The sequence below is a fragment of the Sylvia atricapilla genome, chromosome 19 (assembly GCF_009819655.1).
Source record: "Sylvia atricapilla isolate bSylAtr1 chromosome 19, bSylAtr1.pri, whole genome shotgun sequence".
Lineage (NCBI taxonomy): Eukaryota > Metazoa > Chordata > Aves > Passeriformes > Sylviidae > Sylvia > Sylvia atricapilla.
The window spans coordinates 6,617,941-6,755,543 of NC_089158.1; the positions used below are offsets into that span (position 1 = coordinate 6,617,941).

At 52.3% G+C, this 137,603-nt stretch overlaps 6 protein-coding genes and 1 long non-coding RNA gene across 7 annotated transcripts in view; 5 read left to right on the forward strand and 2 right to left on the reverse strand.

Annotated features, from left to right (window-relative positions):
- Window positions 1–3,093: 3,093 nt before the first annotated feature.
- Window positions 3,094–16,422, reverse strand: FIBCD1 (fibrinogen C domain containing 1). The gene is made up of 7 exons (XM_066333072.1): window positions 16,338–16,422; window positions 11,027–11,503; window positions 9,980–10,139; window positions 9,146–9,282; window positions 4,170–4,266; window positions 3,788–3,967; window positions 3,094–3,529 (listed from the first exon to the last, which is right to left on the reverse strand). The coding sequence occupies exons 1-7, from the start codon at window positions 16,407–16,409 to the stop codon at window positions 3,270–3,272; spliced, it is 1,383 nt and encodes a 460-aa protein (XP_066189169.1). The 5' UTR covers window positions 16,410–16,422; the 3' UTR covers window positions 3,094–3,269.
- An 11,755-nt stretch (window positions 16,423–28,177) lies between these two features.
- On the forward strand, window positions 28,178–47,157 carry LAMC3 (laminin subunit gamma 3). The gene is given in 28 exon segments (XM_066332773.1): window positions 28,178–28,775; window positions 32,442–32,746; window positions 32,932–33,062; window positions 33,882–34,048; window positions 34,399–34,587; window positions 34,761–34,878; window positions 34,959–35,057; window positions 35,268–35,404; window positions 36,818–36,934; window positions 37,241–37,436; window positions 37,642–37,754; window positions 37,998–38,216; window positions 39,628–39,816; window positions 39,899–40,144; window positions 40,467–40,620; window positions 40,729–40,871; window positions 40,953–41,131; window positions 41,222–41,360; window positions 41,769–41,974; window positions 42,244–42,320; window positions 42,438–42,572; window positions 42,879–43,023; window positions 43,139–43,300; window positions 43,525–43,627; window positions 43,730–43,929; window positions 44,062–44,208; window positions 44,407–44,506; window positions 45,148–47,157. Coding segments are annotated over 28 exon segments (4,959 nt in total). The 3' UTR covers window positions 45,393–47,157.
- A 612-nt stretch (window positions 47,158–47,769) lies between these two features.
- Window positions 47,770–59,929, forward strand: AIF1L (allograft inflammatory factor 1 like). The gene is made up of 5 exons (XM_066332774.1): window positions 47,770–47,878; window positions 52,368–52,434; window positions 55,425–55,466; window positions 56,643–56,805; window positions 58,460–59,929. Exons 1-5 carry the CDS (start codon window positions 47,801–47,803, stop codon window positions 58,545–58,547), a joined length of 438 nt encoding a protein of 145 aa, XP_066188871.1. The 5' UTR covers window positions 47,770–47,800; the 3' UTR covers window positions 58,548–59,929.
- Window positions 59,930–61,719: 1,790 nt separating this feature from the next.
- On the forward strand, window positions 61,720–100,495 carry NUP214 (nucleoporin 214). The gene is made up of 36 exons (XM_066332776.1): window positions 61,720–61,799; window positions 63,208–63,403; window positions 64,064–64,215; window positions 64,474–64,678; window positions 65,149–65,219; window positions 65,607–65,670; window positions 65,948–66,051; window positions 66,351–66,457; window positions 66,605–66,671; window positions 67,185–67,308; window positions 69,147–69,308; window positions 70,415–70,871; window positions 72,165–72,340; window positions 72,855–72,946; window positions 73,267–73,356; window positions 73,691–73,840; window positions 74,075–74,233; window positions 76,414–76,517; window positions 77,013–77,192; window positions 77,650–77,735; window positions 77,839–77,922; window positions 78,235–78,471; window positions 79,175–79,342; window positions 79,821–79,929; window positions 83,218–83,293; window positions 83,957–84,065; window positions 85,035–85,137; window positions 86,657–86,730; window positions 88,491–90,239; window positions 91,674–91,744; window positions 92,226–92,382; window positions 93,684–93,833; window positions 95,092–95,263; window positions 98,613–98,755; window positions 99,575–99,599; window positions 100,280–100,495. The coding sequence occupies exons 1-36, from the start codon at window positions 61,758–61,760 to the stop codon at window positions 100,311–100,313; spliced, it is 6,249 nt and encodes a 2,082-aa protein (XP_066188873.1). The 5' UTR covers window positions 61,720–61,757; the 3' UTR covers window positions 100,314–100,495.
- A 5,059-nt stretch (window positions 100,496–105,554) lies between these two features.
- On the forward strand, window positions 105,555–110,293 carry LOC136369744 (uncharacterized). The gene is made up of 3 exons (XR_010745051.1): window positions 105,555–106,909; window positions 107,760–107,815; window positions 109,115–110,293. It is a non-coding gene; the product is annotated as an uncharacterized lncRNA (long non-coding RNA).
- On the reverse strand, window positions 107,349–119,739 carry FAM78A (family with sequence similarity 78 member A). Its single transcript, XM_066332777.1, has 2 exons — window positions 118,269–119,739; window positions 107,349–110,909 (listed from the first exon to the last, which is right to left on the reverse strand). The coding sequence occupies exons 1-2, from the start codon at window positions 118,529–118,531 to the stop codon at window positions 110,381–110,383; spliced, it is 792 nt and encodes a 263-aa protein (XP_066188874.1). The 5' UTR covers window positions 118,532–119,739; the 3' UTR covers window positions 107,349–110,380.
- Window positions 119,740–125,082: 5,343 nt separating this feature from the next.
- PLPP7 (phospholipid phosphatase 7 (inactive)) overlaps window positions 125,083–137,603 on the forward strand; it is a 13,713-nt gene continuing 1,192 nt past the window's right edge. The window contains exon 1 of the mRNA XM_066332778.1: window positions 125,083–125,904. Within this exon, the coding sequence (XP_066188875.1) occupies window positions 125,454–125,904 (451 nt within the window). The 5' untranslated portion in view covers window positions 125,083–125,453. The remainder of the gene's footprint in view (window positions 125,905–137,603) is intronic.

The following is a 137,603-nucleotide window of genomic DNA, read 5'->3' on the forward strand; positions in this document are numbered from 1 at the left end:
CTCTGTGTCCACCCTGTGTCCGGATGAGCGGCCAGCCCGCCTTGGGCCATTAAATAGCCACGAGCCCTGATTGCCATGTCACCCCTCGGACGTGTGGCCACAGAGAGAAGAGGGTGGGACCCTCGGGGAGGGAGCTGAAGAGGGGGATGGAAGGGACAGGGGGTGGTGGAGCTGCCACAATGGGAACACAGCAACACCACTCATTAACGCGCTGCCCTCATTTGCTGCCTCATTTGGAGGAGCAGCTGGGAGCTGGCCTTGTGTCCCTGGCAGTTGTCAGGGATGCTCAGGGTCTCATCTGGGCGCCCAAGTGTGTCCCCCTCATCTGGCTGGTGTGTCCTTGTGGGTAGCTGTTGGGGGTCCCACATGTTTGTATGCACAGGCAGCACTGGGGACCCCTGCACCCCCAAACCCACCCAGGGCTGGCCCCACATGGACATGCCCAAGTGCTCCCACCCTCTCTGGTCAACACTCACAACCACCAGTGCTGAAGCGTGGTCCCCAAGGCGCCCTGCTGCCCCCTCCAGGTCTGTCCTGGGCTGTGGCAGTGGAATGGGAGGCACTGTGGGGGCATTGCTCAGTGCTCTGTCCCTCGGAGCAGGAAGCAGCGTGTCCCTCAGCACAGACACTGCCACCCTCCCAGTCCCAGCCCTGCAGGTCCTTAGTTTGGGCTGGAGCCCTGGGAAGCCTCCTCAGCCCCTGGGTCTCCCCAGCTCTTGTTTTGCAGAGGGGTTTCAGTGTGCTGGGCAAATTCCTGAGGATGCCATGCCATGAGCCATCCCCCCAACACAGCAGTGATTCAGTGTCACTCCCTTTGCTGTCACCACAGCAGGTCCCTCTGGCCCTGTCCCCACACTGTGCCCAGCTCTCACACGGTGGGTAACGATGAGATCCTTTTATTAAGGAGTTTAGAAAGTCCACATGTACAGCATTGGACACACTCACACACGACCTAGACTTCACAGCACTGCTACACACCACGGCCTGGCCCAGGGCTTCTCTGGGAAGGTTCATGGCCACACCCCAGCCCCACGGTCACCCCTGCCCACCCCTTTCCAGGGAGGTGTCACCACGGATGGGTTTAACCTAATTCGGGGCCGTGGAGCAATGCGTGAGCTCTTGGGAATAATCCTGGGAAATCCTGCGTCTTGGCATGGATTAAATACCTCTCGTGCAAGTCAAAACAAAGTCTCTGGGGGGTCCTGGGTGACACAGGCGGTTACACAAGGGTGTGCTACCAACAAACCAACGTACAACATTCCCTCCCTGGCAGGGCAGAACGCCAGGGGAGGGGTCTGGGGGCCAATGAGCCTTCCCACCCAGCACATGGTTCCATGTGCATTCCTGCCCAAAGCATCAGAAAACCCGGCTACAGCTAATCCACCAAAATAACTGATCCAAAAGTAAAGATGGGGGCGAGCAGGACCCTTTCCAGAAAGGTCCAGTGGAATACAGGAAGCTCCTTGGAAGCCATCAGGGCTCCTGCTGTTGTGCTGAGAAATGCCACTGCTGAGTTTCCCCCAGCTCCCGTTGCTCTGGAAAGTTGCTCTGGGCATGGATGGAGTGTGTAGAGCTGAGTGCCCTTCACTCAGAGCTCATCCTCACCCAAGGCCTCTGAAGGATCTCTCTGGCAGAGTAAAAAGCTGTGGTGATGCCAATGCATCATTTGTCCATTTCTCTGTCAGGGCAGACAGACAGGGACTCACCTAGTAGGTGAGAGAGCTTGTCCAGGTGGGGAAGGCTTAAAAAAGAAGAAGAATCACAGGGAAGTACAAACCTGGTGCAGTCGGGAAGCTGAGCCTTTGATCTCCCTGTGCTTTAAGCTCCCCTGGAAATGGAGACAGGGGGAGTTTCCTCCCCTCCTCAGTCCATCTGTCTGTCTGATGGTGTTTCTTGGGGCCAGGGCTCTGCTGTAGCACAGGCAGAAAATGATGTAAAGGGTGGCAGGGTTCTGTCTGTCCCCTCCCCTCCCGGTCCAGAGTCTGCTCACATTTGGTTCTCTTTTTTTTTTTTTTTGGACAAAATCCCCCATTTGAGCCCTTCCAGGGAGCCAGCAGGAGACGTCAGTCCCACACCCCATGGCAGCTCCTGCCTGGGCCGGCTGGTGCTGCTGCCCCCTTATCAGGGCCCTGCAGATGCTAAGCCCCACTCGGGGCTTCTTTTTTGCAAACCCTTAACGGGATTTGAGGAAATGAAAGGCTTTGGATATCTGCAGGTGCCGAGCCAGTGGCGCAGCTCAGCCGGGGTGGAAACGAGTGCGGGTGCCCAGGCCAGCAGTGAGCAGAGGGGGCTCACTGGGAGATGGGGCTGAGCTGCCCAAAGGCTTTGGGGAAAGGTCACAGCTTTTGGATAGCAAAAGTCCCCTGTGAATCCGAGTGGGTCTGGCTGGGAGGAGAGAGCTGTGAAATGCAGGCAGAGCTGTGCTGGGAAGTGAGCCTTCTTCGCCTCCTCCTCTTCCTTGTTGTGCTCCCTGCTTCCCCAGCGCTGCCAGAACAGCTCCGTGCTGTGCTCAGTTCTGGGTGTGCGTCCTTGCAGCACTGTTCCGGCTCACTTTGGGGTGTCCTGACCTGCTGGGAGGCTCCAGGAGTCAGGACAAGGACAACAGGGACTAAGGAGCTGGTGTTTGTCCCTCCCCAGCTGCACTGCTCCTGCAGGGGCAGAGGAGAGCGTTCTGCAGTCCAGAGAAGGAATTGCTGGCACGGTCAGGCTGACCCAGCTCAGCCCTCCCCATCACCAGTAGCACCATGGGGGGAGCTGGAACTGTGGAGCAGCAGCCTCATCCCAGTCCCGGGGGTTTGGGGGTCCTGGGGTTCCCCGTGACAAGTGTCCCCAGTCCCCTGCCAGCTCGGCAAGCCCACTGCCAGGTGTCAGTGCCCAGAGCAGAGGTGATCAGAGGTGCTCAGCCTGCCTGGGCTGCTCCATCCCTCCTTCCTCCTCTCCAGGCAGCCCCTTTCCTTCCTTGTGGGACCCTGCTGGCCACCTCTGCCCAAATACCTGCATCCTCTCTGCCCCAGCCATAAGCACAGGCCGTGGGTCACGCTCTGGCTAGGACCTGTTCTGGCTGCAGGGGAGCAAAGGTCTGGCGATGTCTGTGGGTGCCCAGGAGCCAAAGTCACCCTCACTGGCTGCAGGTGCTCCCCAGGGGCCCCTCAGAGGGGGACAAGCCCTCAGAGAGGATGGGGAGGATGGCAGCTGAGGGAATGGGTCTGCAGGGTGGCGGGGAAGGGCAGGGGACTGGGCACGGTGCGGGGTGGGGCTCATGCCATCGGCTAATTCTCCTCCCGGACGGGCCGGATCTTCATCTCGGTGAACTTGAGGGAATACTGCCAGCCGGTCCAGGAGGACCACTCGATGCCGTCGGCGTAGGAGCTGTGGTGGCCCCGCAGGTACTGCCCGTTGAGGTTGGAGGTGTGGCAGTTGCGGTACCACCAGGCGCCGTGGTAGAAGGCGGCGCAGTTGTTTTCCGAGTGGTCGTTGTCCAGGTCCTTGGTGGTGAACTTCATCCCGTTGTGCTTCAGGAAGGAGTCACCTGTCCCAGGGGAAAGGAGTCCTGGTGGGCACTGCCTGCCCTTGGGCCGAGTCCCCGCCCCGTGGGGCTCCCCTGGAGCACCCCAGTGATGCTCCGACAATGGGGCTCCTCCAGCACATGCCCAACCTCAGCCCCACCTCAGATCCCTGAGGCCGCAGGGATGCAGCTGGAGCTGCTGCCAGAGGACACTGCAACACCCCAGCGAGGGGCTCCCCCTGCCCACGGGGCCAGGAGTGTCCCCCCACCCTGCTGCCCTACCTGCTGTCCCTGAGTAGTCGGCGATGGTGATGGGGTACCCGTCCTCCTCGGGGTCCACGGAGAAAAGCCCCACGCCGAAGCTGCCGTAGTGGGCGAAGGCGGTGCCGTTGTCGAAGTCCTCCAGGTCGATGCGCAGCTCGTAGCTGCCCTGCACCGTCAGCAGGTGGATCCTCTTCAGCCCTGGAGAGGGAAAGGAGTGTGGGGATGGGGTGGGCGGGGGTCCAGCCCCTCCCTGCCTAACCAGCCCATCACTCCCAGGACTTGGGGGAGTCCAGAGGGGGGTCTCAATGTCCCCTCCACCACAAAGGAAACCCCAGACCTGCCCAGGGGAGTGCAGGCTTTCCCCGCCTGCCCGGGATGGAGCGCAGCCAGCCCCACACACCTAACCAGTGCTCCCCTGTCAGCTTCCCAAAGCCGTCCCGATAAGCTTCCCAGCCACGGAAGAAGTTCACGGAGCCGTCTTCTCGCCGCTGAAACACCTGGGGAGACACAGAGGGCATCAGCTGTGGGGCTGTTCCCAGCCTGCGTGCCCCAGGCAGCCCCTCTGCTCCCCACCGCGCTGCCCACCTCCCCCTGCCGCCGCCTAATTAGACACGGGCACAAATTAAACCCCGTGGGCTCAGTGATTGCACAGGGATGCTGCGGAGAGGTCCCCGGGGAAACGCTGGATCATTGTCTGCCGGCTCCTGGGGCTGGGTGAGTGGGTTCAGGTAAAACCCTTCACAGGGTTCAGAGCCTGGAAATGTGAGCAGAGCTGAAGCTCCTTGGGAAGTGGCCGGGTGTCCCTGGAGGAGTGGACACCCTGCTGCTGCACATGGAGCAGACACACGGAGGGCATGACCCGAGCTCTGTCCTGCAGGATGTGCTGCCCGGGTCACTGTCAGCTCTCCTGCCAACAGTAGGTGCCCAGAACTGGGTAAAAACTCAGCTGCTGGTTTCTTCCTCCTGGATCTCCTTGCTCTCCTGGGCAACTACCCCTTCATAAAGTACCATCACTCTGGCAGCCTCATTAATCTCCCAGCGAAATGAACTGTGGGGCACTGACTGCCCTGAGTCCTGCAGAGCCCCTAGATCCCAGCCAGATCCCAGGGCTCAATGCAGCTTTTCTGCTCGGGGCCTTTCCCTTTTCCTCTCCCATCTGCTCATCAGCGTGTGTGCCCTGTGTGTTTCATCCCCTTTTATCCGTAGTTTTGGGTTTGATTTATTGACAGTGATCCAGAAAATGCTGCTTCATGCCTGACCATTTGAACTTAATTAAGCCTCTAGCCCTGGATTAATTGCATTAAAGTTGGCTGAGCAAACCTGCCCCACTCCCACCGAGCTCCACGCTCCCGAGGCCGTGGTGGGGACAGCTGGGACACCCGGTGGTTTAGGCAGGACCCTCCCAGGCTCTGGCAGCCCAGGGGCCAGAGGAGCCCATCTTCAGAGCTGGGCTGGGTTGGCAAGCTGAGCTCCCAACATCCCAGGACTGGGGAATGTGGATGAGCCCTGAAGTCAGCTGGGAAACCAGCAAAGTCAACTTTGCTCCGCTCGGCTGCTTCTGCCCTCCTGCACAGAGTTTCATCCTGGCATGAGAAGCAGAACCACCTTGTGAAGATCTCCCTGGTTTGCCCTTCCCCAGATGGGTGTTTTTGGGGCTGTGTGTGCTGGCAGAGGCTCCGGCACACTCCTCAGCACGGCACAGCTCTGATCCTGCTGTACTTACCTTCTAGAATTAGAGCCTTAATTTTTATCCCCGCGTTGAGCACTTGAGAAGCTGTGGTTAAGCCCGTTTAAAGGGGCTTTTTCAGGCTTGCTGGGAAAGGGGGACAGTGTGGCTGGACAGGGACCTGAAGCTGATTTTCCCCAGCCAACATGGGCTCTGTTGCTGGTGCCTGGGGAAGGTGGTGGATGCAGCACCAGGGCTCCCTCTTAATCAGCTTTGACCCACGGTTGTAAATAGGCCAATTGCCTGAGTGGTGCCCAGGGAGCATGTGGGACAGGGCTCAGGACTGGCTGAGCTTTGACACGGCTCAGGAATCACCCCAGGAAAAGCCTTCAGTGCCCCACTGCCCACCAGGCTCAGCCCCAAGGGGCTGGAAACCAGGTTGGTTGCTGGTGAGTTCTGGAGGTCCTGTGTCCTCCTGAGTCTCCTGCTCCATCCTCATCATCTTCCATGCACAGTCCCTTCTGTGCCACGTGCAGGCAGGGCTGTGGGAGCCTCCTGATCCCGCTCTGGGGATGTTGGGAATGCTGGGTGCACCAGTGACCCGCAGGCTCATCATGCTCCCAGTCCTGCCTCGCTGCTCTTTTCCTCCTCATCAAATATGCATCACCCCCTCTTAAGCAAAAAGGATTTCCCTCCCTACTTTAAAGGCAAGGCTGAAATATTTATCTCCCTCATTCTCTGCCTCCCTCAGTTGCCCTTGTGGGGCAGGGACAAGCTCTGTGAAGCCAAAACCCAGAAAAAATGGGTTAAAAGCAGAGAAAAGTGGGAGCACCGAGTACCTGCCATGGCACTGGCAGCTTTCTCTCCCTCAGCTCCACCAAACTCCTGGTGGGATTGAAACTCTCTGGTCTGGGGACATGCTCAGCACTTCACCACCCCAGTGCTCAGGCTCCTGGTCCAGTTTTGGCAGCTGTGGCACAGACCCCACAGCTCAGTCCCCAAGGTGTCCTCTGAGCCCTGACACAGCAGAGAGAACATCTTTGGGCTCAGCCCGAGAAACCATATTTGGGCTCAGAGAAAACTCTGAGCAGTGCAGAGTCAGTCTCCAGGATGTGCCAATCCTGTGGGACCACAGCTGGCAGCATGGCCCATCCCAGGAACTGCTCCTGCCTGGCCCTGCCAGCAGAATTGTTTCGTCCCCATTTGTGCTGGCACAAAAACCACATCCCTTGGAAGCAGCACGTGTTTCTCCAGGCTCCTCTCACTCCCTGCCTGTGGTTAACTCCAGCCCAGTGCCAATGCAGCAGTGTCTGCAGCCCCCAGCCCTCTCCAGGACCCCTCCAGTGAGGGATGACCAGGCTGGTGAAGCTGTCCCCACCAGTGTCCCAACACAGCAGGTAAGCTGGAAGCTGTCACTTGATGTTACCACAGCCCTTGTCCTGCTGGCACAGCCTTTTCTTCTGCATTCTTGGGCTTTTCCACCATTTCCCGATAAATGCTGTGCATGGAGATGATGCTGAGGCACACAGAGCACTGTTGCTTATGGAACTGGTCCCAGGGGGTTTTACTCCAGACAAGAACGGAGGCTCAGGGGCACTGGGAGGAGTGTGGGGCATTTTCAGATATTCTGAAGACAACATCATATGAAAAGGCAACCTTTTGAGCCTTCCTGGGATGCTGAGCCTCCCTTCACCTCTATCACCCCATCATTACTTTAAGAAAGTGCCAGAGGTGAGTGTCAAGGAGGGAGCTGTGCTGGGCAGTCACTGCTGGGCACAGGGTATTGATGCTCCCATCAGCACCAGTGGGCACCGACCCAGATCCACAAACAAACTGCTTCTGATGGACAGGACCAAGGGGGGGACAGAGCAGCTGTGCCTTGCTCAGTCTTCCCCAGGATGGGGACAGGGAGCAAGCAGGACCCTGGCTCTGGATCCTGCTATGGGGACAGCGAGGTCCTGAGCTCTTGCCCCTGCCCCGGTCCCCACGGCCTCTGAGCTGTCCAGGCAGGCCAAAGCTGAGCTCAGCAACTCCCGAGTCAAAATTGATTCTGCTGCTGCCATCGCTTCCACCCACCCACATGCAAATAAGCCCAAATGTCAGGAGTAATCGCTCTAAGAGAGGAGAAGGGAAGGGAAGGGAAGGGAAGGGAAGGGAAGGGAAGGGAAGGGAAGGGAAGGGAAGGGAAGGGAAGGGAAGGGAAGGGAAGGGAAGGGAAGGGAAGGGAAGGGAAGGGAAGGGAAGGGAAGGGAAATTTCCCAGGCTGTGCACCACAGCACCCAGCCGTGCCATGGCTTAACCTGGAGCCTGGATCAGCCAGTGCCCCACACCCCCAGCCCCTGGGAAATGGCTGAGACAATCCCTACGCCAAGGGACTGGATTTGGGACCCTCTGCTCCAGAGCAGCCCCAAGAAACAGGAGCCTGGGGTGTGCACCCTCAGCGCAGCTCCGGCTGCCTCTGGGCCACTGGGATGCAGCACCTGGTTTGGCTCCTGGCCCCATCAAGGAGGGCAGGGCCGAGCTGTCTGTGCCACTCCATCCCCAGACCCTCCCGGTGCTGTCGGGCTTAGAATCACTCTCTGTGCCCCCTCCCCAGCCCGAGCCCTCCCGCCTGCAGCAGCTTTAAATAAGCCTCTGAGTGTTTCGCTAATCACCTTGGGCTGCTCTTCAGGCTTGGCTGGGGCTGGTGGAGGCTGTGCAGACACTGCACAGGGTTTGCAAGGACCCTCCGCACCCTGAGGAGCCAGAAGGGTCTCCCTCTCCCCTCTATAAGCGGAGCTGAGGTCCCCGGGCTGTGCTGTGCCTCAGTTTCCCCACTGAAGCTGCTGGTACCACCCACACACCACAGGTTCCTCCTGCCCAGGGTGGGCTCTGGGAGGTCGAAGGCTCATCAGCCCCTGAGGGCAGGGGGGCTAAGCTCCCTCCTGGCGCTGCTCAAAGCTGCTTAGGGGAATCAGATCGTAGGGATTTGTTTCCTAGAGCACCCAGCTGGAGAGGCGCTGGCCAGCTCGGCTCACCCAGGGTGTCCTCGGGGCAGAGGCTGCCTGCCCACCCCTCCTGGTGAGACCCCCCACCCACTGGGACCCCCCTCTCTGTCCTACTGACACCCCAAGTGTGGCCTCCAGGGCAGGGGGAGCTGCTGGCACCCCAGGGTCCCTGGGGCAATGGGGGACTGCAGGCTGGGGGCTGGCAGGGCCAGTGTCCCCCCATCCTCCTGCTCCCTGCCCCCATCCCTGTGAGCACGGGGCCGTGGCAGCCGCCGTGGCAAAGTGAATTGGACAGGGAGTGAATCAGCAGAGCATCGGAGCTGCCCCAGGCACCCCGGCCTCAGATGAGGCCAAATGTGCTGGGTTTGGGGTCTGCCCTGAGCCCCAGCACTGCCTCACTGCGTGCACCAAAGCACTGTGCCCCAGCCATATGATGAGAAGGACAAATTCTAGCGCTGGCATCCAGCTCCCTGCCTGAAACCCCCCTGAAGCTCCAGCCAAGCTCCCCAGTGCAGGGCAGGCACTGGGCTCCAGCTCAGGGATTTGGCTGGCACCACTGGGAAGCTCTGGGTGCACAGCCAAACCCCCTTGACATTTATTGCCCGTCCTGATGACACATCCAAGTGTCCAAAGTGACATGTCCCACCCCCAGCCCCCCGGCACAGGGCCAGCCCGTGGCCAGAGGTGGCATCACCCAGTGTCCCCAGCATGGTGGCAGCTCACCGTCCAGCCTCCCCCGTCTGTCGTCATGTCACAGTAGACCTGGAAGCCGTCAGGGTAGTGTGTGGGGAAGATGGAGTAAATCCCATCTTCTTGCTGTCCACTCGCATAGATGTCAAAGCAGTCTCGGGGCCGGGAGCCTGCAGCGGGGCATTGGGATGGGGTGGGACGAAGGGGGAGCTGGTTAATTAATGATCTAATTTAATGTCTTGCCATTTCTTCCAGGCTCCCAACCTCGCTTCCAGCTCTGGTTGCCAGCTTGGTGTTGCTTTGCTCTTTCCCTCCCTTCTCCTCGGATGTTCAGGGTGAGTAGTGCCAAGGGGAATGCCACCACCATGGGGACTCCCCAGCAGCTGGCAGGGACTGACCTCTTGTCCCTGTGTGATGGCAAGGGCAAGCTGCGGCCCAGATGGGGACAAGGGAGAGCCAATGCCCAGGGAGGCTGTGGGCACGTGCTCCCAGCTCCAGGACAGACTCAGCTGCATCTCAACCCAATGCTGGGGAATGTGGCTGTTTGTGCCGAGCCCGTGCAGGGCCACCCTCCACACTCGATGGAGGTGAATGCTCTGCCTGTGTCCCTGCTACCCTCTGTGGGTTTGCAGGGGTGTGACGGGGCTTTTGGGCTGGTTTATGGACAAGTGAGAGCTGCCCAGTGAGAACCCCTGCTTCCAGGACACACCTTTCCATCTCCGTCCTTCTCCATCTCCTTGCCAGCCCCTGTACTGTATTAAATCCCGTCTCCAGGAGGGTTTGCCCCACCCTGGGTGGTTTTCTCCCTGCCACGAGCAGCCCCAGGCACATCCCTCTCGGCAGGGACTGCCAGGGATGCAGACTCACCGTTGGAGCAGCCCCGGGGCCGCGCTCCCCTGGCCGGGGCTCGCTGCAGGTCAGCCTTGAGGCGGGGCCGGGCCCCTCCGCGCTCCTTCTGCAGCGTGTCCAGGACGTCACTGACAGAGCTCACCAGCCGGGCCATGTTGGTCTGGCTCTCCGAGAGCAGCTGTGGGCGGGGGACACACGGGGGGACATGGAATTGTGGTTAAATGGTTTAATCCTTTCCCCATCCCTGCCCCTTGACCACTCTGCCTGCTCCCACTGCTCAGGCTGTGGGCTGGTGCAGACATAAATCCACAGCAGATCCCATAAAACATCTCTGTTGCTTTTTGGCAGGGGTCAGGGTCCCCTGATAAGGGGGTAGATAAGCACCTATTGCCACGAGGGAGGAGAAATCCCCAAACCTGGGTGCACTGGTGCTGCCACCCCATGGGATAAAGAGCACCTCTGGGCAGGATGACGGAGGCGGCAGGAATAGCCGTGTCCTGAGGCAGCCGCCAGCTCTTCATCGTTCCCCGAGGTGACCCAGCCTGGGACAGTGACACGGGGTGGCCGTGGCAGAGCAGCAGGATGGGGAGAGAAGTGAAGCAGCGAGAAACAAGCAGCTCTGGGCAGTGGAAGTTGAGTACCAGGAGGGTCAGGCATGGAGCACCCAGCCGTGCCCTGGATCTTGCTATGACACCCGGCAGACCCCTGGCATACTCAGGTAAGCCTTTCAACACAGCTCATTGGCTGGGAAATTTTGAGGACTCTAAAGAGAGGGGACTGACTGCTGCATGAAATGCCCATGAGAAGGTTCTGTGTTGTGCCTGGCTCTGACTGGAGCTCCCAAACTGGAGCTGGGACACTGTGTGTGGGAGGCTGCACACTTGGCTCACTGGCAATGGGGTGGTTTGACGGGGAGACACTTCCCAAATTCCAATTCCCAAGCACTTGCCTTCGCCCTCAGCTCCATCTCCTGGAGCTGTAGGCAGGGGCTGCAAGCAGCCATGTCCCCAGGGACATTGGGACAGCGAGTTCCATCCCCAGGGAGCCCTGCCAGCCCCGGCTCACCTGGATGAGCCTGCCCTGCTCTCCCTGCAGGGCGCTGAGCTCCTGCCCCATGGCGCTGTGGCCCTTCTTCAGACCATCGCAGTCGGCGCGCAGCTGCACGGCGTGGGTCAGCAGCTTGGCCACCTCGTCCGCCACCGTGACCAGCAGGGCCTTCTGCTGGCTCTTGGTGGCCTTGGCCTCGGCGTCGTGGTCGGTGACGGCGCGCAGCAGCGAGGTCTGCAGCCCCTCCACGCGGCCCAGGGCGCCGGCAGCGCTGGGGCAGTTGGGGTCGATGAAGATGTTGATGCGGGAGCTGTCGGCTTTCTCGATGGTCACCAGCGCGTTGGCCTCCTCGGGGTTGGTGCTGATGACCGGGGGCGACTCGGTGACGGGCGTGTGGTAGTGGTTCATGAAGAGGATGGCCCCAGTGACTGTCACCGCCAGGAGGACGGCCACCGAGAGCAGGACCGTGCACAGGATGTACCCACAGCTCATCCTCTGCAGGCAGAGGCACAGACACACCATCAGCACCCCTGCGGACAGCCCCATCCCGCTCTCCTCCATCCCAGAGGTAGGCTCAAACCCGCACGGGCTTTGGGGGTCTGGCAATGACATTGGCCACGGGGGTGGGTGGTGGCAGAGGAGGGAGGGTGGGGACCCCAGGGAGCCCCGTGGCTGTGCCAGGGACGTGGAGGCCACGGGCAAACAGCGAGTGAGCAGAGCAGCTGAACCCGCCTGGGAGCGGGGTATGAAATAATAACGAGAGCGAAGGCACGGCAGGCGCCGGCTCCCGCTGGCATGTTTTATTTACAGTGGTGATCCTCGGCTGGAGCGGCCCTGGCTCCCCAGGAGACGCCTGTGGGGCTCCCCGCTGCATAAATATGGGGATAAAAAGGAAAAACACCTCGTGTCCCTCACAGCAGGGACCGCAGGGAGAGCAACAAGGGTAGCTGTGGGTCAGTGCTGGGGTCGTGTTGTGCTGAGGATCGTGGGGACCTGCTCTGCATAGGGCATTTCCCAGCTCTGCCAGGCAATATCTCCATCCCCCTTGTCACCTCACTGCCTGCGGGAGAGGGGCAGAGCTGCTCCCAAAGCCTTTGAATCAGTCCCAGAGCCTCCTGGCAAGGGAGAGTTGCTGTGGGAAAGGTCTCTGAGCCCCCAGCCCCTCTGGCAGCTCTGCTGCTCTTCAGACCCATCGGCTCAGCCCGTGGCGCCTGCTCCATGCCCACCAAGAGCCTTTTCTCCCTGCAAAGCCCGGAGTGCCAGTACAGTCAGTGCAGAGCGAGTGAGCTGCCACCCGATCCCATCAGCTCCCGGTCCCGCTCCACCTCCCCTCCTCGTTACACCTGCAGGACAGAGGCTGTGATTTTCCCCTGACCCTGGCCGCGGCTGTCACAAGGAATTGCAGGGCTGGCAGCAAACTGCAGATTCAGAGAGACAAAGACTACTTTCCCCAGAAACGAGGGGAAAATTGCTGCATCTGCAAAGATTTCCCAGGCCCTGTCCCCTCCCGTGCACATCTATCTGGAGTGACACCTTCCTTCAAGCACCCTTCATTTCATTCCCGCTCACGCAACCATTTGCATTAAGGTGACCCCAGCTGCAGCGGGGCTGGCCGGGGGGACAAGGATGTCCCACCAGCCCCGGGGGATGCTCTGGGTCCCTCTCCACGGAGTGAGGCTGCAGATGCAAACAGCACTGGACTGAATGGGAAGCCACCTGCAGGGACCTCTGTGAGGAGACAGCCCCAGGCTCAGCCCCTCGGTGCACGTTAAAAGGAGATGTCAAAGGCAATAAGGGAAACTCTGGGCAAGCAGCGGGGTGAGGAGTTCGCCTGGTGTGTGTAGACACCAAGCCTTGGCTTGGGGGCACAGGGGACACCCAGGAGCAGCAAGATGATGGCAGACAGAGGTGAGAGATGCCCACTGCTCAGATCCTTATGTGGACACCCAGGACATGGGCTCAGCTGGGCCCCTCAGCACCCTGCAGCACAGAAGTGACAGGACGGGTGGCTGCTGACCAAAGGCCACTGTCAGGTGGTTTGGGATCTACAGGATGAGCAGGGACTCTGTCCCTGTGGTTGTCCTGGCTGTGACAGCACCCTCATTTCCAGGACTTTGTGCCCTCCCATCCTGCTGCTGCTGCTCCCCACCACGCTGACATGACCAGCTCGAGGGGCACAGGGAAGAGCTGCAAAGGCCGAGGGTCCCCTCTGAGCAGTTGGAGCTCCCAGAACAGAGCCATGAATGGATGATGCTCCCCTTCCCACGGCCACACAAATCCCAACTGGGCTGTAACACACCAAAATCTCGCAGCCCTGCCTGGCTGTACCACCACACTGGGGGCTGTATCCAGCTGTTTTCCAGCCTTCAAGCCCCAGAATCACTCTCCTCCCACCAGCAATGGGAATTGGGGGTCAATCCCCTTCCAAAACGATCCCCTCTGCTTGCGACTGCAAGATCCTGAGTGGTGGCAGCTTCATGAGTCCCACGGCATTTTGCTGGCAGGTTGTGTTACCTGGCAACCTGCAGTGGGGAGAGGAGGGAAACTCAGCCAGTGGCACCAACAGCACTCCAAATTGGGGTGGGGGTCCCCCTAAGCCCCTCCAGCAAAGCAACACAGAAGCAGCATGCCCAGCTGCTGGCATAGGACCCTGCAGACACCCCCTGCCACACACTCCTGCCTCACCATGATCACAGCTCTCATGGTCCCTAGGGTTCCTGCTATCTGTTCCATGGCCTCAAGCTCCTGCAATACTTGCCAAGACTTTTGGACAGCTGTAGGACATCCCCCTGCCCTGGTTGTTGATGTTCCCTGGGGACATCCTATGAGCTGGAGGTCCCAGTGTCTTCAAATCTCTCCTTCCCAAGGAGAGCAGAAGCTGTGAGACTGAGTCGTGCTTGGGATGAGCAGATCTTCACTTGCAGACCTGCTCCGGAGCCTGGAAGGGAGCCCCAGGCAGGGTATATGGGATGGCTGTGTCCCTGGTGCAAAGCTGAGTCGGGCTCTCTATGCCCTATACTGGCACAGGCAGTAAGTCTACACTTGGTCACCCACAGGGACCGGGTCCTTGGTGACCCAGCCACACTTCATGAGCAGCTCTGGACCCCACCAGGACCCTCAGAGCATCTCTCAGCCCACTCACGCCGTGCTGGGGATGGAGACAAGCAGCTCCAGCATGTGCAGAGTGGGAAGGGAAGGGCACGAGCTGCCTTGTCCTCAGGACACCCAGAAGTGGCCGGTCCCTGGAGAGCATGGATGGAGAGGGGTGCAGGAGAGGCTGAGCTCTTCCCTGGGAGGTGCTCTAAGCTGAGGAGGGCCCGTTTGCTCCTGCCAAAATCCCTGCTCCTCTGCAGCTCACCAGACAAGCACTGCTGTGAGATGGCAGGCAGGGGTCCAGCAGCCTGCCTGCTCTGCCCCTGGGCTGTGCCCTCAGCCAGGTACAAACCAGACCCTGTGTTCTGCTTCCGAGGCAAGAGGACACTGTGGTTTGCATTGCCCAGGCTCAGCTGCTGCTGCAAACTTTAGTCCAGGTACCCACTCACACCTTCCTGCCGGGGTCCACCCAGCGCTGGCGCCCCGGGGCAGCAAAGGTCAGTCCTGCACCCCGGACCCACCGCTCATTTAGGAGCTCAGTTCTCATCCTTGCTCTGCTCCACTGCTCCATCCCTCTCCACCCTCCCTGCCCATCCCGCCCCGCTGCTCCCTGCCTCAGGGCTGGCCCCGGGGCTGTGTCCCCGCCGCTCCGCCGGCTCCCCGCGGGCACCGAGCAGGAGAACTGAATCCCGCTCCCGTTTCGCTGCTCTCCTCCGTCACCCAGAGCCTGCCTGCCACCGCTCCCCCGGCCACACTGCGCGGATGGGGAAGAGGAGAGGAGAGAGGACGGGAAGGATGGCGAGCGCCCCGGAGCCGGCTCTGTGGGTGAGCACGCAGGCGGGCTGGGATTGGGATTCCTCCGGAGCTTGCGGGAGCTGGGATCGCAGCACGGCAAACTCTGCGCGTCCTTTGAAACCCACCGTGAACCATCCAGCTCCCCGCTGGGTTGTCCAGCCCCCCAGGGGTGGTGGGGATGGATCCACCGTGCCCGGCTCGCCCTCGGGGGCACAACCCGGGGGGATGGCAGCTCCAGACGGATGGCACTGCTCGAATCCCTGCGTGCAGGGGCTGCGCACGGGGAGGGAGCTCTGCCGGCGAAGGGAGGGCAGGCTGGTTTCTCTCTCGGGGGGTCAGGGGGCTCCCGGTTGCGCAGCCCCTCTCCGGTGAGGCGGGGAAGCTGCTCGCCATGGAGGAGCTGGCCGGGGAGAAGGGGAAGGGTGCGCAGGAGGGAGAAGTCGGGCAGAAGCCCCTCTCTTGTCTTGCTGGGGGTGTCAAGAGAGTGAAGTGGCGGATCCGGGGTCGAGCGTGTCTGACGGCTGCTGCCCCCATCCTTGCCCTGCTCCCGGGTGCCGAGGAAGGGCAGCACTGCCAGCTCTTGGCTCCTTCCCTTCACTCACAGGCTCGCCGGAGATTTGCTGTCCTCCAGCCCTTCCCAGACACGTTTCCCCTACTCCGCACCCCTTCTTCCCACCCTGCCTGCGCTCAGCCTGCACCCATGCCTGTGCCTATCCCTAGAAGTGTCCAGGGCCAGGCTGGATGGGGATTTGAGCCACCTGATCTAGTGGAAGGTGTCCCTGCCCGTGGCAGGAGGGCTGGAACCGGGTAATCTTTCCTGCCCCTTCCAAGCCGACCCATCCTGGGTTTCTCGGGCTCCCTACCTGCTCGGCCGTGCCGGGGGGCTGGCGGGCGGCCACGCCGGGCTGGCGGAGCTGGCACACGTGCAGCGGGATGTGCAAACAGGCTCCGGCACGTGCCGGATCCCCCGCGTGTCACCGCAGGCTCTGCCGCCGCTCCACCGCACCCCGCCGCAGCGCCGGCCTCCCCAAAAAATCCCGGGGGTTAAAAGCGGGTCGAGCGGCCGGGAGTCCCCGAACCGGGAGGGATGACTCCGGCTGCAGCGCGGAGCTGAGATGCCAAATCCCCTTTAAAAGGGTTATTTAAGCAGTTTAGAGCGTGTAGCGGTTCAGCAGAGGTGTGTGGCAGCCCCCGAGCATCGCCCGCTGCCCGGCCGGGGCAGCCCTGGGGCTGGGGGGGAGCCCTGGCTGCAGGTTAATGAACACGTTGATTTGGGGGTGAGGAGGTGCAGCCCGAGGGGCTTCGCACGGGGGGTGCTGGGGAGCAGCTCGCCACGCTGGGGTGCGCCGGGAGAAAAGCTCGCTGGGGACACTGGGGGGGTGTCTGGGACCCCCGGGCTGGCTGACCCCCCCCTTGCCCCCCGCCGCCCCCCGCCCCGTACCTGTGATTTCTCCTGCTGCCCATCCTCAAGTTGCGAGGCTCCTCCCACGGTTTTCCAACGCTCGTTCCCCATCGCGCCGCCAACTTCCAGCCCAAGTAAGTGCCCGGACCCCCCAAAGCCCCCCCAAACCTCTTCCCCGGCGGCGCAGCCCCTGGCCCGCCCGCGCTGCCCGGCTGGCCGCGGCGGAGGACGGGCGGCGGCGGCGGAGGAGGAGGAGGAGGAGGAGGGAGGGAGGAAGAGGAGGGAGGGAGGACACGGGCACGGACACGGGGGTGGATCTTCCCTCCCCGCCCGCCCCGATCCCCCCCGGGGCTCCCCCGGCCCCGCTCCGGGCACCCCGCCCGGTGATGCCCTGGGGGATCTCCCCGCCCCTTCCAGCACCGCCCGCCGCCCCCCGGCCGCCCCAGTCATTCCGAACCCGGACCCGAACCCCCCCTCCAGCCCGGGGCTGCGCAGCTGCCCAGATGTGGCAGCGCAGCTGGAGGAGCGGCAGCAGGTAAGGCGGGGGCCGGTACCAGCGGGATCGGGGGTGCTGCAGGGCACCGGGGGGGAGAGCGGGAGATGCCCCCGGAACCCGCTCAGCCCCTTCCCAAAGATACGCCCCTACATCCTCCAGTGGAACACCCCGAGCTGGTGGGGCTCAGTCCCATCGGTGGGCAGGGATGGGCAGGGTGCTGGGCGGGGGGGCGGAGAAGGTGACACTGGCATCGCCGCCCCCCCAAACCTTTGTGCCCAAGGCTAGCCGAAGTGCTGGGAGATCCTCTGAGCAAATCCCAGCGCGCTGTGGGAAGCTGGTGCTGGCGGGGCGAGGCAGCAGCCGCCCCCACCCCCTCCAGGGTCACAGCGATGCCCGAACCCCGGCGCTCCCAGCCCAAAGCCGTGGTGCTGGCCCGGCGTGCCAGGGCTCCCTCCCGGCCTGAGGTGCCGCCGCTCCCGTGTGGATGTGGTTTTCCTTCCCATAGCTTTGCCGCACCTCCCGTAAATCTTTTATTTGCCACTTGTCTGACCTGCGGGCAGAAGCGTTGCTGAGAGGTTCAGAGCATCGTGAGAGCATCGATGGCTCAGCGCTGCTTCAATCCGGCTGGGGGGAGGCTGAGTTCTCTCTGCAGGCTGTGAATCCCCCGGGAAACCTCCTGGGCAGCCCTGCAGCCCCTTGTCCTGCAGCATGAGGCTGTCCCCTGGGCAGGTGGCACGGTGGTTCCCCCAAACCTCCCTGGGTCTCTGTCCCTGGAGCTCAGCCGCAGTCGGGACCTCCCAGCAGCTCCATGTGGCTTCACTGGGGCGGGGGCTGCCTCTCTGTAGCTACAGGGGTGGCACAGGGGTGACAGGTTGTATGTGGGGGGACGAGAGCTTCAAGCACCTTCTCTCCAGGGCACGCACCCTATTTTGGGTAGAGCTGGATGTGCTCTGGGCTGCAAATATTCCCAAAGAGCTCCCTGCGGCGGGGAGGGGAGCAGAGCCGTCGGTACCCGTGTGTGTTTGTGGTGTGTCTGTGGGGTGTGTGCATTGTCTCCTGGCCAGGTGCAAATCCTGCCTTTGGCTGCGGGCATGTTTTGTGTGGATTTACCGGGCGATGCTCGTGGCCGGCAGCCCAGCTCCTTCCCTACGGATGGTTTTCAAGGACTTCCCTTTCCAGCTGAGACCGGCCAACTTGTGCCACTGGTGCTCGGTGTGCCCGCACCAGCCGGGCTCGGCTCCCCGCTCCACTTCCCGTGCTGGAAGCAGGAGGCGCTGGCCCCCGGGAAGCTGTTTAAAGCTGAACTCCAAACAATAAAAACTTATCATTAAAAAGAAATGCATCTTGGCTTCATGTGGCCTGGCAGCACGGGGAGGAGTGATTCAGTGGCTTGTCAGCCCTGGGCGTTAGGCACGCCGAGCTGCACAACTGGACACTCTCCAAGTCCAGCAACTCATTTTCTGCAGATGGAGCCGGGACCGTGCAGCGGGCTGACGGTTAATTTGCAATCCAACATACCTTGACATAACCCACAGCCGAATCGTGGAGGTGGCGCAGGAGGGGATGCTTTGGAGCCTGCTGTGCCGTGTGTGGGGTGTCCCCTCTGCACCCTGACACAGCGGTGACTGCCAGGGTGTGGGTGCAGGGTCTGCCTTGTCCCGGTCCCATTGCTGCTCCCATTACCCGTCTTCAAATAGTGAGGTGAGTGGGATGGAGGTTGCCTCCCTGGCAGACAGGTCCGTGTTTTTGGGAGCTTGAGTAGTGCTCAGGGTGAGCTCTGCCCGGGGCAGGGACCAGCGGGGACACTGGCCTGGCTCATCGCTGGCTTACGTTGGGCCGTGTCACCTCCTGTTACCTGTCACAGGGTCCAGCCGTAGCTGCAGAACTGGGGACAAGGGGAGGGGTGTCCATGGCCAGCTGAGACCCACGGCCCCAGAGCCCTGCCCCCAGCCCCACAGGCTGTCTCAGGAGGGATTGGGTACCCAGGGCTTGTCTTGGGCACACGGTGGTCGCTGGGCACCGATGGGCACAGACCCTCCCCAGGGCTGACAGGGGCGGGGGTTCGGAGGGAGTTCTGCCGGCAGCCCAGCCCGGATCGATAGGCATCGGAGAGGATGATTCATGTCTCAGGCTGTGGCCCGAGGGCAAAAACGGGGAGAGGTTTGATGTGAGGATGCCGGCAGGCTGCGGGTCCTGCTGGGAGCTGCGGCTCCTGGCAGCGTTTCCCCTCCCGAAGCCGGTTCCGCCCGCACTGCCCCGGGGTCCCGGCTTGGCCTGGGGGAAGAAAACCACTGAAGCAACACAGGATCAGACCCAAGCTCTAAACCGAGTCTTTTTGAAACACTTCAGACGCTGTCTTCTACATTGTGGTCCAAGACATGGAGTGGAGTAGCAGTGGGGTGTTGGGCTCAGGTCAGCTCTGTGCCCCCCTGGGGACGGGACACTGCTGAGAGTGGGACATCAAGACAGGGCTCGGTGACGTTTTACCCTCCTTGCTGTGTCCAGCCACACTCGGTGTGGCAGGGCCAGAGCTGGTGAGAGCACGGACATCCCGTGGCTCCGGCCCAGCGAGGGGCTGTGCGGGGCAGGACTGGCCGAGACACGGGGCTGGGGAAGGCTGGAGGGGGACACACCGAGCCCTCCCCCAGGAACGGCGTGTGCTTTCCTTGGCAGGGAGCCACGGGAGGCAGAGCTGTCGCTGCACACGCACGGCGTCAGACATCATCACCATATTAATAATGAAAGGGCAGCTCCTTCAAAGCTCTCCGTCCCCGCGCCGGCGAGAGCGCGGAATGCAGAGGAGGAGCGTGAGCATAATCCCAAGCAGCCGCGGGGAGAAGGAGCTGCGGTGCCCGGATGGTCCTTCGCTGGTCCTTCACCAGGACACCGACCCGGAGTGACAAAAACCCGCCCGGGTCCCCTCTGGGCGCTCTCCCTGCTGGGAGTTTGGCTGCTGTGGGGGTCCCTGCAGAGGAGCAGGGCAGCTCACGGTGTCCCCAGCTCCTGTTCCCAGCACTGCCCCGTGCAGGGTCCCCTGTCCCCCTCTTTCAGCAGGAAAGGCCATTTTGGCTGCCAGGGAAAGAGCCTCTCTCCCGAGGGCTGAGTGCTCTGTCCATTGCTGAGTGACACGGCAGGACACCACTCGCTGTGTCAGGGCCTTTTTCTTCCACGGGAGGAATCGATGGCTCAGACAATGACAAAACCACCCACAAAGAGGTCTTGGGCTGCAGCCCGCAGGGTTCAGTGGCATCATTTCTGCTCTTCTCCCTGCAAGATATCTGGGTTTCCAAAAACCCTCCTTTGACACTCCTGTTTTGTCTAGAGCATCCCCAAGCTTGGTTGTACTTTGTGAGGGTCTCAGCAGGATCAGACCAGGGGCTGAGCATCTTTTCTCCTCTCTCCCCTCTGCCAAATCCTCTCCTCCACTTTTGCCCTTCTTGGAGGGGCCAGAGCTGGGAGGGATTTGCTACAGATGCCGTGGTCTGGGGGGGAAAGAATCAAACGCTCTGTGCCAGGAGGAGATGGAGCGCCCCACGCCCATCCTCATCCCCACCCCATGCTCTCCCTGGCACCCCAAGTGTTTCAGAGGGTCCCACCCTGCAGCAGTGTCCCAGAGGGGTGGGTGCTGCTCTGTCCCCCCCCAGCTCTTCTTTCCAAGTCCTTTCTAAAGCTTTCCCCCCCTCCTCCCTCCAAACACAACAAAAGCCCCAAATCCCCTGCAAATGAGAAACCTCTTTTTGTTCCTCTTTTCCCTTTGCTTTCTGCCACGGCAGAGTATTGATTGGAGCTGATGTGCTGTAATCCTCTGGTTCTGTGAAAAGTTGGCATCCCAGAGTCCCTGGAGGGGCTGGATCCTGCCCTGGTGTGGGTCTTGCTCCTCTGCCAGGCTTGTGGATAGCAGGAAAGCTGCATCCGTCCCCATCCCATCCCTCTCTCCTGCCCTGTCCCACCCCATCTCTGCAAATCCAGGGGCTATACACTTCCTGAGAGGGTCACCATGAGCAGCTGATGGGTGGGAAAAGGCTCTGGTTTGGAGTAGAGCCAGGTCAGATCCCACTGGGCTTCTGAAGGAGCCCTCCTGCCCTTCTGTCAGGGCAGGGGATGGTGACAGGGGGACGTTGGTGCCGATGAGCAGGGCTGGTTGTGGGGGTTGTCAGGGATCTCCAGAAAGGAACAATTCAGTTTCCTGACAGCCAAGGAGAGATAGGGCTGATCCCAGCCTGGGAGAGGCTCACGGTGGGCTGCTCAGCTGCTCTGTGGGTCTGGGCCCTGGCTGGAGAAGCACCATGATGGCAAATGGGCCGGAGAGCTGGGAAGTGAGGGGAAAGAAACCCAGCCAAAAATCGCCAAAAAAACACGGGGAAGATTTTAATTTAAAACCTTTTCCCACATGGAGAGCAGCAGCCTGGGCCATCTGGAGGAGCATATGCAGGTGAGGGGGGGCAGTGGTGCCTCCTCCAGCTCCCTTGCTCTCAGCAGCCCCCAGAAAGGGCTTTGGGCTGATGAAAACTAACCCTGGGGGGGTCCTGGGTACCCCAATCCCAAACATCGGCCTGGGGGAGCCCAGCTTTCCCTCCTGAGCTACCAAGACCTCTCTGTTTAATTGCTGTATTTGCTGCAAAAGTGATGATGAATCCCCAAGCAAACTACAATAGCAGCTGAGTTTATTGCGAGAGATTAATTCAGCGGTTTAATTGAAACCACAGGAGCAGGACGGGGAAGCATCAGTGTGGGGCTGGGAGGAGGGGGTCAGGGCCAGCTCTGCTCAGCACCCACATCCACCCCGAGCCCCAGAAGTTAACGATGCCCAAATTAGCAGATTTACTCCTCAGAGGGCTCCTCCATTGGCTGAGCATCACATCCAGCATCCCCAAGCCCCAAGTCTCCTAGCAACTCCCCAGCGCTGCCTGTGCCCACCCATTAACCCCTTCCCCAGCCCTCCCCACGCTGAGTGGAACACCCGGTGCTTTGAAGGCGTCGCTGCCACACTGGGTGGGAGCGGGGATTTATGCAGCAAATAAATCTGCAGGATGCTGGAAGGAAACTCAAGGATGCTGGGATGGGTGGGAGAACCGAGCTGGGCTGCTTAGCCAAGACTCAGAGAGTGTTTGATTCCAGGTGGCACAGAGAAAACCTCAGGTTTGTGTATTGGTGGTTTGGTTTCTAAATATCACTTTGGTTTTGAAGGTTTGATCCTACTGACCTGTGGAGATGCTGGGATAAGGTCAGGGAACCCCCAAACCATGGCCAGCCCATGCAGCTCCCAGCTGGCATTGGCATCAGGACAGGCTGAGCATGAGCCAGCCTCTTCCTCCGATTTCAACAGTAAATCAATGACACAGTTTCTTTGAGGATAGGATGGAAGGGAAATTTTCAAGGAAAATGGCCTTGAAAGTGTAAAATCACAGCAGGACATGGTGTGCTGGCCAGGCCAGGGCTGGAGGAAGTGGGGCTGCTCCGTGATGGTTTTTTCAGATGGGATGTCCAATACTTCCCTGGTTTTGCCTTTAGAGATCAGAAAGCAGGAAACCAGGGTTGGAAAAAAATAATGGCTTTTATGGTTGAAAAATAACAGTTGACATGGAAAAAAATTAAACAAGTTTGTTTGGGTTGTTTTTTTTTTTAAACTGTCTAAATATACATAGACAAGGGACATGTGTCTAAAGATCGTGTGCCACTGAAAAGGATAAATCACTGCTCTCACTTTAATGTGCTTTGTTGGGTTTTATCAGAAACATTGTCATAAAATTACCAAATTGAAATTTTAGGTGGGGGGAGAGAGGGGATATCTTGAGGGTTTGTTCTTGCTTCTCTTTCCTTATTGCCAAATAAAATACAATTAAAGCAACATTTTCTATGCCAGGCAGCATAGCTAACATCGCTTTTCTGACGGCGCTTTTTTCTGTCAGCCAATGAAAACAAATGATGCAGGATTACCAGGGAGCATCCAGCCTCCGTGGCTGGAGGGGGACGAGGAGCAGCAGGCATTCCCGTTCGAAACAGAAGGATTTTATTCCCTGGGTAAGTGGAAATCTCCAGGGATGTTTCCCACAGAGCTCTCTGCCGCCGCCTGGAGCGAGGCTTCGCCTTTCCTGCGCTCTCCCAGTTCCCACCAGCCCTTCCCAGTCTAACCCAGTCCTTGGCCCAGCCGCTATCTGGGGGTGCCAAATTAACTCGAGACCCCCGGCAGCACTTTTGGGGTGACCCCCAAAGTGAGGGCACCGTGAGCCCGGTCCCCAGTGGGGCTCATTCCCGTGCCAGGGGCTGGCGGCGGCTCAGCTGCTGCCTGCACCGAAATCCCCGTGGTAATTGGATGAGGACACCGGTTTCCATGAGAATATTAAATCAGAGCCCCAGCCCCAATCCGGGGCGACATGCTTGGGAATATAAAGACACGGTAGATCACGTTACAGAGGAGTCATTTCTCCTACTTTAAAGTCAAAAGTATCGCAACAACTTCTTTTTTGTCACAGAGTGTATTGGGGCATCTCTGATTGATGGGAGCGGGACGGAAGGGGGGAGGCAGCCCCTCAGAGGGGCTGAGCACTCACCACTCATCACAGTGACGGGCTCTGGGTGGCTGTGGAAAAGCTCAAAAAGTTCTGAAGTGCTTTCCAAGCCTAATTTTCCAAAAACCCCCTGAAAAACCATCTCTGTGATGAGTTGTGAGTGCTCAGCCACCCTCAGGGGACAACCCAGGCTGTGACTGTGGTGACAAACCTTTGTGGCAGTGTTCCAGTTCTCCAGAGGTCCTGGAGGCTTTGAGGGCAGTAGCTCAGTGCCACCATTCTGAGCTCACTCCCCTTGGGACCAGTACAGGGAGTCACTTAGCAAATGAGGGGCTCCAGTGTCCTCCCAGTTACCCATTTAGCCGGGTCTCTTATTGTGGTGACCATCTGGTGGCATCTGCTGCTCCTCAGCTGTCACCCACCCTCCTGGTGAAGGGGAAATCCGGGCACCTCATGGATGGGGTAGGCAGGGGACACGTCCAGGGATCCAGCAGAGGGTTAGGGGCAGCCATGGCAGAGCACCCCATAGCTCCTGTCATGGTGGGATGGATGGATGGATGGATGGATGCATGGATGGATGGATGGATGGATGGATGGATGGATGGATGGACGGACATCTCCCCACCCACAGCACGGAGGCAGCAGGGGACAGACAGACAGATGTGCCTTGTTAGCCAATGAGGTGGCCTCAGGTGATGCTGAGAAGCCCATTAAAGGGGTTTATCAAGGGGACTGGGGCTAGCAGGAGGCTGCTGGATTTATCTGAGATGCTGCTTTTGGGCTGGGAGAGCCTAAGCCTCTGCTCGTTAATTAGAAAGGCTTCGAGGAGGTTGGTACTGGTTGGCCTCACTTGTGAGCAGCCGTAATATGATGAGCGATTAGGGACTCTGAAGCTTTTTAGCCAGTGTCATTAAGCTGCTGATGAGCTCAGGCAAGGAAAGGTCCTTTTTGGCTGTGTCTGAAATGGGCTGGTCCTGCTCTGACCTGGTCTTTCCTCCTGTCGTGGTCCCTGACCTCCTGAGCCCAATGCAAAGGGGGAAATGTGTGTCCTGGGGACAGCGATGGCTTGGCTGTCACCCTGTGTCCTTGAGCTGGGTCAGATCTGGAGCAGTTCAGCTCATCAGTGAGATGATGAGCTTGTGGTCATGCACGAGTGAAGCTGAGATGTTCCTATTTTCACTGTCTGCCAGGTATTGAGAGAATTTGGGGATGATTATCTCTGAAAAGGTGACTTCAGACCATTTGCGCATCAGGGAAGAGGACGATGATGTGTGTCCTGACAATTGCTTTGGGAGAGAGCTCCTTTCCCTGCTGTGGGGTTTCCCCACTCATCTGGGCACTGTTGGCTGAAGCCTTCTTGCTCAGGGGACATCCTGACAATGTCACTGTCCCATCCTCCCCTTGCTCCTTGAGGACTCCCAAGGGCTGTGGCAAAGCAGGGAGCAAAATCTACTGGATTTTTCTCTGCCCTCCCTCATCTTCTGCCGTCTGCCTTGGCAAAACTTCCCGCAGCTCAGCAGCACCGTGCCCCGCCGTGGTCTGCCTGGCATCTCTAGCGCTGTATTTATGGCAGTGTTAATTAAATACTTTCCGCAATCAGCGCCACGCATGACCCCGCTCCCCGAGCAGGGCCGGGCTGTAATGTGCCATCATCGAGCGAGAACATGACTGCTGCCATCCCAGGGAATTTCTAATAGAGATTTACTCATCCCAGGCCTCTCGTTTCTTCATTTTGTGACATTTTGCAAAGTTCAGGTTTACAAAATAAGCCAGTGCACATGAGAGATGCTCCAGCCATTATTTACACTGCATGTTCGGTTTCCCACTACCCTGGAGATGGGGTCTTCACTCCGTGGTCAGCAGAGTTAGGGGGTTCACTGGCATCTATCCTTTCCCCCTCCCTGCCCAGGGGGCTGCTGTTTGTGACAAAGAGCCCCCCATCACCCCAGCTGTCTCCCCCGGCAGGGCTGTGTGTGCCAGGAGAGCGGCAGAGCGTTATCTGTGCTCATTGAAATGCTCGTGGCATCCTGCAGCTCAACCTGCCTCCAACCCCTGCTCCAGTCCCAGGGCGAGGGATGGAGTGGGAGAGGGAACCAGCCACAGTGTCAGGGAGGGCTAGGAAGTGCTGCTGTGGTTTTGGGCTGTGATTTGGGATGTTTAAGTGCTCTGCTTTTAAAAATAAGCCTGTGCTGAAAGCTGGAGGAGAGCATGGAGGCAGCACGCTGCCAGCAGACTCCTGTTACTGTGCCACAGCCTCCAGGTCTCAGCTACGGGCAGAAAAGCCATTTTTGGCAAATCAGTGGTGGTAGGAGCTGCTGTAGGTGAGGCAGTGTGTGTGCTGAAACACATTGGCAGGTGTCCATCCCAGAGGCTTGTCCCTCCATGGCAAAGATGGTGGTCAGTGCCTTTCTGACCCTCTCCCATTTAACCTGTGGCCAGCTCCTGTGGGTGCTGGGGCAAACTGCCAAGCTGGGTGACCAAACCTTCTCCTCCTCAGGATGGAGCTGGCCATTAGGGCTCCTCCAGCAAGGTTTATTCATCCCTTTGGGAGAAAGTTTCCCTGCTGGAAACTGAGGCGTGTCTATCTCACAGTGCCACTTCAGGAGTGCAGTGGAGCCAGGGGCAGTGACCCAGCTCTCACCCCAGCTCCAGGGATGGATGGGGCCACTCTCAGCCTCAGGGGTGCTGGAGGCAGGTAAGTGGCACCCAGCCCCACACCCCCTGTCAAAACCTGGCCGTGCTGCCAGCCTGGAGCTGGGCTGTGGGGCACGAGGGGCTGTGGGATCTGGCACACCTCGCTCCTGCCCCGCGCCTGCCTTGTCAGGTCTGATCAGGAGGAGGATCAGTCGGCCCTGTTCCTCGCTCCCCAGATTTAATTAACAGGCCTTTCATCTCTACCCTGAAGGAATCTGCTATCTTCTGTCTTCTTAATTAACGTTCATTAAGCAAATCAGAAGAACATTTTCTCCTCTCCGCCTCCACGGTTTTTAACCCTTGCGGGGTTCCAGGTCTGTGTTGGGGCAGAAGAAGGCTCCTGGACAGGTTGGTGTCATCGCAGCCTTGGTCACCACATCCCTGAAGTGCTTGGCCCAAAGTCCTGGAGCAGTGGTGAAGTCTCTCCAGGCACAGAGGACCTCAGGTGAGGTTGGGTTTTGTTACCAGTGGACCACAGCAAGTGTAGGGCATCTCTTTGGGCAAGGGACAAACTTGTGCCCAGCACCTGGCAGGAGCGTCGTGAGGGGCTCATCCAGTCTGGGGAACAGCTGAAGCAGTCTGGGAACATACAGTTCACACTCCAGCTGCAGCATCCCCACTGCCAAGCACAGCAGTGTCACCACCAATTCCCATCAAGCTCTAGCCCTTGGGCCATCCCCCCGAGCCCAGTGGGCTGCGCTGGAGGAGGAGATGAGATTGGGATACTCATCAGCTTTGCCCAAATCCTACTGCATCCTGAGCCCTGGTTGTGTGGTCTCATCACTCTCTAACGCGGACCCCTCTGTAACAGGGGCAGGGAAATCCTCTCATGGATGTGTGTTGCATCCCAAGGAGGAGGAGGCAAGCCCACGACACAAAGGATTTGGTTAGAGCACAGTGTTAATAGTGCCAAGGTCATGGGTTCAATCCCCATATGGGTCATTCACTCAAGAGCTGGCCTCAACGATCCTTTTGGGTCCCTTCTAACTCAGAGTATTTTATGATTCTATCTCCTGTCCAGAGCTTAGAGCCTCAGTACCACGGGAAAAGCAGAACACCTGGAAAACCTCACCTCTGCAGGATGCAAATCCCCTTAAAACTGGTGGTGGGAAACACGTGGGGCAATTATTGAGCTGAAAACCATTCTCTTTCTCCCTGGAGGTTGACAGTGGGTTTTCCACCGGCCGCCCACTCCCAGGCAGCTGCTGCACAGCTCCTCGATGCTGGGAAATTCACCCTTCCCAGAGGAGCTGGCTCTGGCTGTCAGAGCCTCGGTCAATATATGATAATGGGGCTTTGAAACGGCGCTGCTGCGGGAGCTGCTGCCCAGGACTCTGATTCACAGCTCCCCTCTGGTGCTTTCTCCCGCAGTGTGCACGGGGAAGGAGAATAAAATAAATAAGAGTAGAAGGGAAGGGGAGGAAGGGAGCTTAAATTATAAATGAGTACTAAGTTTCCAGAGCCCCTGTGGGCAGCTCAGTGAAGCGGTGTGGGGGTCAGAGGCAGAGTTCCCCTGTGCATCCCAATTTTGTAAATACAGCCCTGTGGGGTGTGGGTCAGGGTTTGCCCAGGGCCGTGGCACCATGCCAGGCTGCCGTTCCCTATTTGCTGTCACCCTCTTGCCCCCATGGGTCAAATCTAGAGGGTGCCATGGTTCCCAGAGGGATTCCCCTGGCACGGACTATAATTAGCATTAGCTGAGAGCTGCTAACGAGGTCTGGTGATGATCTGGTTTTGCCACCCCATGGAGATGCCTGTACAGGAATGTGCTCTCACTCGGCTCCAGGGGGCTGGGCTGGCTCATGGGAACAGGCAGGGATGACACTCCATTTGAGGGTGCTGGTGTGGAGGCGTTGGGATGTCACAGACCCACAACCCAAGCAGGTTGGTGTAAGTGCCATATGGACTTACAGGCCACATGTGGAGCAGTCAGTCCCCCATAAATCAGTGTGGGGAGAAGGTTCTGAATCTGTTTCAAAGCCTTTCCCTAATCCTCTCTTGATTTTGGGGCTGCGAGAAAAGTGCTGACCCCCACCATTGAGGGAAAAATGTGAGGTATGTACCACCACAAGCTCATTCCCAGGGCTGTGAAATGGAGGAGCCCAGCTCTATCCACACAGGTGAAGATGCAAATCCCCAGTCCACAAAGCAATGGAGATGTTTTGGGGATGGAGCACTGCATGGCTCATCCCCCACGGCCTGGGAACTAGGATGTCCTGCGGGGCTCCCCATCTCCACAGCTCAGCCTCACACAAAAATATTTCGACATTCCCAGCAGCTTCCACAAGATGGACCTCGGAGCGAGAGGAGGTGCCGGGTAGGGGGACCCGTCCCATCCCATCCCATCCCGTCCCGTCCCGTCCCGCCTGCCATCCAGAGGAGGCTCCGAGTCGGGCCGGGAGAGCCGCGGCATGGCACAGCCTCCCTGGCTCTGCCTGCTGGCGCTGCTGGGGCTGGGCGCGGGGGGCTCGTCCTCCTGCTGGGACCCTCGGGGACAGCCCCGCCGCTGCATGCCCGTCTTCGAGAACGCCGCCTTCGGCCGGGCCGTGCAGGCCACCAACACGTGCGGGTCGCCCCCGGAGGACTATTGCCTGCACATGGGAGCCCAGCACGCCAGCGCCCTGTGCCACCGCTGCGACGCCAGCGACCCCCGGCGCCACCACAACGCCTCCTTCCTCACCGACTTCCACAGCCAGGAGGAGAGCACCTGGTGGCAGAGCCAGTCCATGGCCTTTGGCATCCAGTACCCCAACTCCGTCAACATCACCCTGCGCCTGGGTAAGTGCCGGCAGGAGCCGCGGCGGGGTCGGTGGAGGGCAGCGGCTGCATCGAGATGGGAGTGGGTGCTGCACCCTGCAGCTCTTGCTGCCAGCGCTGCATTAAGGACAGGACCCTCCGCATGGTTTTTTTAGGGGGTGTATGGAGGGAGCTGCCCTCTGCAAAGCACTGAAAGGACTCGGGGAGGGTCTGTCGCGTCCATCAGCCGAGCCCCAGGATGCCGGAGGCTGTGCCTGTCTGTGCTGCTTCCCAGCCAGCCGTGCCCGAGGTGCCTGCTCTCCCCTTCACCCCAGGCTGCTTTTTACTCATTATGGAAGCCTGTGGAGCAGGAGGCAGATGGTTCCTACCCTGGGAGAGCCTTGCCTTGGGAGGGGGACTACCATGGGTGCCAAGCCCCTCCTGTTTCACCCCCGTGCGTTGCTCAGGGTGCCTGGTTATGTCTCAGGGTGCCGAGTTCCAGACACACGGTGCAACCCCAGTAGGCTTCCCCAGCTGGCATCCGACCCTCTGTGTTTTAAATACCGTGCAAGCCGCCCACTTGGAGGGGTGCTTAAACCCAAGGGGCATGCCTGGCATTTTAAAAAGGTTTTATAACATTTTCCTGCCATCTAAACTCTCCTGGCTGTTGGCCAGCGCTGTAAAAATCTTCATTCTCTGCAGTCTCCTGCCATCTGCATGCCGAAGGCGGGTAGTGGAGGGGCTGCGGCTGGAGCTGGCGAGGGGACAGCCGACAGTGGCGAGGGGACAGCTGGGTGTCGGAGTGACACTGAGCTGTGCTGGTGGGACACAGCCTGGTCGGGGTGACGGTGGAGGGTCCGTGCCTGCCCCTGCAGCGACACTAGAGCTCCGGGCTGGGTGGAGGTCGCTGCTTTCCCAGCCGCCTGCGAGCGGGCGGACATCTGCTCCTGACCCCGGGCTGGGGCCGGGCTCCCCGCCGGCCACGAGCAGCGGTGCCGAGGAATCTGCCAGCCCTGACAGAGGGGATTTGCCAGCCTCTTGTCCACCTAACGCAGGCTGTCAGATTGTCCCGAATCCGTTTGTGGGTGAGCCGGGGCACAGACCACCGGAACGCAGCCTGTGTGCCTGAGCCAGATGCCGCCGGGCAACTTTGTGGCCACCAGTCCCAGCTCGGCACAGCGACATGTGTGGGCTTCCTTCCCATTCTTTGTCCTTCTTCCAGCTCTTCCCTGGCTCCTCTGTGGTCCTCCTTGGACCCCACACTCGGGTTTCCTATGGAATCCAGTCCCTGTGACTGCTCTGTTGTCTGTCTCTGTTAACACAGCCAAGGGTAAAGCATTACACCGAGCTCATCTTCCAGCCTGTCCCTATAGCCCTTCATGGGCTGGAGCATCCTCTGCAGTTGTACCTTTCTCTCTGCATGGCTCCTATATCTTGCCATGCTAAAAAGTACCATCTTGGTGCTTGGCACATCATTATCTGACCTTTCCCTCTGTTGCTGGGCCCTGTTCTTGTCCCAACCATAGACGTTTTCATTGCTGCCTTAATGCGTTCCCTTGGGTTAAAGGGGGCAAGCCCAACCGGCCCCTGCAGTCCCCTGGAATGAAGCCTGGGCTGAGTCCTTGCTCCTGAGCTCCACTGAGTAATTTCATGTTTCAACCCATGCAGTGTGTCCCCCCAGCCCGCCTGTCTTGCTCAGTCACGCCTCTTGTACGTTCTCCAGAGTGGTTACCTGGGGAGCTTATTAAATAAGACATGGGATGACTTGGACAAGACCCGTGTTTACCTGCATTGTTGTTGATTGGCGTTAATTAGATTATGCTCCTTTAAATCTCTCCTTCCCGAGAGGTTCCAGCCATGCTGTTATGGTGCATTGGGCTTGCAGCTGGTCGATCATCCCAAGTGTCCACAGCTCTTGCATTTGCCCTGTCAGACGTCAGGAAGGAACCCAAAATATCTGCGGCTTGCAAAGGCAACAGATAGCAGGGCTCGTCAGGAAGCACTCTGAATGCCAATGGCTCATTTTGGAGTGTCTACATCAGGCACTATCTGTGTCTGGGACTCTGACTCTGATTTTCCTGTGGGATGAGAGCCCGGGGCTGAGGTTTGGCAGGGTCTAGAGATGACAGGACATGTAGGTGACATGACTGTCCCACATGCTCCTTTCCTCTTTTCCAGAATTCTCCTCTTGGAGCCCCAGAGCAGTACAAGCTGCAGTCTGGGCTCAGGAGGAGGCAGGTGCGCTCTTTCTTCAGGTGACAGCACAGCTGGGAGAGCGCCCAGGGGTGCCGGTGCTGCCTGTGCACCCTTCCCAGCATCACTGTCCTACAGCACGTCTAGCTTTGGGACGTGTCACACCTGAGCTGCAAAGAGGAGACAACCAGCCTGGGTTATATTCTGTATCTTTTTTTCTTTTTTTTTTTCTCCCTAAGGAGGACATGGCTGATTAAAAAGCCTGTCTGGGGAAAGCACACGCTCTCTCATGAAAATTCCTCAGAAAAGTGAATCTTCTCCACCCCAGCTGGAGGCACCAAAATGGGGCTCCCCCAGCGGGGCTGTCCCCTCCCCTCTGGCGGGGCCACTTGGGGCAGGGCCGGTTTATTGACACAGCACTGCGTTCCCTTCCTCTCCCAGAGGAAACTGCCCCGGGAGGTGACGGCCCCGACCTCGCTGTTTCGGTAGACAGCCCCCTTGGGACGGCGCTGTCTGGGAACCGGCGCCTTCCAGGCGTTCCCCCTGCTCGGGGTGCAGGACAGGGGCACCCCCGCTGTCACCAGCCCGGAGCGGTCCCAGAGGGAGCGAAGAGGTACAAGGTGAGGGTGGGACGGCCCAGCTGCAGCCCCTTCTTGGCCCTCGTCACCTCCGGGTGGGCTGGGAGTGGGGCTGTCCCGTTCTCCAGGCGCTCTGCCGGGCACTTCCCCATCCTGGATGGGATGCAGCTGCTTTCCCCAGCGCTGGTAGCCGGCTGCCTCGGCTCCCCCGCAGCAAAGTCGCTGCACATACGCGACAGTATTCATATGGGCCCAATTAAAGGCTTGTTTTCCTAGTCCCGGAATAACCTCTCTAACATTCCCAACTCATTATCTTTTCAAATAAAGCCAAAACCTTGCAGCTAATTGTTTTGTGCTGTCAGGAGTGGTGCTGTTATGGAGCAATCCGGGCTTTGAGCTGGTCCTTCATCTCTGGCAATTAAGTGGGTCTGATGTTCACTTTGGTGTTTTCTCTTTTCCTTTCTGCTAATTCTTTCAAGCTCTTTCAGAGCTCGCCGGATGCCCCAGGGATTGGTGGCCTCTCTTTGTCTTCATCCCAGCAAAGATGGAAGTGATGCCAGGTCCTGGCATGTAGCTCCCTGGGAAGGGATCGGCCTTGACCCTTTCCAACGCCCCATCCCTAAAGCACCACTGCCCTGGGGATGCTTTCAGTGCTGTGGGCCTAACTCTCCCCCACAGCTGCTGGATAGAGCCTGGATTTGGAAGTGCTCTTTGCCCATGCAACCCACACAAGAGGTGGGCACTGCACAGGGGCGAGAGCCAGCTTGGATCTGGACAGGGTTTGGGCTGCACCAAGGAGGAGCTGGTTAAGAAGCTGGGTGGTGATTTGCCCATTTTTAGCTGTGGTGGGTGCCCAAGATGCTTTTGGGATACTTCAGGCTGTGGTGCCCATCGGGGAGGCCAGCAGAGGGTGGCAGCTCGGTGGGTCTGTCCCCAGGCAAAGCTTACGAGATCACCTACGTGCGGCTGAAGTTCCACACCAGCCGGCCCGAGAGCTTCGCCATCTACAAGCGCAGCCGTGCCGGGGGGCCCTGGGAGCCGTTCCAGTTTTACAGCGCCTCCTGCCAGAAAACCTATGGGAGGCGGCCGCGGCAGTTCCTGCGGCCGGGCGAGGACGAGCAGGTGGCCTTCTGCAGCGACGAATTCAGTGACATCTCCCCGCTGAGCGGGGGCAACGTGGCCTTCTCCACCCTGGAGGGACGGCCCAGCGCCTACAATTTTGATGGAAGCCCCGCGCTGCAGGTGCCACCAGCGTGGGAGGGGGAGTGGTGCATTGGGATCAAGGGCATTATTTACACTCACCCGGGGTCAAGGGCATTGGAGATGCACTGCGTCCCTGTTGAAAAGCTGCAGGATGTGTCCTGGTGGGGGTGGGAGCCGCTGGCCCAGACCTCTCCACCGAAGTGCCTTCCCCATGTCCCCTGCAGGAGTGGGTGACAGTCACTGACTTGCTCATCTCCTTGAACCGGCTCAACACATTTGGGGATGACATCTTCAAGGACCCCAAGGTGCTGCAGTCGTACTACTATGCCATATCTGACTTCTCCGTTGGTGGCAGGTGAGGGGCAGCCAGGCAGAAGTGTGGGGATGTTCCTGGGGCTGTGGGACTGAGGCAGCTGCTCCCCACCTCAGTCTTGTCTGAATTTGTGATTTTGGGGCAAACTGCTCCATGATGTGGCTTCCTCCAGTATAAACTGGAGCTGGAAGAGCAGAGATGGGTTATTAAACCTGAAGATCTCCCAGCTGTGCAGAAAGGTTGTCTTTTCCCCACAAGCCCACTCCATGTGCCACCAGCTGTATTTGCTTTGTTCCCTCTCAGCCCAATGGCTTTTAATGACACTGGGGCTCATGTCACTCCTCCCGTGACCCTGCTGGTTCCTGGGCACTCTAAAAGAGGAGTCCTGGGGTTCGAGTGGAAAGATGACCTGAAGCTGCAGAGGCTGCTGGAGGAGCTTGGAGTCAACATAGGCACAGGCAGAGAAGCTGGAACAGCTGCCAGCAGGAATGGGCAGCAGATGTGGGGTAGAGATGCAGGTGGCACCCACTTGGTGCTGCCTGTGGGCTGTGCTGCACATGCCCTTCCCCAGCTGAGAGAAGTGGAAAATTTCCCCATCTCTGGGAGCGCTGTGTGCCCCAGCTGTTGTCCCACCTCTGGGGTCAGCAGCTGGAGCTGGTTAGCACGGGCCACCCACGGTGTGTGACCTCCCCACTGGCCAGGCTGGGAGAGCCTCGGGGACACGCCGGGCGGCCCCAAGGCCGGCCCAGCCTGAGCCAGCCCAGTAGCAGGGTCACACGCTGCACAGCCTGGGCACGCTGCTGCTGCTGCTGCCCACGGCGGTGCTCAGAGAGGCTGCCCCTCGCCGGGCTCTCGCCGCAGGTGTAAATGCAATGGCCACGCCAGCGAGTGCGCGCAGGACGAGGCGGGGCAGCTGGTGTGTGTGTGCCAGCACCACACGGCCGGCACCGACTGCGAGCGCTGCCAGCCCTTCTACCAGGACCGGCCCTGGGCCCGCGGCACGGCCGAGGCTGCCCATGAGTGTCTCCGTGAGTATCGCCCGCTGCGGCCACAGCGGTGGCTGGCCCTGCTGGGCTGCGCTGGTGCTGCATCAGCTCACCCGGCACCTCCTTCCAGCACCTGCTCCATTCTGGGCGGGAGGGAGGATTTGTACCCCGGGGTTCCCCTTCACAGCAGCACCCCGAGTGTTCCCCTGCTCTTTACCCCACGAGTGCAGCCGCCTGCTCCGTGCACGGCGCTGCACCCACCCGTGCTCCCAAGGGAGCCGAAAGCTGTCGCTGCTGAGCCAGCGGGTCCCTGGCCTCATCCGAGCCCACGGGATGTTGCCGTAACCTGCAGTGCCCCCAGGTGCTCACCCGTCCCCCCGCCTCTCCCGCAGCTTGCAACTGCAGCGGCCGCTCCGAGGAGTGCTTCTACGACCGGGAGCTGTTCCGGCGCAGCGGGCACGGGGGACACTGCCGCAACTGCCGCGACAACACGGCCGGGCCCCACTGCGAGAGCTGCAGGCAGAACTACTATCGCTGGGAGCCGCAGGGAGCCTGCCAGCCCTGCCACTGCCACCCCGCAGGTGCGTGCGGCTGTGCCCAGCCGAGCTCCGGCCGCAAAACTACCGCCGCAGCTGGAGTTTGTTGGGAGGGGTGGTTTTGGTGGGTCCTTTCTTGCTCGGGGTTTGCCCATCTTCCCCGTCTTGGATCTGTCCCCGGCTGGGTTGAGCCTCAGGGCAGGCTGGGGTCCCCACAGGCTCCCTGCAGCCCCAGTGCGACAACTCGGGGACCTGCACCTGCAAAGCCAACGTGACGGGCTGGAAGTGTGAGCGCTGCAAGGACGGCTACCACAGCCTCAGCGAAGGTGGCTGCAGGTGAGGAGGAACCCGGCCCTGGGCAGGAGCAGCGGGATGGGACCGGGCCTCACCTCCTGCCTTTATCTCACCCCATCCAGACCCTGCACTTGTGACCCCGCGGGCAGCGTGGGCACCTGCGACCCCAACACGGGGCACTGCACCTGCAAGGAGAGGGTGGAAGGGCACTTGTGCAACAGGTGAGCACCGTGGACCTGGCATGGGGACATGAACACTGTCCCTTTCCCGTCTTCGACTTGGTGGCAAGGCTGTGGGGCTGCATTCTTCTGGACCACTGGGACTGGGGCCGCAAGGAGCTGTCACCAGTGTCCCACACAGAGACACTGCAGCGGTTCCCTGCAGCTCTGCCTGTCTTGTGCCACCAACTCCTGTTTCCTCCCTGTATCCAGGTGCCAGCCGGGCTGGTTTAACCTGCAGCCCCACAACCCCATCGGCTGCACCAGCTGCTTCTGTTACGGCCACTCCAGCGCCTGCAGGGCGGCAGATGGCTACGAGGAGACTCACATCCGCTCCGACTTCAGCCAAGGTAACCACCCAGCCCCGAGTGAAACGGAGGGCACTGCTCTGCCAATTTCAGCCAAAAATGTTTGGGAAGGATGTAGCTGAGTGTCCCTCTTTGGGGCTGAGCATCCCCCTTTGGAGATAACAGGTGGCGGTGATGGAGAGGGTTTTCTCTGGCTTGCCCCTGTTTTACTGTTTAACCTCTGCCTCTGCCCCCAGCTCCACGGGGACAGGCTCTCCGTGACTCCCCGTGGCATCCCTCCATGCCAACCTGGGGTTGTGCACGGCTCAGGGAGGGCTGTGGGGCCAGGCGTGGACATTCCACCACAGCAGTGACTGTAGGGGCACTAAAAATCAACTCAGAAAGAGGGAAAAAAAATAATAGGATGGAGCCTGGTGGGAACTTTCTCAATTATTCCCTGCTCTCCCCATGCTCGGCTGGGGTGTGACAGTGCGGCTGGGCGGGCTGGACGGGATGCTTTTGCCTGGCTGTCGGCAGGGCTGCGCTGGCAGGGCTGGATGCGTGCGGGATGCTCGGGGAAACCCTGCCATCTGCCGCGCATCCCGGCGTGTGCAGCCCCGCTGCGGGGACACCGCGGGGACCGGCACCCACGGCGGGCACCCCGCTCTGCCTCGCCTGTTCCCAGATGGATACGAATGCGCCAGGCACGGGGGGATTTTAATTGCCTTTAAACCGCGCTGCCAATTGCGGTGCTGCTGGAATGCCTTCCACGGCCTTGAAACTGAGCCAGGCTTTAAAACCGAGTCTTTTTTTCCACCCTTCACACAGCCAATTTGGGGCTGCTCCTTTGGGGACTGGTTTGGCAATCTCCGAGCTGAGATGCAGCCACAGCACCCTCCTAAAGCCCTGCTTCCCAAAACATTCCCCAGTCCACAGGGGAGGGGGATCAGATGGAATTTTCTTATACTGGGTGAAAATATAAATTGGGGATAATTTGATAACAGAGCACAGCCCACTTGAGAGATTTCCAAGTGTTTGTCCTGCAGGGCTGGAAGAAATAACTAACCCCGTGGAGGTGGGGGGGAGTTTAACTGGTTTCTTAAGGAAACCAACTTAATGCAATTACACCCCATCTCTTCTGGGCTGCTCCAGCATTTCTCCTCAGGCTTCCTGTGCTCGCCAGCCCACAGTAATGTCAGAATGGCAGCACAGGCAGGAGGGAAAAAATGTTTAAAGATAATAATTTCCTCCAAATCTAAGAAAATAAATAGATGAGGGGTGGTTAAGGCCACCCTCCAGTGCATGAGAGCACAGAGCCTGAGTAGAGCAGGGTGTTACAAAGTGCTGGCCCCTTCCAAGATTTGAGAGTGTTGGGAGGAGGGACAGAGCCCCTGAAAGCAGCACCCTGCTGGCACTGTGCTGGCAGGGACTCACTGCTCCCTTAGCTGTGCACTGTCACTGTGTCCTGTCACACAGGGCTGGAGGGCTGGGCTGCCACAGCTCCAGGCACTACAAACCTGCCTCTGCACTGGGCTGGCAGGGAGATCATCACCGAGTGGGATGGAGAGAAGCCAGTTGATTTTCTTGCACCAGGTATTGTGTGTGCTGGGCCCGTGGGGGGCTGCTCTGCTCTGGGGCCCCCTGGTGCTCTCATTCCACTGCTGTTCTGGTGCAGGAGGCACTGGGCTCCATTCCAGAGCTGAGCATGATTCTGTAGAAGACAGTGGGGGGTATTGGAACAGTGGAGCAGGACCCCAGGAGGGAAGGTTGGAGCTGGCACCACTCTAGGAGGGTGACTGTGGCCCCTCATGATGGTGGTGGGAATAGGACTGCAACGACAGTCCTGGCAGGGCTGGTGCCTCCATGTCCTACAGACTTTACTCCTCTCTCCCCTCACAGAGAAGTTTCTGCAGAACCAGCACCTCAGTTATGGGCAGGTCCTGTCCCTGCTGCTGGGAGTGGAGAATGGGACAAGAACAGAAACTGGGATGCCCCTGCTCCAGGTCCAGCTGCTGCTGGAGGGTGAAGGGATGGAGATAACCATGTCCAGCACCAAGAGCCAGCCCCAGCATGGAAAGCAGGCTGTCACCTTCAGGTACCCATCTTGGGGAGCCTCAGTGGGGCTTAGGGCTCAGTGCCTGATTTGTCTGGGCTGCCCTATACCTGGAGGTTCAGCCCCACTCTCTCCCCTTATGAGGGTTTAATGGTGCTGTGCCTGGGTCCCAGGCAGCAGCCAAGCTGTCCTGCAGTGCCTGGCTCAGGCTGGCCCTGTCCTGCCTCCCTCATTCCCTCTCCAACAGGCTGCACGAGGCAGAGGAGGGTGCAGAGCCTTTGCTGTCGGCCTTCAGCTTCCAGCGCCTGCTCTCCAACCTGACCGCCCTCCGCCTCCGTGTGACCCGCGGCCCCGTGAGAGGTGGGTGGCTCCACAAAACACCCCCGTGGGGACCCAGCTGGGGTGGGACTGGAGACATGGAAGAAGCATCAGGCTCTCTAGGACAAGAGGGATTGTTGGGGTTGTTTTGGGGCACTGCCTCCTCTCTGAACACCCCTAGGCTCTCAAGGAGGTATTTTGGAGTCTCCTGTGCCTGTCTGGAGCATTTCAGAGCAGAGCAGGGGACGCACCATCCCATTCCCACACCGCTCTTTCCTCTCACAGGCAGGTTGTCCCTGAGCAAGGTCCAGCTGACATCCGCTCACCCTGGGCCAGGCACACGGGCGGGCTGGGTGGAGGAGTGCACGTGTCCCACGGGATACACCGGGCAGTTCTGCCAGTCCTGTGCACCTGGATTCAAGAGGGAGATCCCATTCGGCGGCCCCTTTGTCAGCTGCGTGCCCTGCACCTGCAACCAGCACGGGGACTGCCACCCCCTCACAGGTGTGCACCTCCCAGCCCCTCCACTCACCTGTTGCTCCATGTGTGGGTGACAAATCCATGCCTTTGCTTGTTCTGAGGGAAGCTGGAAACCATTGGTGAGGTTGTGGTTCCCAAAATTTGCAAGTTGAATTGCTTGGGTGGTTCTAGGGACAGGGTTCATAACTGCAGAGCTAGAGATAATTACTGAAGTGCAATAACGGTGGTAATTTATAATTAGAGGAGCATTTTTCATGATACTTTATGATCTTTGAGGAGGAGAAAGGAAGGGTGCTGGTCCTCTGAGGAGCGGGGGAGCAGAGAGGGTTTTATAGGCTGGATTTCACTGGCAGCATCACTGCCCGATGAGAGGAGCAGGACAGGGCACAGCTCTGGAACCTGCAAACTGAGGGTTAACCTGAGCAGAGAAACAAGGAAAAAAGCAGGAAAACACAGAAGTGCCAGGCTCGAGGGAAGACACCAGGAGAGCCAGCTCTTGTGCTGCCAGCCCAACCCCTCGGTGGCTGGTTCTCCTCAGTGCGGAGCAACAGTGATGTACGGCCGGGCTGGAGGGGGCTGGAGGAGGCAGAGCGCTCGGCGAATGCCCCTGCCCTGCCCACGAAAACCCGGCGGCAGCTCTGCAAACCCGCCCTCGTCCCGCGGAGCCGGGGCTGGCGCCGCCGACTGCACAATCCCCAGGGATGGGGCCAGCCCTCTGATGTTCCGCCCTGGGCGCTGCCAGCCCGCGCACTTCCTTTAGTTTATTTTTCCACTTCTTCCTGCCACTCGCTTTTTCTTTCTTTTCCATCGTCTGACTCTGCCTGGATGTGGGGAAAATGGAACAACACCCCCTCCTGCGCAGCGTTCCTGGTATGACCCGACCCCAGCAAACACGGGGGAAAATCCTCCCCCTTGTGTCCTCTGTCCCCAGTGAAGCAGAGCATCTGCCTGGAGGTGGGGGGTTCCTCGAGCACTCTTCCTCCTCTTCCTCCCTCTCCTCCTCACAGCCGATTTCGGAAGGCTGACTCACCGGCTCGGCTCGCTCTGGAGATGCTCCCCGGTGGGTGCCGGGCCGGCTGCTTGTGTTTTCCAAGGCAGGCTGGAAAGGACGCGCCTCGAGGCTGAGAAATGTGTTGTGGATTACGGCAGGCGCCGGCAGCCTCCGCACACACTGATGGTGCTGTCTGTGCCAGCGCTGCCTCGTCCCTGCGTCGCTGTGGCCTCCGTGTCCTCTCCAAAACCTTCTCCCTTGACCAAAGACAGGGCGAGGAGAGAAAATGTCCCGAGTACTGGTTGGAGATGCGCAACCCCTCCGTTGGAGCTGCACATTCCTCTTGCCGTGCTCAGCGCTGGGCTCTCTAACCTCCCCCGCAGTCCCTGCTGTTATTCGGGGTTGGGTTTTTGCAGACCCTGAGCTCCATTTTCCTCCTCGCAGGGCACTGCCGGTGCTTGCACAACACAGAGGGTCCCTCCTGCGAGCGCTGCAGCCCCGGCTTTTACGGCAACCCCTTCGTAGGGCGCTCTGATGATTGCAAGCCGTGCCCCTGCCCCGGCCGCTCGCCCTGCACCGAGGTGCCCGGCAGTGGGGAGGTGGTCTGCACCCACTGCCCCCCGGGACAGAGAGGTGAGGCCGGGGCTGGGTGGGCACAGGGGCTGTGGGCATCGTCAGCACGGCTGGATCCTCCCCACCTTCCCGCATTCCCCAGGAAAACGCTGTGAGCTCTGTGATGACGGGTTTTTCGGGGACCCCCTGGGGCAGAGAGGTGCCGTGCATCCCTGTGAGCCCTGCCAGTGTCATGGGAACGTGGATCTCAATGCCGTGGGGAACTGTGACCCCGTGTCTGGCCGATGCCTGCGCTGCCTGTACAACACAATGGGCGACCACTGCGAGAGGTGTCGGCCGGGCTTCTACGGGGATGCGCTGGCTCCCAGCCCTGCTGGGAAGTGTGCACGTACGTACCGCCCCCGGGCACGGCTCACTTGCAGCCCAAATCCTCCCAGCAGTGAAGGCAGAGGGTGGAAGGGGATGCCCAGCAGGTTTAGGGGCTGAGGGATGGTCTAGGTTACCCCCGTGTGTTCCAGAATGTCCTTGGCCCTCTTGCTCCACTGGCATCCTTCCCCAGAGATACTCTGGCCTGTAGGGGCTCTTGGAGCCCTGGTTGATGGGGGAACGTGGCTCTCCACGCTGTCAGGAGCTCAGGCTCCGTGCCCCATTCCTGCAGTCCTATCCACCAGCCCCATGCTGGGATTTAAGGGTTATTTTGTCTCCCATAGCTTGTGATTGCAATCCCAATGGCTCAGACCCGAGGCTGGAGGGCTGTGATCCTGGCACAGGCCAGTGCCACTGCCTCCCACACGTGACAGGCAGAGCCTGTGGGCAGTGCCAGCCTGGCTACTACGGCCTGGAGCCCACCGTGGGGTGCAAGAGGTATGTGGGGCATGGCATGGGGCTGCCAGGGGACAGCAGTGGCTCCACGTTCCCAGCTCTGCTCTCTGCATTGATTTCCTGCTCATGACCCTCCACTTCTCGTGCCAGCTGTGAGTGCCACCCAACAGGGTCACGGGAGAGCGGGTGCCACATGCTGACAGGGCAGTGCTCCTGCCAACCAGGTGTCACAGGGAGGACATGTGATCGATGCCAGCACGGCTTCTTTGGCTTCTCTGCCAGGGGCTGCCGAGGTAACGGGAATGGGGACTGCATCTTTGTCCCTAAAGCAGGGCTGGCAGCCATGGTGTGACGCCTTTCTGCCACCACTGCAGCCTGCAACTGCTCCCCGCTGGGCTCCATCACCCTGCAGTGTCACGAGAACAGCACCTGCCTCTGCCAGCCTGGCTTCGTGGGCTACAAGTGTGACCGCTGCCAGGCCAACTTCTTCCTTGACCCACTGAGCTCGCGCTGCCAGCAGTGTCCTGCCTGCTACGGGCTGGTGAAGGACGAGGTACAGCCTGTGCACTGCTGAGGCAGGGACAGCATCCTCCCCTTGCACTGCCTCACTGTCCCCCCATGTCCCCCCGTGTCTGGCCCTCAGGCTGACCGGCTGAAGGCCAGGCTGCAGGAGATGGAGGAATGGCTGCAGAAACCAGGCTGTGATGCCCACCCGGGCCAGTCTGCCATGCTGGGAGATGCACCCCGTGGAGATGGGCTGCCCAGCCCACACCTCCTGAGAGGTACAGAGGACTCTCCTTCCTTCCACCCATTTCACCCTCTGCTCCCTCAGGGTGCTGTGACAAGCTGGGTGGGTGCAAGGAGGTCCCAGGTGAGCACTGGGTTCAGTGTGGTGTGATCTGGGGGGAAGGCAGGAGAGGGGACATGCTTTTTTTGGGAGGACAGAGCACTGCAGGGATGCTGACACCACTGAGGTCTTGGAGCAGGCAGTGATGGGCATTACTGGGGGCTGAGCACATGGGTGCCCTTTGGGTTCTGAATTTTTGGGTCCCTCCTGAGCACCTAGAGGGACTGTATTCCCCTTTCATTAGTAGGTGTGAGGCAGGGCCTGGGGCATGGGGCAGCCTCACAGGGAAGCAGGGAGCCCCGAGCAACCCCAATGGGCAACAAGATGCTTGTGCTGTCCACAGGGGCCTGGGCCACCCTCTTGGTACAGGTGGGGCAGCTGGCAGGGGCACTGAACACTGCACAAGGCCGTCTCACCAATGCCAGCCGGACCACCAGCTGCTCTGATCACGGACCCCCCAAGACCTGCACCTTGCTCTCGGAGATTGGGGACGTGCTGCAGTCGGCACAGCAGGAGATCCTGCACGCTGCCAACACCCTGGCTACCATGGTGGGGGCTCTCAGGGCTCCTGAGAGGGCTGGTGGCAATCCTGGGGGACACTGGGTTGTGCTTCCCAGGATTGTTGGGGTAGGACTCACCCAGAAGAGTGGGTGAGTGGGAAAGCCTGGGGTCCATGTGGGTGTAGACCTCCTTGCAGCTGAGTCAGGAGGTGTTTTCCTTGCTCTAGCCCTTTGGGAGGTTCTTGGTGGTGCTGGGTGGCAGGGTCCAGGGGTGCCTGCTCCCTGCCAGGGTCTCAGTGCTGCTGTTTGCGTTCCAAGGATATTCCCCAGGACATCCCACAGCAACCCACAAACTGGAGCCACCTGGCACTGGAGGCTCAGGCTCTGTCCAAGAGGTAACATTTGAAGAGGCAGAGGAAGCTGTCAGCCCAGCTGGAGGTGTGCAGGGGGCCCACTCCTTTGCCAGGAGGCCAATCCTCATATCCTCTCTCTGTGTGTCCTTGTCCCTGCAGCCACAAGGACTCCATGGCACAGGTGGAGGCAGTGGTCAGGAGAGCTCTGCGTGCCTCCAACGCCAGCTCCGAGCTCCTGCGGAACCTGCTGGAGGAGAACACAACACAGGACATGCAGTGCGAGCTGGAGGCCGGGTGAGGGCCTGGCAGCAAGGAGGGCTGGCAGGGCGCCATGGCCCCTTTCCTCTGGCCAGGTCCCTGTTACAGGACTCGGTCACGGTGATTTGGCACCTGCCCAACAGACACGTGCTGAGCACCTTCAAATTCATTGCACCACAGTGCTGTAAAGCAGAGGGACAGGGTGCTGCACATTGGGAGGGTTCAGGAAAAGCCCCCAGAATTTTCTGCCACATCCACGTCCAGGGTCAGGTCTCAAGTTGTCCTCTTCATCCTTCAAGGGACCAGTGGGCACTGGCTGACAGCAGTGTCCTGTCCATGTAGGTATGAGGAAATCCAGCAGGCACAGGAGGAGCTGGCTGCTGGCATGGCAAACGTGGCAGTGGAGGCCAGGAGAACTTTGACAGCCGTGGAACAGGCACATGCTGACCTGGCTGAGAGACTTTTGCAGGTGGCTGCTCTGGGGCAGGTGAGCAGCACCCAAGCTACAGCTCCTGCTGGCATCCCTACCTCCTGCTTTACCAGTGCTGCCTCCTGAGCTGGGGGATGATCTCATGGAGCCTCTGGCACTCCTGATCCTGCAGAAGGTGGTGCCAATGCAGGCTGCAGACCTGGAACAGGACCTTGCATTGCTGGAGAAGGCAGCAGCAGCCCAGGAGCCATTGGCTCAGCAGGCTGTGGAGGCATCCCACACACTGGCAGCTAGATTGAGCCTGGAGCTGCAGAGGACTCATGGCTTCAAGCAGGTAATTGCTGCTCATGTGATGGAGCCCCATCCCTGTTCCTCCAGGAACTGGAGGGACCATGCCTGTAGCCAGGGAGCTGGGAGAGGATGTTTTGGGAGACACCTTCCCTTGGGCTCCCAGATGTCCCTAGGAGCTCCCCTGCCAAACAGACTGAATCCCACATTCCCCAGCTGGGTGCAGCTCTTCACCCAGTCCCCAGCATCAATCCTCCTCTCCTCTCCCAGCTGCAGGACCAGGCTGGCTCTGCCCATGACATGGCCACCGTGGCTGTATCTCGAGGAAAAGCTGTGCTCTCTGATGCAGAGTCCCTCCTGGCCAGCTTGGAAGGTAAATTGGCACCAGTCAGAGCATCTCCAGCCACAACTTGGCTCTCACCAGGTGACAAGGGGAGAAGTGGACAGTTTGGTGATGGCCAGGTTGCTCCCACAGGCATGAAGAAAGTGCTGGGGCATCGGAAGGGTCAGGCTGCCCTGAGGAGGAGGATGGCCACTGTGCGGGACAGAGTGATGGTGGATGCTCAGAGGAAGATTAAACAGGCAGAGAAGACACTGGGAAACTCCCTGTCCATCTCCACCAAAGCCCAGAGGACAGCTGGGGAGGCTGAGCAAGTCTCTGAGGAGAGCGCCAAGGTCCGAGCTGAGGGATGTGGGGTGGAGCTGCTGGGCATGGCCAGGCTGGCAGTCATCACCTATGGAGCCCAGGCTGCTGCAGGCAGGGCTGCATGTCCCCAGGTGACTGTTCCCATCTCTGTCCCTTTGCAGAGGGCACGGGCTGTGCTGCAGGAGAGCAAACAGGCCCTCAAACACGCCAGCCAGCTCACCACACGTGCCAACGAGACCCAGCGGGAGCTGTCCCGGCAGGAGCACATGGCTGAGAAGCTGAGGGGAGACCTGGAGGAAGCACAGCAGGTCAGTTGAGTCCCCTTGGGTAGGTTGTGTCCTCCAGAGCACGGAAGCAGCTTTGCCCACAGCCCAAAGCATAGGGAACAACCAGGCTTGTGAGCTCCACTGTAGGGACAATGCCTTGGGGATGTTCCTGGGATCTCCTCTACCATTCAGCCAAGGGTCAATGGTGTCCCTGATCTGGGTGTCTGTCTCTGTTGGAAGGTGGGGTCAGAGGTGAGTGAGATGGCAGAAAGTCTCCAGGAAGCCCGGGGCTCGCTCATGTCAGACATCGAGACTCTGAACAACCTGCTGAACAGCCTAGGTGAGACCTGGGGGAAAATGGGGTGCGGGCTCCAGGGAAAGGGCTGGGCTCTCAGGGCCAGGGCTCTCCTGCTCACTGGTACTCCTGCTTGATGGCCATTCAGGCTGAGCTGGGTGTTCCTTGGCTTAGATCATCCATGGTCTCAGCAAAGAGACTTCCCTAAGGCTCATGTCTTGAGGAAAACCCTCATGAAGAATGAATTGGGGCTTGCTGAATGTGCGTGCTCCTGTCTGCTCTGAGTACACTGATCTCCCTTGGGATCCTCAGGGGGAGCAAGGCTGGCAAAGTCCCTTTGGAACTGAGGGCTGTGCTAGACTGGGTTTGCTCCTTATTGCTGGTTGGTCTTGCTCCAGCTCCCCCTGTTTTTATCTGGGTTTATTTCTGAGCATTCCAGGACCCTTGCAACCAAGAAATTTTGCAAAAGGACGGAAACCATGACCCATTTGTAAGAGAGAGAAAAGTACCCAGGCCCTGCCTGGTGCCACAGTTCTCTTTGCTTATCTGTGATCAGTGAGAAGCTGCAAAGCCTCCATGCCCTGCTGCACCCACTCTCTATAATTTGCCTGGTGCCATGGAGCTCATCCAGAACATCTCCTGTCCAGCTCTCTGCTCTCACCCATGCCCTCTGCCCCCTTTCTCAGGTAACCTGGAGCAGGACATGGATGTGGATGTGGTGCTGAGTGCCGGGAGGCTGCAGCTGGAGCAGCTGTGGCTGCGCCTGGCCACACCAGGACCCTTGGCTGGCCAGCTCAGCCAGCTGCAGCAGGAGGCAGCACGGCAGCAGGAGAAGATCCAAGCATTTGAGAGTGATTTGGCTGAGATCCGGGCTGACAAGCAGAACTTGGAGGACATTTTGCGAAGCCTCCCTGAGAGCTGCTCACAGTGACAGGACGCTGGCTGCTGCCACATGCCCTCTGTGCCCACCCTGCACAGGGAATGGCAGAGGGAAGGACACTCTGCATTCACCAGCATCAATTCCTCCCACCACTCCTCACACTGCCCTGCCTACAGTATCACACCCCAGGTCCTTTTCCACACCTGTTCAGGCTCTGCATCCCAAGCAGTCTGCAGCATGACTCCAGCCACCACCTCTGTCCTTGGGATGGGGGGACACACACCTACCAGGGACCACCAATGTTTCTGTGCAGGATATGGAACCATTCCAGGGTTGATCTCTCACTGTAGAGTGAACAAAGAATCCTCTCAGACCTCCTCCATCCCTCCTTTCCCACCGCAGCATGGCGCACTGGGCAAGGACAGCTTCCCAAGTATGTGATGTACCCAAGCTGTACTGCCTGGTACTCCCTCCTGCCCAGGAGATGAGAGAGGCTCTCACACACATGCTGGAAGCTGGTCCTGCTGCACAGCACCCTGCAGTGTCATGCTCACGGGGCTGTGGTCACAGAGGTGCAGAGAGGAATCCTGGTGAAGGCAGGCAGAGAGCTGTTTGCCGGAGGGCACACAGCTTGCCTGCTTCCCGAGGGAAGGGAGTTCACAGCAGGGGGGGTCTAAATTAGTGAGCCAGAATCAAAGCAGGGGCAAAGATGGATCCTCACCCAGCTCCTGGAAGGCAGGTGGGTCATCCTCAGCCTGCTTCAGTGTGAGAGGAGCTCAGGTCTTGCTGTTCCCTTGCTCCAGGATAACATAAGGCTACAGCCAGCTCTGCTTGGCTCACTGAACGTCACCAGGCATGGATGTAAACCAGCCAATTGCCCCAATCCTAGGGGCTGGGTGACAGAGATGCAGGCAAGGGAGGTGTCGGAGCAGCAGCACCCACAGCCCCACATTCTCACCTGTGGCCCACCAGAGGGGAGCTGGCTGGTGGCAGCAGGCTGTGCAGCCAGTGCGGGCTGTTTGGGGAACAGCTGGACACCCGCTCCTTCCTGTGTCACTCCCACGGGGTGGCAGAGGTCAGTGGCTGTATTGCCTTTAAAGGAAAAGCATTTCTGTTCCTCTGTGCTCCCATGTGGGCTGGGCTGCAGGACAAGCCAGGTCCTGGCTCAGCCCACCTTGTGTTGGCTGTGCCGTGACTCCAGGTAGCTGAAGTCATTCCCATAAGACCAGAAACGAGTCCCCAGGCTGGAGCTTGCTTCATTTTTTAACCGGTTTTACCTACGTTTTTCTGCTCATAGTGCTGCAAATCAAGTTTGCCAAAGTCTTGTGTAATTTATGTAAAATTGCTGCCACCAATGTTGAACTCCCTCAGCAACATCTCTGGTGAGTCCAGTGGTCTGGAAGGAGCACAGGATCTTCCTATTGAGAACAAAACCATCGTCCTTCTAATTCTGCACAAAAGCTGCCCAAGGAGTGGGGTGCCAGAGCTGCAGTTCTGTGGGGGTGTGATGGCAGGGGCTCCCCTGCTGCTGCCCAAGGACAGCTCTGGGAAAGCAAAACCATGAAACAGTGAGAGCACAGCATGATCCGGCTTGGCCAGAGGCAGGGAGTCATGGCCACTTACTGTCTCTCTGGGAGGACAATTATACATCTCCAGTGAACACACGAATTTAATGCTCTTACAGAAATGTCAAGCCTCTGCTGTGTGCCTGCTGCTGAAGATGTGGTTCACGCTGCCTCCTGCCCTCCCTGGAACTCTGTGTTTTCAGCTGGTGCCACCTGCCTAGAGCTGTATCCATTAAAAATCCTTAATATAACACACAGCTGTCTATCCAGGGTGTGTGGCAGGCAGCAGGAGAGCACACTGTACCTGAGTTTGCTGCTTTTAAAGAGCAGGGGTCGAAATGCGGCTGCATTTGGGGTGACGAAAGGAAAAATGTCTGAAAATTCCCACTAAATTCCACGTTAGTACACGATTTTAACATAAGGTGTCAGGCTGACACCGCGGGGGCGTGCGACCCTGGCCGGGACACGCATCACCTCGGCCGCGACTGTCCCTCGGCCCATCCCTTTCCCGCTGCTCGAGCTCCAGGGTTTATCCAGCGCCTGGAAGTGGCTGTACCATCCCGCCCCTGTGTCTCTGCCGCCGGTACCGGCTGGGCGATGCCGCTCCAGGGGCAGCTCCGGAGCGATCCCCGGTGTCCCGGAGCCGTACCCGGCGGGCGGTGCGGGCAGAGGGAGCCGGTCCCTTCCCTCCTGCAGGAAGCCCAGAGGCGGCGGTGGCTCTCCCCGTGCTCGGGCACCTCGAGCCCGCCGCGGGCACCGCGCTGCCCTCCCGATGCGGGGCGATGTCCGCTCCGGCGCCGGGCGGGGATGGGTTAAGGGCGGGGGGCGGAGGGCCCGGCCCGGCCCTGCCCGCCCCTATTTAAGGCGGCGGCGGGCTCCGGGAGCCTCGGTGCGATGGCGGCTCCGCGCCGGCCGAGCGGCGGGGGGCTGCGGAGAGCGCCGCAGGACGGGCGGCTGGAGGAGATCAACAAGGTGGGGCTGGGGCCGCTCCCGAGCCGACCCCGCGGGCAGTGGGGAAGGGGCTGGGCGGGGGCGGGCGGGGCGAGAGAACGAGGGCGCGGTGGGTGCAGGAGGAGCTGCCGACCCCTCTGCCCAAACCGCTTTGGAGAGGGGATGCGGCCCGAGGAGGAAGCGGGGTTTCGATGAGGATAGCTCTCCATCTCCTCCGCTCCTAGTACTGACCTCTCAGGCGGCTCTTTCCTTCCCGCCCATCGCACATCGGTGGGTCCGAGCGGGCTGGTGGGTGCCCGGGGGCTGGCTGCTATGAAAGTCCCTTTGGGAACGTGGTCCAGCAGGAATGGGGGCTATTGTTCCCCTGGAGGACTTCAGCCTCCCCTCTGCTGTATCAAGTGCTTCAACTTTTTCTTCCGGGAATGAGAAATTTGTGCTGCTCAGAGCTGACTCAAGCCTTCCTAGTTTTTCATTACAGCGGGTGAATGGGTTGCCCAGGATGGTTGGACGTCCCACAAGCCCTGGGCAGGGGGAATAGCACCTCCTGGATTAGTGCAAAGTGCACTGGGCTTGGTGCCCTTCATGCCAGGGTCAGGCAAGGTCCTCTCCCCTGAGCTTCAGGCTTACCCTGTCCCTTGCTTGGCATGGTTGTGGGGGCAGTTCTGTTGGCATCCCTCCCAGCTAAGAGCAGTTCTGAGGGTGAAAAGAAGGATTTAACCTTGAAGCAAACAGTGCTGGGATTTCTAGCACTTTTTGATGCTTCTTTAGTCAGTGGCACCTTGGAGCTACAAGTGCAGAAATCAAATCACTGTACAAGATGAAAGCCTGGGGAGATGGGCTCACCTTGCCCTCACACTGACTAAGCTATGAAAAGTGGCAATATCCTCCACCAGACAGCATGCTCCACCAGTGAGACTGTAGAGGTGAAGTTTAGGTCACTGGAGAGGCAATTAAGTCATTAGAAATTACTCAATTAACTAGAAATTAGGATGTGCTGCAGAATAAGAGTGGAAAAAGAGGTGTCATGGCATAAGGTGTAGAATAAGAGCACTTAGTTAAAAAGGAGCCTTTGTAACCTGCTGCTGGAAGGCAGACACAGCACACCCTGCACCAAGGTGTGCAGCTGGGTCTAACATATCTCCTCTAGCCAAGGTGGAGTTGGCCCTTAGGCTGAGAATGAATGGATTGTGTTGTACCCAGTGCTGCCGTTTCTGCTTCTCCAGAGCTGTCCTCCAGCATCACACAGGTGGATACATGATCCTTTAAGCTGGTAGGAGCTGCAGGACTGAGTCTGGGAAGCTGTGCTTCCTGGGATGCTGCTGGTGTGCCACTGCTGTGTGCCAGGGCTTAGGGCTGTTCTCAGGCAGGGGACAGGTTCCTATCTCTCCCTTAAGCTGACATCACTTCTGGCCTTTTCTTTGGCTGAGGTTTGGAGGACAAAAATGAAACAAGCTATGTGACTTCCCACTGACAGAGCTGCTTGTTTGCATCCTTGCTGCCCCGTGTGCTGGCTCAGCACTATGAGATGGGGTTTGAGCAGCTCTAAACCAAGCTGCAGATAGCATGAGTGGCAGATGCCCATGAATTCTCAGAAGCCATCGTGCTCTGGGCAGCAACCCCCACACTGCTGTGCTTTGCCAGCTCTATGTGGCAATGGGGGAGTGCAGCAAACAGCCTCACACCTCCCTGACAAACAGCTGATACAGAAACTTGGGCTGATACTGTGGCTGGAGCCAGGGAGGGGGTTTCCCCAGCACTGAAGAGCCCTAAGGCTGTAAAACAGTCAAGTGCTCCTAATAAAACCTATCAGGCCAAATTCCTATCAGGCTTAATCTCATTGTCTCATCCTAACACTTAGCTCCCTCCAGCCCTGTTTTCCTGGCTGGTTTCTACCCCAGAGCTCTCGCTGGGATACAAATCTGGCAGGCAGTACACTGAGAGCACATGTGCTCCTGAAGGGTGGCTGAGTCCTAGTGCTGACTTCTCTCTTCTAGCCTGAAACACTCCTCCAGGCACCCCTCTTGGATGTTCCCCTCTTTTCGGGCAACGCAATCACATTGTCCAGCCTCGTGCATCAAGGTGGCAGGTCTAATCCAGCACAGATTAGTTTCAACCTTGTTTTACCCTCTAATGCGCTGGGTTGCAGGGAAGGAATTCAGCCTGTTAGAGAGCAGGTGCCTGCTTCTCCCATCCTGGGCAGGCACGAGCATCCCTCAGCCCTTCCCAGCCCCTGCAGGCAGGGTGGCTGGCATTCAGCACTTAAACATCCCAGTGAGGGCTTGGCCTGCCAGCTGGAGTCACCTTTTTGGGGAGCAAGGATGGATCTGGCTTTGTTCAGGTTGTCTTGCAGGTAGCTGGGTCTTGTCTGGGTGAGTTTATTGGCTTAGAAAAGTCTCTCAGCAGCTCAAGAAAGGCTGTTCAGGGCAGGAGCGGGGGAGAGGCTTTTAAAGCAGTTCTTATTAATAGAACATGCCCCTTAAAATGGGAACTTTAGCAAAGGGCTCTAGGAGGAACTTCAGCCACTCTGAGTTTGAGTCACAGGCCCTGGGGACCGAATTCCTGTGTGCCATTGTGAGTGTTTTCCTTATCGCAGTCACAGCCCAGCTCACACACAATGTGGAGTGTGGAATGCCTTTCAAATACAGCCCCTTGTTGCTTCCTTGCACCTGGAGCAGAGCTGTGGTGCTGGTGGGCTCTCCAGCTCCCCTCCAGTTGAAACACAAGGGAACTGAGCCCTAATCCTGTGTGCAGTGTCACCTGTGCTGCTCTTGTATCACACTGCCAGGGCTGGTGGGCTCTTGGGCATGTGTCCCTCAGCCATCACGTGTGGATGCATTCCCTTCATTCTTCACCATTTCTGTGCTGCTTCTTGCTCCCAGAGAGATGCTATGCTCTGCCCTCACACCCCCTGTCCTGCTGGGAGCTGGAAGCTGCTTGCTGCTCCTGCAGGGCAGGAATGAAGCTGTGACCTGGTGGCCAGGAGGTATTTTGGCCCTGTTTTGGTTTTCGGTCATGTTTGCCTTCTCCAGAGGCTATTCAGTGGTGATGGCAGCAGGTAACACTACTCTGGTCTCTAGTGACTCCTGCTGCTGCCTGAGCCTGGGTCTTGAAGCTGAATTGGGCCTTTTGTGTTGGGCTGGTAAATGATACCCCTGGGTAGAAATAACTGAGCTAAATGAAACTGATTTGGCAAAGGAGAGCAAAAGAAGGAACTGGGAAAATTGCTTTTCACCACAACTCTCAGTTTGAGTTGGTGACCATAGTGATGAGGGAAGCCAGTGTCACATTGGTTTGGTGGCCATGGTGTCTGGTGTCCCATCTGGAGTTTCTGGCGTGGGAGGAGGGAGTCACTTCTGTCCTAGTGGGCTTCCTTCAGCTGCAGCTAAAAGACTTGCCACAGCAGTGGTTATCTGGCAGTGAAGGTTTGAGGACTCCCTGAGCAGTCCAAGCTCCTCTCAGTGAGGAAGGAGGGAGCAGCTCCAGGTGTATGGGATCCAGAGCACAGGAGCAGGATTAGGATGACCAGCAGTGATCAGCACACAGATCAGTGGATCTTGGTGACCCACTCCTGCCTTCCCCAAGAGCATGGGGAGCAGTGGTGAGGAACACATTCCCAGAGTAGGGAACAGCCTCAGCTCTCCATCCACTAACCCCTCGAGGGGTTTGTCCTGGACAGGCCATGCATAAGCTGTGCAGATGTTAATGATTTCTACACTGAAGAATGTGGTGTTGTTGCTGAACACAAATCGAGTCATTAAGCTGTGCTGGGCTGGAGCTGGGCGGTGTGGGAGGGCAGGGACAGGAGCAAGACCCTGCTGCTCACAGCTGTGGAGAGTGTTGCTGGCAGGGCACAGCAGAAGAGCTGGCTGTGCAAGCTGTGGTCTGTTCTCTTGGGTATCTGAAGGTTTTTGAGGTGGGGCTAGGGACAAGTGACCAGAAGTGATCCAAGGTTTCCTTTCCAGCCTGAGCAGGGTAGAGGGAGAAAAAGGACGTTTGGTAGGAGAGAGTTCCTGAGCCCAAAATACCCGTCCTCTTGGGCATATGACATTCTGCAAACTTTGCCTGCTCTATTTGCAGGCCCTCTGAGTTTATCTAAGAGTTTGAAATCTGAGATAAGAATACTTTTTGCAAGGACTAGGAGCTCTTGCTGGAAATAAGTGCCCAATCCACATGCTAAGTGTGCTTAAGCAGAGATGTGGGGAGCTGACACCTTGGGTAAGCAAGAAGAGGAGGTTTTGTGCAGTTATTCCAAAGGCAGGTGAGGTCCAGTCCTCCCTCAAGCTGCCTGTGAGAAATCTGAGACATCCGAGGGATCCCCCTTGCACTGGAATGTTAATGACAAGGTGTGGAGGGATTCAGCCCATTTTCAAGTCTCCTGGTGCTGTTGCTCAGCTGTGACTTTGGGAATTGTGTGAGTCTTCTGGCTAATACTGCCTTTGGAGGTGCCCTCTAGGGTGTTTCCTCCTTTCCATCTTTAACCTTGAGGATATTTTTTTTTTTTCTGTTTTAGGAATTTCTCTGTGACCCAAAGTTCAGTAATGAAAAAGACCTGGAGGAGAAGTTGGCAGTGTTCAAAGGTGAGAACTGGAGAGTTTCCGTGTCCTTTGAGCCTAACTGCTTTGAACCAGGTTATTTTCCTCAGCACTTGTATCTCACCAGCCTGAGATCCTCTACCAAATACAAGTGACTGAGCTGGGATGGATGCCTTCCCTCTTGCTTGTGGGACTTGGTGAAACTCTCTGGAGAGGTGTTTTCCACACAAGCCTTTGTGCTTCTCTCACTTGCAGGGCAGGGACATGTCACCCTACAGACATCCTGCCTGGCAGCTGCTGTTACTGCAAAACCTGCTGTGTGGGCAAAACCCTGGGGAGCAGCAAAGGAGGATGGTTTCTCTCCAGTTACCCAGCAAGCTAACTGGCATAATGGACCATGCAATAGCTGGACTTTTTTTTTTTTTTTCCAGTAAGAAGGAGGGCCTCATTCCACAAAGCAGAAGTGTCAGCTGCTTTGTGGAGGAGTTGGGGACTTCCTCACTCCAAAAGTTCCTTTAGTCCTTTCCCAGCCCCTTGACACGAGAGGGAACAGCACTGATATGTCTAGTTCTGGCCAAAGCCTGACTCTGGTGGGTGTGCAGATCTAGGGCTTAGGTTTGGGCCTTTTGCTGGGACAGGGGATAGAGAAACAGCTCAAAAGCCTGAAGTCCTCTGGAGCTTGTCCTCAGACTGGTTACAGGACAAGATCTGGCAGGGTTATTCTGGTATACCTGCTTTCTTTCCAAGCAGTGGCTGAAGGCAGTTGAGAAAACATGCCTGTGTCACACTGCCTCGAGGCTTGTGCTCAGCCTGGCTCTAACCAAATAAAACCTGACCTTCCTTCCATTTCAGACATTGTCTGCTATTTCCCTTTGAATTTTGGCTTTGCAATCCAGCAAAGAAGAAGCTGGCTGGCGTTTTGTGATCCCTTACACTGCTGGGCACAGAGGAGCCTCCTGTGCTCCCCAATCTCTTTGTGTTGCTTTTTGTGTAGCTTTGGCTTTTGGCTGCAGCCCCGCATTATTTTTTCCCATCACAATTGGGGCTCTTCAAACATTGCAACTGTAGGTCACAGGCACAGAATTCCCTGTAACGAGAGCCTTTGGCATCTCTTCCTGCTGCCTCGTGAGTTTGTCTCCGTGGCCCGTCCCTCTCTCCAAGGCCTCCTCCAGCTCCCCCAACAATTGGCTCATTGTGTGATGATGGGGGAATATTTCTTCTCTGCTGTCCTTCCCACTTCCCCACCCCCCTCCCAGCCTGGGGGAGGCAAGGATGGAGCCCCCATGCAGTGTTTGTGTAAATGTATTTGTGAGGGAGGGACCTTGCATGGTTTTTGCCCACTCTATCCTCTCTGCTGGGCTGGGAGGGAAACATGAATGTGTGAGCTGAGGCTGATGTAAAGCTGTCTCTGTTCTCTGCACTGTTGGCTAAGTGTCAGCTCAGAAGAAAAGAAAACATGTGCTGGGCATGGAGATGGCAGAACAGGCTTTGTGCCCCAGGCATATGCAGAGGTGCCTGATCCTGGAAAGGGAGGTGGCAGTTAAAATGCCAATGTCATTCTGGTGAGGCAGAGTGTGGGGAGAGGCACTCCCACATCAAGCATCACTCTGGCCCCTAAATATGTGTGTTACAGCCCTGATTTCTTCTAGGATTGGTTGCTTGATGCTTGAAGGGAGACATTTACTCCTGCCTGAAGCATGAACAGCTTTGGTTTGTCAATGGTATTTCTGTAGGTCTGTCCCAGTCGGCTCATGGCAGCAGTAATCCATGGGCTGAGACCCAGGTGAAGACTTGCCAAGCCATTCCTTTGCCTCCTGCCCATCAGTCCAGTTAACCCAACAATTTCCTTTGGAAGCACAGGTCCTGTAGAGACTGATGTGTGAAATAAGCACTCTTCCCTTTGGCTCCTTAAATTAGCCTGCCACGTCTCTGTTCATGCCCATATGCTTGCTGGTGTCCCTGGAGCAGAGGCAAAAGGTCTTTTCCATTTTCCTTCCCGGGGCAAAGGAGCAGCCTGGAAGAGCTTGGTTAATTTGAATCCTCCAAGGCTGATGTGGGGAGCAAGTGCTCACTGCAGGGTGATTTCTCCAGCTCAGCATGGATGGATGGTGCCAGCAGGCATCTTGCTCTTTCCATTTACTAGAGCTGAGGTGATGGGGGGCCCCCTGTGGTGCTGGGAGCTGTATGGTCTGTAAGACAGACAAATCCTTGCCTGAAGAGCTTAAAGTCTAAATGGGGAACAGCTAGCAAGGGGTGGGGGCTGTGTGGGAGGCTCAGGTGTGCCACTTCAAAGGGCAGAAACTGCACAGAACTGAATTCCTGAATTTTCTAACTCAAATCAGTGTTCTGCTTGTTACAGCATGTGAGATTTTGTCCTGCAAAGCTAACCTGACCTTTTGGAGCAGGCTCTGCCTCTCTGACAATGCTGGAGTTGCTCAAGTCAGCAGTGTTTGACAGCAGGCTGGAAAGGCAAACAACCTGCTCCAGCATCACTGTGCCCAGGCATGTTCTTGGCTTCGCCCTCTTGATGTGGTCCTTGAGCATCTCTCCTGGCAGGTGCTGCTCTGGGAGTAACAGCGACAGGAGCACTGGGGAGTCTGTCCCTCGTTATTGCAGGCAACTGCGTCATTTAATCCCCCTTCTAATCCGATCAGGCTTCATCTCGGGAGTGCTCGGGGGTTTGTTTTCCTTGCTACTCCTTCTGGGAGGCTGTTCCAGAGCTTTGTTTTTCTGGCTGGAAACCTTTTAACGCTGTTAGTAGCCAGCTGATACCTTGTTCTCATGCCAGTGTTTTCCTTCAGCTTAAATGAAAAGCAGCCACAATTAGAAAGCACTTAACTCTAGAGCCCTAGAGTTGAGATAAGGGTGCTAAAACCAGGCCTTGAGATGATCTCCCTCTCTGAACTTTGCATTCAGCAATATATCAATCTTATGCCCAGATGCTTTATTTCAGTGCTGTAAGCAGCCAGTGCTCCAAAGCCCTGCACACTTCCCTGCTCTAGAGTTCTCCTAACTTAATTCTGTGTCTCTTCCAGAGAAATACATGGAGTTTGACCTGAACAACCAAGGCGAGATTGGTGAGTGATTCTGAGGGATGCTGGGCTGGAAGAGCCACAGCCTGTCTGCTGCTGAATCTGTGCTGCTTCCCTCTGCATTCATGGTGTTGAAGAGGAAAACTTGTGGGTTTTTCCTACGTCCAGCCTTGCTTGGATCTTGATTGCCAGTCAGGGGCTTCCTTGGCTCTCCAGCCCCTGCCTCTCAGTCTCTTCAGTCTCTCCTTGCCTGTTTCAAGATCTAAGCCCTTCTCAGTGCTGTTCACCTGAAGTTCTGTTTATCTCCTCCACTTCTTTCTGCTCTAAATGCTTTTTTTTTTTCCCTTCTCCCTTTTTCTCCACTGAGGCCTTCTTCTCAATCCTCTGCTACAAAGCTGGGAATTCAGAGCTGGGAAGCTGCAGGACTTGGACAATCCTAGGGCTTGCTTGGCTTGAGGCAGGAGCTGTATAAATCCACAAGCACTTCTGGTGCAGAGAAGCTCTTTGCTTTGCAAGGAGGGGAGCAGAGAGAAGCAAAAGACTTGGGTGTGAGTCTGGCTCAGCTGAGCAGCCCTGCTTTGGGTCCAGAAAGCACCAGTTACATAAAGTTTCAGCCTCCTGCAGGCCTGGAGCTGACACTCAAGTGTAATCACTTGTGCGCTGTGCCCTTCCAGGAGGCGGCTGCCCTGTTCCCCTCCTCCACAAGTCTTCCAGCTGAAGTGAAGCCTGTGGGGAGCTGGAAGAGGCCTGACTCAGGGCTTCCGGGAGGGAAGGGGCCCACAGGTCTCAGCAGGCAGCAGTGCAATGGGAGGAAATGGCCTGTGGCGATGGGCAGGGGCGTCTGCTCCCCACAGCTTGTTTGTCTCCAGCTTTAATCCCGGTGTTGCTTCCCTCCTCCCCATCCTTGTGACTCTTGGCACCGCAATCTGAGCTAGAGAGCACTGTCCCCACATGTCTCTGGAGCACTTGGAGAGTTGTCCCTCTTCTCTGAGTGTGGGGTACTTTTATCTTGAGCTGCACAACTGGGAAGTGATGCTCTGTACTGGGCAGAGTGGCAGTGAGTTGTACTGGAAGGTTTCTCATGGCTTTTGGCAACTGCTTAATGCTGTCAGCCAGAGTCCACAAGTGAGGTGATCTCAGGTGGGAACTCATGGCTCTGTAGGATTGGTGTGTATTCAGTGAGGTCATCCCTTAACAGCAGCAATTGCCTTGCTCTTGTAGATTTGATGTCTGTCAAAAGGATGATGGAGAAGCTGGGGGCTCCAAAGACCCACCTAGAACTGAAGAAGATGATCTCTGAGGTGACTGGAGGGGTCAGCGACACCATCTCGTACCAGGACTTTGTCAACGTGATGCTTGGGAAACGCTCTGCTGTGCTCAAACTGTGAGTGTCCCAGGATGGAGCCGGGGGAGAGCAGCAGCACCCGAGCTGCTCTGTTGGGAAGCACAAGCTGTTCTATCTGGGGGAGCTGGAGCTGTGTGCACTCAGTGTTCATGGAGGGAGACAAGGATCCTTGTGCAGGGCAGTCGGCAGGGTGCCATGAGAGGGTGTATAAGCTCATGTCAAGGCTGAGCAGTGGCCAGTGCTCCCAGCAGAGCTGCCTGCTGTGTGTTAGCACAGGCTTCCTCCCACGTGCTCCATGGGAGCCATCCCCTCCTTTCCTGAGGGTGTGCAGGCATTCAGCACTGCAGGACTTCTTCCCATCTCTTCCCTGAGGATCCTGCTGGCTTTGGGGACACAGACATCCCCTGTGGATGGTGGCAGGACTTGAGTGAATGATAGTCCTGCCAGCACCGTAGTGCTGGCTCCTGTTTCCCACAGGATGCTCCATCCCTGCCTGATCCTGGAGGGATGGGCAGTAGATGGAGATGGGACACATGGTTAAAACAGCTGGCTCGTGCTGGGAGAGGTTTTCTGTGGTACAGGCTGCCAGCACTAGCCTCCCACGGCCCCCTCTGCCCTCCCAACAGGGCTCTGAAAGTGCTACTCTAACAAATGGCTTCCAAACATTTGCTTGGCTCCATCTCCATCCCATTGAAGCCTGGCATTTCCTTTCACAGCTCAGAGGCTGGCCCTGCTTTTGTGTCTGAAACAGTCATGAATAAGAGCTGATCCTCTCCATCCTCCTTTCCCCTTTTTGAAGGCAGCTTTAGAAACACAGCCAGCTTTCCGGGCAGGTTGGGAGGAAGGATCTTGCACCCACCTCTCACGTGGTTTCTCTAAGCTGGGACATGTTTGCTGGCAGATTCTCCCCACTGTGTGCAGTGTCTCTGTTGTGATGCTCTTCTTCCCAGCAGACACAGACTTCTGACATTCCTGCTCCTCTTTTTTCTCCACAGAACCAGACTGAGCCTGCAGCCTGTCCCATATCTTCCATCCCTCCTCCCAACTGCGGCAGCTTTTGCAAACAGGTCCCTTCTCTTGCTAACAGACACCCCATTGTCTGTTGGACCCTGTAGAGCAGGAGCAGAAATGTAAAACTCGTCCTAAGAGCAGTAGAGCCCTTTGATCCATCGAGGCAGCTGGCATTCCCAGCGTAGCTGCAGTCCTCAGGGAGGAAGACAGTGCTCGTGGTTGCAAAATGCTTGAGATTCCTGCAGCCAGTGCCTTGCTCCTTGTTTTTGCTCTCTCCCCTGGCTGCAATTGCTGTTGCTTGCTCGGTGTTGCCTTCTGAATGTTCTGCTGTGTGGTTATGTGCAAGGTGGGCCAGGAGTGGTATTTGCTTTTACGCATCAGGAACACTTGGCATGCGGTGTGTGCCCAGGGGATTTCGGAAGCGGCTGTCTAAATAAAATGTGCTAATCCTCTGGGCTCCGAGAGGAAAACCGGCAGAGACTTTGGGAACCCACTCCTGGTAGCTGCTGGAAGAGCCAGCCTGGCAGCACTGCCCTCTGTTGGCTTTCCTTGCTTTGTTAATTATCGAGTGCTCTTTGTAGAGGAGCCAGATGCTCTTTTTCAGCAGAGAATGCCACCCCAAATGATGGATAAATATGCATTTGCTTTTTTCTAAATGAGCAATATCTGTTGTGTTTTGCAGGGTCATGATGTTTGAAGGAAAAGCCAATGAAAGCAACCCAAAACCTTCTGGTCCACCTCCAGAGAGAGACATAGCCAGCCTCCCTTGAAGAGGGCAGGCTGCAAAATGGGCACTGTTTGCTTTGCTGGTCTGTAACAGAGGTTACCTGTGCTTTGTTACTCTTTACTGTGCACAGTCCTAGTTTTCAACTAACCTGCCTTAGAGGAACAGCAAGGGAAGCTGGAGACCCCCAGCTCGTGTCTTTCTGCTGCATCCCTTAGCCAACTTGATCTGTTAGACAGAAGTTGTAGCACCAAGTGTAATGTGAGACCAAAAAGTACAAAAGATACCCTGTGATTTTACTCTTTCCTTTGCCCTTCCTGCATTTCTCAGACGAGGAGCTACTTTGTTCCCAGCATATGGATTCAGAGCTGTACTTGTCAGGACAGGTTCCTAATGGTCCTTGCTGCCAGACATGGACAAAGCCCCTGAGAGCGGCTTCATGGGTGCAAAGAAATAAGTGCCTTCTCTGCTCCATCCTCCTGTTCCTACTTTGGATTTGTTCTTCCCCTCCTGACCCCCCCCCCTCCCCAAAAATGCAAATCAGGCTCCCATGCCTGTCTGATCATAAGGGGGATGTGGAAATGTGTTTGTACACAGAGATCTGCCTGCACAGCTGCCTGCAGGGACAGCTTCTGTCTGCTCTGGGGGCTCATCCTGCAGGCAGATCTCAGGGTCCAACACCGGCCACTGCAAGTGAGGATGGTTAAAGCCACCTTGGGGCCCCCTTCCTGATAAATCATGACTTGGATCTGACCAGGAGTGTAACCTCTGGACAGGTGACTGTCTGTCCCATCCAGAGAGTCCAGAAAGAAGCTGTGATGCCTTTGCAGCCCCACAGGATGCCTGGGGCAAGTGAAACCTCCAGGTGACAGGAAGCTGAGTGACCAAACTGAGCCTGGCCAGACCAGTTGCAGATGAGGATCTGTCCTCAGGCAGCTGCTCTGTCCCTCTGATTTTTGCAGACCTCCCTGTATATGTTTCAGCCTGGTCCCCTGGGACTATCCATTTCCCTGATGGATAAGCCTTCAAATCTGCAAAATAAGAAGGGCTGTAAGTATGGAATATGAGCTGGGACTGTGCTAGCCACACTCTGGGTACTGTGGTGATTCTTGTTCCATACACAATTTCTGGAATCCAGGTGTTTGCTCTTTGCCCTTTCTCTTCTTTTTTCTTAAATGTTCTTGACAGCTTTTAACTTTTTTTAAATCATGGTTTAGTGAGTACATTTTTTAAAGGCAATACAGATGATTAACTCTACTAGGCTGATTGTTCCTGCCAAAGGCTGCACTTTTAAATAATTAAAAAAAAAAAAAAAAAAACATTCTTACTACTGTTTGTGTGAAAACCAAAACTGTAACTGAGAGAAAAATTATGAGCAAAAGCAGCGCCAGTCTACTTCAAGGACTGAAAATAAATCTTTTGAAGCTACAGTGTGTCAGTGTTTATTGTTATCTCTTCTGAAGCTTGGTCCATATGATTGGTTGCAGATTAAGGGAGCTGTTTTCCAAGTCTGTTAATATAAACCCCTAAACAGATCCTGGAGATAGGTTTGGACTCTCTTCATCTGATCTTTATCTGTAATAACTGACTGAAAACCATGGAGTTTGTGTGATGAAATGCAGAGGCCACCTCCTGAAAGCTGGCCCTTTTTTCTTACTGAAAAAGAGCAGGTGCCAATGCTTGTTTCAAGGAGTAACGTGTTTATTGAGAGCAGACATTTGCAATACTTCTCTTGAAGGAGGGGTGTTTTTTTGCCCAAGGTTCTTGTCTGATGTGAATTATCAAAAGGGAAGACTAGGTTTCCTGGGGAATGACTGGGTGCACTTTTCCCATGTGTTTCTTAAAAGGACAGAATTTCCCTGAGATTACAGCCCTGTGTCTGCTTTCTGCTGCCTGGTAGCCTCTGGGAATGCACCTGCTTTTCTTGGCTGTGTGGTGAAGCTGTTGTTCAGTTAGAAAATAAAGGAAGCATATTACATGAGGGAAACTTGGATGTGGTTTGCCACAGTTCAGGTCACTGCCCAAAGCCATCATTGCTTGTCTCTGTGGAAATCCTTGTCCTTTTTGGTCCTGGAAAAGAGAATCACCTGCTAGAGCTGGAAACAGCCCTTCTCAAAGTGTCCCCATAGGGCTGAATGCTGGTATTCTGAGTGGGAGCTGAACTCAAGTGCCTCAAAACTTGAACAAGTAAAGAAATTGAGGACCTGGTGTGATGCACCCCCTACATTCTGCTTTTGTGCTGTCCTGGAGCACAATGAAGCTGCTCCAGCTCACAGAGTTTCTGTGTTTGCAGCTCAGCCACCTCAAACTGCAGCTGGACAGGGGCTGTGCAGAGCATCCCTGTGCTCCCACTGCAGCCCATGCCAGGGGAGTAGGATTTTACCTGAGGGAAAGGCATGAAACTGTGTCAGGGTAGGGTTAGGTTGGAATTGGAAAAAGTTTCTTCCCCCGGCTGGTGATACCGACCAGGCTCCCCAGGGAATGGGCACGGCCCCGAGGGTGCCAGAGCTCCACGAGGGTTTGGACACGGCTCTCAGGGACATGGTGCGATCCTTGTGTCTTCCTGTGTAGGATCAGGACTTCAATTTAACGATCCTGGAGCGTCCCAACTCTGGGAGTTTCTGTGATTCCTTAGACCTGAAACAACGCTGGATCTCTAATTCGGGAAAAGCATCAGAGCCCCTCACCCGGGCCGGTGGCTCCACCACGGCAGGGCAGGGACAGCCGGAGCTGTCCTCGGTGGCAGCGGCCTCTGTCCCCTCCGGGGCTGCTCCAGAGGCCTGGGCCCCTCAGGACGGAGCAGGGCACGGGCTTCCCCGGCTCCCAGCGCCTCGGAACGTGTGGGACAATCAGGGCGAGAGCACACAGCCTTGGGCTGAGCCAGGGGAGGTTTAGGTCGGGCATTGACAGCAATTTCTTCCCAGAAAGGGTGATGCGACACCGGCACGGGCTGCCCGGGGACGTGGTGGAGTCACCGTCCCGGGAGATGTTCAAGGAAAGACCCGACGTGGCGCTCAGTGCTGTGGGCTGTTTGACAAGGTGCTGTTCAGTCACAAGCGGGCCTCGATGGTTTCAGAGCTATTTTCCAACGTGGCTCTGTGCAAAGAGGGTTTATTAAGCGCCGCCGTCCCTGGGAGGCCCGCGGGAGGACCCGGAGCAGCGAGAGCCGCGGCCAGAGCGGCGCCGCCGGAAGCGGAAGCGGCGCGGGGCTGTCCCGGCGGGGCGCGGGCGGCGGGACCGCGGCCGCGGGGCCGCCATGGGGGACGACATGGACGTGATCCCCGAGCGGGAGATGAAGGTGAGGCACGGGGGGAGCGGGCGGTGTGAGCGGCAGGCCGACGTGGGGAAGGGTTGGCGGGCGGTTTTACTCGGGTCGGGGGGCCTTGGCTTGGAGCCGGAGCGGGACGGGGCTTGGAGAAGGTTCGGCCTGGACTGCGAGAGGTGGTGGGTTCTGGAGGAGGTTTGGGTGAGACCGTGCGCCTGACAAACCCAGGGGTCGGCTCAGGGTATGGCGGGGGTTTTTGGGACATCCTTACCGTGTTTGTGAAACAGAATCCCAGGATGGGTCAGGCTGGAAGGGACTCATCTGGTCAAACCTCCCTGTTCAGACGGGTTCGGCCCATAGCACACGGCACAGGATTGCGTCCAAACAGGTCTGGAATGTCTCCAGTGAGGGACACTCCACACTCATTCTGGGCAATCTTACAAATACTTGAGGACTTTCCAGCGTAGTGTGGTACAAGCCTGTGGGGTGGAAAAGGGAAGACTGGCATGGCCTTGGTGTAGAGAGGTGTTTAATGCCTGAGGAGGGAATCACAGAATGGTTTAGGTTGGAAGGAATAGTAAAGCTCATTTCATTCCAACCTTTGCCATGGGCAGGGACCCCTTCCACCAGACCAGGTTGCTCCAAGCCTCATCCAGCCTGGCCCGAACAGTTTCAGGGACGGAGGAGAGTTGGAGGAGTCTCGTTTTGGAAGAAGAGTGGTGTTCCTCCTGCCAGCATGCCTTATGCTGGGAGTCTCGGGGTTTGGGGATGTGTGGCTGTGGGGCAGTCACTGTGAGCTGGAGTCTTGGAGTGTGGGGCCAGCGTAGCCTGTCCTGTGTCACCCAGTGTTACTCTGAGGCTGGGTAAGGGGCATGGGGGAACAGATTCCTGGAGTGATTATGGGTTATGTGCAGCTGCCTTTTGCCCTCGAAAACAGGGCAGTTGGGCTGTTTGTTTTGCAGAAGTTTCCAAGTTCCTACATCTTCCTGAGATTGCAGGAATGTACTTATTTAGTGGCAGTTATTTGGGAATAACTCAGGTGCTTGACTGGAGTTGCTGGCATGTAGGTTAGCAAATGTGGGCCTTGTAGCAGCAAGTTTTGTTCAGTCCTGTCCCATCTTTTCTTTATTCCTTTCTCTTCTCCTCTGTATCCTTTGGCTGATTTTGGTGTGCTACTGAGAAGGTCAGATATCCCAGGCAGATTTTATGAACACAGCCACTGGGTACAAGCAAGATTTAACCAATGGGAAAAAATTTGTGATCTCAGTTTTTCATGGATGAGACAGAAAATGTGATGGAGTGGCCAGAGGCTGCCTGGGTGTGTGGCAGGGATTTGCAGCTCTCATGGAGAGGCTCCTGCACTTACTGTCTTAGAGAAGCCAAAGTAAACTGTTCCTCGTGGGCAGCATGTGAGCAGATACTTCCCAACTCTCTCGAACAGGATTTCCAGTTCAGAGCACTGAAGAAGGTTCGCATCTTTGATGCTCCTGATGAACTTCCCAAAGAGCGCTCCAGCCTCCTCGCAGTGTCCAACAAATATGGGCTGGTCTTTGCTGGTGGAGGGACCAGCCTGCAGATCTTCCACACCAGAGATCTTCTGATGCAGAAACATCCGGGAGAAGATCCCAATAAAATTGGTAAGACGCACTTAGATCTCATGGGTTTGGCAGAGACAGGTTTATATGGGGTTTAGGACATGGAGCTCTTGGCTTCTGATACATGTTACAGTCCTTGCCATCCTCTGTCAGGCATTTGAATTGCCACATTTTCTTGTGTGGGAAGGCAGGAACAATGGTTGCTAGCCATTCTTTGCTGGGTTGGTAGCCATTCTTTGAGCTGTGAGCCTGTGCATGTGTCAGGGCTGTGTGTGAGTGGAGGGACACACTGAGGGAGTTTTCACACTGAGTTACCCACTCTGACTAAATGACTCTGCAGAAGAAAGGAAGCAACCACTCTTCTACCACCTGAGTGCAAAATGGTTTTCATTCTCCTTAGTAACTGTTCCATTCTCTACATCCATAAGTAAAGGCAGAAATCTTTTCACTTATTGTTCCTCAGGTTACTGAGGAAGGAAAGTGGCATTTTCTTTTCTTAGAAATTTGGCAGCTCTCAAGATTGTATTAATAGAGATGAAGGGATTTGCTTTAATTCAGTTTTTCTGCATGTTACCTTTGAGAGCTGCTGTTAATGGGTCTGAGGATTATTGCATACATTTGTTGTATTGTTTTACAAGAACAATTCTTGCTATTTAAATTTGTCCCCTTCATTCCATCTTCGTTTCCTTTTTGTGCTTTAAGTGGAGAATATTCAGAGTACTGTGGTTCCCATGAAGTTTCCTATGCAGCACCTGGCTCTGAGCTGTGACAATCTCACCCTGTCTGTGTGTATGATGTCCAGTGAGATCGGGTCCCTCATCAGCTTTTTTGATGTCCGCACATTCCTAAATCAGGTACAGCACATGCCAAGTAGGTTTGGCTTGGGTTTGGGTTGGTTTTTTTTCAGAATACGGCAGAGATGTAGCTGGGATGGGATTTTCTGTCTCCATAAAGGTTGCCTTACAAAGGAGTTGCTCAGTAAACTCAAAATCTGCTTGTTTTCATCAGTCATTAATTTATAGGCGGGTCTAAAACTGCTTTAAACTATGACTTCAGGAAGAGTTTGGTTTTGTGCTCCACTTTGACTCTTATGTATTTGTGTTCCCTAAAAGGCAAAGCAGCAGAAACAAGCATTTGCTTGTCACAAACTGGCCAAGGACTCAGGAAGTGCGGCCATGGTCAACGACCTGAAGTGGAACCCTACCACTCCCACCATGGTGGCCATCTGCCTGTCCGATGGCAGCATCTCTGTCCTGCAGGTCACAGACTCTGTGAAGGTCTTTGCCACACTCCCACCTTCTGCTGCTGTCACATCTGGTGAGTGACAGCCTTGGAGGGCACTCAGAATGTTGGGTACTGAAGAGCAGGACTGAGAGGTGTATAAACACAGGTTGCTTGTCTCAGGAGGAGGTTTCTTAAAATCCTTCACAAAAAGGAAGGGTTTAAACTCAGTGAGAGACAGAAAATGTTTTCAATGGAATTACTCTTTCTTAGGTGATTGCAGCAGCTGAATTTTGTGAGTTATTGATCATGCCCACCTGTGGTTTGTGCTGTCTCAGGCTTGACTCATTTCCAGGAAAACATGCAAATAAAGCATCATCACCTGTTGGGTTCTGACCTGTGTAGTCTTGCCTTCTCTGTCACTGGATGACTCCTTGTTTGAGTCAGATTCATGATTTTTTTCATTGGAAAAAATAGCAGTTTTAATTTATTGGTCCTGTTTTTGTGGGGCCTTGTAACTCTCCAGTTCCTTAGTGCTAAGAAATTATCTTTTTTTTTTTACCTAGTGTGTTGGAGCCCAAAGGGAAAACAACTGGCTGCAGGGAGGCAAAATGGCACTGTGGTACAGTATCTGCCTGTAAGTATTGAGGGTGTTAAGGCCTTTTGACTTTTCAGGAGTTCGAAATATGAAATTTTGTTGGTTTGGGTTGTTGTTTTTTGGGTTTTTTTTCAGATGGTTGGTTGATTTTTGTGTCACAGACTACAGAATTTGGTTAGGTGGCACATGGTGTGAGCCATGTGATCCTACCCAAGTGTTTCAGTAATATTCAAGTGTCCTAGGCCAATATTTGGCTTAGTTTAAGGTTTGCACTGGCCACTGAAGCCATGATTTCAGAGTGGCCCATGATGAGTGTTAAAGAATGGGTGGGTTGCTCTAGACCAGTTCTCTGGGTTATCTGCAAAAAGTTGCAATTGGATTTGTTCATTGCCTTTTCTGTGTATTTAAGAGTTGTTTTATTTGCAGAATCTTCAGGAGAAGAAAGTAATCCCTTGTCCTCCCTTTTATGACTCGGACAATCCTGTTAAAGGTACATCTTTTTATTGCTTTTTAACTTGTTTTCTCTTTAAAAGTATTTTGTTCATTCTTCCCCCTGTTGTCTTTAGTTAAAGCAGCTGTATAGCACTGGTTATGAAATTACAGTGTGATTTTCTGTGATTGTTAAGCTTGGTAGTTTAGGAGTTAGTTGTCATTTGTCTGTCATTTCCTTTGTGTGCCATGCACACTTAAAATCAACAAGAATTATAAATACCTATTTAATATAATTATAAAGTGTTTCTGGCTGAGGTATCTGCTTTTTCTTTCAGTTTTGGATGTCCTTTGGATTGGCACCTATGTCTTTGCCATCGTGTATGCAGAGGCTGATGGGACACTGGAGATGTCTCCACAAGTGGTCATAGCCATATTGCCTGTAAGTGCCAGCAGTCACAACAACACAAATGTCTATTTCTTGGTCATGACAATGGCGAGTTGCTTTTGTTATTGACATTGGCACCACATAGAATTTGAGTTTGGCACTGCTGTAAATAGTGGGATTGAGGCTGGGGAGATTAAGTGGAGGAAGTAGGATCCACCTGAAAAATCAATGAGTAGTCTGTTCTCTGCTGAGATCCAATTATGATGTTATTGGTGTGCCCTGACACTGTCAAATTTAAGGGAGGTTGTTTGGTTTCTGCATTAACAGAAAAATTATCAATGTTGATCTTACAGAAAAAGGAAGAGAAGCGACCAGAGAAGTTTGTGAATTTCATGGAGCCATGCTACACGAGCTGCACTGAGAGACAGCATCATTACTTCCTCAATTTTGTTGAGGAATGGTGAGTGGCAGGAATCATGACAAGGTCCTTCCTTTAGTATACATGTCTGAGGGGTCAGTGCATCTCCATAGATTTTGTTCCTCCTTTTTGTAGACCTTGCAGTGGACTGTCATGTTAGTTTTAACCTGTTTGTGTTCATGCTTACAGGGATCTAGTTCTGGCAGCTTCAGCAGCTTCCACAGAAGTCAGCATTCTTGCCAGGCAGGGGGATCAGGTAATACTGTTATTCCATTTTTGGAATATATTTTGTCTTGCATTTGTGCAAATATACATTTTCTTTCCCTAAGTATAACTTATATAAGACCTGGAATACAATGAGATGATGATCTTTTAAGACATTCCAAAACTAAACAAGCTTCGAAATTGTACAGAATCTTAAGATGATTCCTAGATGAACAAGAGGCGTGTGTTGTGAACCAAGTACCAGAAGTCTGTTTTTCATTATTCACTTGGCAGTCTCAAAATTTGGTCAAACTCACTATAATAAAGTGATTGATGTGAGGTCATCAGTTGAAGTGAAGCATTAAAAATGTCTGACCTCTGATATGCAGTGATACATGTCACAACCAAATCTGTGAAGGACTCTGATCTTTCTGGCATTTGTTAATCTGACAGATTTAAGTAGATATTCTCTAGCTGGTGTTTCAGCTTTTGTAGGCTGGAGTGTTGAAGAAGGCTGCTCACAGGAAAGCAGTAGTTGATATAATAATAATTTTACTTTTTGCAGAACTGGGAATCGTGGGTTTTGGAGGACTCAAGCAGAGCAGAACTTCCTGTGACAGATAAAAGTGATGACACTCTGCCTGTTGGTGTTGCTGTAGACTACACCAGTAACATGCCCATCATGATCAGTAAGTCTTGTTAGTCTTTCCTTTGGAGTAGTCCAAAAATCTCAGTATATTTGATATTTTTGAGGGGCAGCCTTGTGCTCAGAGTTCTGGGAGTTCATTCTGAAAGGCAGACTGCCTTACCTGCTGTTTTTATACCAAACCCACAGCACATGGCTCTACTTCTGTGTAAGGATTCAGTGGCAAAGTGTTGAATACAGTTCTTTCCTGGAGCTTTCAGCATCCTGGGATACAACACCAACAGACATGGCAAACAAAGCTCCTGAGTTATGTCTGTGTTCCCCCAGAACTGGGATTTTAGTGAGTTTAAAGGAGTCATGTTCTAACACTGGGGATTTCAGGCTGCCTGTGCAGTGTTCTTTATCTTGTCACTTATGTCCTTTTGCAGAACTGTTTTGTATCAAGTACATTTGCACGGATCTAAAGGAAAAGTGGGTTGGTTTCAAAGGCAGAAACAGCAAAGATCGCTGAGGTGAATGCGTAGGTTTTAATTCTGCATTAAAGCGCAGGGTCTGTACTGCCTAAACCCCCGCTGTGCTCTACATCTCAGCTGCATTATTGCTGTACCTTCTGTACTGCCTGAAGGCCCTTCAAAGTACCTTGTGAAAGTCTGAAACTACATCTGGGCTATTGTGTTGTATCTCAGTGAATTTTGAGAATTCTTCTTTGAAGGCCAGAGACAGATGGAAATAGAGATGCCTTCAGGCAGAGTGGAAGATACTGCAGTCAGGAGTTCCTGAAGAGCACAGGAGGGTGCCAGTTAACTAAGACCTTTACCTGAAAGAAAACCTACAGTAGGGAATTGAGGTCAAACATTGTACTTGAATGCCAACTTGAATTTGAAGCCTTTTCTTTGTTAATCTATACAGTTACTGGATTAAGAAATCTGTCAGGACAGATTTTTTTAAAGCCTGTGTTGTGCTGCCTCAGAGTTTTTGAAAAGGTTTTTGGAGAAGCTTTTTGCTAACACATTCTCAGTGTTCTGACACAAGAGTTTGGCTGCACTTTAATTGGCTTTGCAGTTCACAGCAAGTTTAGGTTGCAGAGAAACCTGATTTGTCCTGGAGCTTCCAGTGGAAACTGCTCTTCCCTAGCATGCTTTTCCTGAAGAACCAATAATAAAGAAAAATGGCCATCCACTGCACTGCCTGACAAACAAAGCACCTTGATATAGCAGATTTTTCCTCCACACTAGATGTTGGGTTTGGGGTTTTGTGTTTAATTAAGCACAGTTAAACCATTACAAAATTTTAGAACTACAGAGAGTGTTCTGGGGCTTTAACTGTGCTGAGAATTTTTGTACTGAAGCAGACTCACAAAGCAGCTGCATAAAACACAAGTATTTTATATCAGTGGTTCAGATCACAAGGATATTTGTTTGATGTTGGCTTTCTTTTAAGTTAAAAAGCTTCCTATGTAGCAATTCCGTTTTGTATTTATGCATATGAATGTTAATGAGGGCCCAATGGAATGTGGGGATTGCTGAAAGGAGTTGAAGGAGGGAGCAGAGTATCACTGAGGAAAAATGATTGCTTCAAAATCAGAAAAAGCTTGGCACAGGAATTGATGAGTGGAAGTTGGGCTTTGTCATTCAGGAGATGACATTCAGTTGTCAAAATAACCCTTTTATGAAACATGAAGTCAGGAACAGAAAGGAATACAAAAGGATAAAGAAAGAGCTGAGCACTGACAGAGAAGCAAGGGGACAAAGATGCAGATGAAAGTAAGGAGGGAGAAATGTAAGAAATACTGTGTGAAGAAAGTCACATGAAGGTGGTAATTTCAGTAGGAGCAGAATAGGAAGCTTTGACTGCAGGACTTACATGTGTGGTTTCTGGCAGGTGATGAGAAGATCCTTGGTCCAGCTCCAGTTCTGATCCTGCTCTCTACGGATGGTGTGCTTTGCCCATTTTATATGATCAACCAAAACCCAGGAGTCAGGTCACTTATTGTCACCCCAGAGCCCCTGCAGTTGGCAGGGGAGAGAGTTCCCAAGTCAGCAGGTAAGTGCTCCAGGAGCTATAGGGAACTCTTGGATTTGTGGATCTTTGTCATACTGATCTGGCAGTTTTTTAGTAGTCAAAACACACATATGGTCACAGAAAATGTACTTTTCTTTATAAGGATAATGGGAAGCAGTTCTGGGGTGTTTTGGGCTCCCAGGACTGTTCTGTCTTTTGTGCATCAGTGTGGAATTACCTAGTCCTGTTCACCAAATGACAGAATCATTTAGTTTGGAAAAGACCTCTAAGATCATGGAGTCCAACCTTTAAACCTGTTTGTTTGAGGGATCTCAAGCACTTTGCAGGCTGTGCATTTAGACTTTCCTGTGCAATCAGCCTTTGGAGAATTGGGTCAAACCAGTTTTAGGAGGCTCTTTGCCCAGCTTTGAGCATGGCCTGCACATTTCACAGAGATTTTCCTCCATATGGTTTCCCCCACTATGATTTTCCTCCATAGTTTTGCCACAGGAGGTCATGATGTGAACTAAGGTGTTTGACTGCTGCAAAATCCTATTTAAACAAAATTCTATTTAAATCCTATTTAAAGCTTTCCTCAGCACTGTGAAAATTGTGCCAGCAGGTGAAGAGGGGTAGTTTTGTTTGAGTTATAGATGTGTTGTCCTGTGTAGTGTAATGTAGGTAGGTAAAATGATTGTTTTGCTTGTCTGCATTCATGAAGAAATAATTGCAAATGTACCATTTTCTTCCCTGTGCCCAAATTGGCTTCTCCTTCCCCAGCCAAAATGCTGTTGTTTGGCAGCCTGCCTTCCTGCAGTGCTGGTTGACTTGTGTGCTGACTGCCTATTTTATTTGAGATGGCAGGAACCTCATCAAAATGAATGGAGGAAGGTGAAGTTTTCTCACAGGAAACTGCTGACAACATTAATCTGAGCAGATTGTTATATTGATCGTGACTTTGTACAGGTTCTGTATCACTTGCTGGGATTGGGGATTGCAAGCCCAGCTTTATCATCTCTCTTCCTCGCTGTCCAGTGAGAGAAGCATGCTGAGCTGTCCCTATGAAATGGATTTGGCCTTGCAATGCCTCCTGCCATTAGTCAGTGCAGCCAGATGAGCTTCCTCCTTTCCCATTTGTCTTCCTGCAGGGAGTACTGCCACAAGTCCAACCACTCCTCCAACTGCTCTAAAGCCTGACACAGCACCGGCCGTTGCTCCCACTGTGCCCACCTCAAGTCAGCCTCCAGCAGGGAGTGGAGCAGCTGTTTTTTCCTTCATGCCCTCAGCTGTGAAGACTCCTGGCTCCACAGGCAGTGATCCTCCACCGTATTCCTTTGCCACCGATGCCTCCAAGCAAGCCCAGACTCCTGCTCTGACTGGAGCAGCAACATTCTCCTTCTCCTCTGCTTCTTCCAAGGCATCCATGGCTCCTGCTTCTGTAGGCAGCACTACAGCAGCTCCTGCCCCCTCCTTTCCTTTTGGGTCCATGAACTTTAAACCAGCTGCAGACAGCTCATCTGGGCCATCCCTCTCCACAGCACCTGCTGCTCAGAAGTCGTCTTTCGCACCTTCAGCTTCTTCAGTCAAAGTGAACCTCAATGAGAAGTAAATAGATTCAGCAGTGAATGCAGGGGCTGGTTGCTTGTTAAATTGCTGCAGGCATGGCTAATGTATAGTAGATCTGAAGATGGTGTCTGGCTTTTTGCCCTGACAGCAGTTCCCTGTGTTCCTGAGAAAGCACTGAGGCAGCCCCTCTTTATCCAAGAGTGTTGTGGCTGTGGAAACCCTCAGTGCTTCCCATGCCAGGGGTTATGTTCATGGGCACGGTCCTAGTCAAGGGATAGTGCCAAAAATTTAGGCTGATAAATTGCCAGAGACCTGGGGCAGGGGGGGTTATATGTTTGTTTCACAGGCATCAAACAGTGATTCCATGCTTAGTTTGATGCAAATGATGGCTAAGGTCTGCTGGAAAATCCCTTCTGTCTGGGACTGCTTTAGTGGGGTGGTGATAGCACAAGTTTCTCTGACAGTTTGTTGAAGGTTCCTTACCCCCAGCCTGAGAGGAAGCTGGAACCACAGCTGGTGGATTGTTTTGCCACTCTGTGCAGCAGAGAAAGTGCCAGACCTTTTGGTTCTGTTATTAAATGGACACTTACTCACTGAGCACAGGATCTGGATTCTTCAAAGCTTGTTCACACTGACTGAAAAAAGCTAATACTGATTAGAAACTAGGCAAAATGGGTTTGAGTGAGTGTTCTCAGATGTCATATACTCACTCTTCCCTCCAACTCCTGAGACTTGCTCTTTATTTTTAGAAAAAGTGGTTTAAAACAGAGCTGTGTTAATTGGAGCTGCTTTTTAAGGAGAAGAACTTTCATGTAAATGCATCATAAGAAATTTTTGATGGTTCAAATTATTATTTTTGAATTAGAAGAATCTTTACTACATCAGAATCTGATGGGAGCTTTTACGGCTTTTTACATTTTGTGTATAAAGCAAATGATACACCAGTGAATTGGCTGAATATTTAAACTGGCTGCCTTGAGGAGCTGAGTTTGCAAATGAATAGAAATTCATATTTTCTTGCAGAATTTCTGTTGGAGCCTTACTCTGAGGATGACACTGAAGGACAGCTCAGATTTGCTATAGTTGGAACAAAATGACGAGGTGCATTTGAAACAGGCGGTAGTTTTTGCTGGCATTTAGCTTTTGCTTATGGGAGGATCTAAGATTGAAATCTTTGTGGTTCCATGTATTCAGAAAGTATCTTGAATGGCTCCTTCCCACTATCTCCAGAAGCTACTCGTGATTTTGTACCTGGAGCTTGACTTGTTGCTGATCCCAGGGGATGCTCATTCATTTATTCATTCACTCACTCATTTTTTCATTCCTTTGCAGGTTCAGTGCTGTAGACACCTCTTCTCCCACGAGCAGCAGTGGTCAATCTACTTCCACGATGTTTTCCTTCTCACCCAGTTCCAAAACTGCTGCTGGAGGTTCTCTGAGCCAGTCCACACCCGTTGCAGCCCCTCCTACCACACCACTGAAGACTTCATCCCCTGTGCCTGCCACGGGTAGGAGTCTGATCCCTACTGTTGGAAATAATGCATTATAAAAAATGTTCTAAAAGTTGTAGGACACAGGGAGCTTCATTTGGCTTCTTTCTTGTTTTTCCTGCTCCAGAGGCCCTCCTGATTGGCACACCATCATGATGTGAATCACTTTGTCTTGAAACAGAGAGGTTTTTCCATTTGTGCTCTATTTCTCAGAGAGCCATATGTGAAATAATTATATTCAGCTGCTTACATTTGCCCAGAAGTTCTTGCATGTTCAGTGCTCTGATTATGAATGATTCCAGGCAGCCACACAAATCAGTGCCTTACCTTCCATCTGCATTGACTAGAGTTCAAAGTAGTCACAGAGAAGTTGGATGGAAGTGAAAAGGCACCTGAGGAAGGTGTATTCCTGCATTGAGGCCCATAGCACTACTGCCTTTGGATTTGATAGTGGTGTTTGTTTCTGATCACAGCCTGTTTCCTCAAGCTTTCTATAAGTTCATCACTTACTCTTGTTCTTATTAAATTCCAGTGGCACGTCCTGCTCAAAATACTCCTTCAGCTTCCTTGGTACAGAAGACACCCAAAATCACCCCATCAGCAGCAAAGCCAAGCTCTAGTCAGGTAAGAGGAACTTGACTGGGTTCTTTGGAGGGTGAATGTTTTTCATGGCCCACAAATTGCTTAGAATTCCTTGGACTGAACTAGTGTTCCTAGGTCAAAGAATTAGCTATTGTCTGATTTTGAAACAGTAGCAAGTGTATGGTTCTAAACAATGTTCTCTGTATGTCTTTAGGGAGCTGTATTTTAACCTGTGTTATAATCAGAGTGTCTGGTGTCTGAATGGAGTTTCTAACACCAGGCCTTTTTTGATATTCTAAGCACCCCGTTGCAATGGATATATCCTTAATATTTATTGGTTTTGTCTTTTTTTTTTCCCCCAGGGCAAATCAGCACTCCCCAGCACAACTTTGGAGAAACAGACCCACCAGTGGAAGGAGTCAGACCCTGTCATAGCAGGAATCAGGGAAGAGGTGAGATTTTCAAACAGTTTTCTTCATAATGCCACACGAACACTTCAGTTCAGCTGTGTTTTGATAGTGGCTGTAAGTAGTTTAGGAATCAGAATGGAAATTTTTGCTAAGATGATCAGCCTGGTTTGTAGTTTTTATTTGCGTGTCCTGTTCAGTCACTGTGTTGAGAAGCTAGAGTATTCTTTCCTGTTAATGTTCAAGAAGAATTTCCTGCTTTGGCTGCAAAGTGACCAGTGTTTATGGTGTAGTTGAGGCATGATCCAAGAGCTGAGACATTTGTTCCAGACCCTGCTGTGTTTTCAGTGGCTGCCCTTTCTTCCGCTTGGCTTTGCAGATTGCACATTTTCAAAAGGAGATGGAGGAGCTGAAGGCCCGGACTTCCAAAGCCTGTTTCCAAGTTGGAACTCCAGAGGAAATGAAGATGTTGAGAACTGAGTCAGAGGATCTTCACACCTTCCTCTTGGAAATTAAAGAGACAACAGAGGTGAGCAGAATGTCTTCAAACTGTGAACCAGCAGTGACTCTTCCTCACCTGATGTTGCTCCTTATCCTGCTACAGCTGAACTGTAGATGGAACATCTGACTCTGCTGTGTTAATGAGGGGGTGACATTTGCCTTTGTGCTTTCAGGCAGATGCTTGCAGAAGCCCTTGTGCTAGACATGGCAGTAGAAAATGCTACTCTGAACCTTGTCCCATCTGTTGTATTTCACTTTGCAGTCACTTCACGGAGATATCAGTATTCTGAAGACAACCCTGCTGGAGGGGTTTGCAGGGGTGGAAGAGGCTAAAGAACAAAACGAACAGAATCGTAGCTCGGGGTATTTACACTTGCTCTATAAGAAACCTTTGGATCCCAAGAGTGAAGCACAGCTTCAGGTATGAATCATGTCAGCCAACTTCTGCTAGAGAGCTTTAAATAAAATAAAACTTAGGCTTGTGTGTGCAAGTCCCCAGCATTGTTGTTCTGCCCTAAACATTTGCTGTTTCAGTAAAAAGTCTAGTAAATGTGTGGTGAGCTTTGGTTTCCATGAGTTTGCAAGAGATGCTGGAAATCCTCTCCTGAAGCTCCTCTCTGTTGTTGCCATTTGCAGTGATGATTCAAAACTCCTTCTGAAGGCATATAGTTCACCTGAGATCTAAGTGTATTCTAATCTTAGAATGTGACTCTTGACATCCTGTTCCTTCTCAGCCTGTAGTGTTTGCTCAGGGATTTCAGTTAAAAGAATGTTTTTTTCTACACTTTATAGAAGAGTTCTTGGAATTATTTTTATCTTTAGCAAGTGCCTTATGGAACAATTTGATGATTTATTATGACTTACGGAATTGTGTGGTTAATTTCATGGATGGTGGAGCATAAAGCTTAATGATATTCTAAAAGCTGGGGCACAAAGGAAAATAACCAGCAGTACATAAAGAGGCTTTCAAAGACAAGAAAGAAAGTAGGGGTGAAGCACTTTTTGTTACAGCTCTGGTGATGAAGGCTATTTAACCCTAAGCAAAATAGAGTGAATGTGCCCTACAAATGATACTTGGTCTTTTATACACTGATAAGTTACCCTCAAGAGGTTTGACTGGCAGGTTGAAGGCATAATTGAATGTCATCTTTGTGGCAGTAAGTATCAAGGCCATGCATGCAGTCATTAGAAATCAGCTGACACAAAGTAATTTCTTTTAGGTCTGATATCTGATCTTCACCTGGATTCTGTTGATTGATTCACAGTCTTAATTGCATGCCTACTTTGATGTCCAGCTTGTCTCTGTGACATTTAAAGCTTACGCTTGCGAGTTCAGAGAGATGATAATCTTCAAGTATGTGTTTCACTGTGTAGGGAAAGGACCATGAGGAAAGAATAACACAGTGGGAGAGAAGTGGAAGTGGATTGGAACGGAAAGAGAGAGCTTTTGGGTCAACTTTGTGAAAGTTTGCTTTGAGAAAGCTCTGTGCTGACTCTGAAATTTTGCTCAGTCTGCATCATCCCCATTCTCCTGAGTGATAAAAGCTCCCTTAGGCAGCTTTGTGTCTTAGTTTTCAATGAAGTTTTCAAGACCCTGAGACTTTTCTGATGTCCAGCTGTATCCATGTGGTATCCAGAGTTGCTGCCACGTAGGTGCTGGAGAAAGGAAACCTGGGCTTGGCAGTGTTTAACACTAAGTCCACAGCAGGACTGGATTTGCTTTCAGGTTGGAGATGTCCCACCAGAATTCCATGCTGTGTCTTGAAAGCATTTGCAGTGGGATTCTTCCTAGGCTGTGTTCCTTGGCTGCTTCATTGGATTTAGGTGAACATTCTGTTGAGATGAGCTGATGCCAACTGCAGTTCCCATTCCCATTTTGCAAGGTTGGAGTTCAAGTCATGGCCATGCTGTGCCAGGCTGCAGGGATCACAGGAATGAGACTGAGCTCTGGGTTTGTTTAGGGAGCAGAGTTTGGGGGTCAGAGGTGTCTGGTGTAGCTGCTGCAGTTGTGCAGCTGTGTGGTCGTGGATAAGTCACTTTACTCTTTGTCCTTGCTGCCTTTTTTTTTTTTTTTTTTTTTTTTTTCCTACCTATAAAGTCAAATTATTTTCTAGCCTTAACGTGGGTGGTGTGATTTGTGAGTGCTTTCATGAATCATAGTCTGTGAATGCTAATGTTCTAGGGCCATGTGAGTAGCCTGCAAAGCTTTGATCACTTATAATTGTTAGAAGTTTCAATGTTGTAAGATGGGACCAAATGACTCATGTTCTGGAAGTGACATTTGAAATAAGGACTGTTTTGTATAATGCCTGGTGTTTGTAAAATCCTTTTTGTAAAGACCTGACAGTGTTTTGCAAATATTATGGATATTACTCTTAGTTGAGAGCTGAAGTGAAATGTCCAGGCTAAACCCTGTGTGTACCCCTTTCATTGTTACATAAGTTTTCACCATGTTCTGTTGTGCTGGTAAAACTTTCCAGGCAGAAATACTGGCAAATACTCTATAGCTTGGACTGAATGAGCCCAAAGAGTCTTCATCATCTTCAACTGAAACTGAGATTTCTGAAGTGAATTTAAGACTCACTTTATTTTGCATGGCAGGAAATCCGGCGCTTGCACCAGTACGTGAAATTTGCTGTTCAGGATGTGAATGATGTTCTGGATTTGGAGTGGGACCGGCACCTGGAACAGAAGAGAAAGCAGAAGTAAGTAATTGAAACTGGAGTACAGAGCTACATCAGTGAATTGGGAATTAGTCTATAATCCACAGACAAAGACTTTTTTCTTTTTAACAGTATCATCTTTTTTGAGGGATCTGGGAGTAAATCTTGGTTCAGATACGTGATGGGAGCCAGAGGTTCAGACAGACTTTGGCTTTGTACATGTTACAAGCTCACTGTGTGTGTACAGTGCAAATAGTGCTTGTAGAAGCAAACCATAAGTTTTGTGGAAACTCACTGATGGCACCTAATGAAACCTTTCTAATAGATGTAACATCTTGAAGCAAATAAGCTAAATTAATAAACTGGCAGCATATTCAAAGGAGAATTCTGTATTTGAAATGAGCTGAACTGCTTTGGTGTTTGACCTCCTCGAGTTTCAGTAGCCAGAACGACTTAACCATTGGTGTTTTCTTGCCTGCCTGTGACCCAGATGCACAGAATGGTCCTTATCCCTGCCTCTTGATCTGATCTCTGCAGGCGCCTGATAGTCCCTGAGCGAGAGACTTTGTTCAACACCCTGGCAAATAACCGAGAAATCATCAACCAGCAGAGGAAGAGACTGAACCACCTGGTGAACAGCCTGCAGCAGCTCCGCCTCTACAACCAGACATCTCAGTGGAGTGTTCCCAGTGAGACATCTCTAAACAGTGCTCAGAGGTATGTGGAACGTTAATTCCTCCTTCTCTCTTGCCTCTAGCAATGTGCAAGGGTGCATCCTCCAGAAAAGGATGTTTTGTGGATGTGGTGTGGGAGGACAGGATGTCCTAAAGGTTGTACTAAACCATGCCCAGGTAATAGAGAAGCTCATTGATTGTGTTCTTGGACAGTTTAATGCTTAGCAGAAATTTCCCCTTAAAGATTAAGGGTAGTAAATGGGATAATAGAGCCTCCAGACTGAGATACTGCTGGTTGTATGTCTGACTTCAGGGGAAGAAGTGAATGGCTCTTGAAGTTTTCAAAATAGTTAAAAATGCATCACACAGTATCTAGAGGAGCCAATTGTTCTTCCAGATATGGTAGTGGTTCTAGTGGCTACTTTGGTCCACTTTTGTTTTTTGCTTTGGTTGGTTTCTTTCTGCTGCTGATGTTTTTTCACTGCTCTGCCTTGTCCCAGTTTTGACAGTGACCTTGAAAGCCTGCGCAACGATTTGATGAAAACTACTTTGAAATCACATGCCAAACCTCTGCCCAAAGCACCTGGTAATTTATTATTTCTTCCTGGCATTCAGGCCATAAATGTGAATTACTTTTTTTCTTGACTTGCAGTTTGACTGTAGACTAATAACTGTCTTCCATTTTCCAGCTAAGTTATCCCCAGTGAAGCAGGCACAGTTGAGGAATTTTCTAGCCAAGAGGAAAACTCCACCAATTAGGTCTACAGCTCCAGGTAAACCTTTATTGATCACAGAAGTCTGATATGCTTTCCAGGAGGGTGACTTACTTGCTGTGAGACTGAGACCTGAAATTGGCTTTTGACTGCTCAACCCCTGTTTCTCCTCTCCTGTTCTCCCATCTGCTCTCAGGGGGACTTGCCTTCAGTTGCTGTCTGGTTGAAGGCTGCCTTTCCAGGCAGTTAAGAAGTCAAATCCTGTCAATGCAGGAGTAAAACAAGCCAATAGGAGACCATCCTAAATTGTCATGGCTGCTACACTGGATGGTTCCCTCAACTTAATACTGAATTTTGTTGTTGATGTTGCAGCAAGTCTGTCCCGATCTGCCTTCTTGTCCACGAGATATTATGAAGATTTGGATGAAGTCAGCTCAACATCCTCAGTTTCCCAGTCGCTGGAGAATGATGATTCCCAAGCAGTGGACCAGGAGGAAGAGGCTGCCCCAGTCCAAGTCCCTCGTCATGCTCCTGTGGTCCGAACTCCCTCGATCCAGCCTGGTTTGATGGCTCAGTCTCCGTCCTTTGGGAAGCAGCACCTCTCCCTGGGTACTTTGTGTGCGTAGTGTTTGCAGTGTCTCCTCTCAGTGTGGTCTTGTGGGTAGCTTTAACTACTGTATTGTCCATTGCCAGGGCTTCAGGCCCTGGAGAAATGAGATTGCAGGATACAGATTTACACTGCCAGGTTCCCAGGAGCAGTAACAGAGTGGCTTTTTAACCTCATGAACTTGAGCTAAAAGCACTAAAACACCTTGACTCACTGGTTGTGTTTTTGTGATAGCCTGGTTCTTTCAGATTTCAGTGACCTAAAATATTGCCCAAAGACTAATAAACTGGAGTACTACTGCACTTGGTTGATATGGCCAAGGTTAGGAGTTCTGAGCCCAGCAAGTCTCAGTAAGAACTGCATTTGCATACGCTGAGTTTTTCTTGTGCAGGAGAGGTTTCTTTAATCTCTGCAGCCAGAGAGAAAAATAAGGTGTCAGCAGAAGTGTCTGTTACAGCCAACTAAAAGTCCTCTAATGCACTGAAATGACATCTATTGAGACTTACTAAATTCCTTGAGATATACCAAAGTCTGCCAGGGACAGACTGTGTTGATTGTTTAAATGGCCTGCACACCACTCCTGTCAGAAGGAAACTGTGTACTTAAAGGAACTGCAGTTCATCGAAGGCTTTCAAAGACTCCCTGATTTACAGAGTAACATTTAACTAATACTTCTGTTAATTTGTTTGTTTTTTTTTTTTTCAGTGCCTGCATCTTCAAACAGAATCATCCCACAAGGGGCAGACAGTACAATGCTTGCAACAAAGACTGTGAAACACGGGGCCCCTGCTCCCACTGTCACTGTTCCAGCACCACAAGCAGCTGCTGCTGCTGCAGCTCTGCAGAGGCAGATGGCTGCTAACCAGTCCCCAGGTAAAAGGATGGCTAATTGCCCAAGTGACCTCTGAGCAGCTGAATGTGGCTTTCACAGGGATTTAGTGCTCTCAGAGGAGGAGATCATCAAACAAAATGTGGCATACATCTGTAGTTGTTGCACCTCTGAGCTATCCAGTGTTCCTTTGTCTTCCTTTTTCCTGTAAGCTGCTAGTACAAAATGAGAAAGTCCCATTTCACTTAACAGAAGATGCTACAATGTAGGAAAGACTGTTCATAATAATTAGATTTGGTCAGCAAGCAACAAAAAATGTACCACTTCTTTTGTCCTTAATGAGGTCTGAGGTTCCAAATGTTTCAGGCCAGGTGCACTGTATATGTTTTGGAATCTCAGATGGATCTTTTTGGAATTATTCAGGCCATATTGATTGAAATGAAATTATTAATATGGAGTTTGTCTTTACATTTTTTTCCCCCTCTTTTTTTTTTTTTTTTTTTTTTTTTCTGTTCCTTAAAGCTGTGAGCACCTCCTTGACTGAATCCACTCTGAAGAATGTTCCTCAGGTGGTGAATGTTCGAGAACTGAAATCTGGTGGACTGACTCCAGCAGTCTCTGCAGTCATAGGGTGAGTGAGTGCTGCCCTTCTTTCTGGTAGCATTTGCACTGGAGCACATCTGCCAGTGGGGAGCAGTAGCAGTGTTTTACTGAGTCTGGCTGTGTAAGACTTAAAGTGGGTGCATTTAGACAAGAGTATTGGGTTTGTGGATTGAAAGAAAGAAGAAAGATCTTTGCAGGTCATTCAAGGATTTGCTAATGGCTTGTCCTGAACAAATGATGAGACCAGTATTAACATCCTTCTCCATTTGTCTGTGAAAAGCATTTATGTGCATCCTCTCATTTTGGGATTCAGTGATTTCACTGCTAATATGAAATTTGGCCCTGATATCTCTCCAATCAGAACAATCACCTCTGTTCTGCCTTTTTCAGTGAGAGGATTGCAGCCCTCTGTCACTGAGTGTGGTCTGTAACTTCAGGCTGTCCGGATGTTTTCCTTCTACTCTGTCATCCTTTGCAGAGAGAATCTTCTCTGGAGTTATCCCTCTTCTGTCTGTTCCCAGATTCACCCCCTGAAGGGAGGGAGAACTGTGCTCTGGCTTTTCTGGAAACTTGTCTCAGATGTTTTGACATCAGAATTTTGACTTAAGGGTTGGGTGTCACTAGGGGTCACTCAGTTTCAAACATGACTGAGCTGCAGGGCTCTTCCTCATGAGTAAACTATGAACCTTGACTTCTGGTATTTAGCCTTGAATTTGTTACCATTTCTTGTGAGTTAGCTGTAACATTTGGCTTCCCTACCCTGCTTCCTGCAGACAGCAGCCAGCTCAGCTCATTCCAGAGATTTCTGCCTTATCACCAGCCTCTGTCACCAGCCTAGGACTATCCTTTTTCCCTGTCATTGTGATGACCTTGAAAGTGTCTTTCCTTGAAGTTCTGCTGTTACTTTAGACCAGGGCAGTGCATGGCCAGTTCTGGGCTGGGGAGGCAAGGGCACACTACTGAAAAGTCTGTTCAAAGTTGGGCTTACAGCATGAAGAGGGATAAATTCACCACATATCTCTGATTAGAAGTTCATATGGAGTTGCAAATGCTTTATCCATAGAACTGTGAGCTGTACTTGCAGCTCCTGGAGCAATTGCTGTTGTTGTATCACCACTGGCATTCACACATTTGTGTGTACTCTTCACTGTCAAAGAAAAAAGGTGAGACTCCTTTGATTCAGCTTTTCAAAAAGAGAACAGTCTCACAGCGGTACTCAACTGCTGACCTTGACATTTACTTCATGATTTCTGTTGTGTTTTAACTGAGAAACAGCTTGGGTGCTTTCTGCTGTTTTATTTCTTCCAAAAAGTGATAAACTGGAATGGAGAGGGGAATTGCTACATCTTTTGAAAGTCAAATTTGCAGACAGCTCTACTTGGGAATTTTTTGGCTTAAAGTAGTGTTGTGACCAGGAAGAGTTTTGCACCCTCTGTTTCATCAGAACTATGATGAAAACAGTAGAAAGTACTGGCTGTGCATAGAGAAGGTTGTGAGTGAGCAATATGTAATGAGATTGGTTTTCACTTGAACTGTAGTTAAAGGCTTGTCTTACTTTCAAGTAGTTTTAGACTGGCAGTATTGATTGATCTCTCTAATTTGTAGAGAACCAGCTAGCTTGATATCTTGGAGGCTTTCTACAGTCTTACTTTATAGCTGACCTCATAGAAATGTACTTTCTAAAAATTCTACCCAAATGAACCATGCTTGCCAGTCAAATTCAGCACTAAAATGAGAAGCATTCACCCAGCAAAGTTAATTCACCAGTTTTTGCTACTTCAGATATCCTGGCTCCCTTTTGCTGCCACAGCATACTCTTCAGTTGTTTAGCAGGAATGATTTTTCAGTTGTTATCAGTTGTTCAGTGGCCTGTGACTGGGTGTGTTGGTGGTCCCAGTCTAGTTACTAATACATAGTTTTCAGTGCAAAAAAATTCCCTTCTCCACGACTGAAGTCAAACCTAGCATTTTCACACCATTGTTAAGTGATCTTGAGATCAAGTCCCATCCTCTCATGAGTTTCACAGACTTTCTGTTATTTTCTTCTTTGTTCAGTGTAAGCTTGAAATCTACAGCTGCACCATCCCAACATCAACTTTTTCCAGTGTTAATCTGGAAGTTTTCCGTTTGCTATACTTCTGCTTTGGGCAGAGGGCAAATCCAGGTCGTGCAATGTAGAGGGAGAGTACTTATTGCTGGAAGGAAGGAAGGACTTTCTAGTACAGCAAAGCTGTTTAAGGGACAAAACCATATCCAAGACCGAATGGCCATGCAAAATGTTTCATGTATGTATCCTCTTCCTCCAATTTGGAATATGGTAGAAAATTCCTGTGAATTTGCCTGCAACTGACCAACCAGTAAATGCAGTTTGGAAATCCTCATGCTTTAGCAGACAGATAACTTTGGATGGCCAAATTTGCTCACTGTCTGGGATTTGTGGCCTCAGTCAGAGATTGGTTTTTGCCTTAGGGAACTTTGGGTCTCAGTCAAGATGGGGAGAACCTGCCTGGGGAAGAAAGCTGGGCTTTGCCACCAAGAAACTACAATCATGGTTGAATTTAAGCTTCTGAAATCTTCTGGTATTGGCCAGTGAAGCTTCTGAACCTGGTGGGCCACAGACTTGAGGAGATGCTAAAACTGGTTGGCTGTTCCCAAGTTACAGTGATTTGATATGTTAGTGCCCCACAGTGCCAAGGTCAGATGCTGCACCCCATGAGATGCTGCCATTCTGCAGCAATGATCTGGGGGGTTTTATTTCATGGTCAAAAATACCATACCTCCAATTTAGAATACAGGTTAATTTTATCATAGTTCTTGCCATGATTTTGTCAATGTTCGTAGTACACTTCAAAGACAGGAAATGCTCCCTCCACCCCCTCCCAACTTTGTCTCCCAACTTTGTCTCCTTACTCAGCATTTCTGAGCATTGAGTGTACGTGTCTGGACTCCACATTGTGAAGAAAGCTGCTTAAATTTGTTATCCACTAGGCATAAAATTGTAATCCCCTTACCTGCTGATTTTTCATCAACTCCCTGTGAAATAGAAAGCCCTGACTCTCTTCAGAGACAAGAGTGTCTAGAGAAGACTTGATCATTTAAGTCCAGAGGTTTAAACACATTTACAGACTTCCTTTGTTAAATGTGGCTGATTCATTTAAGAGGTTTATTCTCTAATCAGATTTGTTCGTTTGGAGTTGTGTGTGGAATCTTTAATAGCGGCTCTTGTTCAAGGCTTCTGGGAGCTGTGCTTTTGGAGAGGAGAGGAAATCCTCTTTCAGATTTGTTATTCATATAATTGTTTAATTTTTCTTTTTAAGATCATCCGTACCTCACTCTGCAGCCCAGGCAGTCCATCAAGTTTTGGCAACTGTTGCTACAAATCAAGCTAAACAGGTATTTTGATATAGAGCCCTTTCCCTGTGGAATACTTCCCTGGGCATGCTCAGCAGAGTTTGGGGGTTTAATTTGCACATCTTGTCCTGCATTCTCAACAAACCATTTCTGTATCTGGGACCTCGACAGTGTGATGCCAGGCATATCTATGTTATGTCTTGCCTTTTCTCACTTGTGAAAACATGCAGATTTCTAATGGCCCCAGCTTTGCTGCAGTGAGGGTTGCAGCTAACAGCAAAGGAACCTGTATTAGGTAGATAAAAATAAATTTCACATCAAAAGAAGAAAATTACAGGCAATCAAGGGAGAAAGTTCTTTACTTACCCTGTTATTCTACTGAAAATATTGCTTAATGGTTGACAAGCTACTGGGTTTTATAGCTATGCATTAAAAAAACCCAGTGCAGCAGTCTTTGTCCTCTGGAATCATTGAGCTTCTTCCCACAGAGGCTTGCTGGCCTGTTGAAAAGGCTGAGAACTGACCCTGTATTTAAGTGTCAAGACATAATGGGCCCAAGATTGCAAAGCTCTCCTAAGTGCTTCAGTCACCCACCTCTGTTTTTTTCTTAAGTCACTGCATGACACTGATAATAGCAAACCAATGTCAGAAGAACCTTTGTTAATGGACAGACTGCACTGACCTGAAGTGGTGCTGTGTTTTTAGACACCTCTGGCAGGCTCCATGAAGGGCCAGGTTCCTCCTTCCTCTGTGTGTGCACCCTCTCCTATGGCATCCACAGCTGCTCCAACATCATCTGGCAACAAGATCTCAGGTAGGTTGTCTCTAAGGCCTGGATGTCTCTTGCAACATGTCAGGGTGCACAGTCCAGAGAATGAGGACACTGAGGAGAAAAGATTTGCCTCCACTGAGAGGTTGCTGTGCCAGTCTTGAGGGGGAGAATTTGTAAAAGGAAGGTACAGAAGTGCAGGAAAGTGGTTTTCTGTACTCCCTGTGTTTTGTCTGTTCCTGCATCTAGAATTCAGTGACGCTCAGAGTGCACTCAGGACTTGTGACTCTTATCAGGAAATGCTAAAAGCACATCTTCCACAAGGCTGTGATTTGACAGCAAATTAAAAGCAGTTCTTTTGTTTTTAAAGCATCAAAATCCTGCTGGTTTTAAACATTTTCAATGTGCTAATTTAGTTTTTAGACACACAGCATTATAGGAGTACTTGAACAAGCTTGTTCTAATTCCTGTGCAGGATCTATTGAGCTTTGAGCTGTAGGACCAACTTCAGAGCCAGTTCAGACACAGGGATCAGTCTCATAGAGTTGGGAAGCTTCTAAAGAAAGGAATGCTCAGCTTGCAACTTAACAGGGAAAGAAGGAAACATTAGAGGAAGGAAGCAATTGATTTTTAATGTGTATTAGATAATAATGCTTGCATTGGACATGGTTTTATAAGCCTCTTGCATAAATGTCTGAAATCCATCTCTGTTGGTCTATTGCCTTTAATCCGTGGATGTAGGTTGCCTCTTAGCCAGGGGTAAGAAGCAGTAAAAATAACTAGGAATCATATTTGACTTGGCAAATACTTCTTAAATTTTGGTTTATTGAAAATGTCAGCTCCTGAATTTGATAGCACTTCCTTTTTATTTGAAATTTATTAAATTACAGAGTCTGCATGCAAGCTAATCCCTGCTTTTCTAATAGATGTATGACAGGGTGCTCTGTTTATTAAAATATATTTACTAAAAAAAAAATAAAAAGTATATTTATTTGTTGTTCTTGTAACTTGCAGGACAAGGGGCAGTAAAAACAGTTACAGCTGTTTCTTCTACTGTGACATCAGTACAAGCAACAACTTCACAGCTGAACAAAACATTCTCGTTTTCTTCTGCGGGGTCTGTATGAACATTAAGATTTCTTTGTAGTTGACATTAAATATGAGTATTGGCTGTTACAGCAGGTGTTGCCCACAAGCTGTGCACTACTGTAAAATGGCACCTGCAAATGTTAGACTGGGAGGGCAGGGGTTGTACCAGAGTCCTTTGAAAACCTTGTTTGTGGAAGCCTGAGTGAGGTCTGAAGGCCTGTGGGGCTTTGACACAATATCATGTTGCTTTGAGATTTTTCAGTGTATAACTAATCGAGAGTAAAGGATGACTGGCTTGCTTTGCTGTTTATCTACAGTGGACTGTTGAACAAGTTCCCAGTTAGGACTTGAAATATGTACTGATGGTCACACTCATTGACTTACTTATTTATTTTAATACAGCAGAACAAATTTTGTGTTTTGGCTTGGAAAATAATCAGTTCATGAAGGTGACAAGAGAGGCCCCAAGCCATCTGGTGATATCTGTTGCATAACAAAAACACAAAGCAAGGCACATGTTATGAACATACAGTTACTCTGAAATCTCTCTTGTGGAATGTTATTTCAGGGATGGCAGAAATCTTTATTTGATTATAGCTTATATTTAGGGGAGAGGGATAATTCCTTAGGAATGATTGTTTGAAATTCTGTGTATTCACTGGTCTAACACTCAAGTGAATTTCTCTATGAAGTGAGCAACGTTAACACATTCAAATGGCTGGTTTCTTTCAGTCTTACCCCTTTCTCTGCATGGTTTTTTTTAGTGGATTCTACCCAAATGCCTTGCTTGGCTCTTCAGAGGGCTAAAAGAGTCCTTTTGAGTGATGGAAATTCAGATTCAAAAAAGCAAACAACCCTGCCTTTGTCCCATGTGCAGCGCCTCAGTGTAAACCATATGCTAAATACAGTGCTGTTGTCAGTGATGTCCTAGTCCCATGGCCTGACTTCTATGTCAGCAGCTGGTCTTTGAGAATCAGAGAAAGCTTAAAAAGCCTCAGGGAATGAAGATCTCTGCAAGACTCATTACGAAAGATCACAGTATTTTTTCAAGACAAAATATTTTCAATGTAAAATAGTCATGGTGACTTTTCATTTCTGTCTTGCTGTGAGTGATCTCCTTTTTGATGGATGGCTGTATCCAGTTATTCCCTTTAGCACATGCACTGACTCTTCCCTTTTAGCTCTTTTAAACTCCAGTTGCCCCTATGGTTTCTCCTCTCACCAATCTCTGCAAATCCATCATGTTTTGGTGCATGGAGGAGAAATACACAGCAGAAAGAACTGGGAGGATGAGGAGTGGTCAAAAGAACTTTGAACCCTGACTCTCTTTAACCCTCTAGAAGCCTTTTCAGAGAGGGAACAAATGGAGCAAACTGTGTGTGTGCATCTCTCTTCCTGTTTAGTCCTTGGAGAAGCTGCTCCTGTGTGCCTGGCTTTGTGCAAGTCTGTACTGAAAATCTGAGTCTCGGAGTTGTGCTCATCATATGGTTGGAAATTTCAACACTTTGAGCTAAGTCATTATTTCCCTTTCTCCTCTTTCCCCCTAGGTCTGTATTTAATTTTAGTGGTGTCACATCAGCTGCATCATCGCAGACGCCGCCCAGCCTCGCTTCCTCACAAGGTTAGTTTGGGATGGTGTGCAAACAGCATCTCTTCCCTCTTAACAGAGTGTTTACTCTTCCCAATTCACGTGGTTCTTGTTTTATGTCACAGTTCTCTTACTAAAATGACAATAAAGTTTCATACATATGCTGGGTTCTCCCCTGTAATGCACAGAAATCTGGGCCACCCACTTATCAATTAAGCAAAATATTTGTTGCCAAGAATATTTAGGAGGCAGTAGTTTATGAAAAGGGTAACATCCGTAGTCATTTCCTCTGCTGTCTTTAATCTGTAGATTTAAAGTGGCTGAGGTGGACTGACATAGAACTGTTACCCAGTGAGCATTTAGTAATCAGAGGGAAATGCTTGGAATGGCTTTGTGTTGCTTCTAAAATTGAAGTGACAATAAATAGGCTGCCTTTCCATGATAGATAGACCCTACTTGCCCAGTGTCATAAAAGTGAACTGATAAAATCTGCTTTGGAATATTTTTGAAGCTTTCTGCCTTTAATTTCAGTCTTGCAGATGAGATGAAATGGTGAAAAAATTTCCTCCCAAAGTTATTGACTCTTCTGATAAAACATATCACATTGTCTTCTTAGAAATCTTGGCTTGTTTCCATCCTTAGACCATCACAGCTACAGTAATGCTACTGGTACTCTTGATGTTAAGCAGAGAGGATGAAACCAGGCTTAAAATGTGGAGATTAACATAAAAGCTTAGGTAAATAACACAGATAAAGCAAGAGTGGGAGGTACAGGAGACAGACTTGTCAACCACAGCATTGTGTGAAGGCAGGTACTTCACTCTGTTCTGTGAACTGGGAGGAGCACCTTTGTCTCTGTAATTGGTAATGGAAGAACTACAAAATGTAATTTGAGGCCCTCAGGTAGAAAAAAAAGCTACATTATTGAGTGTCAGTTACTTAAATATATTTAATAGAGGGGAAAACACAAGGATAATACCAGATCTGCTAAGAAGCTTTTGCTCTTTGTAGTTTGATCTCCATGCAGATTTCATGTACTTTGTCCAAACACCAGTGCAGTGTTTTCAAGTCAGAATTTGTTTGCTGCCCAGAAATGAAATGATAGTACATTAAATAAAACTAGCTCAGTCTCCCTTAAAACTTCATCAGTTTCACACTGTTCACAGTGTAGGTTAGAAATGGAGCTGCTTTGGCAATTACCTTTGAGAGTTTTTTCTCTAGTTCTTCAAAACTGAAAACAGACTGTATAGAAATTGGTTTTTGGTCTATAAATAGCTGAATTTGTAAAGGAAGATTTGATTTTGTAGGAGACTCTTCAAGTGTCAGAAAGTATTTTTATGACCTAAACTGTTCAAAGACATTGATTTAAAAAGAAAGTGCTGTAGTAAATGTCAGGAGTTTTTTCTACCTGAACCAAGTAAGAAGGGGTGAAAGTGGTGTCAATAGAAAATTGCCTGTAATAACCAGGTCTGTTATGTTTTTTATCAAACTGCTGAAAAAGAAATAGGAGCCAAAGGCTGGAGTACTCAAAGAGAAGGATGGTTATGTGGAGGTTATGATGTGACAATAACAATGTTTGTCACTGCCACCCTGGCCATGAGAGCTTCAGGTGTCACTGTTGTGTCCTGAATGAATAGGAAGGTTGCAGTTACCTGATGGACAGAGGCTTTACAGTTTTGAGGCAAGGGCACTGACAGTCTGTGAAGCACTAAAATGGACCACTATTGCAAGAATGATAAATGAGCTTTGCATACCCCAACTGCATTTATTCTCTCTGTTTCTCTCACTGACAGCTCCTGCAAAAGAATCTGCCCAGCCGGATTCATTTTTGTTTGCTGGGACTTCCAAACTTGGAGCAATTCCTGAGGCCTCCTTTGCTTTTGGGTCCCACAAATCAGCAAGTCCTCCAGGAGGTGTGGTAGGAGGTAGCTCCTCAGCAGATGGCACCCAGTCTAGCAAAGCTGCTGCAGCATCATCTTCTGCTCCCCCCACAACCTCGGGCAAGTTGGATATTGCTGCATCCAAACCAGGAGATCATTTGTTTCAGGGCAATCTAGCTGGGGAAACTCTTGGGAGCTTCTCAGGACTACGGGTTGGTCAAGTAGATGATAATGCCAAGACCACCACTAAAGCACCATCTACCAGTGTTGCAGGAACACAGTCAACTAAAGTGTCTACAATACCTTCTGGGTTTAATTTTTCTGCTCCCCTGACATTAGGAAAAGCTGGAGAAGCTGCTTCAACATCAGTCACATCAGCTGGCACAGCATCCCTGTCCATCAGCACTAGTGCCACAGGCAGTCTCTTTGGCAATGTCCAGTTAACCAGCACAGGGTCTTCTGGGGTGTTTAATCTTGGAGGCTCTGGTGGCAACAAACCCACGTTTTCATTTGGTATTCAGCAAGCCAACAGTATGAGCACATCCACTGCTGCCCCTTCCACTCTTCCTGCTTCAACGTCCCTCTCCTTTGGAGGTTTCCCAAGCTCATCACAAACTGCTGTCCCTGCTGCAACTTCCAGTAAGTCTGCGGGGGATGCCAAATTACCACCTGGGTCAGAAAAACCGTCTGAAAATGAAGCTGTAGCAGCTGGGTCTTCAGCTCCAGTGCCACAGCCCCAGGCACAGCTCTCAGAGCCACTTAAGGAGCCCACCTTACCCCAGGCCCTGGCTGGGGAAATTGTCCTTGAGGGCTCTGGGACCACAGTGGCACCACCTCCCCCTGACCCTGTGGCTGCTCCCACCTCCACCAGCGATCTGAAGGCCCCGGTGCCTCCTGCTGTCTCTGCAGCTGCCCCACCAGATCAGAATGTCTCAGCAACAACCTCCACAGCAAGTGTTGCCTCTCCTGCAGAAGCCACAGGTGCTCTGGCTGCTACCTCTGATGTTACTACAGGTGTGCAGAGTCCAGCTGTTGGTGGCTCTGTGTTTGCCCCCACTTCTGCAGGCTCCTCGGTGTTCTCTCAGCCACCAAGTTCCAGCTCTTCAGGCTCAGCATTTACACAGCCTGCCGGGGAAGCAGCTGCCACTCCTTCCACAACACCAGTTTTTGGACAGCTCCCAGCAGGTACCACAGCATCCTCTCCATTTGGGCAGCTCACCACCAGCACTCTGTCCACGGCCACCACTCAGGCTGCCACCTCAGGCTTTGGTACTTCTGCTTTTGGCACCACCACCACAGGGGGCTTTGGCCAGCCAGCCTTTGGGCAAGCACCAGTCTTTGGACAACCTGCAAGCAGTTCCTCAAGTGGCTTTACCTTCAGTCAGTCTGGGTTTGGGACAATGCCAGCCTTTGGCCAGCCAGCAGCTTCCACAGCAGCCTCGAGCAGTGGGAATGTTTTTGGAGCCCCGGCCAGCACCAACAGCGCCAGCTCCTTCTCCTTTGGGCAGCCAGCCAGCACAGGTGGGGTGCTCTTTGGGCAGAGCAGCCCTCCTGTGTTTGGGCAGAGCACTGGCTTTGGCCAAGGGGCATCTGTGTTTGGTGGCACTGCTGCTGTCACCACCACCACGTCCTCTGCTGGGTTCAGCTTCTGCCAGGCCTCAGGTAAGAGCAGAGCACTGTCCCAGTGGCACTGTCTGGCTTGGAATGTATCACTGCAGGGAAAGCAGGATGGCATTAATGCCTTTTTTTTTCCCCTGTGGCACCTGATGGGTTTCATTATTTTTGGTTTGGTTTTGTTCTGTTTTATTTTCAGTTAGTAACAGCAAGACCTGCAGTGTATGTGAGAAGCAGACTAATGTTGGACACCAAAGAAGCTTTTGCTCTGCTTCACTATGCATCAGCAGTCCTCTGAATGTAGCCTTGTCATCCAGTCCTGCCTTCATTTTATACTTACAAGTCTACCTTGATTTAATTTTGAATTACATATTGTTCTGCCTGTTGCACAATAACTGCAAGTGTTGTAAATTGTTGCACCAAAGGGGCAGAGCAGCTCTGAGACCATAGCCAAGGCAATGAATAAATACAGATGCAGCACTTCTTCAGTGGCCTGCACTGAGCACATGCCACAGTGGATGTACAGTCAGGTGTGATATTGTGTCTTCAGCTGGGATGGCCAAAAATAATTTAAGCCCTCAAAGTGATGGGTTTGCAGGGAAATCTGTCCAATCCACTTTTGCATTTGGAAGCGTCTCAAAATTAAAATATAGCAGTAACATGAGCATCAGCTACCGGTCCACACAGTTAAACTGTATTCTTACACATATCAAACCTCCTTGGTCAGTCCATTTCTGTTCTCCACATGCTCAGTAGAATGTTGGGGCTTTTCCAAAGGTTTGTCTGTACCATTTTCAGAGAGCTCCCAGGGAAAAGAGACAAGTGCATAGTAATAATAGAGAGCATGTATTTCCAAGGAAGAAAAACTAATTAGGTTCATTTAATTAAAAATTATGGCACTGCAGGCAGCTGCTTGCTCATTTTAACTACAGTAGCAGAGAATAGTTAAATTGTGGGAAGTGAACTCTGCTCGAGAAAGGTGTTCCTAATTATAGAAATGCAAGTTTTATTACAAAAGGCACATTTAAGTGAACTGGGAAATGGAAAGGGGAGTTCTTTTTTTAATCAAAACACTTCATTATCTTTAACAGGAGTCTTCAGGTAACAAAGCTCAGATCCTCTTTACACAAGGGCAATCAGAATGCTCCAGTGCTTGTGGCACGACTTGCAGTGTTATTGTAGCTGTGTTAACAGAAATCCAATTCTCTTAGTGTTAGCAACAATCCCAGAGGTGAAAAGGTCTTCTATTACCTGTTTTTAAGCTGGCCAAAGAGAGAATGAGAGTGACTTCCATATAAACTTTCAATGTAGTTTATTATTTGTGTGTTGGCACGTGCTTTGTATTTGTCCAGCCTAGATATGTTTGTTAGCATCATTTGTATCTCTGTGTTTTGGCATGGAGGACCTGTCCTTATCCTGTCCTGATCTAGTGTCACCTCCCTGTAGTAGTTCTGGTGGTTAATTTTTCTTTTTTTCTCTTAGGTTTTGGTTCTAGTAACACAGGTTCTGTGTTTGGGCAAGCAGCAAACACTGGAGGCACTGTCTTTGGTCAGGCAAGTATTTATGGCTTTTTGTACAAACAAAAAGTGTTACATGTGGGGAACTTGGTCAGGGTTCCCTGTTCCTGACATATTTTTAAAAAACACAGTTTGATCTGTTTAATAAAGCATGTCCCTGTTTTTACTGGAGGTATTTGCTATTGTGGTAAGCACCAAAGCAGCATCTGCATGAATATTCCAGGGGTATGGAGACACATTTTATCACATGCCAGATAAGATAGAAGCAGTAAGTCTCCTGCCTTTATTCCATGCTAAGTGGAAAGTAGGCCAAGTGTAGGGCAAGTCTCAAAGGCATTGTTCTGTGCTGTGGACAAGATTTAAGACAGACTTAAATAAAAATTCATGACATTCCATTTTGGAAGGTGATTGCTGACTGCCCCTTCAGACTTCCAGAGAACAGGCAGAGCAGCTTTGAGGGGAACGTGTGCTGGTTTGACTTTGCTTAAATCCCTTTTTTCTCTTTTTTGTGTTCTAGCCACCATCATCTTCCAGTGGAAGCTTGTTTGGAGCTGGAAGTGGTGGGAGAGGTGGAGGCTTCTTCAGTGGTTTGGGAGGAAAGCCAAGCCAGGATGCAGCCAATAAGAATCCCTTCAGTTCCTCCAGTGGAGGATTTGGATCTGCAGCTTCCCAGAGTAAGTGAACAAAACAAGAATACAAAATGTGCTGTGATTTCCATCTGCTTTTGTGATCCCATCTGCTTTTCTGCTGCTAATTGTTTTTGAATAAATTCTGTGTTAATATGAAAGGCTTTGAGGGGGTAACCAGAATATGTGTGATGTGTAATCCAGAATTTTTCTTCTAGGCTTATGGAAAACAAGGAGGGAAGCCACTGAAACAAACAAGCAGATGCAAGAAGTGGGAATAATATCTGTATGCTGTAGAGAATTCTTGGCAAAATCTGTTCTTAAAATGAAATACTCTAAAATCTTGTCATGAATTTCTGCCTCCAACTTGGTTGGAAGTTAGAGAGCTTTGATCATCTCTCATGGCCCTAAAACTAAAAATTGCAAAGAGTCAATATGTGAGGGGTAGAATTTTTGTTAACTACTGCCTAAAATTTAATATATTTATGCAGCACATTCAAGGTACTTTATCAAAATTTGCTGTGACATATGGATAGGCAGGTAGAAAGCACAAAGAAGGGGAAGCAGTAACTAAACATGAAAGCCTGAAAATAAAGGAAAGCTGTAAAATTAGTGCTGCAAGTGGTTAGAAGTAGCACTTCAAGCCTTAAGAGAGAAAATCCATTTCTTTTATTACATCTTTAATGATCCATTGGGATTAATGGTTGAGGTCAGTTTTCTAACCTTGCTAATTTAATCATTTAATGCAGTTCTGGGTTTTGTGATGAAACAAAACAGAAGGTTCACCGGAGAAAAGCTTTGGTTGTTCTGTGTCCTGCCTCTAGATGCAAAATTCCCTGTAGGCTTATGAAGGATGAAAAAATGAGTTATTTCTCAGTAAGTCTGGAAAAGTTTGGCTCCTACTTTAAGGGCCTGTTAGATAATCTTGTGTAGAAATACTGAGCATTGCCAAAACAGTTGAGAACCTTTAATTTGTGGTTTGCTGATATTTGTGTTGTCTGGAGAGACTGATTGTAGCTGCTGGGATTTCTCACTTGAGGAATTGTCTTTTACTGGCTGGGGCACAGGATGCATCTAAACAAATCATCCCTCCTGGTGATTTACTAGATTGCAGCAATAAAGGGTTGTTAGTGGTCCATCAGATCCAGAATGGATCTTGGTGAAACTACAAAGTCCTGTAGGAATAAGGGAAAACCTGGCTTCTCCCTGTGTTGTGATGTCAGTTGTGTGTTTGGGGATTGGGGAAAGAAAAGTCACTTTCCTTCCTCCTGTTTCAGCTAATGAAGTGCAATGTGGAATATTGTCTGCTATGAGTATTGGCTGTTTATAAATATTCTTCATCTCCCCAGATTCTTCGAGCTTATTTGGAAACAGTGGAGCAAAGACTTTTGGCTTTGGCAGCTCCTCCTTTGGAGAGCAGAAGCCTACGGGCACCTTCAGCTCCGGTGGTGGAAGTGTGGCCTCCCAAGGCTTTGGGTTCTCCAGCCCAAACAAAACAGGTACTTTGGGAATGCACCCACTAGGACAGCCCTCACTGGCTGGGAGATGTTTGCTGTTCTACCACTTAGCTGTCCACAGCCTGGACTCGCTGCACGGACAAGAATTGTCTCTGAACAACAAATTAAAAATGACTAATGGCTGAGTGAATGGAGCTTTAACTGGTGGGTCCAAGGCAGAATTTTACTCTCCATTATGCAGTATCCAGTAAACCACATCCTCAGGTGTTCATTCCAAAAATTCCCTTTGCAACTGAGGAGCTGAGAGCTGTGTTGTTTAATTCTGGTCTTGTGTTCTGTGCAGTCAAGAGTACAGAACATGGAACTGAATACATTTTTCCTATTTTAGCTACTTTCTTGGAATATTGTCTTACAATCTTCGCTCTGGGTTTTGTAATCTCTTTTATCTCCATTTCACTACTTAAAATTGTGGAAAAATGAAAGTGAAACATGTTAATGTGCATTGCTAAAGAGAGTGTTTGCTGAGCAAAGCTTCAGCCTCTGGGATAAATGCTCTTAACTTCCTAGAGGTAGAGGTAACAAAATATCGGATCTGTGTCTAAATAATTCAGGCCTAGCATTTATTTTTTTTTCCAGACCTTTTGTGTTTACAGCCAAACAGTATCCATTACCTTGGCATGGACTGGAATTTCACCCTGGGTATTAAAATGTGCAGTGGTATCCCATCCTCATCCCTGGTCAAATAAAAGAGCAGGTGTCCTTTGTGGAACAAGCCAATAATATCAGCAGATGAACATAAAATGAAATAATCTGGGTAGAAATCCATTCAGAGCTGCAGGAGGCAGCTAAACCCTGAACAGAAATTGCCAAGAGCAGAGATAAGTTCTTGATTCCCTGCAGGCAGTTCCACTGACCTGGCATTTAATCCTTCCATTTTTAGTTTCCACCACTTAAACCAGGATTAAATCATACCCTACCTCCCGAGTCTTTGCATCACTGAAGCACCTAAAAACCCCAGTTTGCATCTACCCTCTGATCTTAAGAGATGGAGGAAACTTGCCAGTTGCAGTTTTCTTTCATGCATTCAAGCACTTCTCTTACCCATATCTTTTGCAGCAAAAGACCCTGCAGATCAAAATTAATTCTGTAAAAGCTTTGGTGTCAGTGTGATAGGATGAACACCCCCCAATTATCTGCGCGGAAAGCTGCTCTTTGTTTTCTCTCTCTGCCTTATTGTTTATGTGATGTTCTTGTCCCCTTTTTTTTTTTTTTTTTTTTTTTTTGCCTCTGTTTTGCTCAGGTGGCTTCGGTGCTGCTCCAGTGTTTGGCAGCCCTCCCACTTTTGGGGGATCCCCTGGGTTTGGAGGGGTGCCAGCATTCGGTTCAGCCCCAACCTTTTCAAGCCCTCTGGGCTCAACGGGAGGCAAAGTGTTCGGCGAGGGGACGGCAGCAGCCAGCGCTGGAGGATTTGGGTAAGCCAGGGCAAAACAACCTCCTTGCATGACAAGATTATGCTTGGTTACCTCTGCTTTCACGTGAAGAATACGTTCTGTCGTTGATGGGTGAGCTCAAAGTGTCCTTGGTTTGTTTTGTTTAAAAGACAAAAGCAATTAAGGTGTAAAACTCGCACCCCGAAAGAATGTGTGTGATCTTTTTAATGCTGATAGGTCCTGGGTTGAATCTTTAGCTTTAAAGATGTCAGCTTGCAGCTGTGTGAGGAAATGCAGGGATATTTTCTCTGTGTGCATTTAATGAGTGTAAATCTAGGACTACAAACTATGCCTAGCAAAGAAAATAACAATTACTGTTATCTGTTACTCTGTCCAGACACTTTATCTCTTGGTTAGATTTGGGCTAGAGATGCTAATGGGAATTCAGACTGTTCTCTCACCTGTGGGATGAGGCACTTGTAACAGTCTGTGCTCCCAGAGCACTTTATATTTATCCCTCACTGATTGTTTTTACCTGTTCCTGTACCCCCTAAAGCCTGTGCTTGGCACCGGAGCAGACAGCACATCATTCTTTCCTTTGTTCAGCAAATACAACATTCCAAACCTTGCCAAGCAGCTTCTGCAGGAGGCAGCAAATGCAGTTCTTCAGCTTTGTGCTACCAGCCAGCAACACTCCTTCATGTCCTGTAGTTATATCAGACTGAACAGAGCCAATTAAAAAAAAATAAAAACTTCCAGTGAAGAGAGGAAACAGGATGTCTTCCCAGTCCTGGTGTTTATGTATTTCACAAGTGTTTGTCTCTTTGTCTGGTTTCAGGAGGAACTGCCTTTACGTAAGGCACAGGGGGACATCCAGAAGTGTGACCTGTTAATTCCCTGTGAGGTGTGGGCAGGTACCCCTGAGCTGGGGGAGGCTTCAGCAAGGTGCTGCTGCTATCCAATATGTGCATTCAGATTGAAGAGTCCCTTTAGAAAGGGGGAAAATACAGGCAGCTTAATTAAATCTCCACAAAGAAGGATGTGTTTGTAGGGATGGCGTAGCTTAAATCAACTGGTAGTTTGTTCAGTTCCAGCATCCAGCCATTGTGCTGCAGGATTTGGTACTGAGACTGGATGTGCTCAGTGACAACATGGAGAGCTTAAAGATAAAATGGGATTCAGAACAAGCAGCCTGTGGATTGGAAAAGAGGTCTTGCATAAGCAGTCTGCAGACTCAAGAAAGATAATTCAGTGACTTAACTTGTGGGAAGCTTTTACAATCTTTTTTCTGCTAGAAAGATACACTCAGTCTGATATTTTCCGTGAGGATGTTGATTTTTTAAAACTTTTAAAGACTGTGCAAAATTCCCAGGCAGCTTTACAGAAATCCAGATCTCACCACAAAATGTTGAGCAGTAGTTTAATTCTGCAGTATAATGTAGCATCTGTGCAGGACTTCCTTTCTGCCTTTCTCTTGAAGTGAAACTTTAAAAATCCCAATTCCAAGTAAGTTACTTGCAAGTGCATGGTGTTGTATTAGCTCCAAGTTCCTAAGAATACTCTGCTGACTTAACTACATGTGATTCATACTGCTTCAATTCTGAAAAATCTGCATCACTCAATAAAAGATGGGGGTGTCAGAAACAGAAACCACTACACTTCTTCAGAGCCTGCAGTTCCAACTGTTGGTGGGCAAATAATGTTTTGCTTTTATGAAGTAACCTCAAGTGCATCTCAGCTGTGTTTTGCACAGCAGCTTTACAAAAGACTTGAAAATCTGGGCAACATAGGTTGTATTAAACTGTTACCAGGCAATGGCTGCATTTCATGTCTTTTATGTGTCTGGAGAAACAATCTGTCTGTAGTAAGCCCTTTCTTACTTGTACTGTGTGCTGCCTTTCCAACAGGCCTCTTCTGAAAGCAGCAGTTTGAACCACAAGTTTTCTTGTCATTATTTTCACCTTCTCTTCCTTACACAAGACAGACAGGATTTGTGTGTTGTAGCACAGTCGTGAGAAGATGGAGAACTCAAAAACCTCTTGTTCTGAACACATCACCCAATCTTGCTTCTTTAAAAAAAAATCTAAAAAAAGTCTGTTCCGTTTTTCCTGAGAAAGGCACATTTGTGGTCCTGAGTGCTGCCTGCAAGTACAGGGGTGAGGAGCCCAAACAGGGCCAGAGATGCAAAGTTACTGAACTGCCCCTGGTATCTTCTGCTGTCTGTGGAGGCAGTGTGCACACTTGGCAGTGTCTGGGAGAGGAGAGGTGATGTCCTTTGCCAGGTGAATTGCTTGTCACATTGCTACAAGGGCTGTCTTTTCTCTGGATAGATAGCTTTTGATGTGGGTCTGTGTTTTGGGTTTTTTAAAGTCTCCTAGATGTGGATGGATGGAGAGGTGGGTTAACGTGCTGTCAGGTCGTGTTTTAAGTGAGAAATGACAGGAGCTTGTGTGAGGCACAGCCTTGCAGAGCTGGCACACTGTGATGTGTCCAGCTCTGCTCAGGCTGCTGCTGAGTTTTAGGATTGTTCTGCATTTGCAGAGCTTATCATTTGGAAATCTTGTGTCTGCATTTTGCCTAGTTTAAGTTAAACTTGAAGGTCAAGAACATTTCTTACATTCAGAATGGAAGGAAGGACAGAGAATCATACTGCATGTCACGGTCTCATTAGTGTGTCACACTGAGAGCTTTGTGCTGCCTGGTTGGACAGAGTGGGTGGAGAAAGACACATTTCCATATATAAAAGTGTTTCTCATTTCAGTCCCCAAAGGCAATTAGGGAAGTGATTAGTTAGAGGTGGTGGGGAGAAGTGCCAGCTTGGTGCAGGTCTTCAGGGAAGCACTGGAACCTTGTGTGGTTCAAAATGGGCTGAGGAGAGAAAGGAATTAAGAAATCTGCAGATTTCTTTGGGTGATGGAGAAGGTACCCTCTGAAATTTAGGAATCTTGGTTCTGTATCTGGGCTCTGCTTTGTGCTCTGGCTCTGAGCAGCTCACACCAATTCTGTGTTTGCTGCCCTCTTTGTGAAGCAAAATGATGCTGTACTTTTGGTGAAAACCACACACGGGTTGAATTAAAATATTCCAGTTGATCCATTTGATGGCTGGAGTTGGTATTCCAAGCACTTGAAAACATACCCTGTGTAAGCATGAATGTATTTGCCTTCCTGCCCAGTGTGTGTCAAGAATGGGACCTGAAATGACCTTTCTATGTACAGTAATCTGTCCCAAACCAGGAAATCTCTTTCCAAAATGAACAGTTACTCATATCTGGTCTCACCTTTTGATGTATCCTCATTTAAGGAGTGCACTGTTATCACAAGTATGGGGACAAACTCCCAGTGTAAGTGAGAAGATGTTTGCAAACTCTGATTTTCTCTTTAAAACCCACAGGTTTGGTGGTACCAGTAACAACACGGCGTCGTTTGGTACCTTGGCAAACCAAAACACACCCACGTTTGGCTCCCTGTCCCAACAGGGCACAGGCTTTGGCACACAGAGCAGTGGATTCTCAGCTTTTGGGACAGGTGGAGGAGGTAGGAGAGGCTAAAATCACCCTAACAGCCCCCATGTCTCTGGTTTTCCCTGGAAATTGGGTGGGACTCCTCAGCTCCCTGCCAAACATCTGCCTGGTCCTGGTGGTGCTGTAGGGAAGGCTCCATGTCCGGGACAACTGAGGTGCAGGGTGGGATGTAGCACCTCCTCAGCCTTCAGCTCCTAATTCCATCACTGATCTGCAGTGTGCAGTGTCAGCACATCACTACTGCTCTACACACCTCATCTGGTTATTGCTTTTCACCCCTTTTTGTGGAGTTGCTCTTTCTCCTCAAAGGAAAACACTGAGAAATAAGGAATATTTCTTCAGTACCACGTACTTGGGTATCTGTGATGGAAGTACTTGGTGTCAGAGGAATATGCACTGAAAAATTGAGCTGGAACACCAACAGCCAAACGTTTTTCTGCTGCAGTTTCAGTGAAGGCACAATGATTTAGCCAGGGTTCAGAGCAGAGCTGTTCCCTGGTGGCTGCCTGACACCAGGGGCCTGCATTAAGCACAAACCACCTCCAGAAAGCAGCTCAGAGAGAGAGAGGACCAAACCAGGCACATTGTCTGCAGGGCTGCTAATGAATGACCTGGCTGATGAGCAGTGAAAGCCAAGCCCTCTTAGGAGCCAGGCAAGTCACTTCTCTTGTAGATGGAGATTTGACTTTCATTGTTTGCCCATCCTTTTTTCCTGGCCTAAGGCAGGAAAGAAGTATTTTTCAATCTGTGTGTGGGAGGGGACATTTACTACAAATCCTATGCATTCGTTTTCCCTTTTACCAACTATTTTTCTGTCTTGCTTTTCTTTCAGGGTTTGGTTTTGGATCACCTAACACGTAAGTAGCATTTTCTTTCTTAACTCTTCCTTAAAAATACGAATGGAATCAGAATAGAGAGTGGAGTGGTTTACAAGAGCAAACTCTGAAAATAGCATTTAAATACTAGTTCTGATTTCCATTTTGGTGATGGTGCAGATCTCAAAGCCCAGGCTCTGGATGTGAGTGTTCCAGTGAGGTCTACCTGTCTCTTAAGAGAAAATTTCCACTTGGATCATGCATCTTCTCCACCTCTCAGGGACATGATGTGTGTGCTCAAGCTGTGTGTGTGAATCAGGAGCCTGCCCCATTTATCAGGTTGAAACAAGGAATGAAATAAATTGGTACTTTGGTGGCTGAAGTGAGCTGATGATTTACAGTTAAAGGTTAACTCTGTCATCTGCTCTGCCTCTGCCTGGCTGGATCCCTTCCAGCAAGTTTCTTAAACTTTGTTTCTCTGTCAGATAGAGAGAACATGGATCTCTGCAGATGGCAGGCTCTAGAATAAGCACAATTATATCTAGTCAGTGTGTGTTGCTGCAGGCTCAGGTAAAAAAGGCTGGAAATACTTGTGTGCTCTCATAAAAAGCTCCTGGTACTAGGGAGACTGGAGGTTTGATTGAGAGATCTGCTGAATTAATGCTGCCTGAGGGAGGCTCTAGAACTCACTGCTGTGGTTTTCTTTTTATCTTGCTTCACAGATCTTCCTCTGGATTTAGTGGATGGAGAAGCTAGGAACATCCTGAACTCTTCCTGTAGCTCCTGCATTCATGAGTCACCCACATGATCGATACCCAACCAGCTTTTATTCTAAATACGAGTTCTCAAGACTTCTTTTTTTTTTTAAGAAAAAGATTTTCCTTATTTTTATGCAATACTTGTTCTCGCTCTATATTAAACTATTTTATCTGGCTTGATGTTTTTTGTGGTGGAAGGGTTTATTATCTCCCTTCATCAAGAGGATGTGTGCTGGGCTCAGCTTTCTCTTGTCCATCCCTTGCCTGCACAAGAGAGTAGCTCCAGTTGGTTCCTGACATAAACCAGCACATTTTTCATTAATAGGATGCCTGATTATCCCAGGCTCTGAAGAAGGGGCTGAGGTTAGCCCTGCTAATTTTAAGTCTAGGATGGGGCACATGCTTATCTCAGTGAAGTGCTGAAACTGAGTCATGTGTGAGCCAGAGGCTTAGTGGAGAAATAGGAAATTATCTGGGAAGAAGCTGGCAGCGTGCAGAGCACGTTCCCATGGCAGTAACATTCAGCAAAGAGGTGGGAAGTAAAAGCTCTCCTATTTTTACCTTTCTATAAACCTTACAGGACTCAGAAAAATGGAACTCAGGTTCTGGGGAAAACTTGTGGCCCTGGAAGCAGACATGTGACCTCCATCCAGAGGCATTAGTAATTTTGCTTTTTTTGGCTTTGGCTGTTGAATTCTACTGTAGGATACGTTTTTTTCTAAGAGGGATGAGATTGTGCTTTTTCCCTGTAGCTTTTGGCTTAAATCAATATAATTTGTGAAATTCTCATGTGTTTATACTTGAACATACTAAACAAATGTTTTAAAGAGTGCCCTGAAGGCTTCTGGCCAAACACTTTTTCTATTTGATGCATCTGACCTCCATGAAACCTCCAAATGATGCAATCAGGTTTTGTTGCTCTGTGGACAGCACATTTGGAATAGCAGCTCCTGTGTTAGCTGAGAACATGCAGATTGGATGGGGTTTTCTTCTTGGTCCTATTAGGATGTTTTGGAGAGTTCTGCATTTTCTGTTTTTAGTAGAAACATTCTAATGTTTCTTTTTTTTTTTTTTTTTTTTTTTTTTTTTTTTTTTTTTTACTATGAAGTGATACAATGACAGGTGACATTTTCTGGTTTGGTGGGCACGTGATCATTTTTGGGAATTGTAAATAATTGGTAACTTCTTGTTTTCATACCCATTATAAACTACTTATATTTGTCAACAGTTCCTGAAGAAACTGCATTTTTCAAATCAGCCTGAAAGTGTTTTCTTAACTGCTGTCCTTGCTGAGCCAGGTGTCCTTCCTGTCTCTGCACCTGGGAACGTTAGGCAGGTTTCCTTTAAAAATGAAGAAATGTGGGAAATTCAGTGTACAAGGAGAGCTTGGTTTTAGCTGTGGAGAGGCTTTGCAAGGCCATGGGCTCCAAGGCTTTATCATCTGCCCTGGATTTCTGCACCCTGGTGTGCCATGGGTCATGTTAGAGGCAGCAGATTTTGGGATTTGGGTGTAACCTCCCAGTCTGTTTGGGGGAAGGTGATCCAGGGATCACAGCACTGGGACAGAGAGAATTCTCCAGATTGGCTGGTCTGGAGGTGAAGAGAAGCTGAAGATGGATTGAAGTGTGCCCCTCCCAGTGTATTCCCCTTGACAAGACATTTCTTAAGGCCTAGAGGTGACACTGCTGTTGTGCTTTCCTTCCTCTTTATAAATAGCAGCTGGCCCAAACCATTGACCTTAAATTCTTTGCATTAATCTCCCCTCACTGTGGCATGTGACACCTCCTCAGAGGCCATATCAGCTGTGCTCCCCCAGATAGCTCAGAAGCCTCTTGCTATGGAGAAGATTGGCTTGGTAAGAATGTGGTGTTGGCAGGCTGAGCCATTTAAAGTTTCTCTTTTGGAATGATGGGAGCAGTTGGGGGTGTCCCTGCTCTGCTGCTTGGTACCTGTGTAACTCCTGGCAACTGAAGTGCCTTTAGAATTACCCCAGACCCCAACTGAACACACATCTTCTTGCAGTTGTTCCCAAATCCTGTCTGAAACAGCCCAACCCCCTGAACTATCTGCCCTTGAGAAACAGGTGCTGCTCCCTGTTTCCATAGTAGCTGCTGGAGGAGCTGAGCAGCTCAGAGAGGCTGATCGTGACCACAAGCCCACAGGAATATGCACAAAACCCAGCAGAGCTGGCTTTGGAAAATTTGCATTTTCATTAGGTGACTCAAGGAGTTGGCAAGTGCGTGTGACAGTGGCTTGGTGGCTGCCTGAGGCTGTCACGACTGTGTCACCTGTGCTAAGTGGCCTCTGATCATGGAACTTCTGTCCAGTGCTCTGTGGGTGGACATCCACCAAAGAGTAAAGCTGCTAATGCAGAAAACCCCAGTCTTTGGGGAAGAATTCAAGGACTAACCAGGCTTGGAGTCTCATTCAGGAGTTTGTCCATGCTGGTTAATCCTTGGATAACCAACAGCTCTCACTCCACTGTTCTGGAGGAGCTTTGCCTTCTGTGCCTCTTTTTTTCCTGCTCTTTCAGTATGAGCAGAAATCTTCCAAGGTTTTTATCAAAGACAAAGTCTTAATTATTTCTAATGAAAGCACACACTTTTCCCCCTCCCCTGAGACCACGCTGTGGCCTCAAGGCAGTAGGAAGCCAAGTGCTAGAAGTGTTCTGCTGTGACAGAGCACAGGGATGGTGTCACTGTGCTGGCAGAGGGGAGACTCAGGCACAAAAAGGATCTCCCCAAACCCATGGGGAGGCCAAAGCAGGGATTTCTGCTTCCTTGAAGGCTAAAAGAGCAACAAAGAAGAGAGCTTTTTTTCTGGAAAAATAAGGTAAAACCATAGCTTTGTCACAGAGGTAGAAAAATTAATTACTTAACTCTCATGTTTGAAAGGCTTTTGCTCTATAATGCTTGGTATTACGAAATGTGGTCTTGGCCATATCCCTCTATCTGGTTCTATTTCCTAGGAAGGGAAGGACATCATTCCTTTGGCCCTTCTGTGCCACAGGGTGGAGGTGACCAGAGGACAAATGCCAGTGGCATCCTTCTGCTGTCGAGCTGGGAAGGGATGGCAGGGCTGGAGTTCATCCCCTGCTGCTGGGTTCTATCCCTTGGCTTGCCTGTCCCTCGTGGCCACCCTCCTGCCAGGGGCAGAGCTGACGTGTCCCTGACCAAAATCTCTGTGGGAGAAACCAGACCATGCTCCTGCCAGGACCATCCTGGGCAGGGAGAGCTGCTCAGCCCCAACGGGGAGCTGCTCTGGTGTGTTCAGGCGTGGGCTGAGTCTCACAGGGATCCCTGTGAGAGATGATGGAGGTTGGAAAAGTGCTGCAGAACATTCCTTTGCTTCAGATTCTGGGAGTGAGGCTGGGGAAAGGTGAAGGCAGGTGGTGGCACCACCTCTCCTGCTGCTCCTTTGCCCAGGAATCAGGGCACTGCTCTGTGTCCCTGCCAGCACTCTGGAGCAGAGCTCCCTTCTCCCCTCAGCCGTGTATGTGTCCAGGCTCAGAGGCTGAAATGACATTTTATTTATCCCTTCTTAGTTTTCATGTGTCCCTCGTGCATTGCTTCCAGCATTGCTTACAAGGAAAAATAATCCTGCATGAGGCTTTGGCATGAGTGAGTCTGGGAGTGCCAGGGAAGGTTTTGTTCCTAGATAAATGTCGTGTGGAGCCTCAGGGGCTGGGAAGAGGCGGCTGTGGCTTGCAGGGATGAGCAGCCCTGGGTCAGCAGTGAGTCCATCCCTGTCCTCCCTCTCACAGCCCTGAGCTCTGGGGTCTTGCAGCCATGGAGAACAGCCTCTGGTTTAATTGACATGGCGGTGTTTGGTCAAAGGTTGGACTCCATAACCTTGGAGGTCTTTTCCAGCCTTTGTGACTCCATGACTCTTCCTTTTCCAGGGATGGGCTTGGATGTGTTAACACATCTCCCAGCTCTGCACACCCACGTGTGTCCGTGGGCTCAGCTCCTCAGGGGCTCTGTGGTCATGGTCAGCATATTCCTCACCTCACCCCATCCCCACCTCCTTTTCCTGCAGCTCCCTGGGTCACAAAGCTCCTCCTCTGCCAGTGTGTCTGTCCCCTGCTGCAGAGCCAGGACGTCCCCTGCCTGCCCCTATCTCATGCAGGCTCTGTGCTGCCAGTGCCTGTGTTGGGCCTCGTGTGTTCCCTGCACAGCAGATAAGCTCAAGTGCTGGGGCTCCACTGCTGCTGCTCCAGCCTGGGCTGCAGTGCTGCCTCCTCACAGAGCCACCCCAGCAGGGACAGGAGCACTGAACCCCCCTACCCAGCCTCTCTCAGAGCAGGGGGCTGCAGTCACTGCTGCTCAGGGCTCTCACAGAGCCTCTCTGCAGGTGCAGAGGTGAAAGGGAGATGTGGGACAACCCGTGGTTGTGTCAGACCTGATTCTCCAGGGCTGCTCTCCTCTATTTGGGTTCTTCACAGAATGGTTTGGGAGGGAAGAGACCTTAAAGCCATCTCATTCCACCTCCTCCCGCTTCCAGGGGTGCTCCAAGCCCCTTCCAGCCTGGCCTTGGACACTTCCAGGGATGGGGCAGCTTCTCTGGGCACCTGTGCCAGAGCCTCACCACCCTCACAGGGAAATCCTTTTTTCCAGGACTCTACAACCAAAAGCTTTGTGGGGACCAATTTACAAAAGTTACTGAAGGTAGCCCTGAGAATCTCAGTGCAGATTGTCTCAGGAGGTGTTACAATCACGTGTCAATTCATGGCACTGTATTTTAATTTTATTTTTAATAGGTGCTTCAAGGTTCTTCTTGAAAACATGAAGGAACGAAAGGAGTATTTGCAGCTGCTGCACGTGAACAGTTTAAGGAGATGTGAAAGAGAAGAAATAGGGAACAAAACCTGATTTGCATCAGCAGAGGAAAGTCCCTGCAGAGTTTCAAGCAGGAACTGTGGACGTCAGAGGGCTTCTTCAGATGAAGGAACTGTTGCCTCAGTCTGCTTAAAACTGTGAGCTTAGAAAATTGCAAAGCTAAGGGACAAAACTTGTAGAACAGTGAAGTTTGAGATGTGCTGCAGTCAAAGATTAGTGTTACCTGGAGCACCAGAGAGGGGCTCCAGCATCACCCGGGCTGTGCTGGGCTCAGCAGCTCATGACCTTCCCTCTGCCCTCCTCATCCCTCACAGGGGCTTTTCCAGTGTCCCTGTGCAGGGAGAAGTGACCGGGTGCTTTCAGCTTTTCCAGGATCTCACCAAAGCAGCTGTGAGTTGGCTGGTGTCCCCTCCCCACCCCTCCCTCTCTCCAAAACTGGGACGTCTAAATTTAACCTGCTATCAACAGATGAGGCTGGAGTGTTTCCACTGTGGAAAGGAATCCCACTCAGAATCTGTCCTCTCCCCTGCTCAAGCTCCATCCCTGCACATTCCTCTTCTCGAGCTGGGAGTTTCCTTCCTCCTCTTCCCTCCTGCACTTGTTTGTGTCACTGTCACAGCACTGATACCACAGCAGACGGAGCAGGTCTTTGGAGAAGTGTTGATGCTGCTTTGCCAGCTGGATCAGAGACCAGCAAAACTTCTCAAAGACCAAAAAAAAAAAAAAAAGTAAAAAAGAGAAACCTGTCTTGCTTGGGCAGAGCCGTGGGCTGGAGCCTGCACTGGGGTCGGGCTGTGGCAGGAAGAGCCAGGGCACGGAGCTGGAAGGTGCCAGTGGGGCCCTGGGAGTTAAAGGCTCAGCAGTGGAGCTGTGCTGGCCGCTCGGCCGGACACCCCCTGCTCTCCAGAATCCTGTCAGCACTTTCCTGGAAAGCAAACAAAACCTGAAAGTGAAAATTTTCGGGGGCGGGCAGGGAATAATGGAATGAATACAGGTGGTGTTTGAAAACCAGTCATGGACTGCAGCAGCTTTCTCCTCTCCTCTGCCCGGGGCTCTGCGCTGCTGCCTCTCTCCAGATGTGCTATTTCCAGCGAGCATCTGCCCCGGCTTTTGCTAGAGAAGCAAAGGGTGTCAGGAAACCAAAGTGTGCCCAAGTTCTCCGGCCGCCCCGAGATGCGCAGCAGCCTGGCGATGAAAACTGCAGGATGTCGGCTGGTGCTTTTCACCAGAAACCTCCGGGCTCTGTCTGCTGCAGCCCAAGAGCTGATACGGAGAGAGAACTGGTGGTAAATAGAGCGCTTATCGCTGCCTCGAAAGGTGAGCGCAGAGCCATTTGTTTAAAAACAGCCGCCGCCCAAACGACTCCAGGCAGACGCGTTTGGAAACTTCACTTTATTTCTCTGTCTGTTATAAAAGCGGGGTTTTGTTTTTTTTACATCTCTGTAAGTGTCCAGACTCGGTACATCTTGGTTTTGTTTTCACAGTATCTCTGCAAGACCAAGGACGATGCTTATTGCTGCGCCGGGAGCCAGGGCAGGAGGGACGGCGGTGCCTCGCCTTCCCCCCGGGCTGGACCCAGCCTGGCGCCGGCTCGGCAGGTCTCTACCCCTCCCCAAGGCTGCTGAGGGTCTGTCCTGACTCCCCGAGGGGCTGCCCCTCTCTCCCCACGCTCATCTGGGTGTCAAAGGTAGGGAAGGAGAACCACGAGGTCCGTGACCCACCCAGCGCCTTGGCCCCTGCCCGGCCTTGGGGACAGGTGAGGGTTTGGGCCGGGGCTGCTTCCCCCTGACCACGGCGGGGCTGTGACAGGGATGGCCAGACTGCATTCTGAGCCCCTGTGGGGATTTGGGTCTATAAAGAGCTGAGAGCATCATTGATGGGAAGGGTGAGGCAGAGACACGCTCATCCGTGTATCCCGTGCCCCAACACCTTCCCAGTGTATCCTTTGTGTATTCCTGGGTCTGCAAAAAGCTGCCAGAGAAGGAGCTTGATTCACCTCTGCTCATTTACCACTCTGCCCTGGGTCCCCAGACATTTAAGACCCCACTGGAACCGTGACAATCAATCAATCCCTGTTCTAACCACGAGGCCATTAACCAGCCATGGCAACAGTGGGGTCTTAGACCCTCTGTTTCTGCCAGCCGTCCTTCCTGTTATAGACAATCTGTCCCCACCAGGTTTGTAATGAAGCAGCATTGGAAAAACATCACTTTTAATCACAACGCATGAAATCTCAAAAGAGGCAGCATCACTCTCTATGCCGTGTCTGGTGATGCAGATGGAGGTGAAGGGGCACGTTTTGACCTAGGCACGGGATAAAGGCATTCTTTGGGAAGGGAGAAGTCCATGCAAAGCCGACCCCAACGTGAAATTTTGTGTTTACTGCTTAGCTGGGTCCGTTCAGTGCAACAGGACAAATTAGCCAGGAGGTTACTATCAAATTGCATGGATGTATCCAGTCTACCAGGTAGAGGAGGAACCAGATTTACTTAATGCACTGGGAGACTAAGTCCAACACAAAGCTAAGTGGAAAAGGACATAGGTGTTCCCTGAATGTGGTTTTTGGTGACTGAGAAGAAATCTTTCCTTGGAATTCCTTCGTGCAGCTAATTAAGACAACTGGGCCCGATTCCTTCGACCCAGGCTGACATCAGTGAGAACTGTAAGTACTCAGCACCTGGAGACAAAGTGAATACCAGACACAAATCCCCCTTCTGCTCCCACCCATGGGACTCAGCAGCAGCCAAGATGCGTGAGAGCATGATCAGCTATTCACCCACAGCTCAGAGTTTGTCCTCTTCTGCATGTATTGCCTCGGAGAAAATACAGACAAGTCCCAAAGGGCTGTGCCAGTGGAGCTATAGTTGGATCTGAATCCAGGTAAGAAAATGGAGTTTAATACAGAGAGTGACTGTGCAAGTCCAAATCTTCCTAGCTTCATCCTTTATAGTCCCAAAGCTGAGATTTAGGCACCCTTTGGCTTGTGGATTTGGGGTTGATCCAGTCCAGTTGTTTGCAAGCCAGACTTCCCACCTCGGAGCTCTGCCCATGGAAAGGAGCAGCTCCGTGGCTGAGCATCTCTGAAAGCCAGTGGATGGAGGAGGGTGGGCTCCCCTGGAGGCAGGGGAATGGCTGCAGGGCCCCAGGATCTTTGCTTGCTGGTTTGAGGCTGTCTTGGTGGGGGACACAACTTCTGGACGTGCGTTCCCCAGGCAGGGGGTGATGGTGAACCTGCTGCCAGAGGAGCTGGTGTGGCTGTGGAGAAGTGAGGAAGGAGAATTTCTTGCTGGTAACGTCCTGTGTGGAAGGTGAGGATAGGAATAGCAGCTAATTGGTGCGTCTCCAAGGGGAGAGCTTTTTGAGCAGCGTGTGTGGGGCTGTGAGACCTGTTCAGACCAGCTCAGCAGGGCCAGGCTTGTACCTGGCATGCAGAACTCTCCTTCGTTCCAGCTCTTGAGGCAAGTTGTTAATAGGAGGAAGAAATCTTTTCTGGGGGAAGGAGCTGCAGAGGGAAGTGATCTGCCTCGGGCCATGTGCTGGAGCAGGGCAGATCCTCCACCCCCATCCTGTGCCCTGGCCTCCAGATGCCAACTCTACCACAGAACTTCCTCTGCCTTCACACCCACCCCTCCCATTCAAAAGGCTCTTCTGCCTCATCCTCCTCTGCAGAAAAGCATCTGGTTATCTCGGCAACCATCTGGTCCTTATTAAAACCTACAGGTTTCACCTCCTCCTCCTCCTCCAAATGCTCCTTCCTCACTGAGGATCCACACCCAAGGCTCAGGTGTTGCCCTGCCTGCACCTTCTTGTGTGTTACCCTTTGCTACAATGGATGTTTGGGCCATGACAGACAGGGAAAGTGTCATGGTCCTGCCTGTGCCTCGTTCCTGACAGTCAGGTAGATCATGAGGTCATTGGGAAGAAAATTATCTACTAATCCCAACACAATTCGTTACCACAGAAGGAAAAGTTTTCCTCAGCTGTCACTGATGCGTTTGCCGGGAACGATCCCCGTTATTCTCAGACGTGGCTGCTTCTGAACTACAGATCTTGCTGGGTGGACTTGGTGGGTTAATCTGCCCTTGCTGACACCTGTGTGTCTCTGGTGACTTCAGTAGGATCCTTTTCATATCCTGCTCTCTGCACAGCACCGTCATTGGGGTTTCACGGGCGAACGGGGCGATGGAGCTTCACCCAACAACAGCAGGTGCACGAGCCCCTGGCTCTTATCCACGAGAAGGTGAGGCTGTGGGTTACTGGGAAAACATCTGTGTGTCCTAAAGACAAACCCAGTGGGACATCCCCCCCCTTGACTGGTGTTGACTCTCAGGGCCACAATTCCAGCTGTGAGGTTATTCCGTGTTAAACTGCTAACGGGAGGCTGAGATCACCACGGGTGAGCAGCACGAGGAGCTTCCAACCCCTCCTGCAGAGCAGGGAGGTGGCCTGGGAGCTCCCTCTTGACAGCAGGTTTGTTATTTGCATTGCTTTGAAACTGAGATTATTTCCGTGCTTCCTTGTTCCAGGTTTTAAAAAGAGGAAGATTTTCTTCTTCCAATTTCATGCCCTTCTCATCCATCAGCCCGTGCCATGCTGACAACCTTGTTCCAAAACTTTTTCTCCAGAATTCTGTAGAAAGGACATTCTGCCTGGTGGTTTTTTTGTTGGTTTGTTGTTGTTTTTTTTTTCAAACATAGCTTTAAGGCAAAAGTTTGGCAATGCAAAGCAAAGTCTACATAAGGCCGCATGACTTGGATTTGCAACTCAGAACCTTACAGCTTAAAAAAAAAAAATTCCTTATCTTAAATAGTCAACTTTTTGCTCCAGGAACTTGTTTTGTTCTCAACCAAAAAGAAAAAAAAAATCTTAAAATCCCAAATAAAATGTTCTTATTGTTCTGGGCAGTTCTGGACAAGCTAATGAGACTGAAGTTCAAACGGGAACTGAAGTAGGGAAGAAAAAAAAAAAGCTATAGGGTAGACATCAGTGTTAGTTTCTTCCCTTAGGAATCCAGTGACGAGACAGACCCAGTCCAAGGTCTCCTCTTTAGCTTTAGCACAGTGAAATCCGTCCCAATGGGAGAAGGTAGAATGGTTGCATTTGTTGAATGAATAAAAAGTGCATTTCGATTTTGCTCAGATTATACGTGTGTATCCTAATACCTAAAGTGATTGTTTTGCTTCGGGTTTAGTTTTCTCCCTTTCGGTGCCGGGACGCCAGGCGTGTATTATCGATGTTTGGGGGGTATCACCACGAGTGGTGGTCCATCCTTTGGCCTCCACATGAGTACCTGAGCATCATTGGCATTGGGTTTGACAAGGGCACTGGGTGGTATTGGCTCATTCTTGCTGAGGACCTGGGGCTGCTCTTGAGCAGAGGGCTCCTGCAGCTTGGCACGCTGCCCCAGGGGCCTGCTGGGGTTCACCTCGATGCCCAGCCTCATGCGCCATTTGATAGTCTGCAAGGTCACCATCTCGTTGGTGGCCGTGTTGGTGGCCACCAGCCAGGTGGTGAAGCTCTGATCCCGGTGGATGCTGGTGAGCTTGGCCACGTTGCTGTCGCTGACGGGCACCGCCCACGTCACGCTCGGGTAGAAGTTGTCGTTCATGCTGATGTTGAACTTGGACTCCTTCTTGGTGGGACCCACGATGGTGCAGGTCTCTGTGGTGTTCCCGTACCAGGGATAGTTCACTCCATCTGAGTCACTGATGGCCTGGATTTTGCCGTCCAGTAGATCTGGAAGCTCCCAACTTGACCTGCCATAATCAATAGCAAATTATGGATAATGCATTAATTAATTGGCTTAGAGATATGACGGACTTTAGATAGGAGAGAGAGGAGCTGTGGATGCATTCCCTCTCCAGCTTTTACTGGAATTTGTGCCCTTGGTGCCATCCTGCTCAAAGAGCTCATCCCTGCCATTGAAAGTTTCCCTCTTGTCAGGCCTGCTCTCAATCCGTTCATCCCCTAAATTTCTCTCTGGATGAGCCACTGTCCCTCCCCACTGTCTGCCTGGCTCTGGAAGTGTAACCCATCCTCCTCCAGCCCCTGGAAGGACCCAGCTCGAGGGCTGCACACCAGGCTCTGGGCTGGGGATGGTGTTACAGTAATCAGAGAGCCCGAGGTCGAGCTGCTTGTAAAACTGCCCGTGCCACTCACCTGCGAGAGGGACAGAAAGGTCAGTGTTTCTAGCAGGAATATCTGTGAAAACAGTCCCCTGTCACCTTGTACTCCTGATGCACAACTTGGAGTGGGGTTTTTTTCATTAACTTCCAATTTAATTTTTAAGATTAGATTTGCCAATAGAAGCACACTGCTGTAAATGCCTCAGAAGAAGTGTCGGGTGTTTGCTCTGAGACAGCACAACCACAGATCACTTGCTCAGTGCACACCAGCTGTTTTAAGGACAGTCTTTTAAAAAGCAGGCTGGCAGAGGTGGCTCTCATGTACCTCCTCCCTCTTGCTCATGAATCAGCAGTCCCCACCACCCAGGGATGATGTCCCAGCCATGGAGGTGGCAGAAGGGACTGGGTGGCAGCAGCAGTGGCGTTTGCACCTGACCCTGCTGTAGGACTGGCTGTGCTCCAGTCCCCCAAGCCTTGTGGCTCCCTGCTGCAGGCTGGGACATGGGGAATTATTTATCTTGGAGAGACACGTGGGGGACGCCCTGAGGCTCGTCAGGGTCAGGGTGACTGTCCAAGCCTTTCATAAGGCTGCTGCTGCAGCTTAAAATAGTCCCCTGATTGCAGAGGAGGCTGTGGCTGGGGGTACTCGCCGGCCTGGCTGGCTCTTACACAGCTTTGGGATGAGCTGCTCTGGCCAGCACTGATGTGGCCGTCTCATAAGGCTGTTTTGACTGTTAATTAGTTAATGACCGTGAAGTGCCTCCATGTTAGTACCCGCTGGATCGTTCAGCACTTAGCTGTGTCTGGCTCTGGCTAGAGGATACCATGGGGGATTTAAAGGTCTCATTTCTCTTTTGTTTCACGCGAGCAGGGGGTCCTGGCAAACACCTCCCCAGAGGGAGGTGAAGTGCCAGACAGGACGTGGAGTGTCCCGGGGGCTGCAGGGATGCTGGGAGCAGCAGGATCAGGGGATACTCTGAGCATCAGGACCGGGGGATGCAGGGATGCTCCGAGCCGCAGGACCAGGGGTTATGCAAGCACAACATCTCCGTGCACAGATTTACTGGCTGCTGTCAGCTACGGCACCGCAGCTGCAGCAATCCCTTCCTCCCGAGCTCATCGCCAGCAGGCAGAGGGAGTCCTTTCCCTGGAAGAAAATTTTTAGTGAAGGCAGCCAAAAGGAGATCCCTGAGCAGTCCTGCCAGGACCCTTGTGCACTGCAGAGATGTTTAGAGGCTCTGCTCTGCAAACCGGAGTCACCCTGGCTCAGCACCCCTCATGCCCTTCAGGCAGAGCTGAGAAGGGGCAGGCCCTGGGAAGGCTCCAGGAAGGCTCTGGAGATGCTGGGTGACCCAGCCCTCGCCAATGGATGAGTGGAGGTCGTGGTCTGCAGCCCCCACCACTCCCTGCTGCACAGCCCAGCTCTGAAACCCCATCTGGGGGCTCTTCTCTCCCTTTCAGCTGCTGGTTTAGGATTACTTTCCATTCAGACAGTGGCTGGTACCCAGCTTGGCTGTCACCCAGGGATGAGATGTGACAGTGGCCTGGCTCTGAGGTGACAGGCGTGGTGCAGCCACAGCATCTCTGCAGGTACAGAGGTGCCAAAGAGGGAGCTGAGATGCCACAAAGGGGGAAAACCCTCCTGGGCTGCTCCAGCCTACTCAGATCAGAGCTGCTGGGTGAATGGCAGGAGAACCTGGTACAGTATGCTCAGTAAATTCAGGTCCTCTAAGATCTGCTTGTCCCCATGTCCATTCCCAGTGCCCCAGGTCAGTATGGAATTGCAGGAGCTTCTCAGGATTTGCCCAGGATTTAAACAAGAGCTCAAAGGTGGAGCTGTGTCAGGGCCTGAGCAGGATGCCTGCAGCATCCCAGAACAAAGCTGAGCATGGCTGGGCTCAGGGTGGCCCAGGAGGGCACCCAGCTTGAGGAAAGGCGTGGGCAGGAATGGGGAAGGAGAAACCAGCCTGTGTTTCTTCACAGAGCGTGCTGTGCCTAATTCTAGCCAGTGTGGTTAACCCCAGGGTTTCAAAACCATCATGCTTCATCTGCACAGCCTGGAATGAGCAGAGAAACGAGGCCTCATGATGATCCCATGACTGGAGCAGAGCAGAGGCTGCACGGTGGCTGCTGCTGGTGGTTGCCCCTTGCCTGATGCTACAGCAAAGCCTCTGTGCCAGCCAGGCCGGCAGCCTCTGCTTGCAGAGAGTGTGTCCATGTTAAATAATATGCCCACAACTGGATGATTTTGGAAAGAACGCTGTGGAATGATCTTTGGCTGCATCAGCATCTTTCCCTGGTAGTGTCGAGCCAAGGAGAGACCAGAAAGTGCCCAGTAAACACTTTGCTGACAATAGCAGGAAGGAGGCACGAAAAGAAACCAAGCTATCTGGTTTCATGGGTTCACTGATCAGCTCCAAGATCAGTAGGTTCTGGCTTATAACACTGACAAGTCTCTTTCTGCCTCTTCTGAAACCTTCAGAGTCAGTGTGGGCATCGCCAGAGACTGCAGCTGCCAAGAAACCTCTCTTAACAAATGTCTTCTCGCTACCAGAAGGAACTTGGAGCTATTTCTTGTGGTACAACTGGAGCCCTGCTGCTGACAGCCAAGCAGCTTTATGTAGGTTTTATCTTCCCAGTCCTCGTTCAGACACTTTTTTTTCCTATTCTGTCACACGGAACGAATCCCCCCAGCTCATCCTGAGCTCCCAGGTGTCTGTCCCACAGCACCCACCAGGGCAGTGACAGCAAACCCGGCAGAGCAGCCTGCAGCCCTGGGCATCCAGCAGTGTGGATACATGCAGGTAACCTTTCCAGACAGGCGCCAGGCACTATTGCATCCTCAGCTCTAATTGCTTCAAGCCAGCTCCTAATTAGTCACAGGCCAGATGGACTTGCACAACCTTGTGCTCTCCAACACCTTCCTCTCTGAGCTCCCTAAATAAGAGCAGCCCCTCTGGGACACAGCCCCTGCTTGGTGCATGGACTAGGGCCATGTGTGGGTGTAGTGAAACTCTGTCTCAGGTATTTCACATCCCTGCTCCTGCCTCCCTCCACCACTGGCCTGCACTGGGGACTCACTGAGAGAAAGAAAACCTGATAGCCAGAGCCGCTTAATTTTAAATTCTCCTTTACAGTGCCTCACTCACCTACTCCAGCATGTCAGGCAAGTCAAGGTAGGGTTAGAGTGAAGGACAGGAAGGAAATTTAAGATGTTGTTCCCCGGCTGACAGAGCTGTGCTGCTGTGGTCCCTCTTCCTCCCACCCTCCAGCTGTGTGTTCCTGCCTCATCTCTTGAACCAGCAGCAGTGTTTGATGGCTGGGTCAGGGAGTAAAACTAGCACAACACTGGCATTAGGAAAAAGGCAACAATTTCTGCTGGTTTAGGGCAGCAGCCCCAAGTCCAACAGGACAACTCATGTAACTGGGCTCATCACAAGTGAGATCCAGGGGCCATTGCAGGGCAGCAAAGCCTTTTCCTCTAAATCCCTGGAGGGGTAAATTCCCACAGTGAACTGACCTCCCTCCCTTCACTTTCTTTGGGAAAGATACCCTTGTGGTTTTTCTGATTGTGTCCTCCCTCCTGGGGACTGGGGGTTTATTCTCTTGACAAGTTGAGTTCATTATGTCCCTGCTGCAGGGCATGGAAGATTTAATCTCACCAGGGAGAGATGCCTGGGAAGATGAAGTGATGATGTAAGGATGCAAGCGCCCCATCGGGTCTTCCAGGGGGAGAAACATCCACAAGAAACTTCTCCAGATTCTTGGCTGATCATATTCCAACTCCAATTTATTTATCTCCCTCTTTTGCATATCTCCATCTGCACAGCTTCTTGCACATCTCCATGGAGATGAAGGAGGCTGGATAATGCCATTCCAGCATGGCCCAGCCACTGACACAGGTTCTACCAGGTGCAGAAACCAGCACCCAGCCCAGGAGATGTCAGCAAGGACTTAATCCAGCTGCTCCTGCACAGGTCACAGCTCTGACCTGATCCTGATGCTTCCCTCTGCACAGCAGCACCCTTCCCTAAGGACAGTGCATGGGAGGAGCAGCAATACCTGCCATGGGGTGGACAGGAGTTTGCCCCAGTCCTGCACAGAGAGGGCTCAGAGAGCACATCCACATCCTCATGCTGGGGCTTTTCACGTTCCCTGCAGCATCTACTGACTCACATGTAAAGTAATGCCAGCACTTACGTGTTGTCTGAGCTCTAATTCTCTCCCTTTAAATTTAAAAATGCTGCATTTAGCCCCCAAATTGTCAGTGCCACTTTAAACGTGCGTGTCTAAATTATCCCCTCTGTAGCTCCCATCCCTATAGCAGCATTATGCACAGCTCCATCTGCTCCAGTATTTCTCAGCTGTTTCCATCCTCAATGTAATGGCCAGCTTATGCACAGCTAACAACTTCCCAGCAGAGAAGTGAAAAATTAATCCAAAGCCTGCTGTAAGTATTGGTGCTTGGGTTGGATGACTGATTTTTGATTATTTGGGGGTTTTTTGTTTGCCGGTCACCACAGGGGTTAAAAACATGGATGTGGCAGTAGCCTCTCCCTATCATGGAAAGTTGGGACTCTGTTGGCATCAATCGATGCAGCTCTGTGGAGGTCAGTGGGATTACACTGAGTTACACCAGCTAAAGCCTTGGCCCATCCTTTCTCTTAGGTTTGTGTCCTGCCTCTTTCTCTCTCTCTCTCTCTCTCTCTCTCTGTAAAGGTCTTCCAAGCCCATGTTTCAATGGCATTGAAGAGGCCTTTCCTGCTAAATGCCTTTATTTATAGCCTTCAGATGGCAATGAGTCTATAGAAAGAGAGTGCAGGAACAGACCAATTCCTGCTTGTGTTCGGGCAGCTTTTTTCTTTTTTTAGGGTATCAGTTAAATGTCAATGAACCTCTTAGGGAAAAATCTTTGTTTCCATGATTTTCTAGCTAAAAGCTCTCATACATAGCTGCAGTGTTTAAATCTACCTGTTTACAGCAGCAGCTACTACTCTTTTTTTTTCTTTTTTTTTTTTTTTTTTTGTCCCAAAACATTCCAGCAAGGGCAGGCTGTACCAAATCCTGGTTTTAAACACAGGGCAACCCAGGTGCAGGGAAATAAAAGGCCACGCTGAGGTTTGCAGCCCAGAGCAGCACTGGCAGCATCACTCTGTGCCCAGTCCTCTCTATTTCAGTGCATCTGAGCTGTATTTATATAAAGTGGACTTTTCTATTTTCCCTTGCAGCTGGTCGCTAAAGACAGGATTCCTAAATGAGCCGGAGAATTACACATGCAAATCCCAAAGGCCTGGAATCGGGAACATCTGAGCAACAAATTGTCCTTGCTAAAGATGCTGTTGGAGCCAAAAAACCTGCAGATTTCGGGCCTGCTGTAAATACTTTTAAAATCAAGATCAGCCCGTCTGCACTGCCGGTGTTTGCCAGGTGCCAGTTCTCTTCTCAAGAAAACTTTCTGCTTGAGCAGCGAGGGGACATGGGGACAGGAAAGGGGGCAGCCTGTCGCTTCGGGCTGCTCCTGCCGTGCCCTTCCCTCCGCTCCGCATCTTGCAGCTTGTCCGTGTGATGCCGAGATGCTGAGCCCGTGTCCTCGGCGGGGCTTAGAGGCAGCAGGAGGGATGGAGGGCCGGGCTGTGCGTGCAGATGTTCAGGCTGTCAGGAAGGCGCTGCATTAAGTCAGCTCTGCTCTCCAGCCCGCCGGGTCCCCCTCCTCTCTCTGCACTCCTCATTCAGGGATTTTTTTTTTTATAAGCTGCCCAGAGTGACCCTCAGGGGTTGAGCCAGCATCTCCCTGACTCGGGGCACTCGGGACGAGCAGGGAGAGGATTGCTCAGACCTGACCTTCCTGTCCTTCCTCCCTCACCCCCAGAGATGGGCAGCATCAGCACCTCCAGCCACTGACCCATCTGCCAGCACTGCCTCTGCGCTCAGGGTCTGTCCCCGTGGCTGGACAGACACATTGCTGCTGCACCAGGAGGCTGCACCTGGTGCTGCCCAGCACCGTGAGTTGCAGAATTGCTGTTCTGTGCAGGCATTTGGGGAGCAGGTGCCGGGGCTGATTGAGCTCTGGGCCAAAGCCTGCAACGTTTGGAGAAGAAGCTGGTGGGGGACTGGGGAGAGATGACTTTTCTTGGCAGGGAGGTGACATTCTGATTTGACTCATTCCTGTCTCACTGTGACTGTCTGACCAGTAACACGGGGATTCTTGGTGTGCAAACAGCCCCTGGATTCCTCCCACCTCACCTATATACCTATATATTCCCTTTCACATCACCCATAAAGGCCAGCAACGTGCAATTTGCACCCTGCTCCAAGGTGATGCAGACGGTTCAACTACCAACGGGTTAAATCCAGCTTGTGCTTTCCCGTGGGCTGCCTGCTACTGTGGGCAAAGCAAGCAGGATTCCTCCTGTGACGTTAAATGTGCTCCCAAAGCTGGTGGGCTACCGAGCTCCCAGCCACGGCTCACTGCAGCAGCAGCAGCAGCAGCACTCCAGGGACAGCCCCGTGCCACAAGTGTCAGCCCTCGGCTCTCCCTGGGGCTCCTCAATGCGCAGTTTTGGGATGGGGAAAGATGCAGGCAAGAGGAGCTGGAGGAGGTCAGGAGAACCAGTGGTGTCAAGCACGTAGCAGAGCAGGGCTGCCTGTCGTGGCAGGGCTGCTCCCGGGGTTTCAGGATCTCCTGTGCAGCCCAAAAGATGTGGTGAGATGGTGTTGCTTTTGGGTTCCTACCAGAACGAGTGGGGTTTGGTTGAGGCTTGGGCAAATTCTCATTCGAAGAGAAGAGCACCCACTGCTTTAAAGGGCAGGGACAAGCTCGCCTGTATTTTAAACACGCAGGAAAGTCCTGTTAAGTTTCAGAAGGGCTGAGTTTTTAAATATGGCTTATAATTTTTGGCTTAATCCACTATTTCCCAAGCAGGCCACGGCCCTCCCGCTCCCTCTTCCCGCTGGGCGAACGCACCCGCACGCGCTCCGGGGAATACTTACATGCCCTGTTCCCCGTAGTGATTGTAAAATTCCATGTGGCTGCAAGCCTGGATCCAGCCCACGATCCAGGTCTCCTTCTTGGGCAGAGGGGGCACCAACACCTGAGCAGAGGCTCGGAAGTGAGGGGTCCGGTAGCGCAGGACCACGCTGGAGGACTCGTCAATGCTGGTGGGAATGGGATCAATGGAGGCTTTGACTTCAATCACCGAAATACTTTCCCGGAAAACTTTGGATTTGCAGCTAATGCTCTGAATACAGCCCATGGCATACCCCGAGTACAGTCCGACGCAGCTCCTAGGGTACTCCAGCAATCCTGGGGAATATTAGGCATTGAAATTATCTGGTGCTAGATCAATTACAGATCTTCGTGGTTTGTAATTTCAAAACTGATATCCATAGGATAGAAAATTCGTCATGTAAAGCCTTAATTCGAGTATCTGTCTTACAAGTACTGCTTCTATTTTTGAGGTTAGCTGCGCTTCAGAAGCAAAAGGGCCTTTAAAAAATTTTCCCCTTTTAATGACCCATTAAATCTCTTGCTCAAACAGTCTTTGGGTTAAAAAAAAAAAAAGTCTCTTGAGTTCAATAAATAAAGGTGGTGTTCTTAGCTGATATATTTAGTCCTTCCTTTGCTCAGACGCGGTCTGTCATTCACCATCAAACATAGGACTAGCCAGTATTTCCCTTTATTCTTTGGATGAAAAGCAGAATGTTGATAGACACATCTATATAAATAATGAAATAGTTTTTAGCCCCAGCTTGTCACAACCGGTGTGGATTTCCACTTCCTGACTCGCAGTTGTTCATAACTTCCTTTCGCACAAAATTACAATAATAACAGAACGAAACGACGGCTGGAAAATGCAAAAAAGTCGCCAAATCTCCGATTCTGGAGGCTCCTCCGCCAGCGCTGTCTGGGCTTTGGGGATTAAATTTTTTTTTTTTTTTTTTTTTCCTTCTCCTTAGAAATAGGCGGCCGCAGAGGGAAGCGGCCGCGGTGCCGGTGGGGCCGGCGGCTCCGGGAGCGCAGCGGGGCAGGCGGCGATGGAGCCTCCCCCGCGCCCGCCGGGGCCGCGCCGCTCCGCGCCCGCTCAGCGCCGCGGATCCGCCGCCCGTGACATCCCCCGCCACGCACCGGCCCGGGGGGCGCCGGCCCCGCCGCTCCCCTTCCTCCTCCTCCTCCTCCTCTCTCCTCGGCGAGCGGCTCTCCGCACGGGTGTCCGACCTTCCTCCTCCTCCTCCTCCTCCTCCTCCTCCTCCTCCTGCCGGCGCTGCTGCCGCCGCTCCCGGGCGAGCCGGCTGTGGCTCAGCCGGCGGGGCTCATGTGCGGGCGGCGGGGCTGCCCCGCACACGCGTGGGCCCCGCAGGGCGTCACAGCATCCCGGGGAGCCGCGCCGAGCCCCGGCCGCGCCGCCGAGCCCCGGCTCCTGCGCTGCGGGGGCGAGCAGCGGCGCGGGGCGAGGGGGAGGCTCCTTCTTCTCTCGTTGGGTTTAGGTTTTTGTATTTTTTTTTTTTTTTTTTTTTCCCCCTCTTCGCCTCTTCGCTGCCTGCCCGGGGAGGTGAGCGGAGCGGGATCGGTGCCTCCGCCTCCCGGCTGCCGCAGGCTTCCTCTCCCGCAATACATTCATGCACCCGGGGACGGCGCCGGCCGCGCTCTCAGCCCCGCCGGGGGAGCGGGGGGGCGCGGGGGGGCTCCGGCTCCGCTCTCCGCCGAGCCATCAAAAAGGCAACGGGGTCAAACTTTGTAGAAACTCGCTGGCAGCCCCTCGGTGCCCCCCTCGGGCGTGCCCGGCCGCTCGCCGCCGGCTGCCCGGGCAGGGAGAGCCGCATGCCCGTGGTCCCCGCGGCACCGGCTGTGAATCCGGACCCCCCGTGCCCCCTCGCCGCCCGGTCCTCCCTCCTTCGCCCATCCCATCCCTCCCCCTGTATTTCGCTTTTAAACTGCAGCTGTTGAAGCTAAACCTCCTTTGCGAACCCCCCCTCCCCAGCATTTCCTCCCACACGTCCGTGAATTGTGGGTAATGTAGTTTTTTTTTTTAATTTTATTTTAGAAACGTCTTTTTTTTTTCCTCCCCCTCTTTATTATTATACTTTAATTTCACTGCAATGTGCTTTTTTCTTGGGTTTTTGCGTTATGATTTTTCTCTCCCAGCTGGAGCCTGCTGGGGTGATTTAGTACCAACCAAAAGGCACCAGAGGGGATGGTCTCCTTATTATAGGTTGCTGTAGCCCTAGGCTGGATGGGCTGTGATCCCAGCCACGAATACTGTAAAGCTCTCCATAGCAGCAGTGGCACTCGGGAGCAGCTGGAACTGAGAGTGAGAAGAGTCTGAGGCAGCAGTGGCCTGTGGAAAAGTTGTAAACTTCTATTACAGGCAGTTTTAGGAGTAATGCTGCCAGCTGGTCCTGCTGCCCATCAGCTGGCTGAGGATCTGAGCACCAGGGGAGGTGAAATTGGCTTTTCAGCAGTAGCTGATGGACATCAGGCACTGGGTGATTATGTCCTCTGTCACTGTTTCTAAATAGGAAACCGGGGGAAATAAGAGGTAAAAATCTCTTTGCCCGTGCTGCTTGTGGTGTGGCACAGCAGCGCAGAGCTGCTGTAAGTGTCTTTTAGTCCTTCCCAGCCTGCACTCTCAGCAGGCTGGATTAGCCCTTAGCAGGTAGGAGAGACCAGAGCTACCAGGTGATGCCAACAAGTGAATTTCACAGGAAGAAGCGAGGCAGATTTTTTTCCACCCACAGCAAGTGGAAAAAACACCGTTTATTGTCATGTTTTTCCTCCTCACATGTTTCTCAAAGCATTGAGAAGTATTTTTTTTTTAAACTTCCCCGTTGCTGTGAAAGGCACAATTTAGTCACTAGTTCTGTGACAGAGAGAAACACTAAGAACCTGCTCAAGTTACAAGCCACTTACTATCATGTAGTACAAGGAAGAATGAAATTAGCATCTTCCGAATGAAATATCCAGCAGCCTCCAGAAGGTGCTGAAATCCTTTGACATTTCCAAGGCTCTTTCACACTTTTCAAACAAGCTTGTCACAGTTTCCCAGAGCATCATGAGTCTGGTGAAACTGCATATTCTGCGACTCTAGCTTCACTGAAGCTTCAGCCAGGTCTTGCTTCACCTTGGCTGTGTCTGGTTCTCTGGTCAACTAGGAAATTGCATTATCTCATTCTAATTAAATCAGCTCTTCAGACGGAGTTTTTGTTGGGTTTTGGTCGTGCCTGTCTCCATCGCACTGCTGTGAGTGATTAAGGCATTAGCACATCCCAGCCCAGAGCAGCTGCTTTAAGCCATGTGCAGGAGGGTTCCTGTGCCTGGGCTCCTGCTTTTCTCTGATGGCATTGCTGGGGATGCCAGGCCAGGCTGTGGTGAGTACCAGGAGTGGCTGGTAATGCTGTGAGTTGTGTTTCCTTCTGCTGCTCATTAGTTACCCCTGACCATGTGTCCTCACAGCCCGGCCATGCTCCATTCCTGTGGCTTCCGTGTCTTTCTGGGGTGTTTTCCGGGTTTATAAAGGACAGGGGCTCCCCTCACCAGCCCACCAGAGGCTGCCTGCTGTAAATACTGCAGGATATTATATTTGATTTTGGCCAAGCTTTCTTTTCTGTCCCTAGAAGAATCCCACCCAGCGACTCTGTTGCTGGATGCCCTTTGGTTGCCAGCTGCTGCCAGAGGTTGGGATGCACCAACGCTGCCAGTGAATTGCAGAGAAAGCGGATGGCGCTGTCACTCCTGTCCCACCCACACTCCAGCGAGGTTTGCCTGGCCATGCTGGCACTGACACCACGCGTGGCCGTGGCTGTGAGGGGATTGTGGCCAGCAGCCCTGCAGGCAGGGCGCGGAGCACAGCCAGGGCTGGGCGCAGGGAGCGTGCCGGATTTGTCTGTCTGGGCGTTCTCCCAGGTGCTGGATGACCCCTGTGGATCATGTGTCAGGACTGGAATAGCCCTGCCGGAGCAAGGAGCCTGTCTACAGGGATATTTATAAACCCCTGGGTTAGTGGCTGTTTTGCAGGATGGGGCTTGTCATGGCCTCAGAGGGAGCAGAGATTTTTCCCTCCCAAGCTCAGTTTCTCCAGCTGGGACTGTCAGTGACAGTCCACCTGGCTGCAGGAGAGACCAGACAGTTTTCCTTTCCCACTCCACCACTGACAGGGGTTTTGCTGGCACTGCATCCATCCTACACTGCCTTTCCTCCTCCAGCCCCTTCCTGCTCAGGACTGGTGCTGAGTGCAAGAGCTGGACTCTCACGGCAGAGGGGCAGAGAAATTCCCCCAGTGTCAGCAGAAGAGACAGGCACCAGATTAAACTCACTCCCAGAACTTTCAAGGTATTTTTTAACCCATGACAGCTCCCAGGAACATGTTAAATTGTAGCTCAGTATTCCCAGCAGCAGACTGGGCAGGAGTCTCCCTGTTTGTGCAGGGTCCTGGCCACCAGTGCCTTTATCCCTCTGCCCACTGATATTCACAGAGCCCCACAGAGCAGCAGCCTTGCACAGAGTGGGAAAATCCAGGCCATGCACTGGGGAGGTGGTGGCTACAGCCAAGTGGAAGCAGTGCTGACAGTTCTCTGCCTGGCTGATGTCAGGTAGGCTGAGATTTTCCACAAGAAATGGGAAACGGGATGGGGGCAGGCAGGTAGGGATGGGGTGCTGACTGCCCTGGCACTGGCAGCACAGCCAGGGGTCAGGCAGGAGCTGGTGGGTGTTGGTGATGTGGCATCTCCTGTGCCATTTTAGGGCTGCCACAGCCCCACGTGGTCCCTGAGCCAGCAGAGGTTGTGTTTTATGGGCTGGGTAAGGGTGCCCGAGAAGGGAACGAGCTCTTCCTCCCACTGGGATCAGAGAATCTCATGGTTTGTGTTGGGAGGGACCTTTAAAGGTCGTTTAGTCCAACCCCTCAGCCATTGGCAGAGACACCTTCCACTAGCCCAGGCTGCTCCAAGCCCTGTCCAGCCTTGTCCTTGAAAAATTCCAGGGATGGGGCAGCCACGGCTTCTCTCAGCAACCTGCCAGGGCCTCACACCCTCACTGCACAAAATGTCTTCCCAACATCCCATCTAACCCTGCCCTCTGTCAGTGTGAAGCCAGTCCTGTCACTCCATTTCCAGCTCTCCTGGAGCCCCTTTAGGCACTGGAAGGAGCTCTAAGGTCTCCCTGGAGCCTTCTGTGAAGCTGAACACCCCCAGCTCTCCCAGCCTGGCTCTGGAGCAGGGGGGATCCTGCCCTTGGAGCATCCCCATGGGCTCCTGTGGTCTCACTCCAACAGGTCCAGATCCTTCCTGTGCTGGGGACCCCAGAGCTGGATGCAGTGCTCCTGGGGGGTCTCACCAGAGCAGAGCAGAGGGGCAGAATCACCTTCCTTGACCAGGGATAAGTTCCAGGAGAGTATGGATCAGAAATAAATTGATATATATTATTTTCCCTAGAGGGAAGAAAACATGAACAAAGCCCAGGAGTGAGGCTCCCCAGGACCTCAGACTTGTCCAAGCACTGCTGCCACCTGGATGGTCTGTCAGTCACATGGGCACAGCCTGGATGCACAGTTCACTGAAGGAATTTTGAGAGCTTTGTATAAAAGTGCAAAGAAAATGTAAAATTCGTGTTATTATCTTTGGAAGCCAAATATCTACCTTTCGTTTAGCACTTAAACTCCCCAATGCAGTGTGGGCAAGACCTTTAAAGACACCTGGGGTGCCCAGGGTTACCTGTGCAGCCACTGACCTCTGTAACCGGACAGTTGTGCAGACAAATGTCACTGGCACCAAGAGAGTGGCTGTTCTGCTCCTCGGTGTAATATCCATCTTCTCCAATTCTCCATCCACGGGGCATTTCCAGCCTGTTTGCATAGGGATAATCCTGCTCCTGGAGCCTGTGGGTGGTGTGGAGAGCCCGTTGTCCAGGGAAGGTGGCGGCAGTGACCTGGCCCAGGGCTGCTGTGGCCGGGCTGTCACCCTGCGGGCAGGAGGAGCTGAGATGGATGGATGGTGTCTCGCAGAGGTGCTGGAGGCTCCGATCCGCACAGCACGATCCTTCAGAGCCGTGAACTGGAGCTGCAGGCTCCAGTAGGACGATCCCAGGGGCTGCTCAGCGATGTCTCAGGGGACTTGGCCCCAGCTGTGGCGGGGAGGTGACAGCGGTGGAGCACAGCGTGGGTGGCAGGAGGGACAGCAGGGTATTCCCTGTCCTCCTTGGGGCCTGGCAGAGCATTCCTCCTCCCCGTGCCACCTTTCCCATGCTGCTGGGGCCAGTGGCCGTGCTGCTTTCGGGGGACACAGGCAGCGGGTGTCACCTGCTTCCAGCTCGGGCTGTGCCGCGCTGGGTGACACGGCAGGGACACGTGCGGTATCGAGGCCACAGCGCAGCGCCGGGGGCAGGAGGATGGGAACTCATTAGCGGCTCCTTCCCGGGTAATCAGGAGGCGGGTGATGCTTCTCCTCCTGCAGGAACGCGGTGAGTGATGGAGAGCGCTCCAGGGGCGCACCCCGAGCGGGCAGCGAGGATGGGCTTAGCGGTGCTTTGAGAGGTATCCCTGCCAGGGGGACGAGGGGGGTATTTGGGGTGCCCAGGCAGAGTGGGGGGAGAAGTTGAAGAACAGATTGATCAGAAAGATTTGGGGGAGAGCCCCTTGAAGGGGAGTCCCTGAGCAATACAATTCTTGGTGCTGTAAAGCCACGCAGCCCAGCCCCGCAAAGGGAGGCCCTGAGGAGGGGGATGCCATCGCCTCCAGCTCTGACTCTGCTACTGAAATGTGAATTGCAGCACAAAAAGAACTACGTTTCCCAGTTTCCCTTGCAGCCCAGGGGAATAAGCAATTGGAAGATTTAAATAGACCAGGCCAGAAGCAACCAACCTTTGGCACAATGTTTTTCCCTCCTCTTCTTCATATCTATTGGTTGTCTAACCTTCTTCCCTGGCACTGGAGTGGCTGCCAAGCCTGGCATTAATTTTCCTTCCAAGCTTGCTAGGCCCATGAAGTAAACAGCCATGTGCATTCCTTACTCTATATTTAACAGCTGCAGTCTGTGCTGGGGGCAACTGCAACAGAGGGGAACCTTTGTAGCTTCCCAAATTCACAGCTTGTGAGGGTGGGAGTGGGGGAAGCTTTCTGCAGGGAGAAGAGGGATTTCTCTCCTTGCCGGTATTTGCAAAGCAGGTTGCGTTAAAGAGAGACTGCAATGCCAGCATCCCAGCCACGGTCCAGGGCCAGAGACAGGAACAATGTCCTCAACAGGGCTGAGTTCCTCTCCCTGAATCAGCCCTTGAAGGGGAACCAGGAGGGCAGGAGCTCCAGCAGGAAGCAGAGTGGCCAGGCCGGGGCAGCCGGTGCCCAGAACACCAACCCCAAGGAGCGGAGGCAGTCCCAGCAGCTGCCCGAGGAGGATTGCATGCAGCTCAACCCCTCCTTCAAGGGAATCGCCTTCAACTCGCTGCTGGCCATCGATATCTGCATGTCCAAGAGGCTGGGAGTGTGTGCCAACAGAGCTTCTTCCTGGGGAGGTGCCCGCTCCATGATCAACCTCCTGGGGATAACGGGGCACGGGATCCCCTGGATTGCAGGTACCCTCATCTGCCTGGTGAAGAGCAGCACGCTGGCAGGCCAAGAGGTCCTCATGAACCTGCTGCTAGGTGAGTGGCAAACCTCCCTCCCTGCTGGGAAAGCCCAGCCCTTATCACAAGGGACGGCAGCACTGGGACTCCTCCTCTGGCTGCTCCCAGCATCAGAAGTGATCGGGAAGCGGGGAGTGACCTTTAGGGTAACTGCTGCACTTATTGGCCCCGTTTGTCCCAGGGTACTGCGGGTGATGGATGTCCCAAGGAGGTGTCTAAGAGGGATGGGGTTAACTGTGGTATCTGGGGACAGCCATGGAGCAGGGACAGGCCGCTGGTGCTGCGTGGGGCAGGGTTGTCCAGTCAGACTGAGGGAGTGTCCGTGGTGGGAGGGTGGATACCAGCAGTGATGTCTTTTATTTAATCTGTGGCCATCTGCCTTGGGGTTTGATAGGTGGGGAAAACATAAAGATATTAATCTTTAATATCTGGATCAATTCCTGAGGAGGTTATTTCCATCCCCTTCTACCTTCTTGACCAGACTCCACGTGATGGAGTCCTGTCACCTTCCCTGATGCAGTTTGCTCTCACATCCTCCTTCCCTTGGGTACCTTTCTTGCTGCTGTCCCCGTTTCCATGTGCTAATTTGACCCAGAGGCTGTGTAGGCAGGCTGGGATGCCTCTGGCTCTCCTGCTAGTCCTTCCTTGCATGATAATGGTCAGTGTCCCTGTTTCTGGAGATTGGCATGTGTTGAAGGGTTTGGCTTCTCCATTGGACAGGGCCCATCCCACCCTGATGTCCCACCAGTGACCAGGATGAGGTCTAGCTGTGACTTGCCTTAGATCCTGGTCCCAGCCTACCCAACCATGTATACCTCAGGACTTTGCTCTTCTTGCTCTTCTGCCTTTGGCACAGGGTCCAGTTAATCCTATTTTCCCTTGTGACTAATTACCCTCTCCTCTGGCTATGACCCGTCCTGGTGTTTCACCCTCCCTAAAAACTCAGCAATCCAACTTTTGGCTGGTAGGAGAAACTGAAAACATTGCGTTTAGACACTTTTCTTCTCAAGGAGCATTTTGAGGGCCCGTAGGGACACTTTATTTCACAGGCACCACAGGAAAGGGACGTCCTGTCTACAGGGGCTGACTGTGACGTGACAGCTCAGCAACATGGCCCCAGGTTTTGGGTTGGTTTTTTTTTTTTTTTTTTTTTTTCACAAGTTCATCCTTCAGAGAGGGCAAAGACTGAGCTGGACTGGCTTGCAAAGCACAGTGGTGGCTGCCTTTTCTCCCCTGTCCCTTTGGAGGAGACTGTCCTCGTGCTGTTCCATCTCATGGGGGGAGGCCTTGGCGGGGAAGGACCCGGAATAGCAGCAGCGTGATGCAGAGCCCGCCAACGTCAGCAGTTCTTCCAGGGGCTCCTGGGTGAGCGGGGTCAGCCCCTCGCTGGGAAGAGAGGATCCATTCAAAAGGGCACGAGGATGAAATAGTCGGTGACTAACAGGGGCCGGCACACTTTCCACATGTCTCTTGACCCAAGAGCTCCTGGTGGGGTTGGAGCATGAGAACGACCGCTTTGACTCCAAAATATCTGAGGTCCTTGCAAAGAGCTAATGCCACTTTTGGCTCAAAAACCAGGAAGGTTTTCTGACCCTTCTGTTGCCATGTGAGGAGGCCAAATGCAAAGCCACCTCAGGTTCAGGTTCTAACTTTATGGAGTGGTGGCTGGGAGAGCTCATCACTACCCACATCTCCAGGTCTCCTGAGCTCCAGTGTGGTGCCCAGGGACAAGTTGGGGGTTCTGGAGTCTTGCATCCTTGCCTAGACACACTACTCCCACCCCTCCTCTTCCCCTGCTAAGACAGGAAATAGTTAATTGGTGTGAAGGTTCAGTTCCATCGGTCTGGGAGCCTCCAAAGAGCTCCACTTCTCCCTCTGAAATGACAGCACTGAGTGGTGGGACTAGCCAAGGTGCCCTCAGCCTCTCTTGTCAGAGCTTCCGCAGCAGGGCTTAGGTCACCCCACAGAGCAGATCTCTGCTGGGAGAGTGGCCTTGGGATGATATTTAAGATTGCAGTCAGGAACTCTGAGTATCCGAGTAGCTGCTGCCATGGTATCTGCCCTGCTGGTGGAGAAGGAGCCTGGCTGGGAGCCTGGGTGGACCTCGATAGGTCCCAAGAAAAGTGGGATCTTGTGTGGACAGGAAGGTCATGGCACCAGTGCTGCATCTGGCATCCTTGGTCCCTTTTGCTGCTGCTTTCCTGTGGTTCAAATCCACCAGGATGTGGTGAAAAGCCCTCCTGGACAGGCACAGGTCAAAGGGAAGGGAACCTCCTGGTGCTTCCCTGCTGGAAGTTGGGGTTGTCTGTGGCACCCCTTCCGTACCTCCCCGGGCTCTCCTCCCTTCCCCCGGCTTGCCGAGGGTTTGATACATCAAGCAGAATTTCTGATGCAGTCTCTGGGCAGGGAGCCAGCCCATCATAGAGCACTTGTTTAGGATTTGCAATCAGGCTTCCAAGGCGAGGAGACAGGAGACTGCTGAAATGGGACTGGGAACCTGGCAGGAGCACCACTGCAGATGGAGGAGGAGCTCCTGCCAGGGGCTTTGCCAACACATGTGGGAGCATTTCGGGTGAGGGGCTCTGACCCTGGGATGCTCCATCCATCCCCGCTGCAGATGCTGATTAGCAACCCCAAGCAATGTTTTCCCTCCATGTTTGTCATCTGTGATGGAATTTATTGATTCCCCTTCTCGCAGTAATCTTTTCCAGCAAATGCCAAACAGCCAGAGAAGCACACACAGGCTGTTACTGAAAAGATGGAAGAAACCAGATATCTGTGCCCACTGTAAAAATCCCTCTGCCAGGACATGCTTTCAGGAAAACTGTCTCAGCATCACCAGCTCTGGCTGAGATAAAGTCAGGGAGAAGGTCCACAATCCCTTGGCTAAATCAAGAAAATCATAACTCAGGAAATCCCCCAGTTATAAAGTTCATTTTATTGGTTTGCTAGTGTTGGAACTTTTAGGACCATTGAAGGTTTTCTCTGCAATCACAAGGGTTTAATGAAAACGAAGGTGCTTAGAAAGTCATTTGAACCTTGCAATCGGGCTTGCAGGAGGAAAGCAGTTATAAAACTTTCAGTAAAATGTCCAGATCTGCTTCAGAACCAGACACAAATTCCATTATACCCTGGGGGCAGCGGTACCTCGGTTTCTGGTTCTGATCCATCTGGTGAGGATGTGGATCCAAATTTAGTGATTCATTGACTGCAAAGCCAGCAAAGAACATTTGGATCATCGATCTAACCCACGGCAAAATACAGGCTGTAGCACATCCCTTAATTTATTCCTGTTCAATTTGTTAAGGGAAAAAACCCAAACACTCAATCTGATGTACAGTTACAAGTGAGGGTGAACTTGTCAGAGCCATTTCTGTATTACTGCAGTGCTAGGGATTCTCACAAGTGCTTTTAGTTGGACTCTCCCCTTCATTGCGTCTCCGTACCCTTCTCTCTCCAGCTGAACAGCTCTCTCAGCCAACCTCTCTTCCGCCTTTCAGTATTTTGGATAGTGCTCAAGTAATTTCTTCACCTCCTATTTATTAAGCTAAACAGATTGGTCTCGTTAAACTGATGGTCTTTGCAGATCCAGGCACCTTCTCACTGCAGTGGGGATGGAATGTGGTCACTGGGGATGGAATATAGTTGCTCACCCAAAGTGATCACTCCAGTGAGGCCCCTCTTTTGTGTTTACAGCCAAACCACTGCTGTGTTTAGTTATTTGCTATCCAGCTGGATGCCTTTGCTGTTGGGAGGTACCTGCTTGGGTCATCTTTGCATATAAAATTGTGTTTGTGCTTGGTTTGAAGTACCAGTGACTGGTTCTGCTGCAGTTGTGGCTCTCTGGAACAGGTATCCAGACCAGGAGAAGAGAAAGCCCTTGTGTTCTCTTTGCTTGCTGTCTCAGTGACACTGGTCCCAGAGCTCAGCCATCTCCAGCTGGCTCTGCATCCCCTTGGAGGGGCGGGATGGCTCTTTGGTGCTGTCACTGAGCATTTATCCCATTAAGTACAGCACTGCCTCAGGGCGTGGATGTATCATCGAGCAGTGTCAGGCTGGGGATGGGTGAATGCCACAGGAGGAGGAAAGGAGGGAGCCCAGGGCTGCTTCTCCACTCCTGGAGGTCAGCAAGGAGGAAGTTCTTGCTCTGTTCAGCCTTCTTCCTGAATGCTGGCATAGCTTTACTCTGACCAGGAAAGAAGCCATGATATTCTGAAGGATAGTCCCTGCAGACGCCCTAAGAAAGAAAATTATAAATACGTATATATGGTCAGAATTCTGTGGTCCCATCCTGGCAGCTTTCAAGCAAGACCAGATTTGCAAGAAATTGATGGATTAGGAAGGAAAGAGAGAAAGAAATGCCTTCACCAAGCCCCTTGAGAGCCCAGTGACCCTGTTCTAACAATACAGACGTGCTTCAGGTATTGTCGTGCTTTTCTTTGGAGGCTGTGTGATGACAATCCAGACAGTGCAGCCCGGTGCTGGTAAAGGTCACGGGGTAGATGAAATGGCCAGGCAGAGCTGATCCTGTTGAGCCCCAGGGCAGCCCAGACCCAGCAGAGAGGCCAGGGAGCTGCATGGAAGATGGATCACTCTGTATGCAGCAGAGCTTGCTCAGCCCGGGGCGCCAGAGATGGTTTGGGGCCAGATGTGTGTGTTTTCCCCCTTTACATCCCTCCACTGTGAGAGCAGGGATTTTCTGATCCAGGCAGGGCAGAGGACATTCCGTCAGGGGTGGGTAGAGTAGCTCAGGAGTTGATGCCCTGCAGAGTCATCACTTCTTGGACAGCCTGGCACGTGGAGGGCGTTCAGCTGCTGTCCCACTCCCCTCCCAGCCCTGCCAATGCCCACCAAGGTCTCACTGAGCCAGCAGCACGTCTGCCCAGTGAGGTGGAAACATTTAAATGCCAAGTAATCCAACATGAGCGACCCATGGAAGGTGCCAGGCAGAAGGAACGACGCAGATGCCCACTCCCTGCTTCCAGCATTTACACACACATCCAGCCTGGCATTAAACGTTCCTCTTCATCACTCCAGGCTGCTAATCCGCCTCTGTTCTGCCCGGATACAGCAGCTGAAGCCTGTGGTCCTTTGGTGGGTGCCGTGCTCAGCCTTCATCCCTTCACAGCTGATGAGCTCAGGCATCTCTGAACAGCCAGGAATGCCCAGCTCTCCCGGCTTCCCTGCCCCCTTCCTGCCTGCTTCCTCTCCAGAATGTGTCCTGCTCACTGCAGGGCAGGCTGGCGAGCCCGCAGTGTCCCCTTGGATGAAGGACAGTCGGTGACAGGCTGGCACTCATCTGGCTGTGGCTGGAGCAGGCACGGGGGTATTTCCAGGGATCTGCACAGTGTCTCAATCAGACCTTTGGTCTGCTCAGCCCCTCGGTACCAGGCAGCACCGATTTGCTCAGGTCCTGGCTGCTGGGGATGCCGTGAGCCCTGCAGGCATCGGTGTGCAGCCCTTGGAGAATGTGCAGAGAGCTGGAATCCAACCCTCGCCGAGCAAACAGCGAAACGTTCCCGAGCCTGAACGCAGAGCAAAAGAGAAAAGAAGTGCGAGGGTTGTTGAATGGGAAGAGGGGGAATAAACATGGGAAATGAGTCATCCTTATGTCTGTCACTCCGGGAACAACTTCCCAGTGCCCCTGCCTGCAGCTCAGAGGGGACAGGAGCTGCTTCACTCCGGCAGAGCTGGAGCAGCAGAGCCGGGCTCTGGCCCGGAGGGAGATCCCAGGAAATGGGTGAGTGTGTTTGCCTCTAACACGCCTTGACAGGAGCAGTGGTTGGGAAGAGGAAGGTGGGGGAGTGAGGTGAGTTGTTGGAAGGAGCAGCAGGCAGGGAGAGCCCGTCGGGTCTCCTGCTCCGGGTCAGGATTGGTGGAGGATGGGGTGGGAAAGAGGGGGATCAGATGAGCTCTTCTTTTTTTCCTCCAATCTGCGGAAACCTCCACGTTTTAACCTGGAGCAGAGAACCATTTCCATCTGTACAGGGATGCTGGCAGAGGTACCTGATCTGGGTCCACGCTGTGAGGTGTGATGGTCAGAGACCCTCTGAGCATTACAGAATCAGAGGTGTTTGGGGGTTTTTGGGGTTGGTGGGGTTTTTTCCTTTTTTTTTTTTTTTTTTTTTTTCTTTTTTTTTCTTTTTCCAGTTTGACTCTTTGAAAGCAGTGGGGTGTAACCCCAAGCCCAAACAGCACCGAGGCTGAGCAAGGAGCACAGCCTTTGTGGGCTGGGCTGTGCTGCTGGTCCTCAGCCCAAGGCCCTTTTCTTCCTCCTGCTCATCCCATACGCTGCTGGTGGTGCTGGTGCATGTGGTTCTGGGTTGTGCTGATGGTACCTGTGCTGCTGCCGTGGGGAACAGGAGCATTTCAAGCTGTCAGAGCCCTTCTGGGAGGCAGATGAGCCATCCTTGGGGCTGCTCAGCTCCTTTTCCTCAGGAGCACCAGCCCTTTTCACTGTGCTCCCCCTCTTGCCTGTATCTCACCCAGCCTGTGCAGACCCCCAGTGAAGCAGCCCCACTCAGAATTTGATGCTGAGTACAAATTTCCCAGCTGCCAGGGCACAGTGTTTCCAAGGGGAGAACTCCAGGCAGCCTGTGTTTGCACTCAGGGCTGCTTCTAATCATCTAGAATATAGCAAATCTATTTTTAGTTGTTGTGGGTTTTTATTTTAATTAATTGCACAGTTCTGCTTTCCACCATTTTTTCACCTCCCCGTGACCACTTACCCCACGCTGATGCTTTTTCAGCCAAAAAAATAAACCCCCCCAAACACCAGAATGCCTGATTCATTGGCTCTTCAGTGTGTCGCGCCATCTGTGCTTTTTGTCAGCTCTTACACCCAATAGTGCCCCATTTGGGGAGCAAAGTGGAATGGAGGGGTTCATTTCCAGAGTGACCTCTCCCAGCAGCCACTGACTCCGCTGGAGAGGGGGTGAAGATTCTTTTGAAACCTGCATGTTTCATTAATGTCAACGTGATAAGGCTGCAAACAGCTCATTTTCCAGGTCAGGGAGCCTAATGCCTGCGGGAGATTTGGGAAGTTCAGAAGGAGTTGGAGGGGGCACGTAAGTAAAAAGAAAAATGGGGGAAAAAATCATGACTTCTAATTATGGACCTAAAGAAACTGTTTCCTGGGACTGGTGCCATTTGTCCAGAGTTCAGTACTGAGTGAGGGTGGGTAATGTGGGCAAAGCAGGACCTTCAAAGCCAGTCTTGGCCCTGCACGTGGCCTCAGCAACTGCAGTGAGGAGCACATGCCACCTCCAGCATGGTGGGTTTGAAGCCCAGGGAATGAGTTGTCACCAGCTTGGCTCTGCTCCGTGCACATCTTGTCTGAGACACATCTGCTCCCACACTGGGAGCCTCCTGAGCTCATGAAATGGGCTCACTCTTCATTCTTGGGAATTTACCTCCCTGTTTTCCTCTCCCCATCTGCTCAGCTGTGGTTCTGGGAGGCTGAGTCCAGCTTGTGACTGTTTCTGATCGCGACCTCACAGGCTGGGCTCTGGAGAGCAGCCTTGTCTCATCCAGGCAGCCCCATGTGTGTGAGGTCACGTGGATCTCGGCTGCAGGAGCAGATGAGGCCAAGGGCTTTTTTGGCTTTCTCCTCTTTTCCTCCCCCTCTGCCCCCAGCACTGCACCCAGGTTGTTTTTCAGCTGTGGTTTTTATAACATCTTTATATAAACATCTCAGCTGGAATCGGCCTCCGTCCCTGGAGACACTGCCTGGCTCCAACCTGGAGCAGACCATGTCCCCAAGACTGCTCGCACCATCCTCAGCCTCTTCCAGCCATAAGGGACAGCAGCAGAAAAGCCACCTTGGGGACAAAAAGGCCCTTATGGTGGCAGGGGACATCCAACTGTTTCAATTCCTCTTAAATACAACCTTTGGGGTTTGGTTTGGTTCTGCTGACGATGGTTCAGGTTTGTCCTTGTGCCCTGCCTGCACAGGGCTCCTCTCTGGTTACCTCTCCACTCCTAATGGGCTCCTAAGATTTGGTGGTAGGAGCAAGGCAGATAATTGTTTTCCTTTCCTTATTAATAGCTATAAAATGCCTGCCCAGGGGGCTCACTTTCAGCTCATTTACTGTGCATCTGATGCCAGATGTTGGCTTTTTACAATACCAAGGTGATCTCTGATGCTAAAATTGTCACAGGCAAGAAGACACGACTTGCTCTTTGGTTTTCTGTGTTAGGGGAGTTTTAGATGTTAATGTAGGATTTGGGGACTGGATGGTTTTGCATTGGAATCTGAAGGATTGTTTCCCTCAACACCAGGTCAAAAGGGAGATTCCTGATCTTTTTTAGAAAAATGTGAAAGGAGCAAGAATGAGCAAGAGCTAATCCTTCTTTGGCTCTTAAATACAGCACTACCTGGATTTTACATCCAGTGATGCCTCTGGTTTAAATCCAGCGCTACCTGGCTTCTGGGGGGAAAAGCATAATGAAGAAAACGCTTCATATTAAAGTTTCTTGCTCCTCTCATCTCAGCCTCAGTCAGGTGGCACTCTGCCATCTCTGCTGTGCTTGTGACAGCCCCGAGGGTCCCCAGAGAGCAGCCAGTGCAGGCTGGTACATCAGCTGCAGGCTCCTTTCCACGGGCTCTCCTGGGGCAGTGTTGGCTCCAGCCTCTGGCCAGGTCAGCCTGAAGGGATTGCAGGGCTCTGTGTGAGCGACCAGGAGGGAAGGACAGAGCCAAGGTGCTGGTTTGCAGGTGGCAGCTGCAAGGCTCAGGGGCTTGGGGTTCAGAGCAGGAACAGTCCCCAGTGCACAGACACCCACCTGCAGCTGGAGTTAGCCTCTTACCTGCCTGACGCTGTGCCCACCTGAGGAGGGAGGATTTGATGTGAATTAAGGGGAGGGAGGAAGCGAGCCAAGGTCCGAGCGGGTATGTAGGTCATGGGATTGCAAAGGAATAGGGCCGGGGATGGGGCTGCTGGGCAACGGCACTGTCTGGATCTGCTCCTGAAGGATGGGCCCTTGGCAGCACCGCCGGCAGCAGCGCTGATTCACCCTGCCAGCGCCGGAGGCAGCGGCAGCAGCAGGAGAGGGAAGGGGAACTGCAAAAACCCAGCACAGGGAGAGGGCAGTGGGACCCCCCCATCACCGCCTCGGGGGCCAGGGCTGGCTGCTGGGGCTGTTTCATAAAGAAATCTCCATGAAAGGAACGGAAAGTGCAAGGGGAAGTGACAGAAAAAGCACCAGACGGAGGGATCTTTGGTGTTGTTTTTTTTTTTTCTTTTAACGGCAAATTAACCCCCGGTTTTAATGCTGTCATGCCTTCCGATCTTGAAATGTGGGCAAACGAGGCTTTTTGCTTTCTGTGCATCATTTGACGAAAATCAAAGCTAGCAGTACTGAAGGCCCATTTTATTCATCTTCTGAATGAAAGGATTATTAGAGCTGCTCTTTGGCTTGTTCTCCATGCCCTGAACACCTCCATGCACACACGCCTGCATCCCTCGAGTTGCCCTGACATCACCTTTGACCATAAAAATATTGCCAGTGCAAAATAGTGACGGGCAATGGTGGCATTGCTAAAGCACATGGAACTTTTGATATTGATCCCTGGGCAAGTTTGGTGGGGAATGGTCACTAGGGAATTTATTGAATACTGTGGAGGAGACACTGGGATTCATTGGGGTGCTCAGACTCGTTCTGGAGCCATGGCTGAGCTTCTCAGCAGTGCAATAGGTGCTGACTTCAGCAGAGCAGCCTGGGCCAGAGTCTTCTCTTGGCAGCACTGGTGCATCATCTCTCTGATGCTTCTGGGTTCCCGAGAATTTGATGAGTCTGAGTTCCCGAGAGAGCATCGTGGAGCTTCAGTTTCACACAGTTCTTGTCCAGGGTGAGATGGGACTGGGGGGGAAATGCAGCTGATGAGCTCTGAAAATCATCTCCTGAAGCACTCTGTTGGATCAGGGCTGCGGGGGGGTCACTTGGTAGGGTGAGGAGTTGGGCTGGGGGTCATTTAGGAAGCCCAGCATGAGCAGAGCCCTGCATGGTGGGGCAGCCCTGTAATGGTTGGCCAGGCCTGGGCTGACAGCATCTGACCTTAACAGGGAGCCAGGGTGAGTGGCTGCTCCAGGGCTCCACAGGCTGTGTCTGAAATCCCTCCCTCACTTTCTCCCCCCAGCCAGCCCGTCAAACAAACAAAAAAAATCAGCAAATTGCAGACAAGCACTCTGCTGAGTGAGGGCGTCCTGGTGGGCTGCAGACCTCCCCCTGCTCTCTCCCTGCCTGCTGGTCACATCCAGCAGGAGCTGGGCAGTCCCTGGTTGTCCTTGTCCTCCTAAACCCATTGCTACTGCTACAGGCCCAGTGGTGTGACCGGCCTCCTTGCAGCCCCTTGCCACCTGCAGCCTTGACACCTTTGTTCAGGTGCCACACATGAACCTTTGCTCTATGTCAGTCTCCTGGTTTTTGTGTCTAGCCTGGATTCCTGCTACTGCCCATGCCAGGGAGGAGCTGGCACCCGGATTTTCATCTGCTCCATCTGCCCTCCACAGCTCTGAGGCCCCAGGGCATGCATGACCTGTTGGCACAAGGTCCAGGGAGGTCCTGCTGTCCCACTTCCTCGTGCAAGATGCCCTGCAGATGAGGGAGAAAAGCAGTCTCCCATCAGGAGAGGGTTTGGCCAGGATAAATACCAGCCCCTTCCCAAAGCAGTGCTGGGGGCTGGGAGTGGGACATGGAGAAGGTGAGGGGAGCAGAGCTGCCGTGACAGCTCCTCACTTCCCAGCTCCTGCCAGGTGCTGAGCAGGCAGGTAGAGCCACCTCCCTTGTGCCACCTCATTTCCCATCCCCACCACCAATGCACTCCCATCCATGCTCCTGAAACCTTGTCAGCTCTCAAGGAATGGTCCTCACCAGGGCCTGGGAACCAAACAACTGGCCCCTGGCATTCCTGCTGAGGGAGCAGGCTGTGCTGGTGATGGCAGATACGTCCTTGTCATTGCTGCGGGGAGCTGAAATCAGCACTCTGACTAATTAGGAGGGTTGGGGAAAAGCAGATGAGGGGATTAAAGAGAAATAAAATTGATGCTAGGAAATAGAAATGACAGTACCTGTCGGCTGGGACGAGGCGGGTGGGCTGAAGAGGAGGGTGATGTAGATAAGTGCTGATGGGTTTCATTCCTGAAGCTGTTAAGGAAGAAAGGTGGTTTGGTGTAGAGAGCTGCAGCTGCAGGTGCCTGTGCCATCACAAGCCTGGGTTTGGTGGGGCTGGGAGATGTGGTACCCCCAGTGCATTTGCACAGGGAAGGGGCTGTGTGACTTGCAGGGAGGAAGTTACAGGGAGCAAGAGGTGAGCAGAAACAAGAAATGGCTCGTGGGTGTTTGATGCTTTGGCAAAGGAAGAAGGTTGGTGGGGGATATCTAGGAGGATGCCGCCCACCCTCCAACACACCGTGGTGCTGTTTCTAACACAGGAGCCCGTTTTTCTTTATTGTGTGGCTTTCCCTTTGGCTCAGTGGCTCCTAATGCTCTTTTCTTAGTGAAATCTGTCAGCATGGTGCAAAATTTGTCAGCATGGTGTGATTCCCTGGCTGCTCTGGGCAGGAGGAGGTGATGGGCTTGGGAGAGGACAAGGGGCAACACTAGAAAGTGCTGTGGGGCATCTGTCCTTCAGCAGCCTGCTCACCCTGACACAGAGCCTCAGGCAGGGACCTTGCTGCACAAGGTTTCTAAAGCATGAGGGGGAGGCAGCAATAGGA

Excerpts from the sequence above, each read along its gene's own strand:
- NUP214 (XM_066332776.1), top strand. The coding sequence starts at position 61,758 with ATGGGGGACGACATGGACGTGATCCCCGAGCGGGAGATGAAG. Across the intron at positions 66,672-67,184 it reads TTGCCAGGCAGGGGGATCAG|AACTGGGAATCGTGGGTTTT; the intron begins GTAATACTGTTA and ends TACTTTTTGCAG. Across the intron at positions 78,472-79,174 it reads GAAGCAGCACCTCTCCCTGG|TGCCTGCATCTTCAAACAGA; the intron begins GTACTTTGTGTG and ends TTTTTTTTTCAG.
- FIBCD1 (XM_066333072.1), bottom strand. The coding sequence starts at position 16,409 with ATGGGGAACGAGCGTTGGAAAACCGTGGGAGGAGCCTCGCAACTTGAG. Across the intron at positions 3,968-4,169 it reads GACAGGGGAGCACTGGTTAG|GGCTGAAGAGGATCCACCTG; the intron begins GTGTGTGGGGCT and ends TTCCCTCTCCAG. Across the intron at positions 3,530-3,787 it reads CGACTACTCAGGGACAGCAG|GTGACTCCTTCCTGAAGCAC; the intron begins GTAGGGCAGCAG and ends CCCCTGGGACAG.
- FAM78A (XM_066332777.1), bottom strand. The coding sequence starts at position 118,531 with ATGGGCTGTATTCAGAGCATTAGCTGCAAATCCAAAGTTTTCCGGGAA. Across the intron at positions 110,910-118,268 it reads CACTACGGGGAACAGGGCAT|GTCAAGTTGGGAGCTTCCAG; the intron begins GTAAGTATTCCC and ends TGATTATGGCAG.
- AIF1L (XM_066332774.1), top strand. The coding sequence starts at position 47,801 with ATGGCGGCTCCGCGCCGGCCGAGCGGCGGGGGGCTGCGGAGAGCGCCG. Across the intron at positions 55,467-56,642 it reads GAACAACCAAGGCGAGATTG|ATTTGATGTCTGTCAAAAGG; the intron begins GTGAGTGATTCT and ends TTGCTCTTGTAG. Across the intron at positions 56,806-58,459 it reads CGCTCTGCTGTGCTCAAACT|GGTCATGATGTTTGAAGGAA; the intron begins GTGAGTGTCCCA and ends TGTGTTTTGCAG.